Below are 114,153 nucleotides of genomic sequence, written 5' to 3'. Positions count from 1 at the left end.
TCCTCTAAAGGATACGAGGTGTGCACCCGGTCCGGGACCCTAGCAATGGTCATGGGCCCTCGTGTGAGATGGGCATGTGACCTTTTTGCTTTTGGTGCTGTATAAATGTATATATTCATATAAAATGTGCCAATAAGAGTCTTAGACCTTTATGTTCGAGGAATTAGTGGGTCCTGGAGTTTGAAGATGAAGTCTCAGAGTTTCTTCTGCTGGCATAGTAGGGATGCTCAGCCTTCCCCCATGCCATTGTGGGGCATTGTCCTTAGAGCCAGTCCTCCACACCCTTCTCCCCCTTCTCAAGCTCCATCTGCTCAACAGGTTCATTGCGGAGCCTATATTTGCTGGGGAGAGGAAGGTAACCAGCAAGCAGGCTGGAGGAGAGCTGGAGCCTGCAGGAGATGACCCTGCACATGACTGTCATTTTCCAGGTTCGGGGAGGGAAGAGGGGAAATGAGACTGTGGTGCTCAGACCTGTGAGGTATGCTGAGAAGGTGCAAGGCTTGGGGGCAACATATGCCACACGATTGTGTTTGGGTTATGCTAGGTATGGTGCATGGACTGTTGGGGTGTTGGGGCTGCCAGACATGAGTATACAGCATTATTATGTATGGGGACAAGGCTGGGGTCACTTCCTCACCTTATGCAATACTCTCCCCTTTGCCTTATACAATATTCTCCCCTTATAAATTGAAAATTACATTATATCTTTATGTACAGCATTGTTGAAGAGTTTAAGTTGGAGTCATTAGCCACTGGTAGTTAGGTCCTCACCAGAATCTGGGCCTTTGAGCCATAAATACAATTTATGTAATTTTTTCCTCCAAACCAATATCACCTTAAGTACGTAACTGTATTAAAATACTTCCAGGCTGGTATCTTTCAATAAAGCAATTTAAATTACTCTTACAGTAATGCCTTCATTATCTGCTGGTAAAACAAACTTTTTTTTTTTTTTTGGTTGAATAGCAAGGGCCATGATCCTGCCTTCTCATTCATGCTTGTGCTGCAAGTGCTCTTCTCATGTTTTGGGAACTGAAGAGCAGCAAGGCTTGGGCTGGAAGCTTCCCCTTAAATATCAGGTCAATAATGGGCTTTCATGAGCTTCTCGGTCATCAGATTCCAAGCTTGCACTGGCCAGATGTTAGAGACCACACCCGAGCAGAGGCCCCTGGGTGATTATACACAAATAGCATTAATTGATTGTAATGCCACAAAAATGAGATCTTTCCACTGTGTCATAAGAGCAAGTCCTCTGAATGTGAAATTAGACCAGTTGCAGATTTTTTCCTGAGTGGCTGCAGTTGGTGCCTGTGCTGTCTTTTCCACACACATGGAGAAGAAAGGGAAAAGCACCATTTCCACAGCAGTATTTTCCAAGATCTTGGTACCTGCATGGATGCTTTGCTTCTCTGACATGGGGCAGGTTCTTACCTCATGTGATGAGAGGAAATGAGGAGCAATCCCTCCAAAGGAAAAGAAGCCTGAGCAAGGCTCCCATGTCACCCAGGTGATTCTACACACCCCTCTGACAAGGGGGTCCTGAGAAAAAGGCCACCAGGACCCTTGTTTTGATGGCCCTCTGAGCTCTTTAGCATGAACAACCCTGTAGTTAAGTTTCTCATGGCTGTAATTGCTTCATTGTTGGTTTTACATCTGGCAAAACTGTTGGAATCTTGACTTTGAAACCTTTCAGTTGTTTCAAACTGAAACAACTGGGAGAACAAAAGATCTCTCAGGGGAAAGAATACATGAAGATAGGCAGATGCATCTGGTGGGAAGTTAACATTTGTAGCAAATATTTAACTTCACGCCTGGACAACTAGACTGGTTTATAAGCAGCTTTGTTTAGTTTCTTGCAGAAAGTTGTTGCCTGTCAGACTTCTCAAACGAGGTGTTCAACAGGCCCACACATGTTCGTGTTAGGCAGTGTTTATCTAAACCTTTAACAAAATAGATAGTATCATTTGTCATTAAAATGCATTGTATGTGCACATACTGCGTGCAAAGTGGAATAAGTACGCCTCTTTCATAATATGTCCTTTCAGAATTAATTTCAAAACTGTTCAGCTGGTTCTACTGAAAGAACCAATGTTGCAACTTCAATTATTTAGAAAAGATGTCTCTGAGTATATCTGGCCTTGTCAGTGGTGAGACAACAAATTTACCCCTTTAGATTAGACTTATGTTATTTGCAAACTCAAAAATACAGCCAGTGTCTCTGCACACACCTTCAGTAACTGTCCTCTAGAAACTGAGCAGCAGTGAACTTTGTAAAGGCATTGGTGCATAAATACACTTAAAAGTCTTTATAAATATTTTTTAAAGGGTGTTCACAACTGACACTATCATGGGCGAGAGACCGACATTCAGTACACTGGTCTTCTTGCCAAGTTACAAGCCTGCCTGAAGGGCTGGCAAGATTCCAGCTAAGTTTTGCCATTGAAAGTACATCTTTGGTGTCATGAAGTATAAAATGTAGTTCTTTGGCATGAATTTGTATGCTGCTTCTTTTCTGCACAGAAGAAATGTAAACATTTTGACCACAACCATCTTTAAACATGTATTTTATGCTTCAAAGCTGGAGCAAGAGCAATTCTAGGATATTGTGTGCAATATCTCTGGATGAGGCTGGTATTCACGGCATACCATGTGGCTAGAAAATGTATGAATAAGTGTGTACTTCAATCTTTATTATTTATATAATTAATTTATTGATTACTTTTCTCAAAGATTATCATCACAATTGAGCATTGTAATAAATCTTCTTATCACAGAATCGCAGAATCGCTGAGGTTGGAAGGGCCTCTGGAGGTCAACTGGTGTAACCCCTCTGCTCAAGCAGGGCCACCTAGAGACATTGCCCAAGACTGCGTAGGGCTTTTGAGTATCTCTAAGGATGGAGACTCCCCCACCTTTCTCAGCAACCTTTGCAGTGCATCATTACCCTCATAGTAAAAAAAACAAACCTGTCTCCTGATGTTTAGGCAGAGCCTGCTGTGTTTCAATTTGTGTCCATTGCCTTTGGTTGTGTCACCAGGCACCACTGAAGAAAGCCTGGCTCCGTCCTCTTTGCATCCTCGCTCCAGGCTTTTATACACATTAATAAGACCCTCCCTGAGCTTTCTCTCCTGTAGACTGAATAGTCCCAGCTCTTGCAGCCTCTCCTCACAGAAGAGATGCTCCTGTCCATTTATCCCCTTTGTGGCCCTTCGCTGAACTCTCTCCAGTTTCTCCATGGATGCCTTGTTCTGAGGAGCCCAAACCTGGACACAAGACTCCACGTGTGACCTCACCAGTACTGAGTAGAGGGGAATGATCACCTCCATTGACCTGCTGGCAATACTTTGTCTAATGCAGACCAGGATACCATTCACCTTCGCTAGGACATGTAGCTGACTCACATTCAAGTTGTGTTCACCAGGAGCCCCAGTTCCTTTTCTGCCAAGCTGCTTTCCAGCTGGGTGACTCCCAGCACACACTGGTGCATGGGGTTGATCCTCCCCAAGTGCAGAACTTTGCATTTGTCTTTGCTGAAGTTAATGAGGTTCCTGTCAGTCCATTTCTCCAGCCTGTTGAGGTCTCTCTGGATGGCAGCGCAACCCTTTGGTGTATCAGCCACTCCTCTCAGTTTGATGCCATCATCAGACGTGCTGAGGGTACCCTCTGCCCCATCATCCAATGAAGCTGAACAGGAGTGGACCCAGCATTCTCCCCTGGAGTACAGTGCTAGTTACTGGCCTCCAGCTACGCTTTGTGCTACTGATCATCACCCTCTGGGTCCAGATCACTGCAGACACCCCACATAATTTTTGAATATTCACACTAGGTTCATCATCATGGTATCTGAGTACTTTCAACAGCTTTAGGATCTTTTGCTTCTTCATTTTTTTCATATCTGTGTGTGCAGTTCATTAACAAATGCGAATTCAGTTCTGTCGTGGAGTTAGCTACCAGTATTTCATGTTTATCAATCACTTGGAAAGAACTTAATTGCTCCTTAGAAAACAGCTGAGCTCAACATACTTAAAATACTGTGGTGAGACCAAAGTGACTCAGAACACTGGGAAAGGATTTTCTGTTGCCAAAAAGATTCATGATTTATTTTCATTTCCAGACTGCAGTGATTTCATTCATTTAGGTAACACTGAGTGAAACCTTGTATGTATGTCTCCACCCTTATGAAGCAATCTTCTGCTCTAACATTCAAAAAAAAGTTTCTAAATTTACTGAGATCTCTCCTGGCAATGCTGGAAGGAAAAAGGTATCATTTTGCACAATGAATGTTTTAAAAAGATTTCCCTATGCACTTTTTTAGCAGGAAAAAGCACCAAATGTACGTTTCAGAATGCAAAATAATTGAAAAGTGAGCAACTTCCAAACATGTTGGAAGTTTGGAATGCTGTATTTACTGCAGACTGGAAAAGCTAGTATGTTTTAAGCATCTTTCTGGTTAGATTTTCATGAAAATTTGCAGCTGACGGGGGGAGACAATGTATACAGAAAGCGTAGACCAAATATGGCCATTTTGCACTATACAGACGGTATCCGTCGCCATCTAGTGACACCACGTTGTGCCTGAGTCGGAATCAGGCACTTGAGCGTTCCCAGGGAGAAGGTTGTGCACCAGGGCTGTTGCCAGGCTTTTCCAGAGGATTTGAGGTAGACAGACCTCGGGCCAGCTCTGGTGACTGCGGGCTCACTCCTGAGGAGGTGTCGCAGACATGGTACAAAGATGTGTGCAGAGTTTGTGGTGGCACAGCTCTTGCCAGACCTGTGCTGTGGGGAGGTAGCACAAGTATGTGCATGCTCTAGCCTCTGTGCTGACAATTCCCTGACCAGATTTTGAGAGCACTTGGACAGGAGCCCCTGCTTATTCCACGGCTGAAAAAATTCATTGTATTTGGAGGGTGCCATGCAGTAAATCTTACAGTGTAACAGGTCCCAACACTTACTGATCTTCTCTTCAACAACAGTACTGTGATTTATCACAGTGTCATGATTTTTTGCATTCTGATTTTTGTATTGTAATTTTTAAAAATATCTCAAGTGAGGCCTGATTTTACCCAACAGTGGTAAAACAACAAAGAATGTATAGTATGGACCAAACCATTCCTGCTTATATTTCTGCTTTTTCTAGTGCCATTCACTCTGTGGTCTCCTGCTGCTTAACTAAACTAGCTAACTCCACAGGGGAGCTGAGTTTGCCACTGTGGCCTGTCAGCAAGGATGAGCAAAAGGAAAGGCCCTGCAGGGAAATAAAAGAAAATTCAAATTCATTTGTTTCCCAGAGCATGTTTCTCAGTGCCTAATTAAGTGCGTACCTTCTTGCTGAAGTCCACAAGAAGAGCCATCATTCGATTTTCCACTGCGAGAATATTATAGGGTTTGTGAATGAGAGGCAAATTGGGAAAATATCGTTTAGAAGCCACAATGGATTACAAGAGCAGGCTGTGCAGGGAGGGTGGGCAAGAGGTGCCCTGGTAGGGGTTGCAGGAAAATTGCCCTCTCAAGGTGGCTCTCATCAAAGCCAGAGAAAAATACCCTGATCTCAAAATGGCAGGTCACGCACTGTAAGTCAGTGATTTATAGTCAGTGTGAGCACATATTGAACCAAAATAGTTCAGTCAGGTAACTGTGGAAGGCAACTAGACTTCCTTTAAGCCAGTGCTCCAGAACTTACGTATCCTAAAGGGGAAAAATTACAGCAAATAACTCCATTCACAATTAACTAAGAAACCCTTAATACTATGTATAAAGAGAGACCCTACAAGGAACACATAGAATTCTATATAGGCATATTTCTACATGCCAAAAGGCATATAGAAAAGTGAAAATGTCAAAAGTCAGACTTTGTTAGAGGCCACAAACAAAATTCGAGCAAATAGTAAAAGCTACCTTGGCCATATAAACAATAGAAGTGAATACCTTATAGAATATAGATGTGGTTGCACTTAAATATAATGTAGGTCCTGCCCCAAACTACCTGAGTATTTGGCTCAGCATCAGTAATGGTAATGCCACAGTACACAGGGGCAAAACCAAGGATGTTCGTGAGAATGGGTGTGGAAAGAAAAATTATCTGCAAGGTGAAAGCAAAGGGCAAAGAGCTGAGCTGTCAAGGAGGTGCAGTAACTGAGATAATAAAGCCAGTGGTAAAAGTTTTAAGGCATTTACTAAAACAGATGGCAATACCATATAATTGAAAAAAAAAGAAAAATTAAATAGTGATCTTTAATGAGAAAATTGAACCACTTCTGTGGATCAGTTTTCAATATGATTCCAAGTGTATTAGCATGATCTCAACTGCCTACAAGGACTCAACAGTTTGTAAAAGAAATACCTGAAATGGGAGAAATAGTTACCAAAGATAGATTGTGCCAAATTAACTTGGTATTTTTCTTTGCCAAGATACACAATGATTTTAGAGAATGGAATTACAGTAAAGCAAATCCACATAGATTTCAATAAAGTCACTGACATGGTGTTATGTGGAAGTCAATGTGATGATGTGGGGAAATCAAAGGGAAGAAACCAGCTGAAGAGCAACAGCAATGGCTGTACTTACAGGAAACTGCTCAGGCAATAGGGAGATGAGTTGTGTAACTGTGAATTAGGGATTGACTGCATTTATCATTTGCTAATGCTTACATCCAAAGAATAGAAACAATTAATGAAATACACTGGTGACAGAAAGAAGATATTTGGCATGCACAGTAGGACTGAACTGACATAAAGCAAGGGCTCATTTAACAGAAGTCTAGTGGAACAAAGGCAAGGGACTTAGAGACTAGGAAGAATTTCTTCAGGTCCATCAGCTGCTGACGAAAGATGAAGAGAATGGCCTGGCTGGTTTAGTCAATTGTCCATCACAGGACGTCTAAAGGCCACTACTGTGCCACCATCATGAAAACTCAAAACACATCTAAAGATCTGTGTAAAGGTGCTGTATTTCGAGTAGGTTAAAGGGAAATATGTATGCAACCATAGAAGCTGGTACCTTATGCAGAGTATTTGGAACAACTCTGTCACAGTGAAGCAAGATTAATACATGCTGGGTGAACTTCAGGAAAGAGGACCTTAAAATGGCCAAGGAAATACCAATACTTTAAGTATAGTCCAGACAGTGTTTTGTTTAGCTCGACCGGATGTGGTTTCAGAGAGTAACAAGGGGACAGAGTAACTGGGGAGGGAGAGCTATACAAGTTGAAGGATACTACCTTGAGAACAAATGAATATAAACTAGCTTCCACTGAATCTAAACTGATAACAGACTCCTCACCACAAGTTCATTAGTAATCATTATTATATAATAATTATTATTAATAATTGTTAATTATTGAGGAGGGTGGAGACAAACAGCTGTCTTCCACCTAGAGTTTGCTACCCTTGCTTGTGGCCCATGCTTGTGAGTTTGCTGTGGTAACAGAGGTGGGAAGGATTTGAGTTCTGAGTCCCATGTTTTCCAGCTTTCTCCACATTCAAGTTGCAGTTCTGCACAGTCTGAACATTCCTGATGAAAGCCATACATTAACATACAGTACATTGGTGCACATGCTTAGCTTTAAACACAGATTGGTCCCACCTGATCATCAGATTTCAGGGGAAAACCTGAACCATGAGTAAAGAGTTATGTGTAATGGAACCTCTCATTTAAATTCAGGCAAGGCAACACATACAAGCTTAATAGAAGGAAAGGTACTGCTGTATTGTATAAACCAAATTTAACTCACTATAGTGTAAATACTTCAGTGCATAAAGATAAAATATACGTATACTATAACCAAAACCTGACTTGAGTGTACTTCCTACTAAACCAGTGGGAATTAAAAGCTTGTAAGCATCTGGATCCCTCAGGGCTGTTTGTAATTCAGGTAAGTTGCAAACTTACAGATTCAGTGTTGTCTTTTGTTAATCCATGTTATAATTATGAGTGTGTCAGTACATATAACATGTTGCAGGTGTCCACTGACATATATATTTATATATATATTTAATATACATATTTTTGTATATATATACTTGACCGCTAAAAATGCTAAACTGAGGTATTACAACATAGTAAGTAATGTAGCAATAGAAATATTCTACTTCATTGCCAGATAGACTCTAAAATTTATAATCCTTTCAAACAGTGATATTTCGCTACCAAAATTGTAATAAAGAAATAGTATCTGAAAATGTAGATACCATCATGGAAAATCCCTTTATTGAGAGCTTGACAATAACAAACTCAACACAGCATGTACATTTTATTAGAAGCTACCTTCTGTATGAATCTTTTTCTGTAACTGTCATTGGCCCCTTGTAGTATTGTACTTTGTACACACGATTTAACTGATTTTATCATTTGCAACTTGAAACAAACTTTGGAGTGTGCCAGTGAGCTGTGACCTTCTAAATGTCTTTGTTGCTTGGTGGAAAGGCTGAGTCAGTCATTGTGGGGGATTGTGGGGGATGGAAACTCAAAAGAATAGATGGGACAGATTCAGCCCAGGTGTGGCTGCAGTCAGTGGTGCTCTAGAGTTAAATCTGAGCCAAGATTAAGCTTCCTCCAGGAGTACGAAGCTGCCTTGGACTAAGGCACCTGCGGTAACACTGTCTGGCCCCCATCACATACAAGCACCCATGTTAGGGTGTGGTAGGATGCTGGCATGGCATCTGGTGCAGTAAGGTAGATTTTGCACTGCCCTTATTAACAGGTCTGAGCCTGTTCCAGTGCTACACAATTCTTTAAGTACAGAAAGCCCTACATAAAAGCTAAACTATATTCAGACTTCAAAAGATGTGCCAAAATGACAAAAGTCAACCCTTAGTGGAAAGTTCAGAGTAGAGAGAAAATTCAAAGGCCTCTTATTTTTACCCAAGAATGTAGCAGTTTGTCTCGATTTCCCAGCTCAAACAATGTGGCAGGCTGGCGAGAGTGAGATATTTTCTATGGGCTCAGTTCCTACTATTGTTTACAAGCCAAATGTGTAGCTAGATAGTAATGGGTCAGCCCACTCGTAGTCATGGCACAGGCATCTCTTACTAGTGACATGCCTGTATATTAGAACAAAGAAACACGTGAAGGCAAGGGACTTACAGTCTTCTTCCTTTCTCATAAGCACTTTGGCAAGAAAATTTTGAGAAAAACGTAAGGGTTTCTCCAGAGAATTTTATAATAATTTTTTAAAAATGCTTTTAGTGCTCATCATGATATTTTTTTGCAAGAGTTAAGCATCTAAGCAGTGACAGCTAAATAATTCTCTGAAAATACTGGATTTATGACAGAATCCAATCAAACATAAGGGGGGTACTAGTTTGGCAAGAGTAGGATTATTGTCTGTTTTTTATATTGTGTTTTTTCTGCAGTTCAAAGCGATGAACCAAACTGTTTTAACTTGTCTTTCAATATTGAGCTGTGTGTGTGTGCATGCACGCATGTGCCTATGTCTCTGTGTGTATACATGCGCATACATGCACACACATGCACACATACATCTGTTAAGCACCCATATTTGCAGACCCATGTTGGATCTGAAAAACTTTTAAAAAGCTGTTCTTCAAACAGAACAAATCAAGCTTAGTCTTGAATTAAAGGAGATTGCAAGAAAGCGGGAATAAAGGATAAAGTTGAAATGCTCTCTTTATATCACTTGAGGCTCCCTAACTACCCCTATACCTCAATTTTAAGAGTGTTTAGGAACAGTGAAGACAGAATTGTTTTCAGGAAGACCATAGCTGTGGACATGACATTGCTAAAGATGCAACATTCATTTCCACTCAGCTTTACTCACAACAATGGAACTCATGGGGGTTGAATTAGAAAAAAAAGTTGTATTTTATGTCCTACTTTTTTTTTACTGGTAAATATTACCTGAATAGTGAACATCAGTTAAATAAAACCGTCTAACATGAAGTTACTCGTTCTTTAAATAACACAAATACTATTTGCTGCAACTGTTTTGAAAGTATATAATGTTAATGGCTGCCAATGAACATGGGAAAAGTTGTTTTTAGGGTGGGTGCAGGGTGTCAAGCTCATTGTAGAATAAATTCATGTAGGTAATTATCACAGTGGATTTACCCTGAATTGTCATTAATGGGGTGCCAGCCTGATAAATTAAGGTCATGTGGCAAAATGCTTGGACTTACAACTGCTGTCATACTACTGATTGCATTGGTTGAAGTAGTCTTACAAAGTCAACCAGATGCATGATGTATTTTATTCTCTGGTTTGCAATTGCGTTAGGTAAATCCCAAATACACTAAAGCTCTGTATACAAAGCCACAGCCTGGCCTATGTGTAAATTCAGAACAATTTGACTGGGAATGTATATACAGTAGTGTCAAATTATGTTTTTGGCATGATAGCCTTCTAATGAAAGTTGTTCAGCATCTTCTTCTAATGAAATCAGCGTAACATGGTTAAGTAACACAATCATACAAACCTCTTATAAATGGATGGATAGTTTTGTCTCCCAGGAAAGGAAAATGTCGTGGTTTAAACTCAGTCAGCCACACAGTCTCACTCACTCACTCCCCTGCTTCCTCCCTTCCCCGCTGCCGGAGGGATGGAGAGGAGAATCGAAAGAATGTAACTCCCATGGATTGAGATAGGAACAGTCCAGTAACTAAGGTATAACACAAACTACTGCTGCTACCACCAATAATAATAATGATAAGGGAAATAACAAGGGGAGAGAATACAACCGCTCACCACCCGCCGACCGATACCCAGCCTGACTGAGCAGTGCTCTAGCCCTTCCGGGTAGCTGTCCCCAGTTCTACCTCCTGGGTGTGACGTGCTGTGGTATGGAATACCTCTTTGGCTAGTTTGGGTTAGGTGTCCTGTCTCTGCTTCCTCCTGACCTTCCCTCCTCCCTGGCAGAGTGTGAGACTCAGAAAGCCCTTGGTCGGAGTAAACATGACTTAGCAACAACTGAAAACATCAGTGTTATCAGCGTTGTTCCCAGCCCGAAAGCCAAAACCACAGCACTGCACCAGCTACTAAGAAGGAGAAAAATGACTGCTACTGCTGCACCCAGCACAGAAAATTATGTTTACATTTTTGCTTTGTGTTGCATGAGACTTTTTGTACAAGCTAAAATTATCCGTTGACCACCTACTTTTCAGTAGCATATTCTAGCTAAACAGACCACATCCTGACACAATCTCTTTTCAGTGCTTTTTCTTTCAATTTGGTGTAACTTCATGGTGAAGTCAGCTGTGAAATTCCAGTTTTGCTGAACTCAGAATCTGTTCACTGTAGCACCCATGCCCATTGATTGAATTTTGCCCTGACACCTGTACCTGAAGGCTAAACTTGCTTTTGGATCCTAAGAATTGCTTGAAGAAGGATTACTCTCTTTCCTCAGCTTCTGCACATATGGCTTCTAAACCAGACATGGTGCTACCACTGTGTCTGAGGCTGCCCTGTGGTGTCACCTAGCCACCATTTTTGTTTGGGGCTCCTGTGGGCTGCTGCAGGGTGCAGATAGCCCACACTGCCTTCACACCACTCTTAAGCTGGCAGGGCAGTAGTTTTCAGGTCTAAGACTCCTTAGAGGTAAGATACTACTGAATGAAGTGTGGTCCTTCTTGGTTACCTCCTGTGGGTCCTCTGAGAAGTATCTAGAGGCCTATGGATCACAAGCTGAAAACCATCAGAGCTAAGCAACCCAGCACTCTAGTCCACATCCTTGCCTTTTTAGGTATCTATTGTTTGTATCAGGACTAACAAGTAACTTCAATGTGCTCGCCAGTGCTACTGTGCTGACACTTTATGTGAGGTACAATCTGTGAATAAATTAAAAGCCTTTACATTCTCTTCCAGTTACACACATGTTACTTCCTGCCATCTTATTACATGAACACACCAAGCCATGACTCAAACTAGGCTGCACTGTGCTGAAGATAGGGACCTGTTTTTAATAACTAACTCCCTGGGTTATAGCAAGTTACACTGCAGTGTTATACAGTAACAGAGAGAAAGCAGAAAGAATGAATTGGCGAATGTTTGTGGTTATATGATTTTACCAAACATTGTAATCAAGAAGGCCCATAACTTATTAATGAAGTTTTTAATTCAGCCTGATATACGTCTTTTACCTTTCAATTCTTAAATCAATAACTGTATTAATGTTCCTTCCAGTGTCTTGTGAATTTTATTTGTAATAATAAATCATCTGAGTGTTTGATAATGTATCTTCCCAGTTTCATTTTCCTACATGGGATTAGCATTCATTGGCTTTACAGTCTTGCCTAGACTGTGGATATGAAGATCCCAAATCTTGGGTGGCATAACTGTGCATTCCAAAGGAAAATCTGGCATCAACTGACAATAGTTAGCACTGAAAGGATAAAAAGTCATCATGATGAAAATCATCTCGAATCCGTAGGAAGGTTAATCCCAGCTGGATCAGCGGGGATTATCATCGTGGTAGGTCATGGCCCTTCCCCTTCCCTGAGTCCCAGCAGAGGCAGCTGAGACCTCCCACTTAGAGAAACTGGCTGCCTAGTCCAAAAGGCCTGCCCACAGCAAGTGTGGGAAGAGAAATGAACAGAGGAAATGCTCAGTGACTGAACTCCCACAAGCCTCTGAGCAATGAAAACGGCTGAATACGGGAAGAGTGTTTGACAGGCATAAGAAGGAAACAGAGGAAGAGCCTCTCTGTGAGCAGGGACTGGTAGATATGCTTTCTTCTGACCAGAAAGATTGCAGAGAAGGGGCTTCTTGGACTTAGAAAAAACAATAGTGTCTCCAAAGACAGAACAGACATGGACCATGAGATGATGAAGCAGAAATAGGTGAATAACTGCTGGAAAAGATGGTCTATCAAAGTTGCTGTCCAACTTGTACATTTTTCTTTCTCTCTTTGGTACTTTACACTACATGTGGGCTTGAAATTTCATAAGCTCCAGTCTTTCCTGAAGTGGAGATTTCCTCCTAGGGAAGGGCAGTTTGCCACAAGAACTCTTCACCACTGTTCCTTCCTTTGTAGTAGAGTAAAAATCAACCACTCTGGGATCTGGGTGCCTTTAGTCCAAATGGAGCAAGCCCACATTTCAGTTCACTGAATCCCCGGGGCTTATCAAAGAAAAGGTTCAGTCAATAAGCACTCCAATCTCTGCAGCCCAGGGGTGGGATTGATGCTACTCCACCCCACTCGACAGAGGTCCTGAACATCTAAGAGGAAGGAGAGAAAAGTTGGAAACAGCAAGTAACACCAAGCTCTGCTAAGAATAGAACCAAAGCCCTGACACATCGCCTCCTTTTTGCATTCTCCGCGTTTGCATAATGTGAAATTTTAGGGCAATGAAATAATTTCTGGTTCCAACTTGCTGCTTTTCCTGCAAAGCGTTTGTTTGGGGTTTTTTAATCCTGAAGCCAAAACTTTTCCCCCGAATGGAAAGCTCAGCCTCCTCCTGGCTGTAAAATTTATACAGACATATAAAAGAAGTGTAACATTTAAAAAGTAGTTTTGCTCTTTAAATACATCAGATCAGGACATACTAGTAGCCCTGGTGATGGGCACTTTTAGATATTTATGAAGTACAGAAGGAAAACAAACCTGTCCTTGCAAAATGGATACTCCTTCCCCCAGTAATTCTGCAAACCCTGGCACAGTGCAGGGATTGCCATGTCTCTCAGATTGAAATCACACCACTTGCTCTGTTTTAACAAGAGTGAAGGCATACAGGCCATGAGAAGCCAAAATTGTGCAGCAGAAATCCAAATGCACAGTGCTGACCTGCTCACCAAGCCGTGAGAAGCTACATGGAGTGAGGGTAATGCTTTTCCCCTGGCCTTTTGGAAAACTTTTCCAACATTTTTCCCAAAGCTTTTGAGAGCATTTGAGCCTCCCCTCAATGCATGTGCCCAGCATCTATCTAAGGGAGAGTTTTTCAAAGACTGCTAAGCACATCCTCATCTTTCACCACCAGCCTTTGCCGAGCTCTTTTCCTTGCTTTCACCGCTGCCATCCAGCCCAGTGCAGGTACAATTCTAGGCAAGCAGAGCGAGTTAGAGCCCAGCCTTCAGTCCCTCAGAGGCATGTGGTATCCTCAGAAGCAGTGTCATCTTGCAGTTGCCACTGCCTTGCTGATGTCTTGATCTGCCATTGAGGTAGAAGAAGGTGGGAAGGGAAGAGAGAGCATTTTTAGGACCAAGAATGGGAAAGCTTAATAAAGCTTACAAAAAACCTTGTGATCCACACCTCCACCAAAAATGCTTTGTTGGTTGACCGGTCAGCATCAAGTGGTTAACTCCTGGTCAGTAGTTGTAGGAGGCGGACACCTTCAGCACAGCCATAGCCACACGCTTTAGACCGTGGAGGTGTACTCTGCTGTCCCTTTGCTGCTGCAGCTGCAGCTCTGAAGTAGTCTCAAGAGTAACATAGCTGCTGTTGGTCAAGTCACATTGCAGCATAACTGGTCTCTGTGAGATGGGACTTCTTTCTGGAGCACAGAAATGGCACCTTATGGGGTAAAGCTATTCCAAGTCCCTCCTCAAGCAACTGTTTAGTTTTATTGTCTTTTCCTCCTGCCACAGCAGCAGCAGACAGGCTGAAGAAAGCTGTAGCTGCTGTTGCTTGAACAATGAAGCAGAAGTTGCCTGCTTTGCAATACTGATCTAATCATGGGTAAGGACGGCTCTGTGGACACCTGAAGGGTGTGCTACTACAAACATGGGGATGGAGTGGAGGGAGGGCCGTGAGGGCAGGCTGGTTGGACAGGTCATCATGAAGTGGCTACATGGAGACTGCCCGTGTGTTCATAGTGGAGATGCCCTATGCAGTAGGGATGCAGCCCTGTGGCTCCCTGGGCTCAGCAGCAGTGTGACAGGCACGGGGGACGTGGCCACAGTGTCAAAAGTGTAAGTTGGAGGAAATCCCCCAAGTGAAAACAAAGCCTTTGTAACTCATTTCCTCCAAGCTGAACAGAAAGACATCTGTGTTGACCCAGCTATTACGCACTAGTCACAACAAAACCATTGGCTTGCAAGCAGCACAGACCCTGCTTGCTTTCTCTAGGCTGACATTTAGAAACATGAAAGATGTATTTCCACTGAACTTTACAAGCAATTTTTCTCTCAATGAGGTTTTGCAGGTGAACAGTTTCTATAGGTAAGGTTTTGCTAAGAGAAGGAGATAAAGAACAGAGCTGGCATGACATCTCACTACAGACCCTGAAGTTCAAAACGGACTCCTGATGGGTGCAAAAAGGCACCTTCATTTGGTCTGGATATAGATAAGTGTCTGAGCTCTGGGGTGACTGGATGTGACCATTACATATAGTTAAGTATGAGGAAGACACTGCAACCCTGGAGGCCATCTGGGCATGAACAAATCTGACTGGACGTTACACAAGAGCAGCCTCAGGTCGCTCAGCCTGATCAGAATAAGGAGCACTGTACCCACCCGTTCCCCATAGCCCTGTGAGCGCTCAGTCTTCACCGTGGTTTGGAACGAGAAACACCTGAGCCAAAGCACTGGTTACACCCAGTTTAAAGCCAGCTGGTGCCAAGCCCTGGGGTGCAGCCAGATTTTGGGAAAGAGTTTACATCCTGTTCCGAGTTGTACGAGGCGCCTTTTCTTTTGCTTCACCGAAGCGCTTTCCAGCAGCTCTTCTCAGGTCAGTTTGATGTGGGCCACCCTCTTCCTTCAGCTCCTCACCTGCCCCGAGCTCAGAGGGCGCCCAGGGCCGCGCCACCGCCCCTTGACAGGACAGGACGGGGCGGGGACGGGGAGGGGAGCGGGGCGGAGCGGGCTGTGCACTGCGGCCGCCCCGCTGCTTCTTCCATCGCTGTCCCGCGGGAAGCTGTGTGCGGCGGAGGAACTGAGGGTGCCGCGACCGCCGCTTCCCCGTGCCGGAGAGGGGCAGTGCGCTGCTTCCCTGCGCGGCAGCCGGGACACCCAGGTAAGGCAGAGCCGGGGGTGACGAGCAGCGGAGCCGTTTCCGCGAACCGAGCGGGACGAGTTCATGTACCCGCGCGGGCAGCCGGGGCTACCCCGCGCTCCCGGTGTGCGGCTCCCGGGCCGGGAAGGCTGGCGAAGCGGACTCTGTAGCAGCCGCTCTCTGCAACTTCGGAGGTTCGCTACACACCAAGAGTCAAGGCATTCCTCTCTCGGCGTGTGGCAGGCGGGTCTGTAAGCGGGAGCTATGACAAAAGGTGCATTTTAAGCCTTTGCTTAAAACTGCCGTAGCTTGTGTAATATAAGGGGTTGTAGCCGGGGCTGACAAACACATTTTAAAGCAAACAGTTGCTGAATATTTCCATGTTGATGTGATTTTCTTCTTGAGTCTTTCCCTATATCCCGGTAACTGCTGTGGTTTGCTGAGACTGTTCCACCTTGTCTCAAGGCACAATTTGCCTTGTGTATGAGTTTAGTCTTGATAATAATACCCCTGCTATCTGTTCCACAGCGTGGTTATCCTTTCTTGTCGGTGATTGCTTTTGTGTAGCTTGGTGCTGGGACGTAGTGTACCTGAAGCTCATGTAGTGGGTAAGTTGCATGGTGCTTTTCAACAGGCTTCCCTTCTGCGTCCCTATAAGTTGGAGCTGATAATTATTTGAACTGTAAACTGAACTTTTAGTGTAGGCATGGCCATGAGTTTGGGATGACAGATGAGTACCTCACTGTGACACATGCTAATCTGAAATACTTAGTGTTGTTTTATGAGTCAAGTAAGTGAGTTTGTAGTTTTTGTAGATGGAAAAGCTGACCATAGTAGAAATGCAGATAAAAAGATGTCTTGCAAGTACTTGCTTCTGGAGCATTTGTTTTCATTTGAGAGTAAATGTTGCTGATACTTCCACTGACTGTCTATCACCTTTACTATAGCATGGCTGTAGCGTGAAGCGTTGTGGGTGAATTTGTCGGAACTCTCCAGTGGCCGAAAGATGAGTTGTTACTTACACCTACTATATAAATGTTGGGGGTATTTTGGGCCATCAGAAGGCAGCTCTCAGTTATGCTGAGGGAGTGCTCGGAGGGATTTTGCACATGCTCCTCTTTCATTTCAGTGCGCCAGCTGTGCTGCTTGGCTCACATCACCTGCAGAAGAGCCCCTTTAGGCATCCTCATCTTGTTTCCTGGGTACTGCTCTTGTAGGTGGGGAGGGAACTCCGGGGCAGAGTGCTCCTGATGGCCTTTTGATGGTTATGGTTTGTAAAGCAGGAGAGAGCCTATTTGCTCTCAGAGGCTCCTCTTGATGTGTTTCTAGCTTTTATTTGAAGTTTTATTTATTGAGAAATTGTCTTCTTGAGAAATAATACATTTTTATTCTGCATTTAGTCATCAGTGAAAGGGTTCAGCTGAACTTCTAAATGAATAGTAGAAGTATTTTGAACCAAACAATTTCTGCATAAGCTTGTCTGCTGAAACCACTGAAAACGGAGTGGTGGGATTATATTTAGCACCACCAAATAAGGTTACTCCCCCTTACTGATTTAATAAGCGAATTTCATAGGTGTGAAAACCAAACCCAAAGATTTGGAGTTCACATAGTTAAAACATACTGCCAGTTAGAGACCCCCATCCTGAAGTAACTCTAGTTCTTAGCTGACTTTGTTAGCACTTCAAAATTCATGGAAGTACCACTGAAGGGTTTGGGGATGTTAACATAGAGTTTTTACAGCCTTAAATCTCTTAAAGCCACTGAGAGGCAGCTAGAATTACACCCTACGGAAAGTTGCATTTCAGTTCTTAGCTGTGGGCTCAGCATTGTGAATGTGGCATTGCAATGTATCCAGTAACCTGGCTGCCTGCCTACAATGGTTAAAAAGAGAGAAAAATAAAATCAAGCTGATAACAATATCAGCTCTGCATTATTTCATCTTGCCCTGAAACAACATTGTATTCAGAAATGCCGTGATAGTGTGGTATCCTGTAATTAAAGTTAAAATAACTGGGAAGTGGTTACTTTCACAGAATTGCTTGGCAGTGTCAAGAAAAGTCTTTCTCTCCACCAAGTGCAAGTGCAACCTGTTGTAGGTTTAATTGCCTCTGTGTTGTGTCAGCTTATAAACTGGATACACAAGATAAGGTGTGTAATGGTGTAAGTTTCCTACAAATACTTGTATCTCAAATATGCAAAATATTTTCTGTTTCTTAGACAATGGAAGTCTGTGCTTCCTGCTGTTGATGCAAAGATCATGGAAAAACTGTCTTTAGCCGCTCTTAACTGTTGACCTCTGAGATGTTTTTCTACTTGTTTTGACTTTTTTTCAGTAACCTATTAGCTTTTTGCTGCTGAACTTGGAACTGTTCTTTAAAAAAAGGCAAGTTAGTGTATGCCAAAGAATCAGTTGTAGCAGTCTGCAATTGCTCTGCTGCAGAAATACAATAAGAAAAATATCACTATAAAAATCAATATGGAAAGCAGTACTTGGACAGAGTAGGGTAAAGGTTGGCATAGATAAGGAGGCTTGAGGTGGTGGGTCTTATAGTTCAAAGAACGCACATGCTTCTGGAGGACATCTGTCATATTTTTGGATTTGTGGTACAGATATTTTTATCATTACGTAAATGCATCTATTTGTACAGAATTACCAATACTTTGGCTAAAAAGTGATAGCAATGGTCAGTCAGTGGTTGTACTGTGGAAGTTAGAGTGATAATGTTAATTACATGATCTGCTGGTACCCATAGCTTCCTCTTTTACATGAAATGCGAGGGAAGGACTCGCACTATCTGCAGCCTGACAGATCTCCTCACTGCAGTGAGATCAGCCCAATTCACCCGTCCTCCTGGCCAGGGCCTCATGCTAGGCACAATGGGGCACAACTCTCCAGAAACCAGTGAAATTGCACTTGTATTTTAACAAATGATCAGTCAGGTCTCGAGAAACATATTTTTGTTAAGGGAGGGTGTTCCTTCTAAAGACAACTCCCTGGTTTCCTCTGCTGGCAGAGGAGCGTTCTGCTGCCCTGCTTCTGATCTGGTTTTCTAAGTGTATTTTCTGAAGGGAAAAGCATTAGGAAAGAAAGCGGTGTGTAGGTGAGGGAGGCCAGTGTTCCCTTATAGGACTCACAATGCCCTTTGTCTGGTGTGGCAGAAGGGGAACTGGGGAGCAGAGGCTTGTGATTGACCAGTGCCCCGTGACCATTGCAGCTCCGGCAGTTCTCAGTCATCTCCTAACCCAGCTCAGACACACAGGCAATGATTCAGAGTTAGAGAAAATACCATGTGAGATAAACCCCTGAAAACAGAGAGACTTTTTTTTTACGTGTGGTGAGATGTGTCTCCCTGTAGGAGGTGCTTTGCAAGGCAAGGAGCAGGTTTTTGTATTTCTCCTGGGAATAGGTCTGTCCATCAGAGGCAGTGTTTACCTTTCTTAGGTAAAGACCTAGGAGAAGTCTTTGGTTTTGACAATACCCAAACGCTTAGGAGGAAAATGACATTGCTGAAAAGATGCATCTTGGTTGGGTGACACTGTCCTGTATTCTAGGTGGTTCAATAAAGCTTGTACGTAGCTTGGTGTTGTCCAGCCTTGCTACTATGGGCAGGAAAGATGGTTTTGGGGAGCTTGCCAGAGAGAGAAGAGTTGCTGTGGGAGAGCCTGAGCCTAGCCAATGGCTGAGGTATGAGAGCTGTTACCCGTCTGCCAAGGGCAGCCATGGGACTCAGCTTTCGGTGATGGGAAGGAGAAGTATTTGGCCACATTTGTAGTCACAGCCCCTTTTCTGAGGCAAAGCAACAGGCTACTGGGCTGCCCTGTTTCAGCTGTTGAGGTAAAAATCCTATGTGATATTGAACAAATGCAGGAAAAAAGAAAAAAACCTAAATTGCACCATGCTGAGGTATGTGGTACCTGGGCAAACACTTTTCTTGGCACTCCGTTTCCTTATCCATGTTTCTTTTATCAGCAGATGTATGAATGGGTACCACTTTGTCACATGTAGGGTATAACTTCATGTATACTCAAGTAGGTCACAGCTGAGTTTCCTGTTAGGAGGGGTTTTGTTCAGCCCTGTGCTTATTACCAGCTGGCATCTGATTAAATCCTAGGAACACTTATTCTTGTTTCCACTTGAACGTGGGGCAGAAAAACCTGGCTATGGGTGGTATGGGGGATGATGTTCTTCCTTCTGAACCAGAGTCTGGGCAGGACACTGGGCCATGCCCTGCAGAAGAAAGCACTGCCCCCTTTATGTTAGACTGGGACCAATTCCTGACCCTTTATGCTTATTAAATGAAAATAGACCTTCTCTTTTCTGTGTCTCTTGAACATGAATATCCATTTTCAAGATGTCATTACTTTTCTGCATCTCTTGAACTGAAAGTAACTCTGTAAGTCAGTATGAAGCAGGCACTCCACACAAAAACCTGAGACCTAGCCATAAAGGACTATCTTATCTTACGTTTGCAGTTTCTTAACTTTACTCCTTGTAATTTTGACCTCAATGGGACTGAATTGTGTCAGCCCAGCTTCTGGTGATGATCTTTCTCTAATATCCTTATACATCACCATAAATATTCAAAGTGGAGCAAGATAGTATAAAGCATTAATGACTACTGCATGATGTCTTAAAGAAAGTTTAAGCTAAATGCTGTTTCTTAAGGTGATAAATGCCTTGTGGCACCTGACAGATGCTGTCATTCCCTGTGTGGCTTACAGCAGTTGAAGCACCTCAACATCTGAGAACTGACATCAAGGAGAGCAGAGATAACAAGCTGCTTTGCTAGAGATTCTCACTACCTTGCGGGAGTGACAGGAAAGGAAAAGCACAGGACCACAGCACTGCCTCAGTTGTGTTTATTTTCAGATTCAGTGAGACATTTTTTCCCTGAATTAATACTCATATTTTGACATTTGACAAAGCCCTTTGGTATTCCTTGTTGCTTAGGCTGCACTGTAAGTGAAGAAGAAATTCTTCAAGGTCACAGCTTGGAGTTTTAGTCCTCTATGTGGAGACTTTATCAGTAAGCGGCTGAAATGCAAGTAAAAGCTTACCAATTTAACGGAGCTCTACGAATAATTTTAGGGAAGAACTCTGTGTGCTCTGCTTCAATAACTTCAGGAAGATAGATATTACTCTTCCAAGTATCTCTCCAGACAGTACTCAGCAGCGTAGATACTACTCAAGTCTTTGGTTTTTAATTTTTAATCCCTATTGTACCATACACATGGTTGAAGCACAGGGCAAAACAGAAACTGAAAGGCTTTTTAGCCGATTAAAGAAAGCAAAAGCTGCTGTAAATACAGTCCTTCAAGTGGTATGTCAGCTAAGCCTACATGAAGTGGGAGAACATGAAATTGGGTCTGGAAGCATTGCCTCTACCATTTTGAGTGCAGCCAAGTGGTAATTCTCTCACCAAGAGTCATGTTGTGCCACCTCGGTGCGGTGAGGGTGTAGTATGATGAGGGGAGAATTTTGATTTTCTTTTGTGAAATTTTCCTTGTAACCTATTCAACATAACAGGGTAAGATAGCCCGGGATCAGAAGATAAGAGCGCTGACCTTGCTAACGCCATCACTTTGGTATGCGTTGCCCTGAATTGCCAGATGTGGGAACCAGTAGTATGATATTTTGGATGAAATGTAAATGGTCATTCATTTTGGGTTCAGTCTCTTGTGCTTGCTTTGTAGCAGAGGGGATGTAGCCTGGTGAAAATGATGCAGGGGAAACTTGACAAACAGGAACTTGCAGTATTTCCTGCCCCCCACTTGCTGCCTTGAGTTTTTCCTCATGCACAGAAGGCAGTTCTGACTTGGAACATTAGATGTATTGCAGACTCCGTATGAGAGAGATCTGGGGCTAGTCAGTCACTCAGTAGGAGAAAAAAGGAACAAAATGGCATTCTAATACTCCTTGAAAATAAAGACTTGGAGGGGCAATATATTAGTCAATACGTGAGTTGTGACCAGTAGTTAATCATCTGAGTCAACTTCACAGCTTTGTCTTAAGCTGAAATTCTCCTGTTTTACTGAAGTATTTCCTTGTGCTGCTGCCATGCAGTCTAACAGGTGTTTGTTTCTGTCCCTATTTAAAACCAGTTATTAATATAAGTGTATATTTTTCTTATTAATGTACCTATTAATGAATGTGTTTAAACATGGTGTAATTTCTTATATATTTGGGGAGGGGGAAGGCATGTTTTGTAAATTTTTAGTATGTATTGCTAGCGTCTTACCACATAGCATATGGTTACCTGGGCAATGTCTTTTGCATACTTGAGTTTGTTAAAAGCTGAATACTGGTGTACAAAGGTCAGAATTGCTCCTGTTGAAGAGTACAGGGCATGCAGGAGCCCTGCTTAATCTCTTTGCTCACAAACTTGTTTAACTGTTGCCTCAGATAACCTAACTAGTCAGTGAAACTTCTGTATTACAGCTTATTGCTAAGGTGTTCTTCATAGACCATCTGAAGAGTAACTGAAAGGCTGACTAAAAAGAGGTTATGATTTTATTAAGCTTACTCCTTTTGAGAGGGAGAACAGTGGGGCTGTTAGCAGCTGTTTCTATGGAGCAGACATAAACTTGGTTCATGCCTGCTCTACATGAATGACCTAGAAGGGTGGATGCTTGATAAAAGATATAAAGAAGGTCATGATTTTAGCAATGTGGAGAGTAAACTGTGGTCTTCAACAACCCAGGAAAATACTAGCAGTGCATCCCTGGAGCTGGCTCATGGCCACCTCGTCTGGCTCTGTTAAATTGGTATTAATATCAAGGCAGAACAATTCAGCGCCCATCACTTCTCTCTAACCTCTCTAACCTGCTTATCCAGGTGTAGGTTTCTCTCCTGCAAGCCACATGCCTGAAAGTCTCTCAAATTCCCTGAAAGCCAACTACTTTTTTTGCAAGTTTTCCCTGACCTCAGGATTCCTTACAGCTTTTCCCAGCCGTATGCTTGTCTTATGACCATGTGATCTTTAGCTGGCATGTAGCCAGTTTATTACAGATGGGTCTGGACAGGTTTTTCCACAAGCCATCCCTTTGCAGTGAGGCTTAAGGATGCATGTATAGTTGTCATTCTGTGGATACTAGATCACTCAGTTGTCTTTTATGCTGCAGGTGCTAGAAGTTTTATCCATTTTTTTTGGGAAACAATATAGTTTCTGTATGGCTGCAAAAGTGAAAAAGCATATCTTGAGGATCACTGCAGAAGTCATAAAAGGATATCTGAGTTCTGATGAGACTGTTTCATCCAACTAAAAGCTGCTTGATTGAAATGATAGAAATAATCTTAGAAGACAGATAAAGAGCTACAACCTGCTGTCAATTTGAGAGATGGCAGTTTCCTTGAAAAAGTAAGAAGTTCTTTTACATTATTTGTGAATTAAAATACAAGTGCAAAAAGCAGGTGACATGCTGCTCAGTAAATAGTTTGCTTCCCTAGCAATAAAAGCAGATAATATAGCTGGTGTTTGCAGGGTGTCTTAAATACTGTTTTGATTCAAATCGATTTTGAGACACTTCCCTGAATCACAGAATGGTTTGGGTTGGAAGGAACCAAGATCATCCAGTTCTAACCCCCACTAGCCATGGGCAGGGACACCTTACATTAGACCAGGCTGCTCAAATAAACTCATCTGACTAATAGTACTATTGGCTGGTACATTGCAAGGGTGAATTGCTACGTTTTTAAGTAGCTGTGAGACATATTCTAGCAGGGCTTCTACAGACTGCATAGCCTGAGCTTTTGTAACTAGAGGTTGGCTTTTGAAGATGGATTTCAAACCCTGTGTATCCATATCACGGGATTTCCTCCAGGCACTGAAGAAATTTATAGGTTCTTTGTGACCCACTGTATTTCTACATATGCAAGGCATATCAGGTCATTTAAGGGTAGCCTGGGACAGAGAGTAGTTGAAGTGAAGTCATAGTTGCTGCCTGCTTCTCCTTCATGTAAGATGTACCTACAGACCACTTCTACATAACTCTCGAGAGACATGGAAAATACATTTTTAATTCATAAAGCTGTTATGAAATTTAAAACCAATCCAGTTCATGGCATTCTTTGAAAATTGTGTTTCAAACCCAGGAGTGAGTGACTCAAGATGTTCATCCTTGGGCTCATCTGTTGTTTTTTTCTATGGAGCTTGAGTGAGAGAAGCTACCAACAAGCTGGCTAGGATCAAAAGCAGATGCAGCAGAATCTGCATCAGAATGAGTAATTCCAGAGTAGTGTTTAGTAGTGCAAGTGCCAGGTAGTGCTGATACTGCTTTTCTGCCATCAGGAGCCAAGCTAGGGTTTCTTTGGCTTCAGCTGTGCCATAGAGATGTACACGGTAATTCTTCGGTGTGGAGAACAGGCAGGCTTCTTAGGAGTTATTTCAGGTTTGCTTATTGCTGGCAAAATATGTTTAAGCCAGAAAAACTTTCTTTCAGCTTTTAAGATGATCACAGGTAATGATCTAGAAGGCTGGGTGTTGCTTTTAGGTGTTGAAATATTATTGACGGTTCTAGCTCCAGAATGAATGGCCTTGGGATCAGAGGAGAGGTGGTCCCAGGTGGTCAATAGGTGACTTATTTCTACCATTCTCCACTTTGAAAGGTATGTCAGCCCAGTGGTACAAAACAAAACCACGATCATGTTCAAGTTGGTGCAAAGTTAGGTTCATTATATTGGTATCAGTTACTTGGCAATGTATGCTGGTAGAACAGAAAGAGTTAACTTTTAGTTAACTTTTAGTAGTCAGAGAAGAAGTAGTTGTTTAGGGGAAAATGTTTATATAAGTGTGTGGAAAGAGAAGTAACTGAGGAAGTATTAGTCATTCCCTGTGCATAAATCAAGTCATAATTTGTATGTATTACAGTATTTTAGTTGCATTATGTCAAAAGAGTGTATCAAATACTGAAATAGATTGACTTTATTTTTGTGTAATATGTCATGTACTCACCTGAGATTGTATAACATTTAGAAAACCTCAAATTGTGATGAAAGGGAATTAAACTGACTACTGGAACTAAGAAGAAGGATTGCTTCAGGCACTGTTGACCTCTCTTCCCTTTTTCAGACTTTCTTCCCCATAGATTTGATTTGCCTTTCTTACATTTGCAGGTTTGTGTACAATAGCAGTTGACAGCCTACTTAATGCTGAGCTTTAGATTTCCTAAACAGAATTAGGTTCAACCTCTGATTTAAAAGAATGTTTATTTTTCCAGCCTTCTAAATCTCCAGCTTCCTGGAGAAGGAGGAAAAGCTTTTGCACAAGCATTGCTCATTTCTTTTGCCAATCTCATCTTTGTCTCTCTCTTTAGTAAGTGGCTGTTACTGTTTCTCTTCTGTTCTTATCAGCAGAGGACTTTTAGGAGCAAGACTGAGGCAGCAGCTCTGCTTTACCAAATGTCCACCCAGTGCTGCAGGGCCAGGGAGGGACTGGTGGAGTAGCTTGGGTCTATGTAGAAGTGAAATAAATAGACTCTGCTCTCTCTGAACTTCGGCTCCTCCAAACCAATGCCGTGCTGGTTCGGAGGTTGTTCTTCCATTTTCTTCTCTTAACATTACTTAGAAAATACTTGCCGGAACTAAGAGGACCGTGTTGTTTCAAGGGTATATACACAGGTAAGAAGGACCAGCATACCACCTACCTTCTCCCAGTTCCAACCCTAATCTTCCCTTTTTGTTCATGCTTATTGTTTTTCCTCTTTTCTGTCATCGGAGGACCAGTTATATCTGTGCAATTAAACCAAATTAATATTCTTCACCAGACCTTTATACTGCATAAATAAAGAAACAAATCTCTTTATGCCCTGCCTTATTTGGCCTGCTGCAGTCAACACTCCTTGCAGCATCTTGAAGTCCTGGTGATGGCACCACAGCAGGTAAGAGATGCTGTATGTCAGCAGGAAAAAATAGTTTACCATTTTCACCCCACTTTGTGTGGTATTTACAAATGAAAATAAACCTGAGCAACAAAGTTCAGACCTAGGAAAACTTGCTATCTCCCTTCTAAGGGTTAATGTCAAGTATCAGTACATAAAAATGTTAGGCTTGGATTTGGTCCTTGCATGAGCAATGTGGATTAGGCATCATGGAAATGGCAGTAAGAAAGCCAATGTATATGGGTAGCAACAGCATCCTCAGTCAGCTGTTTAAATTCATACAATAGCACTGCTTCCCCCGTTCAAAAATTGGAAATCTACCCTCAGAAAGAAGTCTCTAAAAAGAAGGGCGTTTTTGGTTTTGTTTGTTTGGTTTGTTTTTTTTTTTTTTTAATTCTCTAATTTTAATTTTCCTTTACTTGACTCAAAATATACCTAATTCTCTTGCGTATGATTTTGGTGGCTGTTGCAGGAGGTTTTGTTAGAAGGCCCAGCTGGGGATAAGTTTATCTTGTAAAAGTTTGGTCTGCCTGTGTGCTAAGGTCATCAAATATGTTAAGGTCTCACCTGGAAGCTGTGTGAATGCAATAAACCTTGCTGATAAACAGGATGTTTTAGTTTGTGTCAAGAGGGCATATGGCTTCTGGTGAGCCCAGACCCACAGATTCTCAGTGGAAGAGGTCAGTTCTGTCTGCAGAATACTTGAAGTTGGGTTTCTGCTGTGGGAAGCGCTGTTCAGTTGTGGCAGGCCACCTTGAAAGCTTTTCAAAAAATAAGGAGGTAACTTTGGATGCTGGAGTGGAATTTAACAATAGTAGCTAATGCTAATAGCATTATTATGGAAATAATAGCAACAATTAACTGCTGTATGTGGGTTGAAGAGAGGGTAATGCCACATGATGTATGTGGTTACACAAGTATCTAAAATTCTCAAGCCTAAAAAGACTAGACTGGCAGAGTATTTGAAATTTTCTTGCTGTTGAAGGGTTTCTGTGTGTGGTTTTGCATACACTTTTGATTACCTTTCCCAATATGATGAATTACAACTACTCTCTAGATGTGCATACACATATAAAGACCTTCCCCCCCCCGCCCCAACAACATAAACCATCAGTTTTTCATGTTATATTCTTAATCTGTGTGAGAAAAATGGGGTGCATGAAGGTAGGGGGTAAACTTTATATAGATGATGGTGAAGAACAACAAAGACTTTTCACAAGTGTTGAAAGAGTGGCAGAAACAGTCTTGGAGATGTTAAAGCCATGCCAACATCACTTTGCAGGCACTAAATACAGGAGGGGAATAAGTTCATGTTCAGGAAGATTTGCAACTCTTTGGCAGTGAGTTTCACTTATCTTTAGTAGCGAAATGAAGATGACTTTCTAGTTCTTGATGAAATCGCAAGATGAACTCATAACACCTTGTGACTAACAAAACAAATATAGGAAGTTGGGGACAGCATACAATGGAAGAGCTGACCATCTGCTCTATCACCAATACTATTTCTTGAGGCAGTGACACATTCAAAAGCTTTTTATCTTTAGAAAGTTCAGGTGGCTGAGCATGCAGGAGGTCAGTAAGCTGAGAAAACATTTGCATTGTGTTCCTTTAACTGATGTTTCAAAGTCTTTTTTTGTGCCTTGCTTTCCTGTGTCCCAAACTAAGTTTCAGCTGTATTCTCTTCCAGCAGAGAACATTACAAATGCTAGAGAGGTTTTTGATCTGAATAAACTGAAGACAAAATAGTCAGTGCAAGTTTATAGGTATTGCACAGCTTTTATGTGGAACTAATAAGAAACACTACAAATAGTCAGCTGTAGAGGAATGAATAAAAACAAAAGTTGTTAAGGGCAGTGCAAATCGATCAGTCTGTCCTTTGTGTGGTATCCCATAGTGCTGCTAACTCAAAGTTAGCAGTAAATCATTGAAATTAAGAAGTGCCCCTGTCAACATATATTCTACATCATGGATGGTAATAATGTATTTCTTGTTTCATAAAGCAAAGGTTCCTCTCCTAAAAAAAAAAAAAAAGTATTAATGAGGGAATTGAAGAATGGGCACTATAAAGCTGTGAAAGGGATAACTTTGTCATTGAGTTGTATTGCTTCCAGGGGATCACAATAACGAGCAATAGGTGAGTTTACAGATGATTTGCGGACATGTACATGTCATTCTCCTAAATCTGAACTCATCATTTTAAGGAGAAAGAAACCCTTCTGCTGCTTTTGCCATTTTTTGCTAGCTGTTTTGTGCACTTTGGCTCTATTTTTATTTTGTGATGGCTGATGGTCCAGTTTGGTGTGATGAACCGCCTTGATGCCAGCTGACCCTATCAAAGAGGGACCATCATTTTTTCAGCATTGTTTACTTCACTTACCCCACCTACTGAAGTTGTTACACCACAAGGAAACAAATGCTTGTGTGTTGTATAATGTGGGGAGCCTGTTTCTGAGGAATTTTGGAAAACCTGTGCTGGTTGTGATGAAATTCTCCTCCTGTGTGTGTATGTGAGTAGCCTTCAGTTGAACAAAGGATATTTTGCAACAGCACATGCTTATCTGAGAATCTTCAGTCAAAGTTGTCACCGAGTCACTCTTTAGTCTGTTTACTTTTTAACCTAAAAGTCATACAAGCAAATACGAATTTTATTTTCAACGGGTCTGATAAAGAGAAATCTGTGGATGAAGTGCTCTATAGGCAGATAGGAACAGCCTCACGCTCACAGGCCCTTGTTCTCATGGGGGACTTCAACCACCCTGACATTTGTTGGAGTGAAGGTACAGCCCGGCACAAGCAATCCAGGAGGTTCCTTGATTGTGTGGAAGACAACTTCCTTCTGCAAGTAATAGAGGAGCCAACAAGGAGAGGTGCCATGCTTGACCTCGTGCTCACCAACAGGGAAGGGCTGGTTGGAAATGTGATGCTCCAGGGCAGCCTTGGATGCAGCGACCGCGAGATGGTGGAATTTGAGATCCTCAGGACAGTGAGAAGAGCGTGCAGCAAGCTCACTGCCCTGGACTTCAAGAGAGCAGACTTTGGCCTCTTCAGGAACCTGCTTAGTCAGGTTCCATGGGATACAGCCCTAGAGGGCAGGGGGGCCCAAGGCTGTTGGTTGTTATTCAAGGATCACCTGCTCCAAGCTCAGGAGTGTTGCATCCCAACTAGAAGGAAGTGCAGGACGAGGGCCAGGAGACCTCCTTGGATGGATAAGGAGCTGCTCAGGAGAATTCAAAGGAAAAAAGAGGCTTATAGGAGGTGGAAGCAAGGACAGGCGGCCTGGGAAGGATACAGGGATGTTGTCTGGGAAGCTAGGGACCAGGTTAGGAAAGCTAAGGCCCACTTAGAATTAGACTTGGCTAGGGATGTGAAGGATAGCAGGAAGGGATTCTATAAGTACGTAGCAAATAAATTATTTATTTATTTTTTTTATTTTTATAAAAAGACAGACTAGGGACAGCATGGGCCCCCTCCGGAAGCTTTCGGGAGAACTGGCTACCCTGGATTTGGAGAAGGCTGAGGTTCTTAATGACTTCTTTGCCTCAGTCTTCACTGGCAAAAGCTCTGACTGCACTGCCCAAGTCTTGGAAGGCAGACGCAGGGACTGTGAGAATGAAGACCTTGGGCCTACTGTAGGAGAGGATCTGGTTCGAGACCATCTTAAAAACCTAAACATACACAAGTCCATGGGACCTGATGAAATCCATCCGCGGGTCCTGAAGGAGCTGGCGAATGAAGTTGCTAAGCCCCTGGCCATCATATTTGAAAAATCATGGCAGTCAGGTGAAGTTCCCGATGACTGGAAAAAGGGAAATAAAACCCCCATTTTCAAGAAGGGGAAAATGGATGACCCGGGGAATTACAGACCAGTCAGTCTCACCTCTGTGCCTGGCAAAATCTTGGAGCAGATTCTCCTGGAAGGCATGCTAAGGCACATGAAAAACAAGGAGGTGGTTGGTGACAGCCAGCATGGCTTCACTAAGGGGAAATCCTGCCTGACCAATTTGGTGGCCTTCTATGATGGGGCTACAGAACTGATGGACAGGGGCAGAGCAGTTGATGTCATCTACCTGGACTTGTGCAAAGCGTTCGGCACTGTCCTTGTCTCTAAATTGGAGAGACATCAATTTGATGGGTGGACCACTCGGTGGATAAAGAACTGGCTGGATGGCCGCACGCAAAGAGTTGTGGTCAATGGCTCGATGTCCGGCTGGAGACCAGTAACGAGTGGTGTCCCTCAGGGATCGGTGTTGGCACCGGTCTTGTTCAACATCTTTGTCGGTGACATGGACAGTGGGATTGAGTGCGCCCTCAGCAAGTTTGCTGATGACACCAAGCTGTGTGGTTGGGTTGATACGCTGAAGGGAAGGGATGCCATCCAGAGAGACCTGGACACGCTTGTGAGGTGGGCTGATGCCAACCTTATGGAGTTTAACCATGCCAAGTGCAAGGTCCTACACCTGGGTCGGAGCAATCCCAGGCACAGCTACAGGTTGGGCAGAGAAGAGATTCAGAGCAGCCCCGTGGAGAAGGACTTGGGGGTGTTGGTTGATGAGAAAATGAACATGAGCTGGCTTCAGTGTGCGCTCGCAGCCCAGAAAGCCAACTGTATCCTGGGCTGCATCAAGAGGATCGTGACCAGCAGGTCGAAGGAGGTGATCCTGCCCCTCTACTCTGCTCTTGTGAGACCTCACTTGGAGTATTGTGTGCAGTTCTGGTGTCCTCAACATCAAAAGGACATGGAACTGTTGGAACAAGTCCAGAGGAAGGCCACGAGGATGATCAGGGGGCTGAAGCACCTCCCGTATGAAGAGAGGCTGAGAAAGTTGGGGCTGTTCAGCCTGGAGAAGAGAAGGCTGCGTGGAGACCTCAGAGCAGCCTTCCAGTATCTGAAGGGGGCCTACAAGGATGCTGGGGAGGGGCTATTTGTCAGGGACTGTAGTGATAGGACAAGGGGTAATGGATTAAAATGTAAACAGGGGAAGTTTAGATTGGATATAAGGAAGAAATTCTTTACTGAGAGGGTGGTGAGGCCCTGGAATGGGTTGCCCAGGGAAGTTGTGAATGCTCCATCCTTGGTGGTGTTCAAGGCCAGGTTGGATGAGGCCTTGAGTGGCATGGTTTAGTGTGGGGTGTCCTTGCCCCTGGCAGTGGGGTTGGAACTAGATGATCTTAAGGTCCTTTCCAACCCTAACTATTCTATGATTCTATGATTATATAAAAAATTAGCCAGTTATTCTTTGGCTTACTTTCAGACAGAGACTAAGGTGTTGCAAGCCTTTTGGTATAATTTTGAAATCTATTCAAAAGTTGCATTTTCAGTTTTCCTTTTTTCTGACATGATACTTTTCAGATGTCGTTGTAGTATTTTCCCCCTCAGTTCCAATTTTAAAATGATGACATGTTATGTGAAAGCATATTTATTTGTATTTCTGTGAAAATTTACCATTTGAACAGGGTTTAATAACAGTTGTCTTTTATTCAGTTGTATTTTATTTTTTTGAGTTTGGATCTGCAACCTTAGAAGTGGAGCAAATAGACTTTTCTTAACATATAAGCAGGAGCAGATTTTGCAATCCTTGCTTGCACTGGGTAGTAATTATTCTAATAAGCCTGTGCTGGGTACTTATGTAAGTAACTATTCACATGTAACTCAGCTTGTTGTTCCATGGTAAAGCAACAGCAGCTTCAGCAGAAAAAACAGAGTAAGGAGTTCTCCTTTTCTTCTTCCTTCTGCACTGTTTCTGCCTTCTGTCCAGAGCTGCAGTGTGCTGCCTGTTCACTTACCCCACTGCAGCTGTTTTCAGAGATACATTATAAACATGATCAGAAAATTGAGATGAATTAATCCAAGAAAGGAGGACAAAAAATATTTTGGAAGAGTTACTGATTTGAGTTGGAATTCAAGGTACCATCTGTGTACTTAAAATTGACATTTTGATTTCCTTTTTAAATCTCGTTAATGAATATTACATAATTTTAATGTACTGCACTAAGTGATACGTTTTCAATATTAAATATGCAGACTTGGACTTGCTACCAATTTGGATTGATGGGCCCGAAGTCTGAAAAAGAGCAGTTGTGCAGGATGCATGATGAAACCCAAGTCAGAAACTTGACGATGCTGATTTCTTAGAGGGACTCTGGCCTGCATGGCAGCCCATCACCTTAGCTTTAAAACTTTGCACTGAAGAACCCAAATTCTTAGGTAAATGGTACCATCACTAAGGAGGTGTCAAGACTTGGAAAACAGAGTTCCAGCTTGATTTTACTCTTTTCAGCCACAGACGAATGTTTTCTGTTGGTGTTCGTTGTATGACTGTTTCATATAAGCGTGTTTTTCAGAATGCCTTTTTTCTTCTGAACTACTCCATGACTATGTGTGATACAAAGCAATGTGCTGTAAGTGAAAACGCATTTGGATCAGAGAAACCCTGGTAGGAGTGGGATGCACTTTCTCTTCTCTGCTCCCTAGAACTTCCATTGGGACTTGCGTACATTTACTATTTGAAGGTTACATGTGCTTAATGACCGGTTTCTGGTGACTAATTGTTTCAATAAACAAATACAATCCAGGAGCTGGGAGCGAGAACCAGGAGATAGATGGGTTGTGTTGCAACTGCTGGGGTTATCTCATCACTTAGTGCCTCAGTTTTACCCAGTGAAAACTGGGAAAGGTGGCTTGCATAAGAAGCTCTGTTTACAAGTGAAAACTTACTTTGCGCATCTTGACCAGTATTGACGTAGTAGATTTATCTTAACAGTTGTTTTCTTTTGTTTTGTGGAAGGTGTGTGGTGACTTCATGCCATACAGGGGGATTATCTGTATGATGTGAAGATGGATAGTGCGAGCTGATGCAGACTTTTTGATTCTTAAAGTTGAGGATGTTTTCCCACCCTAAAAAAAGGTGAGAATCTGTAACTCCTACTTTGGGATATATCATAATTCTGTCATCATTCTGAGTCCTCAGCATCTCTGCAAATTAGATCTTATTTGTTACTGTGTAACTGAGGTTGGCAGGGAACAGGGCAAGCCCTTGGCAGGAGTGATGATCTGAAACGTTTAGATGGGTGGCAGCACGAACCTCCCAGGGCGATTTATAACAAGATAACAATGTGTCATGCAAACAGCTTCATGTTCTGAGGGATGGTCTGGGAACAGTGGAATGTTTGGGGGGAAAGGAGGGGAAAAGTGCAGAAAACCTCCAAAACCGTACTGAAAAAAAAAGTAGTGATGTACGGGTTTGGTAAGGTGAGGGTGGCCATTACAGGTGCTTCTCAGGGAAGTACTGCAATTTAGGAAAGGAACTTTCAGAATAATAGGTAAAGGTTCAGTTATCCTGAACCTTATTTATGGAAATAGGAATGTGGTTAGAGCCACTGGTTTGGAAAAGAACTCAAACAAATAAAACTGGTTTCTGTGACCGAATGCAAATTCAAAAGCTGATCTTCTAACCTGGAAAACTGGTCCTAGTCTGCAGAGATCTTCATAGCAGAGATAATTCAGTGTAGCAACAAGGTGCAGACATGGACCAATTACATTATTGATGGCTTTATTTTTTAATGCTAATTTTTGTCAAAAGGATTTTTGTTTTATTTCTTTATAATGTTAATGTGACAAAAGAGGGCTGGTAGGGAAATGAAATATTTTAGCATTGAGATTTGAAATCACAGTTCATTTTGAATCCTTCTCGTGTTCTCTAGTGTAGCACTCTGGGGATCTCTGAGATTGCCGTTTTCAAGATGGGTAATAATTATGCTTTTCTTAAGTGTCCACAGAGACTTTACAGTATAGAGAACAGAAAGATTGTTTTGAGAGGGAGAGCCTGTGATGGCAAGTTAATACTGACTTTTAATTCAATTAAATACTGACTCAAAATTCACTTTAATACAATGTTTGTATTTTCCTCTGCAATTACCTTTAAGATTGCCAATTTATTTTTAGAAGGGCAGTAAAACAGAAGCAGATGTCTTGAGCACATTTTTTAATTACTAAAACTATTTACCAATTAAAAATATCTGTCTTCTTGCCAGAAAGAGTGTGACAGATAAACAACAAAATGTATAGGAAGACAAAAACCAAAAAGAAATTATTTACAATAATCACAATTTTCAATCCTATTATAGTCTTTTAATTATGCATCCTAACCTGGTCTTACTTTGTGGTTCTTTGTAGACCAGAGACTGATATTTTTTTTTTTTTTAGCATATTCAGAGATATACCTTGAGAAGAAAGTAACATTTTAAAGTGGTGAAGAACCACATCCAGCTGTGTGAAATGGCAGGAGTGTGGGATATGAAAGCTCATTTGGCCAACACAGGGAGATGAACGCTGTATCAGGACTAGGCTGGAAGGCAAAGAGTGTCACTTCATGTTCTGCCACAGCCAATAATGACATGTTTAGGCACAAAGCAGGAGAAGAACTAAAGTGAATTTGCTTACATGTAATTTTCTTTAAACTTTACTTTTGTAAGGTAATATTGCAAGGCGGCCTGCGATTTTTCAAACTTCTCTGCACAGTACTGTGTCATGCAATTGTTTTGTCCATGCTGAAGTTATGTTGCCTCAGAGAAAAATAATGTATGTACATTTCCCCAGTAAATTTTGAAATAATTTCAGTAGTAATTAGATGCCTAAATTGATTCCTGTGAGAAATGGAAAAAGTGGTTGGATTTTTGTTTTGGTTGTTGTGGTTTTTGTTTTGTTTTTTCTTAATAGGTTGGAGGGAAATTTCCTACTGGCACAGAGATCATAGAATAGTTTGAGTTGGAAGGGACCCTCAAAGGTCATTTAGTCCAACCCCACTGCAATGAGCAGGGACATCTTTAAGCGTAATAGGTTGCCCAGAACCACATCCAAACTGGCCTGGAATGTCTTCAGAAGGGTGCATCCACCACCTTTCTTGGCAACCTGCTCCAGGTCTGCAGTGATTATCTAGGGCTCTGGCTGGCCCCCATCCCCTCCACACATACACACAGGTGAGATCATCGTTGTAGTCACTGGTGCTTCAGCAGATGATGCTGTTCCTTCTTCAGGTTGTGGCTTCAGTCTGCAGCCGTGCTGCTCTAGCCTGAGCTGCGGTACAGGCCTGTGCCAGCAACATGTCCCAACTTTGGAGCACTGCTTGAGGTGGGGTCTGGCAGGTCTGCCAGAAAGATACCAAAGGGGAAGGTGATGGGGAAAAAGGTTTCTGGAAGAGCTTCCACATCACTTCTACCACATCTTTGGTTCCTGTCTCTGTGCCACCTCATGTGTTAAATCTCTGCAGGCAACCATCTGTGCTGCATGATGAAATGCCTGCTTGGATCCTTTCCCTATGTCCCGCTTTCCATCCCAGCAGGACGAATGCTTGCACCCACATAAGGCAGAGTAGCAGAGCAGCGGTGAGCATATGAGTAGGAGGTCAGCTGTGTTTAAGCTGGCATCATTGCAAAGAACAGAGATTGCCTGACAATGTCTTTGGCAGGACGCTGGAGCCAGATTTGCAAACAAAGTAACTGCGGGTGCATTTGTTTTATGTACTCCTAAGTCTGTCCTACAGATATGCATCATGGTATAGAACTTTAAAGCAGCTTGATGTTACTCAGCAATCAGAGCTGTCAGAGGTAAATTACTTCTTGTTGATGGTCAGCATGAAGCCTTTCTAAATAGAAGGTAGAGGGTGTATACTAGCACTTTCTGAAAAATAAACTTTAATTTTCTGTTCTCAAATTGCCATCTTCTAAACAACTATGTCTGAAAATTTTCATTAATATATTTGGGGTGAATTTTCAGAATTACTTTTACTGATTTATGTTCAGTTTTGTATAATGAACTGTGTTGCAAATGGCATTTGTATATGCACAGACCTCAGCAGTTAGAACTTTGAGACACGTTAGGACTTAGTGGTGAGGAGTCATACGCTGCTGTTTGGCTAGAGCACGTGTCGGACTTCTCACCCCTATTTTCTGTGATGTAGGCTGCAGTGTCCCTTACTTCATGCCAGTCATGTTCAGCTTTTGGCTTCCTGGGAATGTGCCAGTGCAGCCCTCAGCTGAGCAAAGCCTGAATTTTCTTGTCTAATAATTAATTTCTGTAAGCTTCCAACTGCTTAGGGTCAGCTTCAGCTTTCTGTACTTTCAGGTAGTTTCACTTATAACCAGAAGCTCTTTTTACTACAGAAATCTCCAGTTCTGTGATGCTCCAAAGATATAGTAATGATGTATTCCTCTTGTCTTTACAGGAACTGATATTCAATGGCTAGAAACAGAGCTGACAAGTGGCTGAAATGAATATGACTACTATCCTACAAGAGATTTTGATTAAAAGATCGCAGCAGAAGAAGAGGACTTCTCCCTTAAACTACAAAGAGAGGCTTTTTGTACTTACAAAGTCTATGCTAACATACTATGAAGGTCGAGCCGAGGTAGGACACTCAGGTTTATACTGTAGTGTGACTTTTGTTCCTTTCTGGTTTTGTATGCTATTGGCTTTTTTCCTACTGTTTATCATGCTGTCAGGAGCAGATGGGGGCAATAGCCGTGGGTTGCAATGAACATGAACTGCAGTTTCTTCCCTCTTTGTTATAATGCAGATAGACAGATGCGTATATAACTTATCCAATAGCTAATGTCAACTGGTTCTTAATCAGAGCAGTAGTATATGGCCGGATGTCAGAAATAAGACTAAACAGCTTTTATGGCTGGTCATCAAAGCTGATTTCTTTCTCTTTCCAGAGACTAGACCAGTGGCTAGACTGTGTGCTGCTGACTGTCAGCCTCTGGGTTCAGCTGTTCAGCCAGTTTTCAATCTGCCTTAGAATAGGTGTTTGTGTATTTTTGCTGACTGTGGAGTTAAAATATGGATTTATTTTAGAATTCTGGTGGGGTTTTGTTCTTGGTGGGTTTTTTTTTGTTTTTTTTTTTTTTTTTCCCCCTTCCTCTAATGCTTTTCCCCCCCAGAAAATAAACGGGGGGGGGGGTGGGGGGGTGGAGGAGGGGACACACAACACTAAGAAGGCATCTGAAACATGTCTGGCACGCTTATTCTGTGTCACCTTACATTCAGGTCAAATAGAAATGTCACTAACAGGTTTTGCAGGTCTAGTTGTTGGCATTTAAGAAGTTACCGCTTCCAGCTTTCCCTTTCCCCTGCAGGTAATGTTCTCTGGCTAAAATACTCTTCAAGGAGGTTTATCTGTCTGAGAGGGGGCTAAAACTTGGTTTTATTGGCATTGAGATGGAGCAGGGCTGCCCATAGTACATTTACTTCATAAAATGCTCCAGCCTAAGGTAAGGACAGTTGTTATGAAAATACACATTACACCTATGCTACCCCAGCAGTTTGCTACTGAAACAGACACGTCTGTCACTTCCATGTCCTAGCCTTGCAGGCCTTCCACATCCACTTATGTTGGTTCTGGCACTTGGAGTCCATACTGCTCTGAGAAAAACTTGCTAATCAGTAGAAAGATCGGGTTTATTTTGGCTGGATTAGTGTTCTGCTGGGATAGCAAGTTGTGTAGCTCAGTGCAGGATCTGACAAGCACTGAGGCCGGTGCCAGGTGGTGGAGGAGGACAGGATGCTCTGACTGCTGACAGCAGAAGGTTGTTAGACTGGCTCCAACCTCAAACTCTTCTCATGTTCACTGTTCCTCCCACTTCAGATTATTTTAAACATTAATCAGCATTCTAATATGATTCTATGATTCTAGTTTATTAACAATATTGTCTGAAAATAATGAGCTTTGATCTTAGAGGGGCACACTGGGTATTTCTGTCAGCAGTACTTGATCTCTATTTGGGACAAAAATACTGTGTGACTAAGATTTCTGACACAGAAATAGTTATTCCTTTGTGTCACTGGGCAACTGAAATGGAAAAAGTTTGCAGGTTTTATCAGTTGTTTGGTTATTATTTGGTTGGATGGGTTCTTTTTTAAGCCAGTGATGGTGATTGTAAATTTGTATTTGCAGTAAGACAGTTGTCTATTGTAGATGAAGTGATTTATATAAAAAGAAGAATGATTAGGGATTGAAATGATTCTGGCCCCTCTGGATAGTTGGAGGCTTATTGCTGAAACAACTATAACTGTGTATGTTGATTGAATTTAAAGATGTGACAGATGAAAGGGTAGGCATGGAGTGATCTTGTTTCAGGTTTGGCAATACTCAAAGTCCAGATTGGTAAGATAAACATGGAAATCCTAAGCCAAGAGGATCCCACACCCTCACATTAATCATGTAACTGCAGTGGTAGCAGCCTGCCAAGGGTGGCTGGGTTCTACTGCTCTAGGCAAGAGTATGATTCCCAGTGTGGTTGTTGGCCAAACTGAAGTCTTGTCTTGTAGGTTTTTTTTTTTTCCATTTTAACTTCTATGGGAATGCCATAGAGAGGGTTCAAGAAGAGCCTGGGTTTGTGGTCACGTGAACAATCCTACCTCTTCTTTTTTAAAGCAGGGTTAAAATAAATAGACCTTGTAAACCAGATTAGTCAGTTCTCAAAGTGTGGGCAAGTTGGGATTGTAAATAAGGTGACAGAATTAGGCACTTGGTGTGTCTGGTGACAGAAGTGGAATATTTATAACAACAGAAAGCAGTCAACCATAGAAAATGTTGTTCTTGTAAATTCTGCTGAGAGATGTAATTGACCCTGCAACGTGCAGCCGGTGGTGGGGGATCACTTGCTCTTTGACCAGAAACTGCACATTATAGAAGTGCTTTTCTCTATTTTTTTTTCTTATGTCCTGTCTTGACAAAGTGCCGTATACCTACCTGGAGCATTACACAGTTATCTGATAAACATGACTGCCAGCAACAGAGTAAAATCTTGTTTAAACTTGCTTATAACCTATTTAAATCTTTGTATATGTGCTTCCAAGCAGCTCAGGCGCCCTGTCACGGTACAAAGTGTCTACACTGAAGCCGGAGCTGCACTGCTGCCATGAGAAGCGTAGCTTCTGCACTTAGAAGCGTTGCTGAACTGTAGGTCGTGGAGGAGGTGTGTGAACTACTTGAATCAGTGAAGAGGCTCAATTTTAAGGCTGGTTTCAAAGCGTAGGAACTTCAGGAAGGAAAGTCCAAGTTTAGGTCACCTGTGAAAAGTTCTACAATTACAAGTAATGTCATGGGAAACTTGTGTAGGAAGCCAATAGAACCTTGGATTTTGTGGCTTAACTTCTTCTGGGCATTATGCTGTTTGGTAAAAAAATCCAGAAGGTGTATTAATGTTGGTTAAAAAGATGGGCATTAAAAAGTTTGCAAATAAAGATACATCAGGAACTGACTTGGCTTAAGCATCCTGGAGATGAATTTTTTATGTTGTCAGAAAAGACGAATATCCTGTTTAAAGTGGGATGGCTTCTGTATTTGGCTTTTTGAGGCATAAATTCTGTGAATTAGTAAGTGTAAATGTTAGGGAAATGCCATTACTGCACTATTGTGCGATATTGGGCTAACAATAATTATAACAATAGAAAAGGCTGAGTTAATGTTATAGGTTTCATGAAGCCTTTAACAGTTTATCAGCTTACACTGTTGGGAAGAATATGTTCTGTGTTTTTTCCTTGATGTTGCAATAGTGGCTAACAAGATCTTAATGTAATGTATTGTTTCTAATGAAGACAAAAATTCATTGTAGTAAGACATAACTGAATCACTGTCCAAGCAGAGAGTACTGATCATGAAAGTATAAAAATAGGGAAGAAGTAAAATCTCTTCCTGTTCTGAATATGGAGATGTACCATAAAACTGAATATGCTACAGTCAGGCTCAAGCTATGTACAGGGTTCTCAAATATGTCTTGTAGGCTTACTGAGCTAGCTTTACACAGGTTTACATGGACAGTAGTAACTATGGCAGCTTGGAAGTGGGAGGTAGTAGGCCTGTTTGCTGAAATTGGCCCTTTCTCTTGAGGACTCTTGCACTATGCTTGCTGGTGTCAGCTGGAGTCATTGATTGCAGTGTAACTTCTCCAGGTAGTCTGGTTGTATAGCAAAGGCATGTAGAGATCTAGTGAGGAAACTCTAGGATGAAATATTTTATTAGGAAGCCTCTTTCCTATTTTGTGTGGTTTGAAAGCTTAGCATACTCAGGTAAGCGTCTGTTCATTTTTCTGAACTAATTTATTCTAGGAAATCAGAAAATACTAATCTGTAGGAAATTAATAAGCAAAGTTAAGCAATTTTGAAGTAAATCTGCTTGTATGAAAATCAAACGTTTAATGCAGTAACAATACTAAAAATATCCAAGTCATTTGGAATCATAGAAACATAGAATAGTTAGGGTTGGAAAGGACCTTAAGATCATCTAGTTTCAACCCCCCTGCCAGGGGCAAGGACACCTCACACTAAACCATGTCACCCAAGGCCTCATCCAACCCGGCCTTGAACACTGTCAGGGATGGAGCATTCACAACCTCCCTGGGCAACCCATTCCAGTGCCTCACCACCCTCACAGTAAAGAATTTCTTCCTTATATCCAATCTAAACTTCCCCTGTTTAAGTTTGAACCCGTTACCCCTTGTCCTGTCACTACAGTCCCTGATGAAGAGTCCCTCCCCAGCATCCTTGTAGGCCCCCTTCAGATACTGGAAGGCTGCTCTGAGGTCTCCACGCAGCCTTCTCTTCTCCAGGCTGAACAGCCCCAACTTTCTCAGCCTATCTTCATACGGGAGGTGCTCCAGTCCCCTGATCATCCTCGTGGCCCTCCTCTGGACTCGTTCAACAGTTCCATGTCCTTTTTATGTTGAGGACACCAGAACTGCACACAATACTCCAAGTGAGGTCTCACGAGAGCAGAATAGAGGGGCAGGACCACCGCTCTTCTTGAAGAATAGAATAAAATGTTTTTCTATTTTTAACCAGCAAAACTTTAGCTAAAATTTTAGTGTGACTTTTTCCAAATTACTGATTTTATCCTGAAAGGAGCACAGTTTAAAATCCAAGGAGGCATTTGGGGAAATACCTAGGGCCATGCATATGTGAAGTTACATTTGGCCATTTTCTGTCAAAAATGGCGTTGTATCTTGCATATTCAACTTAAAATGCTCTGGAGTTTGTTTCCAAACATGTGGTGCATTCAGGCTTTTAGCTGACTGGTTTGGAAAATCAAACCTTAGTGTTTATCTGAGAGTCCACCTTATCACTGAAATTGGAAGTGTCAGCTGAACAGTTGTAATGGAACTCACTTTACAGCTCTAACAGTATGCCTGGTGTCCCACACACTCCTTTTGCAGAGTGGCTTAGCACTTTTATTCAGTATCTCTTATTCCTCTGGAGTTAGCCAACAGTACAAACAGCACAGAAATAGCATTCAAGCTACTGCGACCACCAGAGTGGTCCACCAAGTACTCTTGGTTTATCTTCTTTCTCCTTGTGTACCTCTAACTTTTACTCTCATGAATTCTTTCTCAATGCATAGTCAGATGTCTCTGAAATGGGAGGAGATATTAGGGCAGTCTGGCACTGTCTGGAGCAGGCTTACTGCTGTGTTAGAGATTAAGTGTGATACCAGGTAAGGTACTTCACACAGGTTTCAGTCAGCTCATGCTGGCAGAGCATTTCACTTGAACTAAGGATGTCATCAGACTAGAGTTCTTCTTTCTCTGGATGGCATTTTAGGCAAGGGAAATTCTTTGAGATGAAGGCAAGATAATAAATGTAGGTGTTAAAGTGCTTCTCGTCACTGGAGTAGCTGAAAGGAGCTAGTTTGTGCAAGTGAGATGTCCTGTTATTTTGTTGGTTTGAAAAGTTCCACATCGGTGTTTCTTCTGAGCACATGGGTCCCACAAAGCTGGCACAGATTTGGTCATAATTGTATGAATTGTTATCAATGTGCAAACTGTTAGCATCCTCATATCTATTGTAGCTGTGAAATGTTCCCTTTCACTGTGGTATTTCTCTCTCTTTGTCTTAGTTTTCTTAGCAGTGACACTCTTTAAAGTGTGCTGATGTCTGTGGTTTGGTTACTGTCCTCCCACATGCAGCACAGCATGCTCACATTAAACTTCCCAGCCCACAGCAGCTTGAAGTGACCTAGAGTATGAAGCTGACTGTCAGCTTATGAATGTGAAATCCTTCTAAGCTTTAGCATCTTTATTGTTTGCTCATGTTCACTGTATTGATCATCATTTACAGCAATAAATAGTTTATATTGGATATTGTGTTTTCAAAACGTATAGGCTAAATCCTGATCCTTATGGTTACCTCTGCATGTGCTTGGGTGAATGGGGGTCTGTGGTGTTACAGGAAGGATGAAATCAGGGGGAGAGTCTGTGCTGTGGTACCCGTTAGCTCTGGAGGGTCCTCACAGAGGATATTGGGGGTAGGCACAGCTTTTGCCTATTTATTAATATACCATTTGCTTCTACAAAGAAGGCAAAAAATAGCTGCAGAGGGAAAATGTTAAAGCATATTTCTAAATAAAACTCTTAATGTGGAGTCAAGTAGAAGGTGCTTTCCCATGAGCTGATCTTGGGAGGTGCAGGGTGCTCTTGTCTTCACTGGTGGTAGTGGTATTTGCCATCAGGATCAGACTTGTGTAAAAACTGTCTTGCATAAACAGGAGAACTGTTAGAACTAACAAAACTGAACCAGGATATAGATGAGAAAAACAGAATAAAAGCTTGAGTTTTCCTGGGGTTGCAAAGTTTGAAAGTCTCTTCCTAAGGAAGAAAGTTCTTCTGCAAGAGTTGTATTTGGTTCTTATAATTTGAATAGAGGGGAGACAGAAGCTACTGAAATTACTGTGGTGATATTTTAGGGAAGGAAAAATAACTTTAAAAGCTCTGGGGCCCACTCTAAAGCTGCAAGTTTCAGGGTAAAATTGTGTAGCTTTATTGCAACACTAATCTTGTGCAAATACTTCCTTTGGAGTATAGCAACATTGTAGAGTTCCAAAAAGCTATGCTAGTTACTTTTTTTTTTTTTAGCAGAAGATTAATGTATGTCAATTCTACTGTTGTTCATTCATATGGCTTATTCTTTATTATTTTTAACTTAGTTTCCTCCTTAATTGTTGCATAGGTGATTTAATTGTTTATATAAATGAAAGCACAATTCAGTATTATAAATCTTCTGATCACTGATTAGTCTTGTTTTTTAATGTAAGATATAGCTTCTGAAATGCGTAGATCAGCAGAGCCTTTTTTGTTCCAGGTCATAGGGAACAATGCGCTGGGGCTTTAATATAACACTTGCACATTTGCACAATAACTTTATTCTGGCTAGACCTGGAAGAGGACAGTGAGTTGGCTGCTGTTTCTCCTCTAGGAAATCAAAGTGGATATATGGAACTGTTGGAACAAGTCCAGAGGAGGGCCACGAGGATGATCAGGGGACTGGAGCACCTCCCGTATGGAGACAGGCTGAGAAAGTTGGGGCTGTTCAGCCTGGAGAAGAGAAGGCTGCGTGGAGACCTCATAGCAGCCTTCCAGTATCTGAAGGGGACCTGCAAGGATGCTGGGGAGGGGCTCTTCATTAGGGACTGTAGTGATAGGACAAGGGGTAACGGGTTCAAACTTACACAGGGGAAGTTTAGATTGGATATAAGGAAGAAATTCTTTACTGTGAGGGTGGTGAGGCACTGGAATGGGTTGCCCAGGGAGGTTGGGAATGCTCCATCCTTGGTGGTGTTCAAGGCCGGGTTGCACAGAGCCGTGGGTGACATGGTTTAGTGTGAGGTGTCCCTGCCCATGGCAGGGGGGTTGGAACTAGATGATCTTAAAGACTTTTCCAACCCTAACTATTCTATGATTCAATGATTCTATATACTTCCACATGAATCATGCAGAAGTCCCTAGCTGTAGTGACTGGGGATGTACCATCACAACTGTGTCTGTAAGAGAGGTGGTGGCTTTAGGTAGATAGATACTTTTTCTTTTCTTTTTTTTTTCCCTAAACTTTTTTTCAGCTCTTACTGTTTAAGAATTTTTAATGGAATTAAACACACTTTCCCTCTCCCTCAGCACTGTCATAAAAAGAATGAATAAATTTTTTGAAGTGCAGTCAGGTTAAATGGGTTGTTTAAAACACAGATACTTTTGTGTTTATTTTTATATATATGAAATTTAAGATGTAGTAATTAACTTGAAACAGTGGTTTTTGGTATAAGTTGTATCGCTGAGCAAGTACAATGATATATTTACAAGTTACCCCACCTAGACTGATGCCTGTTGCATCAATCAGGATAGAAAATACTGTTTGTACCTCTTCTGAGAAACTAAAGAGTAAAAATACATGATGGAATAGAGGGTTTTTCAAGCTCCAAGAGCTGTATTTAAATGCTAACTCAGAATATGAATATTGACCTTTTAGAATTGTGTAATACTTGTGTAATGGCCACAACCATTGCTTCTATAGATTAGCTCCATTAATAGTTAATTTAAACTTTTTTGCTTTTGATTACATAGAATGCAAGAAAGAATTAGCACGTGAGTTGGTAATCTGTAGATGACTGACCAATGGATACTCTTCAGGTTATAGTTTGTCAAGCAAACTTCAACATCTTTGTTGATATAACACCAGCGTTGTTATTCCTATATACAGATCTCTCTGCTTCGCTAGAGTAATGGAACTGTAAGAGATCCATCTCTGATGAGAAAGAGTACTCTAGGAAGCTGAGTCTTGCTTGAAGTAAATATGAGATGTAAAAATTATATAAGCTGTGTTATATTTATGTTGATTTAATTATTTTGTGATAGCTGCTAGCCCCCCACAATGGCAGAGAATGCTTGCAACAAAACCCCAACCTTTCTGAGGAGCTGCTTATGAAAGCACAAGATGTGCCAACAAGTGAGTAGAGACTTGGTGCAAAGCATTGATGAGACATTACAATAACCAGGAAAAGTTTTACAGTGGGTTAGTTGCCTACACCTCTTCTGTATGGTAGTCTGGGAAGAGGAGGGTTGATCTAGGTCTGTAGGTAGCCACTGCTCAGAGCCGATACAGTAAGGAATCAGTTTTGGTATAGGTAGTTCAACAGTAGGAATTAATTTTCCAAAATACAACTGTGCTTAAAGCTCATCAGCGTTTTGAGCTATTGAAGTGGTTAAAAGATCCTGTTCTGCAGCAAAGCCCCAGAAACCTTGTGGGAGAAGCAAAAATTAGTCAGGAGTAAACCAGCTGAGAGATTCAATGAGGAAAAATCTCATGGTGAGGGTCTGGTTAGAAAATCTACTAAAAAGCAGTAGATGTTGTCACTGAGGACCATGAAGCTCCGTTCTTCCTGGTTAGTTTGTTCCTGTTCCGCTCCTCCTCCCAGCTTCAGGAAAATTATTTTTTAAAATACTTTTTTTAGATGGCAGTAAGCACAGCTGGGGAAATTTTGAGTATGTGCAAGTGAGAGCTGTTCAAATTAGAGAAATAACTTAAAGCTGTGCATGTGAATGGAGGCAGCTTAATAGATGCTCACTTGAAAAAAGTAGTCATAAAGAAACTTAAATTATAAATGAAGTTGGTTATGTTGCAGTAAGAATAGCTAGGATTGGAAAGGACCTTAAGACCATCTAGTTCCAACCCCCCTGCCATGGGCAGGGACACCTCACACTAAACCATGCCACCCAAGGCTCTGTCCAACCCGGCCTTGAACACCGCCAAGGATGGAGCATTCACAGCCTCCCTGGGCAACCCATTCCAGGGCCTCACCACCCTCTCAGTAAAGAATTTCTTCCTTATATCCAATCTAAACTTCCCCTGTTTACATTTTAATCCATTACCCCTTGTCCTATCACTACAGTCCCTGATGAAGAGTCCCTCCCCAGCATCCTTGTAGGCCCCCTTCAGATACTGGCAGGCTGCTCTGAGGTCTCCACGCAGCCTTCTCTTCTCCAGGCTGAACAGCCCCAACTTTCTCAGCCTCTCTTCATACGGGAGGTGCTCCAGTCCCCTGATCATCCTCGTGGCCCTCCTCTGGACTCACTCCAACAGCTCCATGTCTTTTGCTGCCATATGTGTTTGCATCAGTGTATCATAACTGTAAGTGTGTACATATGACTGACTGCATCTCAATTGCAGACAAAAAGTAAATTATAGATAATGTATTGTAGTCATGGTTAGGAAGTTGCATGAGTGGTACTATGTAAAGTTTCTTTTTATGCTCGTTGATCTCTCCAGTGCTGGTGGTTGACATCTGTGGAGCAGCCAGACCATGCTAAAAGACCCTTGGTTTCCTATTTTGCAGGATGGAGTTGAATACAAACAAGGGAGAAGGAGAAAGTCTTAATTTTTCCCCTTGAAATCCTTCCCAAGAGCCAGATCTTGGATCAGATCAGACTAGATCAGAATAGTGATCACCCCTTGCTTTTAATCTTGATTCTAGCCATTTTGGAAAGGTGAAAGAAATGCTTGATACTTGCTTTCCTTAGAATAATAATTGAAAAACATCATTGAAAGGAGGCAGGGCATTTTCCAATACTGGAAAATAAGGGTATGGAAAATGTGGTCATCTAATGCCTAGCTACAGTAATTATAATTGCATAATCAGTAATTGCTTGGCTGAAAATGTTTCAAGAGGGAGCTGCAGCAGTATCAGTGCTTCTTATTGCTAAATGGCAATGCTATTTAGAAACCAAAACAAAACTAGAAGTAAAAACACCCTTACATTTGGCTCTGGAGTATATTCTACCAGAGTTCTCTACAGGGGATATTGGATTAGCCAGGCCTTTCTGAGGCTTTAAGTTGCAGAGCAGCTCCATAAAAGGAGATATCCGTAATGCTGAGACCTTCTATACTTTTGAGAATGCAAGTTCCATTGGTCACGTGCTGATCACTTCAGGATTTCCTACATGGGGATAAGCATAGGAGAAAGAAATAGCATGAACAGTAAAGAGAGAGAGACATCATGGAAAGTCAAGCTCTATCTATTTCTTAATGGCCAGGCTGTCTTCTCCATGCTTTTATTGAGGCAGTTTTTCTGAATGGAAAAAAAGAGTATTGTTTAATCCCCCAACCCACGCTTTTCTGAGGGTAAGCCGAATAGTATTTTCATCAGCAAAGAGGAAAAACACTGAAGAAACATTTTATCTGATAGTTGGAATATGGGTTTCTTAAGCTGTAAATCAACTATATTCAGTAGAGTAATTCCAAGTAGTGAGAGGATGAGCTGTTTGATTGTATACTTATCTAACACTTGCGTATTTCTTGTCTTCCTGTATTCTAAGAGATTTTTTTAAAAGAAATTTTGTAATTGTATATTTATTCTGTATCTGGCAATGTAGGTCTAGTGCTGTAACTTCTTCATATTGCTGCCTTATATGTTAAATAAGAGGAATAGCTTATTATTTTTGCATTGGATGGAAACAGCTTACTGCCTGGACTGGCCATCCTCATTGTGAACAAGGAGCAAGGTTTCATAAAACAGTAAATCAAGTTTTTGAAGCATAGGGAAGTATGAAATACATGTGGCATTTTGCATTATGAGAAGCTTTGTATAGTAGTTTGTGTAGTCATTTTCAGAATGACTTTACTATTTGTTTTTTTTAGCAAGCAGATACATTACAAAAAGAAAAACAAGGAAACCCAACCTTTAGCATGACTTTGAAGCACATATTTTTATCTATTTGTTGTCCTTATTGGCATATAGTATTTTTATACTTTTATTGTTGTTTGAACCATGTTTCCTGCTCCAGGCCTCCCTCCACAGACATTGTATCTTCAGAAAAGGGTGGACCAGGTTTAGTAGGTGCCCTGGGTTCACTTGCCTGTAATTTTTTCCAAATCATCTGCGAATACTTGTGCTCAGTTCAGAAAGCATCAGTGAATGTGCTGATGAAATACTATCAGTTCTGCAGTGAATCTAACCTTTTTCTATTACATTAGGCACCTTCCATCTGCAAAAACAGCCTTGAAAAATGTTCCTCTGCTTCCTATGGTTTGACATTGTGTAATTAGTCATTGTACTAATTTTGTCTCTTTGTAGCAAAGGTTGCTTGTTGGAAAGAGTGGTTATGGGTGGATTTCCCATGGCTGGCTGATGTCTGCACCTCTTTTTCCCAGCTACTTCAGGGCTTGAGCTCTTCCTTCATTCTGCATTTCATATATGCTGTATGCCTGGGTCTAGAGCAAGGCGTTTGGCTTGTAGAATAAATGCAACACAGTGATGGTGTGCAAGAGGTCCTATTCTAAAGGAAAATAATCTAAGTAGGGAGGAGAGAGGAACTGCAGTGGTCCATTTTAGTATTTTTCTTGAGTCACTCCTGCACCGCATGGTTCAGGAAATGCTGAGCTAAAACCCAGCTGCACACATGACAGTTTGAAGGCTGCAGGCCATTAATAACTGTTGCTTCTGATTAAATCTGAAATATGTCTGGAGCAGTACATCTGTATTTAACTTCTTAATCTGCACAATGTGCAAAAATAGAAAAATCCTCTCTGACATCAGTGTGAATCTACTGGATTGAGTTATAAAGAGGATCAAATTTGAGTTGGCTTAGTTTAGCATCTCATGGTGAAGCAAACTAAGCCACTTTAAACCATGAAAGTGTACAAAGGGATGACTTAGGAAAGGTGATTGTTAGGATGATATGCTGTATATCGGAAATTTGCTTTTTTTTTCTTCTCCACCGCCCCCCCCCCCAAATGTTAGTTGTTTATCCTGCTGGACTCCTGTCCTTTGTCCTCTTGGCAGATATATCCTCCTTCTCAGTGGGCACTCACTGGATGCCAGAATTAGCTTGAAACTCCTTGAAAATGAATTTTGGAGAAGAGATGCAGAGAAAGCAATAAAGCATGTTCCCCTAAGGAATTTCTGTCATTCTAGATAAAAACCCCAATGCATATAATCTCTCTGTCCCACAACCTCAGTTAAACAGCAGATGGGATCCAAGTAATATACGAATACCCCACTGGACACAGAAATCTGGGTAGATAAGTTACAGCAGTGGCAAGTGTTTCTTCTTTGTCTGTTGTGCAGGGAAAAAAAGATCTAGAGAGGTTTCTTCAACACAATTATGTTGAGGGTTGAATTCTGTGCTTCATGAAAAAGCCCATCTTGTTTGTATCCTCCTCTTCTGCCTTGGCTCGTAGGGCTGTTCTGAAGCTGCCAGGCCTGCCATGCAGTGGCAAGGGGAGAGAGAAGCAGTATCTGCTGCTGCACCAAGTGTTGCAGACTTCAGTAACTCAATTTTAGGCATTTGCGTGAAGGTATGCTTTACTTTAGGCAGCCAATGTTCAAGTAAGCAGATGCCATAAAATAAACAGAAGACTTACAATGGTTTTTTTTTGATCAAAAAATCCAAGGTTGCCTACTTGGTGCAGATTATTTTTCAGCATAAAGTGATACAGCTTTGTAGTACAGTCCATTAAAATGCCTAACATTTTTCTTGCCACTCTCCCTCCTGCCCCTTTAAAAAAAAGGCTCTTTTTTGTGTTTCGTTTTTTGTGGGGGGGTTTGGCTTCTTCTGTTGTTAAATAACAGTTACAGCTTTATCTGAACTTGGTTCCTGACACTCTTCCTGATGCTGACCACGACATGCATGAATTCTTTGTTTTCTCTGCCTGTTTTCATAACAATATACATAAGAGACAGAATGCTAAATGTACATTGAATGCTGATCAAACTTCCATGTTTTCATGAGTAGTATAGTAACTATTGTGTTTCTGGGGTGGTGGAATTGTGACAGCTGTATTTGTTCTTTGCTTCTGTTTGTAAGACTGCGCTTTCAGTTGCTCGTGATTATTCCAGACTTCTGCTATTTGGGCTGAAATTTCCACCCTCAGAGAGAAGAGCCAAGTCAGGACTGGAGTATTTTGAATTATTCACTATTACTAATTATTTCCACACTGTGTGAAAAGTGTCCATCTTTCATAAGCTGTAGTCTGGACTAGATGTGTTCTATGTGCTTGGCAAGTTTGAATTTTGGATGTGGATTAGTTCAGGTCTAGCCATGAGCTGCTGCCTATTTTGTTTTGTTCTGGATTCCAGTAGGAACTCCTTCTCCTATTAGAGAGTTGACTCTCCCAAAAGTGAGAGTGTGGCCCCATACAGTCTCTGTAGATCTGTCATGATTTTGCTTTGAGAATTTTAGGTGTTTCAGGTGTTCCCTTTGCCATGTAGTACAGAATGTTATAAATTTCTGTGCTGGGTTTTTGTTTTTAGCCTCTTTGGCTTCAGGTAAAGGAAAATGGTTTTGATCAATTCCTTCAGAACAGAAAATTCCTTAGAACAGTCTTCTTGTGTGCAGGCTTCACTATCATTACCTGTTGCTTTTACATCTAGAGTAAAGCCCAGCACGCTCTACCTCCAGTTACTGGCTGTTCTTCCAAGGAGCTTCCTTTCTAGAGTGTTGATCTACACAGTGTTTCCATGCAGTGTTCGTTTGGGCAGCACCTGCTGAGCACCATGGGGACTCCTTGCCTTCTTTAAAATCTGCATAGTTATTAATTTAGGTGAGCCAAATCTTCTCTGTGCTCTTGACCTTGCTTTATCTGGGTTTCTGTTAGCCTTGGTCAAAGGAGTTCCCTCAATGCAGATGCCAGCTTGGCCCAGCGGTGGGTTTCACTCCACCTTCTGCTTCTTGCCTCTGCAGGATCTTGTGTTGCCTGTGCAGCATCTCAGTGGGCAAAACATGGCAGTAGCTGCAAAATGGTGGACGCACTTCGGCAACAGAGTGAAGGGAGCGTGTGAGATGATGCAGTAGCACCTATTTCCTTCGCTAGTTTCATTATAACTTAAAATTAGCAAAAGGAAAGTCTTCCTTCATCTGTACTCAAGTTACTTTTTGTAAAGAAGAGAAGATGAAACCTGTGATTACAACTGATTGGAAACTTTCTATAGAAAGAACTGGTATTTCTTACTAAGCAATTTTACTGTCCTCTGTACACTTTCACAGCATTTTTCAATTGCTTTCTGCAGTTAAAGTAACATCAGTGTCACAAATGGGAAAGAAAACAAGAAGTATCTGCTGGAAAAAAAATAAAATTAGATAAATGGGTTATATTTTACATAATGTTTTGCTTTTCTTTCACAGAAAAAGTACAGGAAAGGATCTGTGGATATTTCAAGGATTAAATGTGTAGAAGTTGTAAAAAGTGATGGTATTATTCCCTGTCAAAATAAATATCCATTTCAGGTATGTTCCTTTAACATAAAATATATAAATTACAGTGCTCTTGTCAACAGCACCAAGCCATCTGGATGTAACCTGCTTGAAATTATTGACACCTTGAAATACTGAGCCCATTCTCTGGCTCTCTGGTGTGGTGGTTCAGGCTTGGTGATTAAAACTCATCCCCAGCAAGCTCTGCTGCTTCTGCAGTACTTCTCCTTGGGAGGTGTGCCTCCTACACTTGGTCTTTTTCTTTTCCACACCCTCTCTGCTTGGGTTTTGACTGGAAAGTGCGTTTTTCTGGTCTTGCTCCAAAATGGGGTTAGCTGGCATCCCGTTTTCCCTGTCACCATTCTTCCACATTAAATTACCATTAAATTCTATAGGAATAAGAAAATCAAGATAAAACCTGTGACATTTTCTTCCATTGTGAACTAAATGGATATAAACACAGAAAACAAAGTGCTTAAAGGGGAGAAAAACTATGTTGGGAGTCTGATGCTGTGCCTGCTTCACAGTAAAGGGAACAGTCAGAGTTGAGGGTGAATTCTGCTGCCGGAGAGGGAACTCTGGCTCCTTTCTACCAGGGCAATACTTGGTTCCCTCCAGTACAAGGAACAAAGAAGTAGAAGGCAAAAATCACCCTAGAGCACTACAGAATAACAAGGAGTTACAAAATGGCTGGGGACAAAGTATGTCTGATTATGAAATAGCTTTAGCAGTGAACTTGAACTGTTTCTGGAAACCACATGGTGAAGAATGAACAAAGCAAAGTGTGAAGCAAAAATTTTAAGGAATTCTCTCAAAATAATATACCATTAGAAAATACTTCCTTATTCTACTGAAAGCATCGTATAAGAATAATAAACCCTAATAACCTTTTTCCAGTTTCTTCATTTTGTGTGCAAGGACACTAATTTTGCCAAATTTGTCTTGCCAGTCATTTGTCTTGTTCTGTTTCCTGCAGAATAAATAAATAAATAATACCAGGTGAATGTATTTTGATTATTGCTTTCCCATCCTGCAGGTTGTATATGATGCTAACACGCTTTATATTTTTGCACCAAGTGCACAAAGCCGGGATCAGTGGGTGAGGAATCTGAAAGAAGGTAATGTAAATTGCTCACACTTAACATCTGACATATATAGATACCTTACTTTGAGCAGTCTGGCTGGGTCGGAGTTAACTTGGCGCTGCGTTTTGGATTTGTAGCCAAAACAGTGCTGAAAATACACCAGTGTTTTAGCTGCTGCTGAGCAGTGCTTGCACAGTGTGGAGGCTTTGCTCTTTTACTCCTCTGCCCAAGCAATGAGTAGGCTGGGAAGGGGACACAGCCAGGCCAGAGGACCTGGACTGACCAAAGGGATGTTCCAGGCCATGTAACCTGGTGTTTGCCAATAAAAACTGGGGTAGAGGAAGATGGGGGTTGGGATTTTTGGCATCTCTGTGGGCTATGATTGTTCAGGGACTGATTGGGTGTTGATCTGCTTGTGGGAGATGGTGAGTGATTGCCTCTATACCACCTTGGGGTTGGTTTTTCCCCTTTCTTTTGGTTATTAAGTTGTTTCTATCTCAAGCCAAAAGTTTTTTCCTCTTGGTCTTAATATTGTTTCCTCTGTCCTGCTGGGTGGCAGAAGTGGGTGAGAGGCTGTGTGGGTGCTTAGATGCTGGCTGGTGTCAACACACCACAAGCTGTGGAAAAATAAAATTGTAGGGTTTCTGTTGATATATCTACTGGCTTTTATTTTTTTATTGGGCCAGCTAATCATCTGCATACACAGCGTATGATGACAGGTATCTGGAGTGTCACACACTGATTTAATTCAGTTTTTGAGGTCCAGAATTTGACACTCTGCCTTTGCACCGTGTGTAAATCATCAAAAAGCCTATACCAAGCTAGTTAATTGCATCACTCAGAAGTTTTATTTAAATGTAGATAGACAACATTGAGGGCCTTAAACTGATGTAAAACGTCAGGAGGCATCTCCACTGAGATGCAGTTTGATTAGTGCTATCACAGTGAGTAAAGATCTTTATCTTTTTTTTCCAAGAGCTTCTTAAGGCTTTCTGCAACCATCAAATGCTCACATTAATTGAAGGTGCTCTGCAAAGTAATAAGAAATAATTTCTGGGCTAGAAACCACAAGGCAAGGAATAACCTCTGAAACTCATCAAGGGTAGGGGAAATGAGCCTTTCGGACCAAGCTTGGGCATTGTGTCATGGAACAGCCATAAATGTCAGCTATCTTTCCCCTCAGAACACTATCTGTAAAGGAAATTGAGTCATTTGAAGCAGTAATAAAAAGAAAAGGAGCAGGCAGAACCCTTAGGACCTTCACAGCTGCCTGACTGGTTTTCACAGTGCAGGTGGTTGCTTGAGTCTCCTTTTGTGGCTGTATCAAACCCCTGATGGGTTGGCTGGTTTAGGCAGGGAGTATAGCACGCTCTTCTGCCATTAAGTCATGTTATCCCAAAAATGTCATCCAGTGTCATTGTATCACCTCCACGTAAACTTGCAAGAAAGTCCTGGAAAGAAGCAATGCTAAAGTGAGGACAAGTGAAGATTATGCCTCGTGCCAAAGATACTGTAATATTTATTAAAAATGGTTCTCTTGACAATTGCTTTGTGGCTTTTTTTATCTTTCAATATATGCTCTTTTTATTCTTGCAGAAATAAAGAACAACAGCAATATAATGATAAAATATCATCCCAAATTCTGGACAGAGGGGATTTATCAGTGCTGCAGGCAGACAGAAAAATTAGCACCTGGCTGTGAAAAATACAATCTTTTTGAAAACAGTAAGTACATATATAATACATATAGCTTGACCTTTTAAGTGTGGGGTAAAAAAGCAGTGCAGGACTAAAAAAGACTTCTGGATCTGAGAGAGGTAATAAAAATATACATACAACTTTTATGGCTTATTTAGCAAAGCAAGGATCAGGAGAATATTAATAATTTTTTTAGAAGAGCAGATGTTAATGGGAACAGAGCTTTAGATTGTCATGGTGACAAGAGCGCTGCTTCCTTTATATATACCTTTTTTTTGGTCTCTCTCCCTTTTTGATTTCTCATGTATTTCTGCATCTGAGGGATCTCTGTGGAACATTCTTGTGTGTCACAGACTTTGCAAAATCCATGGTAAATGTGGCCTGCTGTCTGATTTAAGATGTTTTCTCAAGAATATTTAATCAATATTTTCCCAATGCTTAATTGAAGGTTTCTTTGCTTTCTGACCAACTAAGTTATTGTGAAGGCTAGTTAAGGTACTTTCCAACCCTAACCATTCTATGATTCTATGTTCCTGAAGACTAGTTAAGTTATTAAAACCTTATCTGAAATTTACACCTCTTATTTCTTTTTAAGTTTATAGCTGAACAGATAGGCACAAATCTTTTCCTGTGCTTTGTTTCTAGGTGTAATGAGATTGCCCTCTCCAAAGCCAGAAAAAAGCGTGGTAAGTAGAATCTTTAAAATGTTGAATATATAATTGCTGCTTTTTGAGATGGAGTTTAAATTTCCCGAGATTCTCTTAGTATTCTGGAGCAGAGGTCTATTTCTGTATATGTCAATGGGCATCATGTTCCATCTCAGGGGGGAAAAGATCCCATTGAAATTTAGCTGCGCACCTATTAGCTGTATCTGTAGTGGTGGTGGGAGAAGTGGTCAGAAAGCAAATGCCAGCTGGTGTTGCCCTTTACTGGCAGCTGTGGGGCTGCAGTGTGAGCCAGCCCCATGGATTATCTGCTGGTTTGCATTGGTGTGATGGTAAGGGTGGTGGGGTGGAATAATGGAGACGAGTGGGATCATAACAGTGTTGGGTTGTTTCCAGCGACGGCCTCCACCACCTGCTCCTCCAGAGGAAAATGGGAATGAAGAGGAGGAGATAGTGGTAGCAATGTATGACTTTGAGCCTACAGAACACCATGATTTAAGGTTAGAGAAAGGTGAAGAATACACAGTGATTGAGAAGAATGACCTTCACTGGTGGAAGGCGAGAGACAAATATGGGTAAATATGAGTTCCTTATTTTTCATCATAAAGTTTATAAGGCAATCTGCACTTTGTAGTTTTTGTTGGCACATAGTCAATATAGAACAGTATTAGACCCCATTTTAGATCCTACCCCTGAAATCTCATCTGTATCTTTATTCCCACATAGAAACCAATTTAAAATAGTGTGGTTCTTGGCAGATTATGGGGCCTGTGTGCAAAGACTGTTGCAGACCTAAAAGCTTTTCCCATTATATTTCCTGTCAGGCTTTATGGTTTCCCAATTAAAGCATTAGCCAGCCTGCAAAACCTTGCTAGACTACTACAGTACTCCGACTTCCCTGGGGAATGGCTCATTAGGGAGCAGTATTGTTAACACTCAGCTCAGCAGGCTCCAACTTCCAGACTTGAATACTCATCATCTTGTTTAATAGCTGGATCATTAGGGGCAATCTTTAAATGAGTTGAGAGAGGGTTGTAGTGAGATGCCTTAATGACTACAACTTTACATTCCCTAGATGAAGATTTTTTTTTTTTTTTCCCTGCGGTTTTAAAGGTGGAAGCTTCAATATTTCTCAGGTCCCTGTTGCAAAATGTTGGCAGGTTACCAGGCTGTGACAGGCCCCAAACATACTCTCAATGACTGACTGGGACCTCTAAGAGCAGAAGTGGCAGAGCAGCAGAGGGTTACTCTTTTTCACCCTTCCGTTTGGTTTTCTTGGACACTTCCACTGCCTCTAAGCCCACTGGAAGTTAATGTGAAAATGCTGATACGGAGAATTAGTTTCTGTATGTTCAGTAGTAGAGTGGGTGGGTCAATAATGGATTACAGCAGGACACCTCTGCATGTCATGCAGTTTTATGTGTTTTCAATCATATATATATAAAAATAAATATTTATTTATTTTTAGGAAACAAGGATATATTCCAAGCAACTATGTAACGGGAAAGAAGTCCAACAATCTTGATCAATATGAGTAAGTGAATACTTGAATTAAAATCTGGAAGGCCATATAATGGAACCTGTGCTTTAAGAATGACGGTGTATTTTTGAAGTTTTGAAAGCAATTATTTACGTATTACAGCAATTTTCTCAGATACAAAACTATTTGAAATGGGTATATACTTGTTCTAATTCTCCTCACTGATTTTGCTGTGATTTATAATGTAAAGACAAGTGAGATGGCTATCGGGCATGTATTTTTTTGGCTATCGTTATTAAAGCGAAAAAACCTCTCCTAATACTTTGATAGACAAAGGGAAACTTTAAAGGAAATTAAATCATTAAGCGTGTTGAACGTTGGGTTTCTTTATTATTAGAGTGACATGTTAAGCCCAGGTGTATGGCAGTAAGATAGTAGAATAGAAAACAATGAAAATAATTCAAAATAAACCTAACAGATCAGAGACTTTGGAAAACAGTTCCCGTTTTCAAGGAAAGGTATCATTCAGAGCAGTTTAAGTCTCAGTGTACGTATGCATATAACTTACCAGTTATTAAATATTAGCTTTTTTTTTAAAAAAAAAAAAGTAGTTATTTTAGAGCATCAGGATAAAATTTAACAGTGTAGTCTCCAAGTCAGTTGTTCTTGATATTCAAATTTCACTACAGCATAGATTGTTGTGCCTCAGAGCTTAAAACATATTTCATGACTTAGATAGAAGGAAAATGGAGCTGTAAGGAAATAATAATTAAAACCAGTTTACAAACCCACATTAGTTGCTTCAAAACTCTACTCTCACCCATGTATGGCTCCTACTGCTGTGTTTTGATAGAAGGTAGAATTTCATGTGGGATTTTGCTCTCAGCTTTACTAGAGGGAATTCCTTGTTCTTTGTTGCCTTCTCATCTTAGAGGCCCTGGCTAAGAGTCCTGCCCTGCTCTGGGCTGGGCTGCAGGGCTGGCAGAAAGGGAAGGAAGGAAGGAACTGAGCTGCCTTAGCTGGTCCAGTCACTTTGTGCTTACCACCTTGAGGCTGTAATTCTGAGTCACTGCACAGTCCAGGGAGCATTACTGCAGGTTATCTACTAACTGCAAGAAACCACTAGCTCTGGAACAGCAGAACTTGATTAAAGGCAGCTGTGCCACTTCCCTGCTTGGTTACCACCGTGACAGCAAAGTCCCAAACCATTGCATCACAGCATTTGCAAGCAGTGTTTTTTTTTCCTTTTTATATTATTTGCTGCCGCTGGCTGAAATGTCAGTGCTTCTGTGGCTGCTTTAACCTGCCCATGCAGCACAGAGCTCAGGGATGTCCAGCTGTGACATTTAATTCACTTTCCACCTCCTCTTTGGTGGGTGGGTTATCCCTGGAGAACCAGAACCATGAAGTTATTGAATGAAGTAGGAGTCTAGCAGGCAGCTCTGCAAGTGGCTCAACTGGTGTGCAGGCAGCTGCTTACCTGCCCTTGGGCTGCTGTTCAGAGCAAATACTGCCATCAGCCTGCATGGGTTTGAGAAGTTTTTGCTAATTACCTGAGCTTTATTGCCTTCTGTGGGCTCTCACTGGATTTGTTTCAGGGCATTTTTATGGGATTACTGCACAATGTAAGAGAGACTTATCCTTTTGCACAGTAACAAAGGAACAAAGTTCAGTTCTAGACCTTCACTTATCATAAAACTATTATATTTGTTGCTTTGTAGTATTTTGCTTCAAGCATTTTAGGTAAATCAAGCACCTTAAGTTTTGGTTACTGATGTTGTGTTTCAGGTGGTACAGCAGAAACCTGAACAGAAGCAAAGCAGAGCAGCTCCTCAGAAACGAGGTGAGCTCAGCAGCCTTGCAGTATTAACCATGGAATTCACATGAAGTGGCTTCTCTTATTAAAGCAGAGGCTTATTTTGGCATGTGCAAATCACAGAAGGAGTAGAAGAGGCATGCAGCTTAAAACCACTTGTACAAAACTGTCTATGCTTGCATTTTAGGATAAAGAAGGTGGTTTTGTGGTGAGAGACTCAAGTCAGCCTGGCCTGTATACAGTTTCCCTTTATACGAAATTTGGAGGGTGAGTTTCTGTGGCTGCTCTGTGCACCTTATCTTGTCCGAATCCATCCAGAACCTTCACCCCAAGAAGGTCCTGCTCTCCTACCCTGTGCGCTTTCTTTGCTTCTGGCAGCCCATGTATTTGCATGGGTGTGTGGTGAGCTGGATCAGGGAACTTGCCAGGCTGAAAATGAGCCTTTTATGGGTTAATCTTCAACTTTGAGCACTGAGATGAAGGTGAATCACCAGTGCTTGGGATCTCTGATATTCAAGCTGAAGTGTGAGGCATGGGGCACCCATGCTGGCCCCTGTCATTTCCTGTTCCTAGTCAGGGCACCTCTCTTAAATTCTCAACAAATAGCATTGTGCTATTGCTAATTGTTGTTATTGTTGTTACTATTTTTCCAGAGAAGGTTCATCAGGAATAAGACACTACCACATAAAAGAAACAGTGACATCACCAAAGCAATACTACCTCGCAGAAAAACATCTCTTTAACTCCATTCCAGAAATAATTGATTATCATAAACATAACGCAGCAGGTAGCCGCCTTGGATTTTTTCTGTTACTTAGGGTTGATTTGAAAAGGAGTGTGATGTGTTTCAGGGTTTTAATGGAATAAAACCCTAAAAATGGATATTATAGATACTTCTTTCTCAGGAAAGTCATGAGACACTGCATTTTCACACTTTTTTCAATATAGGCAGGGTTTTTTTAAACAGAAAGGGTTTGTGTGTGTGTATATATGTGTATATATATATATATATAAATAAATGTATGTTACAGCTATTATTCTGTTACTCTGGGGACAGTATCAAGTGAGGGGGAAAAAGCATTCATTTAGCTCCACATAGTGTTTCTATCAGCTGCCAGTAACCCACAGCAGATGGAGAGGGATGATACTTCCCCAGAATAGTCTGCAGGCACTAGCTTTTTACCTACTGATCACCACTGCTTAAAATGATCTAGCCTTCCCAGTGAGCAAACAGATGAGGAAAACGGTAATGTAGTGTTCAATCAATCCCTAGAGATGAGTCTTTGTAAAGGTTAGACACTTTGCATCTGTGGCTGATGGCTGATGCTGGTGTCTGCCCACTGTACGATGGGGAGAATTTAGGAATTAAGGCACGGATACTAATATAGGTTTGGGGTTTTTTTTTATTTTTCCAAGTCCAGTCTGTACATAAATTTCCTTTATGAGCTGTAGTTTCCAGATCTTTATATCAAATTCTTATGACCTAGCATTTCCTGTTGATATTCTAGCAAACGCCTTTATAGAAAATATGTTCCAAAACCATAACCCTGCTTTTCATTTATTTTAGCTGATTTGACTACTTCTTTTTAACTGCTTCATTCCTTTTGTCATATCGAGTTCTGACAAGTACTTAGGAGAATATTCAGCTAGCATGCAGCGTTTATTTATATATATAAAATCCCTGTGTGAAGCTGGTGGGATTTATATCTGTGAAACAGAAATGACCAAAAGTAACATTGTGACTTCTAGATAATCTTTCTGATCTGATTTATGAAGGGGGTCCTAAGCCTTTATTGGGCTGAGCGTAATGAAGTGTAACTGTAAAGCACAAATATGTACGCATATATCTGTATCCCTCTCACCAGTAAGGAAGATGTAACAAGTTAGATGCAGTGAGTGTTCCTATGTGCCTCTCATAGCAACTTTGAATAGTCAAAATAATAGCAGAAAATATGGCCAAAGCTATCTATAATAAGCTTATTGTTAATCAGTGTTCAACTTTGCAGTGAGCAAGTGACTGATTTGCTGCCTGGTGCTATTTCAGAAGTTAATTCTTGAATTATCATTGAATCTCAGGTCTTGTTACCAGGCTGCGTTACCCAGTGACCCCAAAGAAGATGACAGCACCAACAACGGCAGGATTCAGCTATGGTAATGGCATGTTATATTCATGTACATGTATATTTTTCTAATGATTTTCTGTATGTTAAGATGCTACAATATTTTCTAAAAACTTTTGAAGACTTACTTTCGTACTATGATTTGCTATGCTAACTTACATGGGTCCGAGTTGTCCCTTTGAGACTCTTGAAAAGAGGATTGGCATGCCAAGGCATCATGGCTGGTGGTATGCATGTGGTGCCAAGGGCAGAAGTGAGGAGAGGCATAACATGTCATTGATGCTTCAGGGGAATTTGGCATCTTCTTCCATGCTTTTGTGGGCACCTTGAGCTCTGCCTTTGGCTCCTTCATAAGCCTCCAGACTTCTGACTCAGTCTTGGCCCTTTGATCTTTGTGGAGGGGTTACTTTTTTCTATACATAAATTTGGAATAACCTGTTTTAAGCATTGCCCATCAGGTGATGCGAGCAGCTTTTCCCCTTTGCACAACTTTCTGTGATGGCAGCTTGTTGAAGTCAAGCCTGGTAATACTGGTATGTAGTTACTGGCCTCAGGAAAGCTTGAGTTTTGCCTTCTGTGTTGTTCAGAAGCTGCTTAAAGGTCATGTCTGTCTAAAAGTTTTTTGATTCTTGAGGTATAGAAGGGTTTAGTTTTTAAGTTAATTCTAAGATGTTTTCTCCCTAAATTCCCTAGGTTGCTAGTAATCCAGTTTCCCTTCCCTCTTTCTGATCACCTACCAGTTCAGTTGGTTCCTTAATATGGGAGTCATGGACTCCCATTTGGTTTGTTTTACAGAAAAATGGGAAATTAACCCCTCAGAACTGACGTTCATGAGAGAACTGGGAAGTGGTCTGTTTGGCGTAGTGCGCCTGGGGAAATGGAGGGCGCAATATAAGGTGGCCATCAAGGCAATTCGGGAAGGTGCGATGTATGAAGAGGATTTCATTGAAGAAGCCAAAGTAATGATGTGAGTTGTGTGCTTGGCACTTTGATTTCCAATTCTAGGCCTCTGATGCCATATACTGATTATAAATTAAACACTTAGGGCAGGTGGTATTTTTGCAGTTTTGTGGCGTGGAGAACTGGGTGGAGGAAACAATGTCAACATGATCTCAATCTTTTCAGGAAGCTAACACATCCTAAATTAGTTCAGCTATATGGCGTCTGCACGCAACAGAGACCTATTTACATCGTGACAGAGTTCATGGAGCACGGCTGCCTTCTCAATTACTTGAGGAAAAAACGGGGAGTTTTGAGTAAAGATGTCCTCCTCACTATGTGCCAAGATGTATGCGAGGGAATGGAGTACCTGGAGAGAAACAGCTTTATCCACAGAGACCTGGTAACATCCCGTTAAGCAATACAATCCTTTGAAATTCTGATTTTTGAACTTAGCCATTCCTTCTTTGAAACAGCCTATTTGTAAATAACTGCTTTTGTTCTTGCAGAAAACTCTATGTAATTGAAGTGGGCTCTTTGGGGTCTAATCAAGTCTCTAAAACTGCTGTGTACAGACAATGATAAGAGGTTTCTCTCTCCCAGGAAAATGGAATAAAACCTCTCTGAAATTTTTATAAAGAGATAATGGCTATTTGCACTGATATAATAGCATATCTCTGTTATGTATTGGTGCCATTTTCACCACTCATGAATCCCTTGATAAGTTTTTTTGTGTGATATTTTACAAAATGGTTAGTTCTCAAAACAGTCTCACCTTTTATAATGAGAATACAACACTGAACTTGGTAAAATAATGAACTTGCTAAGCAATGAGGACAAAGCACTCATTAGACTGTTGTAATTTGTCTCCAAGAGACTGCAATTTTTTCATCCAACTCTAAATATTCTGCTTGCAGGCTGCCAGGAACTGCTTGGTGAGTGACTCAGGAGTGGTCAAAGTATCGGATTTTGGAATGACAAGGTATGGCTGGATGTGCAAACACACTTGTGGGGATTTGGGAAATGTACTTAGCCATAAGGCAACGTGTATCCAGCAAAATTACATGGAAAAATAACCTTTTTTGACCTCTCTAGGGAATATCCTTTGGTTACATTTTCCAGTGCCTTTAAAGCCCGTTTGTTCTGTTGTTATGTGTCAATTTCCTTACTAATTTAATTCTTGAAAATCAAGACTGTGTCAGTTTGTTCTCTAGAGAATAAGTGTGTCTAGTGCTTACCATGAAGAGGCCTGTCTTTGAACTTGCTCCATGGTCTGATTGGTCTTCTATTGCGAACTTTCTATTGGCGTCTGTGGAAATCTTACAAATATTAATCTTGCAGTGATGCAGAAAGCATATTAGAGCTTGTTTCTTGGACAGCAGAGCTCGTGCTGTAGTGATAATAGTTGTTAATCTGTATTTTGGTAAATAAATGATAGAAAGAGGCTGTTTGGAAAGCCACTTGGGGTAGATGGTTTGGAGTTGCATCTTGTTAGCCGAAGTGCTGGGAGATGCTGAGACCTGGTGAGGGGTTAATTTCCTGCCCTTGGTAGCACCAAAGGGTGCCGCATCAGGTGGGTGATGTGTGGATGAGGCAGGGAGTGAGAAGCAGGGATTACAAAGATGTTAGGCACCACGATCTCAGCATGCTCTTCTGGGCTTTTGCCACCTTTCTGTGCTGCTGAGTTTGCATGGCCCCTGACATCTGAATTTAGACTGGCCAGTGAAAAGCAGAGCAAGAAATTAATGCTTTTGTGTTATTTTGTCTTGTAATACAGACATCTAACTTGCAGGCAGCCTGTGTTATATAGCTAATAATCACAAAAGAAGACTCTGAGGCCATAAGAAAAGTGGACTGGGTTTTGACTGAAACCTTAGTACTGCCCCAGAGAAGCTATTTTTGTTGTGGGATGGAAACAGTCATGGCCAGTAGGTGGCAATAGGAGCTTCTAATATCCGAATCTAAACTACAATTTGCAGGCTTGGAGGCCGACTGAAAGATATATTTTCTTTTTTTCCAGATATGTCCTTGATGATCAATACACAAGTTCCTCGGGGGCTAAATTTCCTGTGAAATGGTGCCCCCCAGAAGTTTTTAATTACAGCCGATTCAGCAGCAAATCAGATGTCTGGTCATTCGGTAAGACATTCATCATTGAAAGAAAGCAGTATTTTTACATTTTATCAGTAGCAGTTAAGCTCCAGTTATTGGGAAGGATTCAGACAGCTGAAAAGCAGCTCAGAGAAACCATTTGCCGTGGTTTCACGCTTGCATAAAGTTCTGTAGGGACCTTTTCTAGCCGTCATTTACTAAAATCCGTGCTACTAGAAAAAGGATTTCTTTCAGCAGTGATACATGTGCACACTTCATAAAATAATGATCTCAAGCTATTTAGGAATCCTGAGCCCAGAGCTCAAAATAAACATATTTTTTTTAGAAGATATTTACTTATTGCCTTAATTTTTTTATTTTCCTGGTTTTAGGTGTTTTAATGTGGGAAGTATTTACAGAAGGAAAAATGCCCTTTGAAAAAAGCTCCAACTATGAAGTAGTAACAATGGTTAGCCAAGGACATCGTTTGTATCGTCCTAAACTAGCCTGTAAGCAGGTGTATGAAATGATGATGATGTGCTGGCAGGAGGTATGTACTTTCTTATTTATTTGTCTTTGAATTGTAAAAAGGCTAATCTAACAAGAGAAACTAATCTGTATTGCAGCATTCTGACTGTATCCATGTGCTCTCAGCTGTTCATGTGTTTATTGCTAAGACAAAGATCTCTGTCTGGTTTGCAACTGAACTAGAGCTGCAATAACAAGAACAACCAAAGAAATCTATATGAAATAAATGGACTGTCAGATTAAGTGTGCAAAAGCATTTAGTAACAAAATGAAGTAATTGCTAAATCTGTGCTAGTCATGTTTATATTTGCATATGAATTCTGCTAGCAAAAAAATTCAGTCAACAGTCCAGAGGTGGAGCATCTAATTTTATATTGCTTTAGTTTATTAAGCATTACAGAAACATGCCAGAATGACTGAAAATATTTTCAAAGGAATACTTCATTACCTGATCATAAATTACATAGGAAATAAAGACTGACTTGCAGTTGACTCTAAATACAAATCCCAAAATCTATAAAGAAAGATAAAAATATACTGTACTTTTAATCCTATTAATCCTCCTAACTTGGGATGATACTCACTGTACAATTTTCAGAGGTCAGACCTCTCAGACTTTTTGCTTTTAATACTACAAAAATTTTATGCTGATTTAGTTGATCAAGTATTAAATTTGGGTTTGCAGGTCTAAGAGCATAGGTGCATTCAGTGAGGTGCCTCTGCTTTCAAGAGAGCAGTCGAGGAAACCAAGAATGGAAAAAGCTACATGACTTATTTCTAGTTAGTCTTTGTCAGACGGGTGCTGGGGAAAAACTGCTCTTTTCCCGTAATAAAGCTGACATACTGTCTGACCTTTGTCTTCTCCTCAAAGGTGCTGAAACAGAGAGCAATTAGTCATCAAACCACCTGGTGGAGATCTCAAAGTTACAAACCAGTTGGTTTATGCAGCCAAAAATATGATAAAAACCCAACAGTGCCCTGGAGGGCCATGGAATGACGATATCTGTAGTTCAAAAAAAGCTGTTCACAGGAGACAGGAAACTACGGATAATTAAAATCTTTTTTTTTTTTTTTTTTTTTTGTACTTAGTAACTAGCTTGAAATAGTCATTAAAATGGAATAATAAATTACCTGAAAGGTAATGATAAGTTATTTATTAATGCTTTTTTAATATTAATATGTATTTACAGGACATTTATAAACATCAATGACTTGATTTAAAAAATTACTGATTTCATCAAGGGTTATTAACAATAAAATCATAGAATCTTAGAATGGTTTGGGTTAGAAGGGACCTTAAAGCTTGTCTAGTTCCAATGCTGCTGCCATGGGCAGGAGCACCTCACACTAGACCATGTTGCCCAAGGCTCTGTGCAACCCAGCCTTGAGTACTGCCAGGGATGGAGCATTTACTACTTCTTTTGGGCAACCAGTTCCAGTGCCTCACCACCTTCACAGTAAAGAACTTCTTCCTTATATCTAACCTGACCTTCCCTGTTTAAGTTTGAATCCATCTCCCCTTGTCCTATCGCTACAGTCCTTGATGAAGAGTCCCTCTCTGGCATCCTTATAGCCCCCTTCAGATACTGGAAGGCTGCTATGAGGTCTCCACGCAGCCTTCTCTTCTCCAGGCTGAACAGCCCCAACTTTCTCAGCCTGTCTCCATATGGGAGGTGCTCCAGTCCCCTGATCATCCTCGTGGCCCTCCTCTGGACTTGTTCCAACAGTTCCATGTCCGTTTTATGTTGAGGACACCAGAACTGCACACAATACTCCAAGTGGGGTCTCACAAGAGCAGAGTAGAGGGGCAGGATCACCTCCTTCGACCTGCTGGTCACGCTCCTCTTGATGCAGCCCAGGATACAGTTGGTTTCTGGGCTGCGAGCGCACACTGAAGCCGGCTCATGCTCATTTTCTCATCGACCAACACCCCCAAGTCCTTCTCCGCAGGGCTGCTCTGAATCTCTTCTCCACCCAACCTGTAGCTGTGCCTGGGATTGCTCCGACCCAGGTGCAGGACCTTGCACTTGGCTTGGTTGAGCTTCATGAGGTTGGCATTAGCCACCTCACAAGCGTGTCAAAGTCCTTCTGGATGACGTCCCTTCCCTCCAGTGTCAACCAAACCACACAGCTTGGTGTCATCGGCAGTCTAAATCTAAAGCAGTCATCACATGGGAGAGAAAGAATCTTTGTGAATCACAAACAGGATACAAGTAATGACAACATAATGTCAGTCTTTGTCATAAAATATTATTAACTGTAGGTCCATCAGTCCTCATTCAAGAAATTTATTAATGTAGAGGGAAGTGAATACTGAGGTTTCAAAATTCAGCAGGTGATAAAAGGTGATGAGGCTTAAACCATGACAAAACATAAAGAGGTTGGTAAATGGAGGAAAAGTGCAAGTTACCTGGATATTCAGAGGGTAACTGTTTCAGCAAGGTCAACAAAGAGACTAAGTGTATTGCTGTAATTAAACAAAACAAACAGGATGTTATAACAAATAAGGTACTCTGGAAAACGAAGTAGATGAAGGATGCTGTTGCGTAAGTTTATTACACAGTATTTTTGGCTCATTTCAGAGCCAAGAAAATAATGTTGAAGTAAGAGAGGCTTCAGAGAATGACACTCAGAATCCTTAGGAGCATGAACAACTTGCATAATGAAAGATTGCAGCAGTTCATTGGGGGAGGTGGGGATAGGGAAGAAAAATGCAAAAGCATTGCCCTGTGCAAAATGATGAATTATGTGAAGGGTGCAGTCCAGCAACGCTTATTTCTGCTTTTTCAGAGCATAAAAAAAAAGTGACGCTTACTGGATAGCAACACATCCATAATCCACACAAGAAGATATTTTTGGGTGTCACATTTAATGAACAGTAAATTAATTGCCACAGAATTGATATCAAGACCAATAATTTAGCAAAATCCACACAACTTTATTGCTTTGTGATCACAGCTGTGCATGCTTTTTATTTTTAGAAACCAGAGGGACGCCCAACGTTTGAAGAGTTGCTTCACACAATCATTGACATTGCAGAGGGCGAAGATGCTTTCTGAAAAAACACAGCAGCAGCACAAGCACAGGAAAGAAGCCACTTTCCAGAGTGGCTTCTCCATTTCTTTTTGAAGGCTTGATCCTGTGAGCTGCTGAACGCTCCTAGATAGTGTGGAGAATCTCCAGCGTCTGATCCACTCCAGTACGATGAGAGTTTTACGTAATGTTGGGAATTGAGCAAAGTCTCTTCAGCAATAGTAGCAGTCTCTATTTTCTCTGGGAAGTCACACGCTGGGAAGTTGAGCTCTTTATGGAGGAACAGAGAGAATGTGGCCAAAGTCCAGGAACCTAATTTGCATTTAGTGGGTTGGGTTTGTGTACATACAGTCCATGTTTCTGAGTTTCTCTTTACACAGGCAGTAGTATTAATAGTGATTTACATGCTTAAAAATTGAAGGTATCTATAAATGGCTATTTACTGACATTGAAATGTTTCCAGAGATTCTCCAGAAACATTATTTTTCTTGGTTGATAGGTCGTTTATGTCACATCAAGAACACAAAATGTGCCTCTTTCATTTGCACAGTAGGTTGTTAAAAGCATAGTCTTCGGTTTAGTCTAACACTCACAAAAACTTTGCTTCAGAATGGAGCTGTGGTGTGCCCCATTCCATTCTAGGCTGCTTGGTCAACCAGAGACCTCCTGTGGTTAGTCTTGATGTTACTCATACTTAGTCCAAGATTCAGCAAAACTGGTTGTCAGTGTACCATAGTACCTTGTTTTACATTAATTATGAAGTAATTTATATGCTGTATGTATGTAAATATATAAACTCCATGCCTTTATTTATGTAAAGTGTGTTTTTTCTCTTGAAATTTTCAAGCACAAGTTTGTCTTTACCTTCACTAACATGCCCAACTAAATATGTGAGGTTGTAAATGGAAGAAAGTAAACTTTCAACTGTATTTAAGAAGTTCTCTTCTTTCTGTCTGTCATGTACATACAGTGATCTAGCCTTTTTGTTCTTAACAGAAAATGTCATACTACATGTGTATATAAATAAAATTAGTGTTTGGAACCAACTAATGCACTGCCAATCATTTGATGTTAGTGCATCATAAGTCACACTCATTGTTTATGTGAATATGGTGTTTTGATAGTCCATTTACATATGTGTGTGTATGTACACTCTATATTAAACATACGCCCTTCCCAAATCTTTGTTTGCGAAGCCAAGCCATCAAATATATGTGTAGAAGTATGAATATATATTTGAATTAATTTGGCCATGATGAAGCGTTCAGTGCAGAAATGCCTGAACTCTCTCTAGAAGTTACATATCCTGTATGTACATAACCCTGTATGTAACATACCCTGTTCCCTCTGCTAGAGGCTTATGCCTCCACAGTCTTGCTGAAGCCTGCTTCAATTAATCTAACTTTGTACCAGGGGATATGAGGAGTATTTGCACTTCAGGTTTGCTGCAGCCACCTCCTGAGTAAGTCTATTACATATTTTCTTTTTCTTTTGTTACTTATGCTCTTGTACCATGTATAATAGAAAATACACCGTGCAAAACTGTGGTTTTGGGTTGGGGTTTTTTTTTTGTTTTCTTTTGCAGCTAGGCAGAGAGAAGTATGGTGAAGTTTGCTTCTAATCAAACTGTTAAAGGTAACTACAGTTACCTTTAATACCTTCCATCAAAACTGCATTTGAGCGTTTCTGTAGTCAGTTTGGGAAATTTGGAGAATCAAATGCTGTGGTTTACATCTGCTGTATTTTCCCCCTTTTTTTTTAATGTGATACTTAGCCCTACTGGTTGCAGTTTAAGAACTTTGTTGTGTAAAATGTGCTGAACATCAGGAAGCAGACACTTTTCACATGCTTGTCTTTTTTTTTCTTAAATAAAAGTAAGTAGGCGGGGTCAAGCAGTATTTGTGGTTTACTGTGTTTTCTATCAGAGCGAGGAGCCCAGGGCTGTTTTACTGGCACAGCTGGTGAGGAGAGGTTTGCATTTTGATTTGAATATAAGTGGACAACCAAACATGATTCTTTCTACCTGTAAGTAAGCTGGGCTGTGTATTTTGATTTTTTTTGCAGTTTTGTGTAACAGTGGTGTACTTAGCAAGTGACCTATTTAAATATTGCCATAAAAGTACCAACCAGCTTTCTCTTTGCTGCTCAGGTGATCTTTGTTCAAACTTGTAATCTCATCTTTCAAAACTGTTGCAGAAATATTAATCCATTGTATGATGGATTTGGCAATGCATTTACTTTTACATACAGACAGGGAGAGAGTCCTATGTACTGTCCTTAAAAGCCTATACAGCATAGACATAAAAAGTTAAGTAGAATTAGAGCTGTCTTTTCTCCAGAGCAGAGTAAGCTCACAGGAAAGACAATAAGCCTTAGCTTATAGATGGAAAAACCTGAAAGCTTGTTTTTTCAAGTGTTTTTAGAAGCTAACTATAGTATGGCTTTCTACTATGTTATAATTTTTCCTAGTGCTGTTGAAAACTGGCAGACATACCAGATTAGGAAGCATACCATGTATTACAGTAAAGATCTGTGTTTCATTGGTGAAGCTGAGTTTGCAGTGTTGAACACAGTAAACCTGCTGCCCCACTGCAAGAGCAAGAACTGCTTGCAAGACTTGCTAGAAGACTGAATCGTAGACATGGACTACAGTGCTTTCAAAATTAGTAGTGCTTTCAGAAAAGGTGGATTGGAAAACAAAACCAAGCCAAGAAATCTATGAAATAATAAAATGAGAAAATGCAAGTTATAAAAATTAATTTTGAACTTGTTGCTTTTAACTTTGGTATTACTTCTCCAAGGCTGCAAATTAGAGTTATAACTGAAGATAGGAGGAAGATTGCACATGTAAAGGTGGGTGAATTGGCCACCTATACAGACATTTATCAAACCAAAGCTTGCTGCTGGGTGTTGTGGAACTTTATCAGGCCAGTTATTGTCAGTAGTAGACCATCTCAAAGGACTTGAGTGTTTTCACTATGTTGTCTTTGTTTTTGTGGGACTATCTTTCAGCTTCTCAAGCAAATGGCTGCTTCTCGACAGCTGAACAATCTTATTATTCTTCTTCTAATGTTCCATCCGCTCTGTTGTGCACAGATAAATTTGGTTTCAGGCCTCAAGTTGGTTATCAAAATGTCAGTTGCAAATTTTTAGGCTGAGTATTCATCAGCCTAGCTTCAACACCAGTTTCTTAATACTTCCACTTCATCCACATGTTTCTCTTCCCCTGATCTCATTTCAAAACTGTGCATGATAAAAGGTCTGATTTTTGGACATCATGCTTAACTAGGGCCTTGTGCTAGTATTGGGATTCATATTTGTTAACCTCTCACCCAGGAGATAACGTGACACAGATTTAAAAACAAGTGTCTTCCTCCTAATATAGTCATTTCTAGAAAGACAGACATGAGCAGTGACACGGGCTGTTTTTTGTTTCTGTGTTAAAGTATTTGTAGAATTGGCTGAACTTTGCCTGAAGTTGCGAGCTTTCATGTGAAATGGGAGAAATTACATTCTCCACGCAGCTGAAGAAGGAATCTGTCAAATTCTAGATTCAGCAGCTCAAATACTCATCTTGTTTGATTTAAACCTAGGTTATAAGCTACTAATTTTAATTGCACCACGATTACCTACCCTGAGGATCAAAGTGAAATGTGTAGCTTATGTGTTGATAGAACTCAAGGAAATGTGGCCTGAAAGGTTTAGTGGGGCTGTGGATGCTGGAGAAACCTACCTTCTTGTGAAGTTAAAAGAATCCAGATACGAATTTTTGGGAAAATCTTTTGTTAGGTAGAAAACAGAAAAGTGGGGCTTGGAAATAATCACAGGTCCACAAGTACTTTATTTTAACAGACATCAAAATGATTTTACTGTTTAAAAACTATGGAACAGATCTTTCTGTTAGCCTATGTTTCTTTTCTGTGTCCTGTCAAAATGGTCTGTTATTCATAACATGGTAAATCTTATTGTTGTCTCTGTTCTCTTCGAAATACAGAATCCAAAATGTGATTTCCTTGCTGAAGTGCAATTCTTACTGATAAATCTTTAACTTGTGGACTCTTCAATGTGGTTACTTGAGTTAGGGTCAAGGCCTTATAATACTATATGTGATTATAACACCTTTTGACAAATCCAGTGTTTTGCTTAAGGTCCTTGGTCCAAAATTGAAGGAAGTCAGATAGAATAGTTCCATTGATATCAGTCACTTGAGTTAGGGCATAGCAGAAAAGAAAATCAAGAAGAACTATTTAAAACAACAAGTAAATTCTAAGAATCTATTTTCAATTTTTTTTTCACTTTAAAATATAGTGCTTTTTTGTATTAAAATACAAGTTATTATTATTATATATCTGATGGCTGTTGAATAGAAGAAAAGAGAAAGGAAGGAAGAGCCCCAGTCACAGGAAGGGTGTGTGTAGCTGTGAGAAGCTTCAGGACGGAAATGCAGGTTTCCTGTAGTGCTGCAGTGAGGATTACTGTGGCACCTGGAGGCAGCCCTCAGTGTAGACATCTTCCTTGGCTGCTAGGAGAAGGTCAAGATGTGAACCAGTTTAATCAAGTTATTTGTTTAGCGTATCAAAGGTGTCACCATTTGCAGCGTTGGCCACGTCTTTCTAAAAGAGCATCACAGAGCAGCTTTGGGTCTTTCTGTAGTTACTAAATATTTAATATCGGGGTATTTTTAAAAACATCTCACATTCATTTATTTTTAGCACAGTAAAGTGGGAGTCAAACACTGAAAGTGTTGATTAATGGAGCAAGTCTCAAATTCACTGAAGGTAGAAAGGATTCCTGAGCTTATGCTACACATTTATTCAAGTTGTTGGGCTCATAAAGAAAAGCAAGACAATTATATGTCTGTAACACCAGTCTGATCCTCTGATTTTCATGGTAAGAGCCACATCTTTAAAATCTTATTAGAAGACCATTCTAGCATTACATTGAATCTCTGCAGTGTTGCTTCAAAATATTTCTGCTAAGTGCTCTATAAGGACTGCAAGTTATCTAATAAGGAATTAAATAGACTAGATGGTTTAATCAGAAGAAACAGACAAGCTTTCAAGTGTCATATTCTTTTCACTGTCTGTCATATTCCAAATCACTAACTACTCTATAAACACCGATTGAACTTCCTGGCACTGGCTCAAGTAAAAGAAACTCAAGAGTTTTTTTCACCATGGTGTTCACTGTTTATGAAACAGTTTTAAACAGGTGAGGAACAGTTCAATGTACCCTGGGAAATTATGCAGCAAATAAACTGCATCGCCCATACTTTTTACCTTGTTTCTTAAAGAAAAATGTCAGTGTCAGCTGGCTTAGGTGTTTGTAATTGCTGTATTTTGCATAGCCATCACTGGAAACTTTTATCAAACAGTTGATAGTGTCTTCTGATTACTATAGGTTCACCAGCTTCCCACACAATAGATTCTTCAGAGGATGTAACAGTCTAAGGGAGATTGCCCCACAACTTTCAAGATAAATAATCTAACCAAAGCCCTTATGAGACAACTAAGAACTAGTTTTGGTCTTATTGTTCTGATAGCTGACATTTTCCTTTCTTTTATTAGCACAAGAAATTGCTAAATTATGTACTTTGATAGAGAAAATAATTACATTTTCATCATGTAGTAAGATTGCATAATGCTTTGAGTGTACAAAGCATACTTTCAGCACATTTGGCTGAAAGGTCAGTAACAGGCACTGGCAAAAATTCTCACCAGCCACCACAAAGGGCATCTTGTTTATTCCAGGCTGGTCTAGGTCATTAGGATCAAAATGGCAAAAACACCAGGAGGGAAAAACAAAGTGGAAGGGACTGGTGGGACCCTGTGAAGAAATATCATGTGAAACATAAAGCAGCAAAATCCTGAGATGTTGGGATATTTCATATTAATTCTGAGGGCTCTTTTCATACTCTGACATCTATGCCAGAGAAAAATAGGACATACTGGAATGGGATATAAAGTTGATTTTCTGTTGTGCAGCTGCATATGAGGGGAGCCTTGCCTGTATATGCCTGGTTCTCATGCTTCCTAAGAGACTGTACATAGCACATGAGAGCCCAAGCCCATTCCGCTGCTGCTGCTGCCCTCCTACTCACCCACCACTGATGCAGGACAGGGAAGATGGTTCAGGGAGCCAACTCAACAGAGAGGGATTCTCTGCCATTTTAGCGTCCCATCTTGCTCAGCTGGAGGTAGGATGAACAGCACTGCAGTGGGGAAGGGCACAGGATCATAGCTGCCACAGCGTGGCTCAAACTGCCGGGGGAACACAAATTGGGGAAAGTAGGTCTCAGCCTGAGTAGAAGTGTGCTAGAGTGGATGTCAGCCATTTAATTGCCTCCTTTGAATCTTCTTAATGCCTTCTGACCTATTTAATGCCATACCCAACTCTGCTCCTCATACAAGATATATTGGATTGATTTCTCTCTAAATGTATGATGTAATGATGTGTCCAATGGATTTTTCTCAGGATTATCAACCACTTGGCACATAAATGTACAACACGGCTTTTGCTAGTCCTTTAAGCCTGGGCTAAAGCATATATTATACCGATGGCTGAAACAGAAATGGGAAAAACATATTCATTCAAAGAATTGAATGTAATGTGTCTCCTTTAATAAACCTCACAGTAAGCAAAAGCTTATCGACACATTTGGCTTTGGATTTAGCTAGAATGATCTAAAAATTATTCCAGTACTGAAGGGGATATTTCTCCATCTCCTGTCCCTGATGATGTTCTCATGCCCTTCCCTGTGCTTGTTAGAGCTTATATGGGCCAGTGTATCAATCAGATCAGTACTGATCTGGCTAGCTAGGTCTCCTGCCTTTTCTGATTTAGTGAGCTGATATAACATCACATGGCCTTGTAATTGTGAAGGCATTGTAAGGGTGACAGTGTGAACAGATAAGTAGGGTGGGTAGGAAGGCTTTGCTGTCTTTGACGGATGCAAATTCTGCCTTAATGATTTGGTAGATATTTCACAGCAAGACAGAGCTAATAATGGGGCTAACCACATGCCATAGTCCTTAAGTCTTTAAGTTTTGAGGAAAAAAACAAACAAAACCAAAAAAACCCAAACCAAAAACCCAGGAAAACTTCAAATATAGAAAATGTTCTCATTCACAGATCACACCATCCAGTCTGTTTTCTGCTGCTGCTGCTGCTGCACGGTACAAAAAAGGTACGTGAAATACTTGAGCTTTTCAGCAACTGGGATCAAAATATCTACACATAAAGGACTTCTTAAAATCCCTCTATTTTCAGTAGAACTGCTAATTATACTGAAGTTTAAAGACAGGCTACCCTGCATATCCCTAATGAAGGCATATATATCCATGAATATTTTTATGTTAATATTTATAGATACATGTTCACACAAATACTTAATGTTTTTCAAAATCAGAGCAATGAGAACAAAAATGAACCTGGACCCTGATACTGGCCTGGTGACCCAGTATTCAGCCTCACAACCAGACGTTTCCTATGCATCCACTTGGAAGTGCAGGGTAAGTAACGTTTTGGCAGGTGAAAACAGAGAATTGAGGTGATGTGCCATATGGTGGCTTAGTACCAGAACAAGCAGAACAGTAACTAACTCTTGGGCACGTAAGGTTCTTTGTTGCATAGAAGTTATAGAGTAAAGGTATCTGATGATTCAGGCTGATGTAAACACAGGGTCACAGTGATGTTTCCTATGCAAGCTGTCACAGACAAGGTGGTTCCTTCTCCCGCTTTTGTGTTTGGGTGATGGAGATGGGAAGAGTGGGATGTTCCTGTTGAGCAGATGTAAGATCACCTTGCTCAGCTGGCATGTGAAACATCCACGTCAGTTTTACTAAATCTAAGTTGGATCAATCTGAGTTTTCTAAGGAAAACTAAGTGCAAAGCTAGACCCTAACCTGATGCAAAAGCAAATTATGATGTTCATGCTGATTTGCTAAGAAAGTCTACAGTGCCATCTGTATTAATTCTCCAGATAAATGACTCAATTTCCAGACATTGTAACTCCACTAATTTCAATGCTGTTCTGCTTTTACACCAGCTGAGGAGCTGTCCCAGCATTCAGACCATGTAGAAGTCACCCAATTAGATAGATGGTTTGTTTAGTTTATTACTAACTGTAGTTTCCATTGTCATTTGTCTTCTACACTGAACTACTCAAATGTAAGTCTTGCTGTTTTACAAGTGACAATGTGGTAGGGCTTTACGAGGGGAAGTAATGACCATGATGACTTCCTTTTAGTTACTGACACAGTATAGTAGCAGGGGAATTAAGCAAGCAATAGTTGGGAGAAAAGAATAATTAAGAAAGACACTTCTCTTTTACCAGCATAAGAGGCAATTGAAGTTAAAGAACAAGCCCTTACCTCCTCTACCTGCTGAGGCCTTGGAAGACTACACAGAAAAACCCAGGGTTATTGCACTCTATGATTTTTTTGCTAGAGGACCCTCAGATTTGCCGCTCAAGAAATCAGAAGAATACACTATCCTTGAACAATATGACCCCCACTGGTGGAAGGCAAGAGACAAACATGGGTAAGAGAGTGGGCATCTGTTTCAATCTCTCTACAAAGAAAAAAGAAAACCTTCAACACCTCCTATGGAAGCAGGAAGATAGAATGAGACGTGTGTGATAATTTAGAGGCAGGTTTGAACATGTTTGGCTATGTCTGAGGCACATGGATTGACCAGACAGACTTTCAGCAATGTTTGGTGTCCCAGAAATGGGCAGGAAATCTAGAATCTGTTGGGAATTCAGAGTTAAGTCCTAGGCTCAGTAATTTCCTGAGCAGCATAAGGGCATTTGAGGACCGTGTGAATCACTGGGCTCTGGGCCATGTGCAAATCCAGCTTTCCACACTTCAAGTGCTTTACAGTGCAATGTAAACACTTCGTAAAGACCATAGAGATTATTAAGATATGTGCCTAAAACAAAATCCCTGACCTGAAATTCCTGGATGCTTTAGAGAGCTAGATAAATATGGAAAGGATCTTAACTGAAGCTATGTTTGTTTCATCATTCCCCTTTCTCCTTTGCATTTTCTTCAGTGTATCCTGAACTATGATGTTGGGAATACTACTCTCAGCACCTATCCCAGGTGATTTTTTTTCCCTTTCAGTAGCCATCCACAGTTGCGGGGCAGAAAGTTTGTGCCTAGGATGAAAGGACTCAGACTTCAATTTCCATGTTGGGATTCTGTATCTAGCAGAATAGCCAACAGCATAAGGAACCTTTGTAATTTAACAAAAAGAAAACGCATATCTTAATCCTATTAATGTTTTACACCATACTGTAACATTATCCCCAATATCTTGTTTCAGGAACGAAGGTCTAGTTCCCAGCAACTATGTTACTGAGAACAAGAAAAGTAATTTAGAAACATATGAGTGAGTATCCTTGAAAATTATGTTTGTGCTTTCTTTTCTAAATGGATTGCAGCAATACGTTTTAGTGCTTGATCCTGCAATCTTTATTAGACATGATCAGGTGTATATCAACAGCTTTTTTTGTTACAAAACATTACTCTTGGAATGAATTAACAATTTTGATTTGGAACTATTTCCTCAGAGAGTGAAATGTGAAGTTACAAACACTGAGCACTTCAGCAACGTTCATTTTCATAAATCATAATGTCAGAATACAGATGTTTCCTATTCCTGTAGGCTCGCTACATAATGTTTCTGTATTCTGATCTCTTTCTGTTGTGAACATATAATTAATTGACTAAAAGACAATTCCAGTTACTTCAACCTAATTTACTGGAGAGAAAAGTAAAATTCCTCAAAATTCTAGAGAAGAAAGGCTTGATGCAGTGTTCAGGACTGCAAATTTCATCACAGATTCGTGTAACTCTTTCCTGGGCTTTCTTTTGTTTGAGCTCATATTTAACCACAGTGAATGGGGAAAAAAGTTATCACATTTAAAATGCTCTAATAAAGTCATTCCAAATTAAGAGATGTTTTTATACAACAATGGTTCTGTTCAGGTTTTTGGACTGGGGGTAGTGCAGCTATTAAGATAGATTACTTTTGAGAAACAGAGCAAACATTAATTTTTACTCGCTGAGATTATCTTCTTGTTGCAGGTGGTACTACAAAAACATAAACAGAAGCCAGGCAGAACTTCTTTTGCGCCAGAAGGTAACTCAGCTTAAACATAGAACTAACGATATCTAGAAAGAGCTATCAGTGGAAACATCAAGAGCGTTATCGCAGTCAAATCCAAATCTGCTTGGTGTGCAGTAAGACAGAAAGTACTTTAAAATAAAAAGGCTTTCTGAGTGAAGCATATGTTGCAGATTACCCAGACTTCACAGAGCTTTAAGTTGTAGCCCCAGCAAATTCTGTGTAGATTTTCCATACTAGATAAATTGGATTACATGCAGTTTACTGTGCTTGTCTTTTGTATGAAAGATTGAAGACTGAAATTCATGTAGGAAGTAAATTACTGAGGTTAGCAGAGCTTAAAAAAAAACCTTGTGTCTTTCTTACGTATAGAGCAAACAATCCATATTGCCTTCTACCACCTATCAGTTACCAAAGTGCCTAACTGGTTAAACTCATTAGGACTTTGCTCAAAGACTAACAGAGGGCTTGGACAAGACAGACAAGAGAAGAATATCTCAGATAGAATTGTTTTTTCCAATGTTTTTTCTAGTGATTTGTACAATTTGATTTATTTAATAAATCAAAGTATTTTCACTACTTCACACTAAAAAGTATAATTCACCTAAATTATTTAATAATTCACCTAAATTTAATCAGTATTTAATTGCCTGGCACTCACTATTTTCCCTTGGATAATTTTGTTCTGCTATGTACAATTCCCATTGTCCACTGCTTTATTCTGCTCTCAAATAGTCATAGGTATTCCACAGATTTTGGTAATCAACTGCAAGTCCTATCTGAAGGGAGGACTGTTCAAGCTCAAAAGTAGAAAATAACTCTACTTGTATTTCTTTTCAGTCCAAAGAAGGTGCATTTCTTGTCAGAGATTCAAGCCAACAGGGACTTCTTACACTGTCCATGTATTCACGGGCTAAAGGGTGAGTTGCTCTGAACAGTTAGAATTTGAATCAAGAGGTGATGGAAGAGCTTCCCCCAAACTTGTCAGGATAAGTGGGCAGGTTGGACATGCAGTGCACAGCAGCAGGGAACCACCGGGGAGCTGTTCATGCAGAGTTAATTTGCTTGTGTGCGGAAGAGATGACAGTGGGCAGTGGGTCTGGGAGTCAGGGTGCAAATGTCCTGCTAAGACAAGACTAACTGCAGTCATTGAAATCCTCAAATAATCTGCTATGAAAGTTGTGCACCCCAACCACATTATGCAGGCAGGAAGACCTTACGTTTGCATCTTCCTGACTATCTTTCTACATGAAGCACCATGAATACCACACCACACGGCCACAGCCTTCAGCCACTGCACTGAAATGCTTCTGTTATCTATAGTCTCTGTGCACTGTAAATTCGTCTCAGATTCTGCTGTCCCCAAACTTCTGTGTTTTTTCCTAAAATCACCTCACCTCCTCACTGTGCAGTCTTACTTCTTTTGCCAGAGGACTGCCAAAAGACTGGAGAAAAAACAGTAATTTAGATGTATATATGAATATGTTTTTAACTTTTGGGGGAAAACTCAGGTAATGAGCATATTAATTTTAAAAGCTTAGATTCAAATAAGTGCTGAATCAGGAGGAACACTATGGCTATTTCTTGTGGATGCAACGATACAAGGGTAAATCATTGTGCAATAAAAATCATTGTGCAATACCTCCCAAAGCTGGGAGAGAGATCATTCAGGGAGGCTTTGGGTTTTTTTTTTTTTCCTGAAGCAGTATCCCAGATACTCACAGGCATTTTTAAGTCAGGAATTCTACCCAAAGTTTTCAGATTCTTCTGTGCTTTCTTTCAAAATGAAATTTAATCAAATTTATAGTATAAATTATTTTTACTGAAAATTATGATCCCTTGTCGATTTCAGAAGTCATAGCGAAGATATTCGACATTATCAAATTAAGAAAAACCACTTGGGACAATATTATGTAGCTGAAAAATATCTCTTTTCTTCTGTTCCTGAACTCATCGAGTATCATCAACACAATGCTGCAGGTAATGCATGCGAGATAAGGTTTTACAACTGATGATTTGAAGCTCCTTAGGACTTTGAGAGATTGGAAATCACTCTCCTATGACACTTTCCTTATAAAAAGATACACAAGTTTTTCTGTTGCTAACAAATTTAAATATGCCATGATCCTTTCTGCCGAAGTCATAGCTGTGGTGTGCATATACTATGGAAGAAGTGAAACTAACAAACTCATCTACATGTATTAAACAAATGTTACAAAGCTAGAAGCCTAATCCATTTACCTGCTCTGTATTCTCTTGGTTCATATTTGACTGAGTGGGGCTTGTCTGAAATTCGATCATAATTCTTTCCTTGCCTACAGGAACTTGCATGTATGCAAGCAGGAGTTACGCTGCGCATCAGCAGGCAGCATTCTACTGATTTAGGCAAAAAAGCCAACCCCACCCCACATAATCCAAGACAGAATTAGGGAGCACAAGGACTTTAATACTGCTTTGCAGCCTACCACAGTTACTGTCTCTGACTCTTGACTGATGGCAGCCTTTGAACATTTTTAGCATTAAAAAAAAATGCTTCATCTTGGTTCTGCCCATCGTTTTAATACAATATAAAACATTTTTACCCTAAATGAGTGGAGATGGCAAAATACACATAGATTCCTTGCACTAGCACAGAAGGAAGATATTTTAATAGACACAGCCTTTTGCTGGATGGAGGACGATTGTAGGAAACACATGCAGCAGAAAAGGACCTGAAAGTAGCACTGGGAAGAATGAATGAATGAATGCAGGGAGGTACTTTTGGTTCATTAATTCAAAGGAAATGAATGACAAACACAAAAATATGTCTTGCAATGGGAAACAGTCCTGAGAAGTCTTGCTGGAAGAGGCCACTTAGGTGGCTGATATAGTATTTCAGTACTTATTTATCTAAGATCACTAGTATCCTACAACAAAGCGAGAGTATCAGTTTTTGTTGTATGAAGGGATAGATGCTTTTGTAGTCAGGACTCTACTGAATAGTCTTCCTCCATTTCTTCCCACTGTGGTGTTTTATCCGAACAAGCCCTAAGCAAAAGTAACCTCAAGAAATGTACATCAGATTCCAAATATTTTTGTTTGGGAAGGGATAAAATATAGTGTACTTTAAAATGGAGTAATTAGTCAACAGAATATTGTTGCTTTTTCCCTACAGGTCTTATCACTCGTCTGCGACATCCAGTTGGATCAGCTGGATACTCTTCACCAGCAGCAGCAGGGTGGAATTACGGTAAATATGTTATCTTCTTTTGGTGGAGATTTAGGTATTTGCCTAGGCAAGAATCTAGGTTGCTTTAAATTCACCTAGCTAATAATTAAACCATATCTGTGAAATTTCCTGGTAACAAGAAACACACAAAGAGCTGCGTATTCACCAGAAACAGACACTCACTTCCTCTTAAGGTGTCAGGACCAAATGAGACACCTGAAATGAGTAGTCCTGTTTGGCAACTGTTGTGTTTCTGTTACAACCACCAGTGCATTTCAGAGCCATCTAGACTTTTCTAAGCAGACCTAAAGCTCAAATATACATTTAGTAGCTTTTCAAAGGCTATTTGTTTTATTTAAATGCTTAAGAAATTGAAATCCTTATTATTTATGGGAAGATTTTTCTGTGTAAGCTCTGCAAGTTTTAGAAATAAGAATGAATTCTTATATGACATTACAAAAACCAAGCAATAAATGCCAGTTTTGTGTAGATAGATCAGGAATTTCATACCATCTGACTGATAATAGGAACCTCCAAAACTAAGTGCCTTTCATGTTCCCATAAATCTCAAGGCTTAATATTTCTGAAGGGTGAAACTATTGTGGTTACTACAATAGAGGCAGTCAATAACTACTTCTGTGGCTATATTACCCATCCAGAACTGGTTCAGTTATAAATGTCATATAGGATAATGCCAAAAAAGTTCTTGTATGTAATTAAAACTAAACATTTGGCTTATCTTCAACCCTCAGACATTCCTACATTAAGCAATTTAAATGCTAATCACATTCTACAAGCTGTAAAGTAACGTTCAAATATAAACGTATATGAGCACGTGGAAGTTTTCAGATATTTAAAACTCATGCTATAGCTGATGAACAATTGTGATGTTTCATTGTGTGCATTAACTGCAAATACCAAGGGCATGGTTCAGGAAAGATGGCCTGATTATTGCGTTGCTTTTATAGAGGAGTGGGAATTAAACCCATCTGAACTGAAGTTCATGAAAGAACTTGGGCGTGGGCAGTTTGGAGTCGTTCAGCTTGGTAAATGGAAAGCAACCATCAAGGTTGCCATCAAGACAATCAATGAAGGAGCAATGTCTGAAGATGATTTTATTGAGGAGGCCAAAGTGATGATGTGAGTAGAAAAGCTATTATATCTGGCAGTTGGCATTGAGATGACCAATAATGGTGGATGTGCAGGTGTCGTGATTTATGCCCACCTGGCAACCAAGCCCCATACAGCTGTTTGCTCACTCCCCCGCCCTAGTGGGATGGGGGAGAGAACCAGAAGAATAAAAAAGAAAGCCCATGTGTTGAGATAAAGACAGTTAAATAGGGAAAGCAAAAGCCACACATACAAGCAAAGCAAAACAAGGAATTAATTCACCGCTTCCCATTAGCAGGCAGGTGTTCAGCCATCTCCAGGACAGAAGAGCTCCATCACATGTAGTGGTTACTTGGGAAGACAAACACCATCACTCCAAATGTGTCCCTCCACTTCTTCCTTGTTCCCCCAGCTTTATATGCTGAGCGTGATGCCATATGATGTGGAATATCCCTTTAATCAGTTGGGGTCAACTGTCCTGGCTGTGTCCCCTTCCAACTCCTTGTGCACCCCCATCCTACTCTCCGTGGGATGGTATGAGAAGCAGAAAAGGCCTTGACTCTGTGTAAGCACTGCTCAGCAGTAACTGAAACATCCCTGTGTTACCAACAGTTTCCAGCACAAATTAAAAACATAGCCCCATATCAGCTACTACGAAGAAAATTAACTCCATCCCAGCCAAAACCAGCACAGCAGGACAGAAAGGCTGATATAAAGGTCTGAATCATACTGATGCAGATGTTTACTGTGACCATTGCCAAACTCTTTCGTTAAAGCGTGCGCTGCTTTGTGCTGTGGAGCTCAATAGGGAGCGAATGTAATGGCAAATAAATGTGTTTCTAAAACTATTCTTTCATCCATAATTCAGTGCTTCTAGGACCACTGGCAGAGCTCAAACCTAACTAAAGCTTTTGAGAAACTACATTACCATTTCTCCTAATTTTGCAAATTAGGGAAGTATTCAGATCAGGTCTTGGCCCAGCCTGGAAGAGAACCACCATTGCAGTGTCATGTCCCCTGCCTGGCAACCAGGCGTAACTAGACCTTTCAATTTCACATAGTCCAAATCAAGCTTTGCATTCACTGCATTTATGAACTAATGAACCATTATGAACTAAAAGAATTAACTTTTTGGAGGAAATTGTAGGCAGACATGTGTTAGATAGCGGGACAACTCTGAGGCCAGTTGAATTGAATACTGTTTATCAAGCACTGCAAGTAGTTTTCAGAACCATCATGAGAATCAAAGGTCTAGTTACCTGCTAAGGACAAATGCTAGCCTGTCTAAAATTCAATCTTAAACAGGAAACTCTCCCACCCGAAGCTGGTCCAGCTTTACGGAGTGTGCACACATCGCAAGCCTCTCTACGTTGTGACTGAATTCCTGGAAAATGGCTGCCTGCTCAATTACCTTCGGCAAAGACGAGGGAAACTCAGCAGAGACATGCTGCTGAGCATGTGCCAGGATGTGTGCGAAGGGATGGAATACCTGGAAAGAAACAGTTTTATTCACCGTGATTTAGTAAGCACAATAGGTTTTCTGAGGTTCTTGACAAATATTGGCAGTACAGAACGTGCCACTGCATTTTATGGGACACTGATGTGTCCTCTAAGACTTCAGCCCTGCAGGATCTAACAATCCAGTGGTGTTTTCCTGGCTAACCAAAACCTTTCAGCTGTTCTTTTGACCATGGACATCTGGAAAAACTACTTGAGAGGTCAGAGAAAGTTGGGATAATAGCATGGAGCAGGCTGATGTTAGGACATCCCAGCACAAGGGTATTATGCAGTCACCACAACACAACCAAAATCACAGCAGTACAAAGGGTCAACAACAACAAGAATTTTTCTTTTTTAACAAAATCTTTTTCTATTTACATTTTTTTTTCTGCTCCCTGCTACCTCACTTTGATGCTGGAATATATAGGTGGGCTTTTCTACCTTACCCCTCATAGAGAGGGAATCATAAGAGAGGAGCTTGTTTCTTTCCTCTCTGCTTTCTTTTCAATGCTCTCATTTGGATGCAGAGTGGAAATCTTCCTGTGCTCCTCTCTAGCTGCCTAAAGAAATACAAAATCTTGGAAGTTTCCAAGGAGTTCCTAATTTCTGTATTGAAAAAGTCACAAGCCAGGTTTTTAAACATTCACATTGAGTGTCCTAATGCTTAGGAAAATATCACCCTGGATAACTAGACTCTGAACACTAAAATTTCTTTTACTGTGCAGAAACATTGCAACTCATACTACAAGCACATAAGCAGATTATATGCTATGTACATGTAACTACATAGTAGTGAAATATGTTCACTGACTCAGATAGAAATTCACTTGTATTTTTGAGCAAAACACTCATCTCCTTTCAGAATATCAACAGTATAAGCTGAATCAAAACTAGTCAGCTGATGTATTTCTCTTAAAATGCTTTAGCACAGATTTCAGATATGCTTCTCTCATTTTCCCCAGGCTGCAAGAAACTGTTTAGTCAGCGCGGAGCACATCGTTAAAGTATCCGACTTCGGCATGGCGAGGTATTAGGCCATTGATGCAGGTTTCCTGCATACGTATTCTCAGTCAGCTGCTTGCTTTGCTGATTTGGGGAATCCCACTGTGGTCAATTTTTGAATTCTGGTGAAAATGATAATGCTGTTAAGCTGTTGTACCGTGAACCTGATGTAGTGTCTTCCTCTTGCTACTGCTGAGTTTAAGACAAGTAAACAAAATGTAAGGTAAACTTCAGAAGTATTTATGGACAGAGAAATGCCCACAGTGCACAGGGCTGTCAGAAACAGGTTTTCCAACTCTTCTGAGCACTGGGGAGGACAGAAAGTCCCTAGGAACAGATCTGGGTGCTGGTGCTGACCTTTAGAGGCTGCTGTGCTGAGTAGGTCAGGCAGAAGGCAGGCACGACCAGAAGGGCAGGCAGGAAGTATGATATGTGCTGCTCTAGCGGGGAAGTGGTTTTTTTGCTTCATGAGAGGACCAGCAAAAATGGGGAAAGAAAGCACAATGAACTCTTACAAGCACAGGATAGAGTAACTCAGCTCTGCCCTCACAGGCTTCCCTAACAGCATATTTTATAGCTGAGCTGACAAGTAAACGACTGCTACCCAAAGAGGTTGTCTCATTCGTTCCTTCTTTCCCTTTGCAAGCCCAGCACAAAGCTCTCCACTTCCGTGTTTTACTGGTTGTTTTTTGTTCTGGATTAGTAGACTGAACTGGCTCACTTTGGAGGCAGATGAGCTTGAAAGGCAGTGGGTGGGTCTGAGCAGCATGTGGTGGTGACATTCACTTCATGCTGCTTACCTGTCTCTTTGGTTTTGCCTACTATTTCTAACCTAAGGTTACAACACCCTAGCAGCTCATAACTAAATACCTGTTTTTCAAAAGGCTGACCTATACTGTGGCAGTGCCCACTGGTTGCACTGCTCCTCAAAAGGGTAAGGTCAGTATCAAGGGTCTGGACTCATTCAAATGCATCAGAAAACACAGCAAGAGACCAAGGGGTCTGTCAGGGTCCAGTCTGAGAATAATGGACTGGAATGGCTCACTGCTGCCAAGAAGTGGAAACCAGTGGTGTGTGTGGCTCTAGGACAGGCACTCACTCTCCTGGGAAGACCATTGAGAGGTGACGGGAATACAAATTATTCAGAGCTCGCACAGCTGCCACTACTGGTTATTTTGTACTGTTATTTCATATGTTTCTTATCCAATAACCTCTGATCTTTCTCTGCCTGCACCGAAATAAAAAAGGGAGATAAAGATATGATTTCTGTCAATGTGACCTCCTTTAAAAAGGGCTTTAAAAGATGCCAATGCATTATGTCTTCCATGAGAACAAATGTGTAGTGCACATCTGCTGTCTGCTCAGGAACGTTAATATTGGAAAAGTGTGCATTATTAGCCTTTTAAAATGCTGCCCTATAAATGCCTGCATTAGGCACACCTGATCTGGGAGTTCTGTTCCTATAAGCTTGTGCAAAGAATCTTAGAACCCTAGAAGTATTCAATGTTGGGGAATCCACTACTTCCCTGGGGAGGTTACTCCAATGGCTGATTGTTCTCATTGTGGTCACCAGGACCAAAGAGGGTCCAGTTTCTTTCTGTGATGCTTCTGTAACAATATGCCAGGTATCACATCTGTGAAGTTTGGAAGTTACGAAGTGTAGTCCTCTACCAGTACTGTTTGGGTGCAACAACTAGTGTTACAGTGACGCCATTTACTTGATTCTAAATTGACACTGTAATTTTGAGATGATAAAACATGTATGGAGATGTCACTGGAACTGCTTGCACTTTAACTATCATTCAACTATATGCTGTCTCTTGTTATTCTTTAGGTATGTCATCGATGATGAATATATCAGCTCTTCGGGGGCCAAGTTTCCAGTCAAATGGTCATCTCCTGAAGTTTTTCATTTCAAAAAATACAGCAGCAAATCAGATGTCTGGTCATTTGGTGAGTTGATTAGGTGAACATACCATGCTTCCCTAAAGCTACTGATAAGATTTATGAAAGTGTAACTTCTTACTCACGCTTCCTACCTTAAGCTTAATTATTCCCATTTTTCAAGTCTTGCCTATATAGGACAAGTATGTTTCTCAATAGAAAGGTTCTATGACTAAAAATTAGATTTTGACTGAAAGTGCATTCTTGGTAAGTCTCCATTAGCCAAATGCATATTCATCTGTTTCATGGACCACCCTCAGCTGACTTAAAAGAGAGCAGAATTATATTAGTTGAAAATGGTTTTGGTTGCGCTTGTCATTTAGTTCAGGTTGATGATACTTTCATGCATTTTCAATACATAAAAAATCAAGAGTGGTTTCTGTTCTTCTAGTGGTGTTAAATAGCTTGTGGGTTTGGGGTTTCTGTTTTGTCCTAAATACTTTGGTTCACTTACAGGTGTACTGATGTGGGAAGTTTTCACAGAAGGCAAAATGCCTTTTGAAAGTAAGTCAAATTCTGAAGTTGTCCGTGAGATTTCTCAGGGTCACCGACTTTATCGACCACATTTGGCATCACATGCTGTGTACAGAGTCATGTACAGCTGCTGGCATGAGGTTTGTTGCCCTTTTTTCCTGTGGTATTACTTTATTATTAATTTGTAATGTGGATCTAAAAGCAATCTTTAAAAAAATGGGGCATTAAATCATTCTTTCGTATCTGTAGCATCCTCAGTATCTCTTACTATGTTTTCACAAATCACACCTAGGCTTACAAGCCTCTGTTTCTTTGACTGTTGCACCTAAGAGACATAAGGCACATCATCAGTACAATTGGTCTAGACCATCCCTCGTTTTGAGTATGCCACTATTGTCTTGCTTCTCTGCTGCATCAAAGGTAATACCTTTTCCACATCTTTATCATGCTTTAATTTTTCTAGCTCTGCTATGAATGATAACCTTAATACATTTATATACAAAGTAAGCATGCCCACTAAATGTGGATTTTAAACCCCATTTTTCACATGTCCATACGTACCTCTGTACATCACTACAGCTCCCACCCTGTGTCTCCTTCACCCTCCTCTCCACTCTGAGTTAGTATTTGATGCTCTTTCTCCATTTCTCCAGCACCTATTTCTTTCTATATTGGTATCAAAACACTGATCTCATCAACTTTACCATCATAGTAATCCCCTCAGGTCCCTCCTTCTATAGTGTCAACAGGAAATATATCTTTAATTTTAAATTGCTTTGTGTGCAATGCTTTCATGTAAACAGGCAGGCATACACTTAGAGTAGCCAAGGAACCTTGCTGCTACCATTGTCTCCTTTGTCCTATCTCTCCTTTCTTGCCCATCTTTTAACTCTATATAAAATCTGTGGACCCTGACTAAAAAAAAGCTTAAGAGGCTGAAATCTAAACTGCATCTAGCTTGCTTGCATACTGCAAACAGCTGTCAGGATGCCAGCCAGCAGAGGATGGGGAAGAAGTTCTCTTTTCTGTCTGTCATTAGCCAGGGCTTTGTTCTATACTGAGCTCCAGTACATCAAATGAGAAAGCAGGGAAGATCCTTTTGCAACAACCCAGGAAGCATTCCTGAGTATCATGGTCTCCTGAGAGGTAGAGCTTTCCAGTGACCTGGTGCAGGAGAGAAATCCTATAGGAATTCTGGTCCAGAATTGAAATAAATAAATTTTAGGAATGCATGGAAAGGTGACTGCGCTCATGCCACTGGTGTCATGAAGGACAGTTGATTTTTTTTCCCCTTGAAGCATAAACTTGATCTTTTCTTCTGTATTAATAAAATATAATGTAATTTTAAAGTGGTAGCTCATATGCACTTGTAACCATCTTTTAAAGTCTGATACTATAATTAACTAATCTGCTAATACAAGTTTATCCTCTGCTTTTCTTTTCAGAAACCTGAAGGACGTCCTCCTTTTGCAGAGTTAAAAGAGACGCTCACAGGTATAAGAGAGATAAGATAACCAGAGATTTTCACCCATATATTTACTGAAAGGTTAGCATCAAGCATGTCAATAATGTATCTGGTACAGAAAACATCAGCCTTTTACAGTAGTCTCTACTTAAATCATCAGCATCCTGTATATTGAAGTAGCTGTTTGGGCTTGGCCTTAATTTTTACTCACTTGAGAGATACCTCAGGAGACTGGTTTGGGACTCTCAAGGCTTTGTTTTCAAGATCAGGGAGAAAAACCTCATGTCTGAAAGAAGTAACCAAGCTTACTCACCTTATAGGCCTTTTTATTTATTCCTTTGGTCAGAGCTACATTAATTCCTGTAACAACATTATTAAATTATTTGATACTTAATATGACTCCTGTACTAGGGAATACTGATTGGCAGCAGAAAAAGGGATAGAAGAAACTCTGATAAAGCTCTAGCTAGGTCATGGTTAAAGGCAAGCCCTTTTACGCTGCAAAGCATCCAGCACTGAAGAAATGGAGCAGTGTTTCAGAAGAGGCAGCAAGCTAACTGACCAAATGCCAGAGCAGCATCCACTTGTGTGCCCATACCCACTGCTGCAGATAAAGGCAAACAAAGGGAAAAAAGGAAGAAGTCATCATTTAGCAGCTTCCACATCACATCTAAGCAGCTGGGAAGACGGAGCATCAAGGAAGCATTTCAAGGTGTCTTCTTTACCAATTCTGTATAAAAGGAGGAGAGTAAGGATTATTTCATCCAAATCTCTCCCACAATTTTCCAGTATTGTCTCCCATTCCTTGCCTGCTGTTGCCTACTCACATGCCCATGCTTGCCTTAGTCCTTCCCTTGCAAGTGCCCAGAATGGTTAATGGGCAATTTAAAGCTGGAATCTGATAGTAAAATGCTTTGAATTAGCCTAGCTCAGATGGGTTCTGTGATACCAGACATGGACGATGTCTGTAACCCTATTTCTTATATTATTAATCACTTTTAATTTTAAATCTTAATTGTGGTCAATAGAAATATAGAGAAGAAAAGGCAGATGAAGTTCATAATTGTTTAATATAAAATAGATCATTACAAATAAATAGGTTCTTCAAAATATGTGAATTTTGAATTATTTATAAATACATCATATTTAGTTTTATAGAACTTTGTAGACAAAATATGTAAAACACTAGCTAAAAAATGACATTTTTCATTTTTCATGTTCAAATTTAAAAAAATAACTGTAGCAAAATTAAATATATCAAACATCCGAAGTTCTGAATTTCCAGAAGATGATTGAAGCATTCTTGGTCAAAGTCACTCCTGGCATGAATCATTCATCTTCACCGCAATAGTATTTTGACAGTTACCATCCCTTGGGAAAGGAAGTTGTTAATCCTATTGTTTGAACAGTTGGGAGAACCTTCAAACACGCTTCCAAAGCATTTCTAGTTTGAGTGAAGCATGATTTCGCTATTGTTTCATACAAACTAATACAAGAATTGCCACCAACTGATGTCACTGTTTACTCTTATAATCGACTTATGACCATTCAATTCCTTATCAAACCTATGACTAAACACAGACCTATACAACACAGTACAAACAACAAGCTCACCACAATTTATGTCCAGGCCACAGAAGTACAAGGCTTTTCAGCAGATGATACACTACAACCGCGAAATTCAAACTGTTTCTGCAATATAAAAGTACATGGGGAATTTGAATAATGTATGAGGCATCTTTTTTAATAGCTCCTGTATAACTGGTTTTGCCACATTTATTGCTCCAAGTTAATATGTAATACACTACGATACTTTGCAGTAAAAAGCAGCTCCATTAGGTTTGTGTACCCAAAGCACCCCTCTCATACTCATTTTGTTGAGTTGCCCCATGGTGAATATGAATCTATCCTTGAAATGTTTTGGTCTAATACACAGAGCCAATGATGCTTGCCTGTCAGGCTTCAGCTTCTCAATGTAATCTTTCTGTGGGCTGCTTTGGGAAAATTATAAGTAGTCTGTTATTAACACTGTGATGCAGATAAATTTAACAGCTGCTATCATCAGGCTGATCATAAATAAATGAAAAATCACTGGAACATGCTTAACCTGCTTAATCAGCAACAAGAAAGGTCTACAGAGCAAAGGTCAGGTATCTACACAGTATTTACTTACCAGAACAGACACACCCATAACTAAAGACTAAGTAGGCCACCTTAGCCCTCACGGTGTCTCTGTTCTTAACTCAAATGCTAACCATATTCAAACAGACAAAACAGCAAGTGCTTATATAGGTGAACAGTGAATGCCACCCATGTTGCTGACCATACAGAGGTACATATGGGCAAATGGATGTTCGTTACCTGTTTAAAAAAAACCTTTTGTGTGATAAAAGAGAGACCTGGAAGAGCAGTAAAAGGTTGAAGGAGACACTGTAACCCCTCCATATGGGGAATGTCTGGCCAAAGGCTGCATGCGTGCTCAACATTTGTAAAACTCAGCTGATGGCTCCTGATCAAACATCACAACACTTGCAGCAAGTCAGTATTGTGGATGGGTGGAAAAAAGGCAGAATTCCCAGTTTCTGTGTGCCAGCTGCTTAGGATGTATCTCTTTTCCATGAAAAAAAAACAACAAAAAACCCAAACCCACACTGTTGGCAACCTGGAATGTATTTTCAGAAAGTGAAAGGACTTCTCTGGTCAAAAGCACACATGATGGGCAATTCAAGCCAGTTACTTGTGTGTACAGGTCTGGTGACATTTGTCTCCAGTGCCATTTGGTTTTCAGACTTTCACTCTCCCCAGATCTCACAACTAGGGATGCCCTGCAGGCACACTAACACACATCATCAACACCACTCCTCCCTCACTGCCACCAGCCTGGCTCCCACTGCCAGGACGAGTCAGCTACCGAAAGCCTGCTCTACTAAAACAGTATAATCAACATGCTTGCCAGTTTTATTTTGCTGGAACTTAAACAGCAAGAGAATGGTGTTTGCTGGAAGTATATAATTCCCCATATGGCTCCAGGATGCAACCATGATGAATAAAGAATGTTGAAGGAGTAAAGAAGTTGAAGTTTTGAATCAGTACTCTTTGGGATGAAGATTTTTACAGCATGGATGTTTTATGTGTGGCTGGGAAAGTAGGTTTCTACAGAAAAGAATAACTCATGTACTTCCTTCCAAGCTCCCTGCAGATTATTTAACCTATCCAAGTCTTCTTGACCTGCCTACATTTAGTCAGTGCAGCTACATAATGAATTTAGTTGCCCATTAATTTGTACGTTGAAATGAATAGCTGCCAAGATTTGCTTTCTATCAGCATTTAAAGCCATAATTTGGTCAGCAATATATTGCCTCCAAGGTTTTCTTTGTTCTAGTTCTTAACTATTTGCCCTACTTCCCAAAACACTTCAGATTACTTTAGATAATATCCTTCATTTAACTGCCTGGAAAACCTGACAGAAAGTGGAAGCAAGGACAGGTAGTCTGGGAGGAATACAGAGAAATTGCCTGAACAACCAGGGATCAGGTTAGGAAAGCTGGAGTCCTTGGATGGATGTTCACACTCAAAGAGTTGTGGTCAAGGGCTTAATGTCCAAGTGGAGACCAGTAACAAATTGTGTTCCTCAGCGGTCTGTATTGTGACCAGTGCTGTTTAACATTCTTTATCGATGACATGGACAGTGGGATCAAGTGCACCCTCAGCAAGTTTGCCAATGACACCGACCCGTGCGGTGCAGTTGACACGCTGGAGGGATGCCATCCAGAGGGACCTTGAGACGCTTGTGAGGTGAGCTTGCGCCTAACTTGCTGAAGTTCAACAAGGCCAATTACAAGGTCCTACCCTTGGATCAGAGCGATCCCAGTTCCAGGCACAGATACAGGCTGGGCAGAGAACGGATTGAGAGCAGCCCTGAGGAGAAACACCTGGAGGTGCTGGTGGAGGAGAAGCTCAACGTGACCTGGCAATGTGCACTCGCAGCCCAGAAAGCCAACCGTATCCTGGGCTGCATCAAGAGGAGCGTGACCAGCAGGTCGAAGGAGGTGATCCTGCCCCTCTACTCTGCTCTTGTAAGACTCCATCTGGAGCACTGCATTCAGCTCTGGGGCCCCCTGCTTAAGAGGGATGCAGATCTGTTGGAGGGAGTTCAGAGGAGGCCATGAAGATGATTAGAGGCTGGAGCTTGGTTTATTCAGCCTGGAGAAGAGAAGGCTCTGGGGAGGCCTTAGAGCAGCTTCCAGTACCTAAAGGGGGCGTACAAGAAATCTGAAGAGGGACTTTTTATAAGGGCATGTAAGGACAGGACAAGAGGGAAGGGCTTTGAACTGAAAGAGGCAGGTTCAGGTTAGATATAAGGAAAAAGTTCTTTACTGTGAGGGTGGTGAGACACTGGCAGAGGTTGCCCAGAGAAGCTGTGGCTGCCTCATCCCTGGCAGTGTCCAAGGCCAGGTTGGATGGGCCTTTGAGCGAATCCGTCTAGTGGAAGGTGTCCCTGCGCATGGCAGGGGGTTGGAACTGGATGATCTTAAGGTCTCTTCCAACCCAAACCATTCAGTGATTCTAGGACATCAGCCAGACCTCCCTCTAGAGTCCACTTACGTGTGCATAAGACCAGCTGCTAAAATCAAGACTATTCTCTCTGGATCTGTCAGATACATAGTGTTTAAATGTTTACCAGAAATACGAACTACACTCCTTTTTATTCCTTGTTTTAAAAATACAAGTCATTTTAGTACATAATCCACTAATTACAAGAGAAACAGTAGCATAATTTCACTAAAAATTAGTTATTCCAAATTAATAACTAAATGTAAACGTTTTCAAAAGTAACATCTCTTATAGGAAATTGTTTTTTATACAAAACGATAATCAATAATTTACTTTTTAACATGATAGATTTCCTGTACACCATGAAAAATAAGCATTAGCTTGGTTTTCTGACATTGCAAGAAAAGAGCTATTTTTCTAGTAGATTTTATTTACGTATGAAAGTAGATACACAGGACCAGTAGAAAACACAGAAATTCTGCTTGGTACAAGTGAATTGACTGCCAGGAATTGTTATAAAAGGAGCCCAGGCCTGGCATAAAAAAAGGATAGACTCTTCTCAAAGAATTACTACATACCTTAAAAAAATGCCAACACACATCCATTCAAGAATTGGACTGGGTGCTTTTTCGTACAAATAACCCATTCAGCCACACCATAGTGATGAGTGTATAAGCAAATAAAGGCACCATCAGCTATGCCAAACGATTTCTTTTTCTCTTTTCAGGGTCAATCAGTATTTTCTTCAGTTATTCTTTAAATGATATGAGAATTTCACAGTGAAAAGTAACACAAGTTTTTGTTGAAAGGCAAACTGAAAGGAAAACTCCATCTTTACTCTTTTTATTATTTGTATTACCTGTTTTTAAATATAAAGATTTTGTAGTTTGAATTTGGCCAATAAAGCCAAAGTATCCTCTACATCAATGAAGAAGTAATGAAACCCCATTTATGAATTTTTTTCTTTGAAGATTTTTAACACATGCATTTTATCAGCAAAGAATTGCCGCAAATCTCATCACCTGGTAAGCTGAAATAAAGCTGTATACATTGTCATTATGTTTTCAAGGCAAGTATATTTGTTGTGAAAATGTCTCTATTGCTGGGGTAACACTGCTGCCACCTCCTGCACATTGAATGCACTTCTCAAATTAGGTAATCACAGCTGATAACCTGAATACCCATCGCCTAATGACATATTCTGGTCTTCTCTCTACATCAGCAAGATTACCTCCAATATTTTATAAGGTACTGTGAGCAGAAGAACCAAACACAGTTCTCAGTCTCGCATTTTTCAGATATGCTCTTCATTGTAAAAATAAGGGTTTAGAAATAAGTGCAGGCGATTGATACAGTTTCTACCTCTTCCTATAGGTACATCAACTACAAACCTAGACAAGCGAGAAAACAAAAAAGCAGCTTGGAGTTTAACTTTAAGCTAGTATCCATAGTGTTATTTTCCAGTTTTTGTTTGTAAAGTAGCATTAAAAATAATTAAAAAATGAGATGTTTCATGAACGTCTTTCAGAAAGGAAGGACTGAAACTCTGCACAACACATGGATGAGATTATCAGCAGTGACCCTTTTGTTCTTACAGCTAAGTATGAGCTGTTTTTTGCAGAATAATTTGCTATTAATCCCAAGTGTCCGCTTTTACTATACTCTTTGACCATTAGAGAACACACAGGCTGCTTCATGAGGAGATTCTGCTTGGCAAAGAGATGTCAGCTAATTAAAATCAGTTTTTAATTGATGAAATGCTAGCATCCTCTGGCAAACGTTCTGGACTCACACTTAAAAACCCAGGAATTGGAAATACTACCTTTCTGATGAGCTCGGCATGACCCCACATCTGATCGGTGAAGCTACTTTCTTGCTCACAAAGTGGCAACAAAGGGTATTGTAATGAGTAAACCATGGACTGTGTACGTTGGTTTTTGTGAGGTAAAGATCAGAGACCACAACTGAGGATCATACTGTGGTAAAGATACGAATCTTCAAGGCCTACAGTGGATTAATAGCTAAAATATCAAAGAGAAGTGAATACTCATTTTTAAAAAAGATGAAAAGGCCAAACTAAAACAAAAGACATTTTGATGTTTCTCAACCCTTGTTTACAGCCCCTCCTTTACCCAGTATTTTTAGAAATAGGGCATGGATTGGAAAATGGATTTTGCTTTTACAACAGAATATAAAAGAACAGGACTGTTTTGCTATTAAGAATGAGACAAAAACTTCGAAAAGCTTAAATGGGTTTTGATGAATAGATGGCTGTATGTAAATGAGGGAAGTCCCTTCTTAAGCCTCAAAGTAGTGTAAAACAAAGTGGAAATATTTAACTGCACATTATGGTTCCCTTCTGCTTATTCTTTAATCTAGTATATTTTTTTTTTAAGCAAACAGAAACTCTTTTCAGGTCTCTAATGAATTTGCTTTTTCTTAAAATGAAACTTGGTTACAGTTTGAATAAGAAAAGGTATTCAGGGATTTGCAAGCCATTCAGGATTCCTGATGTAGAAGAGCTAAAACTTTGCCAGTAAAAAAACGAGTTAAGGAGACTGGTTACCAAGAACTGTATTACGTAGATTTTTTTAGTGCCATCTATTCAAGGTTCATTGGTAAGTGATCAAAAGTGAAAAAATATTGCATAATTGTATAATCAAAGCTGAAATGGTTAAACACTGTTTTTTTCGTATTGTATCTCCAATGAATATTCTTCATGTAGAACATCTACAAATTTGCTTGCCAATAAAGTACAAAAATATGAAGAAAGCCTGAAATGTTAAGGCTATAACAAAGTGCTTGTCACTTCAGCACAGATTTCTCTCTTATCATGATGGGAAAATTGCACTTTGTAAACATAGCTTACAAAGACCATCCTTTTCTGCTAAAATTCTCAATAGGAGATACTGCACAAAAAAAAAGGACAAGGCTTTTCATTGCCAAATATACAATCACCATCAGGTTTCTGTTGTGTTAATTATTGAACATTTGCATTCATTATTACCAACAGGGGGCACACAGAGGAGCAGCCCACACTTAACTGGCTTTACAGATGGTTTTCCAGAGGACTGCAGAAAAGAGCAGCATTCTGGTAGACACAGCTGGGCTGAGTCTGCAATTCATGATACTTCAATGATGAACACCACTTCAGAGTTTCATTGACTGAATAAAACATTGTCCTCCTCATATGCCAAAGCGGGGTCTTCCATGCTCTCCAGTAGGGTGTGACAGGTTTCATATTCTTGGTGTGCTAGTGATGGTTCTTTGGCAACAGTGGACATCAACTGACTCCAGGTGATGTTAGTATTTTTGAAAGCATGCAGTAAAAAAATGCCAATGAGGATAGTGCAGAAACCACTCAGGGTTCCAATGATATCACCCAGGTCCATACTACTCCACTCCTTGAACAGGATGATGGAGCACGTCACAACCGTTGTGGTAAAACACACATAATAAATAGGTGTCACTAGAGATGTATTGAACACATCTAATGCTTTGTTGAGATAGTTGATCTGGGTGCTGACTGAGAGCACTAAGATGCCCACCAAAATATAAACCAAGGGATGTCGATAAACTGGCTTCTGCTCCAGCATTTGCTTAATGGCAATGCCCAGGCCTTTCACAGATGAGACAGAGAAGGCACCAATGAGTGAGCAAATTAAAATGTAGATCAGAATATTTGTCTGGCCTCTCTTTGGAGCCACAGTAAAAATCAGCACAAGGGCAACAACTGTTAGTAGAACAGCAAATGTAACAAATGCTGTAAGAAAGAGGAAAGAGTAATGTGCATCAGATAAAATACCAGACTATGTCCAAGTACACGCTAAATTTATTTAGCGTTCTGATCACTTCTCTATGAACTGTAGCACATGTTCATTGCAATTGCATACAGACCTGGATCTTGCAGCTTTCTTTCCATCTCATCTAGTGAGGTGACCTCCTCCTCCTCAGGGGCATGGATAACCATGACTGTTGACCCCAAAATGCTCAGTACACAGCCCAGCTTTCCATGAATATTCAGCTTCTCATTTAAAAGATAGGATGACAATATAGCACTGTTCAGTAAAATACAAATAAAAGGTTCAGATCCAACAGCCGCGTGAGACATTCAAGATCTGTCTGTGTAACATAAGAATATAGTTCAAAACCTGTTTTGAATTTGGATATACGGGAAACCAGCCTGAAACAATAAAATTTTAATGAGTTTTGCAAGAAGGTTGATCAGGACCCGGAAGGTCAAGTTTTAGGAGGGTTAGCCAGCCTCCCCTCCTGGTTGTAAAGGGTCCAAATTGCTTAAGGAACTTCTCATTACTGATTGCCTGAGTCAGGGGTATGCACTCTTACCCACCTGCTAATAACAGGAACTGCTATTTTCTTCCAAAAATGGTTTAAAGCACTTGACTTGCCATTAGAACCAATGCACTCATGTTTTGGAAGCTGTTCCTCATCTGTCCCCAGGCTCTTCCACCCAGGCACTATCTCTGCCTGGCTTGCCAGGACTCATAGAATCATAGAATAGTTAAGGTTGGAAAGGACCTTAAGATCATCTAGTTCCAACCCCCCTGCCAGGGGCAAGGACACCTCACACTAAACCATGTCACCCAAGGCCTCATCCAACCTGGCCTTGAACACCGCCAAGGATGGAGCATTCACAACCTCCCTGTGCAACCCATTCCAGTGCCTCACCACCCTCACAGTAAAGAATTTCTTCCTTATATCCAATCTAAACTTCCCCTGTTTAAGTTTGAACCCATTACCCCTTGTCCTCTCACTACAGTCCCTGATGAATAGTCCCTCCCCAGCATCCTTGTAGGCCCCCTTCAGATACTGGAAGGCTGCTATGAGGTCTCCACGCAGCCTTCTCTTCTCCAGAATCACAGAATCCCAAGGGTTGGAAGGGACCTCAAAAGATCATTTAGTCCAACCCCCCTGCAAGAGCAGGGTAACCTAGAGTACATCACACAGGAACTTGTCCAGCCGGGCCTTGAATATCTCCAACGTAGGAGACTCCACAATCCCCCTGGGCAACCTGTTCCAGTGCTCTGTCACTCTCACAGTAAAGAAGTTTTTCCTGATGTTCACATGGAACCTCTTATGCTCCAGTTTACACCCATTACCCCTTGTCCTGTCACTGGACATCACTGAGAAAAGCCTAGCTCCATCATCCTGACACTCACCCTTTACATATTTGTAAACATTGATGAGGTCACCCCTCAGTCTCCTCCAAGCTAAAGAGACCCAGCTCCCTCAGCCTCTCCTCATAAGGGAGGTGCTCCACTCCCCTAATCATCTTTGTGGCTCTGCGCTGGACTCTCTCCAGCAGGTCCCTGTCCTTCTTGAACTGAGGGGCCCAGAACTGGACACAATATTCCAGATGCGGCCTCACCACGGCAGAGTAGAGGGGGAAGAGAACCTCTTGACCTACTGACCACACCCTTTCTAATGCACCCTAGGATGCCATTGGCCCCAACTTTCTCAGCCTCTCTTCATACCGGAGGTGCTCCAGCCCCCTGATCATCCTCGTGGCCCTCCTCTGGACTTGTTCCAACAGTTCCATGTCCTTTTGATGTTGAGGACACCAGAACTGCACACAATCCTCCAAGTGAGGTCTCACGAGAGCAGAGTAGAGGGGCAGGATCACCTCCTTCGACCTGCTGGTCACCCTCCTCTTGATGCAGCCCAGGATACAGTTGGCTTTCTGGGCTGCGAGCGCACACTGAAGCCAGCTCATGTTCATTTTCTCATCGACCAACACCCCCAAGTCCTTCTCTGCAGGGCTGCTCTGAATCTCTTCTCTGCCCACCCTGTAGCTGTGCCTGGGATTGCTCCGACCCAGGTGTAAGACCTTGCACTTGTCATGGTTAAACTTCATCAGGTTGGCATCAGCCCACCTCACAAGCATGTCAAGGTCCCTCTGGATGGCATCCCTTCCCTCCGGCGTATCAACCGAACCACACAGCTTGGTGTCATCGGCAAACTTGCTGAGAGCGCACTTAATCCCACTGTCCTTGTCACCGACAAAGATGTTGAACAAGACCGGTCCCAACACCCATCCCTGAGGGACACCACTCGTTACTGGTCTCCAGCCGGACATCGAGCCATTGACCACAACTCTTTGCGTGCGGCCATCCAGCCACTTCTTTATCCACCGAGTGGTCCACCCATCAAATTGATGTCTCTTCAATTTAGAGACAAGGATGTCGTGTGGGACAGTGTCAAACACTTTGCACAAGTCCAGGTAGATGATGTCAACTGCTCTGCCCCTGTCCATCAGTTCCGTAGCCCCATCATAGAAGGCCACCAAATTGGTCAGGCAGGATTTCCCCTTAGTGAAGCCATGCTGGCTGTCACCAACCACCTCCTTGTTTTTCATGTGCCTTAGCATGCCTTCCAGGAGAATCTGCTCCAAGATTTTGCCAGGCACAGAGGTGAGACTGACTGGTCTGTAATTCCCCAGGTCATCCATTTTCCCCTTCTTGAAAATGGGGGTTATATTTCCCTTTTTCCAGTCCAGACTCCCCTAAAAACACAGAGAAGGCACATCTTCCCCTTTGAAGAGGACTGACCTCAGGCTCTCCAAAAGCCCTCTGCTTAAGATTTAACCTAAGGACAGTAATATGGCCCAGATGAAGCCACCTCACAGGGCACACAATTAGCCAGCTAGAGCACGACCTTAGGCACAGACACAGGCTTAATGGTGTTTGGCTGTGCTCACAAACTGTTTTTCAACCCATGGACCAAATTAAAGCCATTTTTTCACACAAGGGTAGCAAGCTCACTGACACTTAGTTTTCACAACCTCTGTTTAGTGAAAACTGGAAGACTGCTATCCACATCAAAGAAGAGGGGTTCTAAACTCGGGCCGTTTCACAGAGCAGCAGCCAGGCAGCCAGTCTGCATCTACCTACACACTCAGCACATCTATAGGCGACTGAGTTACACAGGTTTTGCTATGACAGAATGACTGCATTTTTAGAAGTTAAATTACTGCAAGCATCTTTAAAAAACAAACTCAAACCAAATCAAAACAAAAAAAACTGGCCCAGGTTGGTTTTAAACACAATGTTTCATATAGTATATTCAGGTCCTAAGAAATAGAGTTGTACATTTAAAATGCAGTAATTCCATTTCGCTAATAACTTATTTCCCAGCAAATTTGTTGTGAGCATAATCCATGTCTTTTCTACTTCTATGCTAGCCATATTAATGTATGTGCTTAAGTACTTGGAAACCATTTGTTTCTTGATACACAGGAAATAATGATTGTTTGAACAGCACTCATAATTCAAAAGAACCACAAATTTTAACTGTTGAGATTAAAAGAGCTAAAATTTTCTTTGCCTTCTTTCCAGAAGGACTTGGAAAAGACCAAACAAACCCAAAATGCTTAGTAAGTGTACCTTAATATGAAATTATGCTCCTATAAAAGACAAATGGTTTTGAAAATATTTTAGTGGTATATATGTAATATATGTAATATATGTAATACTGTATTTTCTTTTAAAATTCCATTGCAACATGATACGACTTTTTAAGAAAGCTTCAGTTCTCTAGGAAGAAATAAATTGCAGCTTTCTACCACTGTGCATCAGCAGTGTAACTGGTACATGCTGATAAGAATTAGCTTATAATATAGGTGGAAGGCTATGGGGAAAGCATATAGTGGTCTTTGGAACAAGACTTCTCACTCCCTCTACCCAGAAAATTCAGTTCTAAACAAGGAAGGGATCTTTCCACCCAGGAACAAAAAGCATTTTTTTTTGTCCATATATTACTTTTCAGTTTTCCTATTAAAATTCTCTACTTTCAGCCAAAGACAGTATTTTGCCCTGATGCAGTGAATGGCATATTTGTCAAGGTTTGCTTCCAGTTCGTACTAACCTTATGAGAACACTCAGTGCACCCAAGGGAGTAACTAAGGTTGCAGGTGCAAAGGCATAGGCAGCAAAGTTTGCAGCTTCTCCTAATCCCACTGCAGAAGAAAGAACATTTGGATCAGGTTGAAGAGTGGGGATAAAAGGCATAATATTATAAATATTTTGTATGATAGCAAATACAAACCAAAATCTTTTTTCTACACCATATATGCAAGTTTTCCTTTCCAAATTATCTGCATAACCTCCTCTGGACATAATACAGGTTGAAGAAAGTTAAATACTTCTCCCCTGAGTACTCTTAGAAGCTGGACAGATTCAATCTCATCTCTTTTAATGCAATATTAAAGAGAAGGTTGTTATTCTGCAAATTCTTCAAAGAGCAAACACAGATTTGAGAGATGGGATATCAGAACAGCTTCTGTCATAAAGGCGATTTCAAAGACATTTCTTTTAAGTGAAGGGAGTGAAAAATCAGGAAATAAATCCATTTAAAGCAATCTGCTTAATGTAGCATTTACATATAGATTGAGAGGAAAAAGGTGACTTACTTGATAGCAATCCTGCCCACCAAAGCCATTCCTTCAAATAAGAATATCCACCTTGGCCTGAAAGTGAAAAAAATAATCTCATTTTCGAAGAAAGAGAACACCTTATAATAATAAACAAAACTACAGCTTCACATTTCTGTCTAGTCCTAGAAAGTACTGAAAGAGCATGTTATCTGGATGTGACATGAAGAATATTTTGATTTTGACTGATGTTTTCACTAACTGCTTTACTGCTTTGTGAATTGGACTTCTGAAAAATTATATTTAACTAAATATACATGGATGGAAAGTTCCAAGTGAAAGTAAAATGTCCATGAAGATTGTTGGTGAGCTTAAGAAATGCTTCAAAGTGCTTTCCCATACACAGCTGCAGTTTGACTCTGCTGATACTTTGAGAGAAATTAGAAAGACAAATTACACTGCACACATTGATTTTTTTGATATAAGTATGTTGAATATTCAGTAACAGTTTTTTCAAATAACCAAATCCTCTGGAACTACACTACAATAAACACAATAAAAAAAAAAGAAAAACTGCTAATGCTATACATTTAAATCCATACAAAGGGAATTTTGAGATTAGTTCAATAGGTCTTTTTCTATCTCTTCATCTGTTGACTTTGATAAAAGAATAGTTGTACTAACTGTAGAAACTTTTTTAATAAGTATCCTCCCCACAGCTTTCCACAAAACCTAAACCTAGTTACCATCTTAAGACTTTCAAATGTTTCAAATGAGGAGTAAAAATAAGATGGGAAAAAGACAGAGGCTTTTTGAAACATGAGTGGAGACTTCTATTTGGTATCTAACTCCAGTCAGGGAGGAAATAGCACTGGATTTAATACCCACCACTGCTCTCATAGCTCCAGGAGTTCTGAAATCCCAATCCCTGTAATCACACACAGAGAAATAATACTGCATCTCCATCCCTAGGCAAGACAGGACTTCTGATCACTGTTGAAGTATGACAGCTTTCAACTACGACAGATTTAAACATGTGATCTGTGACTCAAACCTTGCTTTTGCCAAGTTGTAAGAGACATTTGTGTCCCCAGTAGGAGCAAGGCAACACCACTGCTTACCAGCTCGGGGGACTCCTCTGTCTGCCAGTTTCAAAAGTCCTTTCTTCTTCAGTATGAAACTAGAACCATTAAAAGCACTGGAGCCTAGTGCCAGAGCCAAGCCAACATAGAGATGATATCTGCTTCCAGCAAGCATGGAAATGCTCTGTTTTGTTTCATTGACAGTCCTGTCCATAGAGGTGAGGAGAGAAGAACGCGATTCAGACACATTGATGATCTGGCACCATGCTAGGCAGGAGTTACGGCAAGCAAGAGAGATCACAGCACCTGGGAGGAGAAAAAAGAAGGACAAGTGAACCATGAGCCAGGTACAGCTCTGGAGGAGTCCCATCCTTGCTTTGTCTCACTCCTTTCCATGTCTTCCCTGAGCATTGTAATTTCTGACCATTCAAATAACCCAGTAAACACAGATAACATACACAATGCTGCCCCAGGCCACTACCCACTTTTGTAATTCACAGGTGCCTACATTACTTTTTATATATATACTTCTACCACATTGGCTCAGCCAAGAAATTAGAACAATATGAAGGAATGCAACAATAAAACATTATCTCTGATGTAAAATTCAACTTAAAATCTTAAAAGCTAACCTGAAACCTCAAGATGAATAGGTTCTTTTGTGTTGTGCAGAGACCACATCCCCAAAACATAAACATACAGCCAATCCATTATTTCAGACTTTGCCTGCTAAAGTAAGCCTGCTGCTATTCCAGGCTTCTGCAGCTTTTACATTTGTAGCTGAGATTTGGAAACAACAAAGAGAAAAAGAGAAGGAAAATCTATATAGGGAGCAAACTCTTGCTGCACATGGGCACTAATGTGCTTCATTATAATTCATTGTCTACAGGTGAGCCAGATCTTCTTTAACAACTCATAAAATTTTGAGGTGGAGGCTTCATTATACCTCACAACCATTTTCATCTAACCTCAAGAGCTCCTAGCTGGAGGAAGACCACAGCCTGCAAGGCACAGTTGCCCTGGCTATCCCTGCCACACAGCTGCAGAGCTGATTGATCCTTAACTAAGGCTGAAGCTACTCTCAAACAGGGAAGCCTGACCAGCATCAATACAATGACAGCCTGTGGGAATGACATCATTGCCATCAGCCTAGACATGCTTTTTAAAGGAAGAAGAGGTATTGCATTTCTAAGAACAAAAGGAGTCATTGTTTTGCATGAGGAAGCGGAGGACAGGCAGCAATGCTGCAACAGGGCTTACTATCCTAGGCTTGTGCTTCACGGTTTCTCGCAGTAAACTGCATCATGAAAACAGCATGGATCAGACAACCTAGTCTAGAACAACATTTTTAGACAGAAAGGTTTTATTGTGAAGACCTGTTAACATATGAAACAGCTGATGCAGAAGTACAAAAGCTCAGTTCATTGTGATTCATATAAGGCGTTGGACGCAACAATTAATTTTGCTTTCCATGTTTCCCCTGTAATTAAAATGACACACGAAAGAGTCATCCTGCTGAGTGACACCATAAGCAATACACTCCTTTCTTCCAACTGAACAAAACCATGGAGACTTGGTAGAAAAGGATGTGCCTCTGTGTCTGCTCATACCTAAACTGCGGAAATTTTAATATTCTGACTTCACTGAACAATTATAAGCAGCCTTGGATAATTCACCAAATGCAGTTTAGGAAGGAATGCTTAAAATATCAAGAGTATTAAAACAAGTATGAAATTTGACAGCATATCTTTATTTGCAGCTGACAATGCTGATATTAACAACGGGAGATAACACCCTTTATAAGTAAAGAACTAGAACAAGTATCTGCTCCCAGTTTTCCTGTGCCATACTGTACAACAAACATACTAAAGGAAGTTACCATTTGATTTTCAGGCTGTGCAGCCACATCTCCTTGTTTGCTAAGAGGGTTTCTTCTGCTAAGAGGGTTTGTATTTGGACTTTGCAAAAATGGTCCCACAAGATGGGTACATCCATATCCTGCAGCTGAAGATCTTAAAGAACTTAGTAGTTACATGAAATTACTTTTGCATTGTATGTAGGATAGAAGTATCTGCCATCTTGTTATTACTAGAAGCTATAGTTGCATAATGTAAAAGAAATGGAATTTGCATCTGTATCTGAAAGCATTTTCAAATACTAAAGGATTAGCAATGTCTTAGAAGAAGATAATTTTGAATATCCTTAAGTTTTGACGTAATTATTAATGATAAAATTAGAAAATAAAATTACAGAGAAGTACTTTAAGCATAGATGTTTCTCTTAGCTAACACGTATCAGGGCAAGGCAAAAAAGCAAAGAGGTTACCAGTGAATTAAATCCCTTAGCTCTCAATACATTATAACGATGCTAAACTGGACTGGTGACAGTTGTACCACCACTACTTAGCTACTACAGGCTTTACGTGAGAAGCGGCACAATTATTTCCTTTAATTAAAAGAAAGCATGAAGACAAAAAACTCCTGGTAAGTATGGTTTTTTAGCTACCTGTAGTGGTAGGTGGTTAGGCAGCTTTCAATCAGCACGTTGGGTTTTTACATTGAAGAAAATAACACTCTTCTCCCTTTTCTTGTGAATGGTGTACTTTCATTGAGCTGGAGGTGAACGGCAGGCTTATTCCCTTCCATATGACACTACTACTACTTATTTCACTGACTGTTAAGTTTTTCATTCCCCAGCAGACGTTATGACACGGAATAATGAAACTTTAATCATGCCATCTGTAGAGTAAGTCACTCAGTGACTGCCACTGGATGTTTCTGTCCTTCCTGAAATACAGTCTTTGCTCATGTTTACAAGGAGACATTGGCTCTGCTGCCTGTTCTGCCTGCCCGCTGAGAAGAGTCATTCTGCATGGTTGTGATCTCTGTTTATTGTGCTGAGAAGCATTCTCTAGTTCTAAAAAGCATGTCTTTTGTTCCACTCACATGTTAAGTGGTATGTCACCTCACTGATCAAAGAACCTCCCAAGAGCTGGGAAGAGGAGGCTAATCCAGGAATCATTATTACTTTATTGCCCACTGTGAACAATCTGAAGACACCTGGAAACACTGAGGAAGGTGACAAATCTCTGAGACTGCCTGGCTTGCTCAGCACCCAGTTTCTGTAGCTAAGCTAGTTTCACCTCCCACTTCCAACGTCAACAAACATGAACCTGTCAGCAAAACTCCTCCTTGCAGAAATAAACTCTTCCAGCTCTGACTCAAGGCTGAGAGCAACAGGAAACCAGACTGAGTTCAGTTGGCCACTGCTGTAACTTCTGAAATATTTTTATGATTCCAAAAATGATTCTTCAGAATCAAACACCTTACTTTCTCAAACACCTAAATATTCCCTGAGTCGGACAGCCTGTTTTTTGTAGCAAGTTTAACCTGCTGTTGTTCTGCAGTCCTGCAAAAGCCTAGGACTAATGTACCCTGTGGTTTGCTAGTGAGAGCCAGCTTGCTTTTATCTTGCTACTAAAGATACTGGTCCTAAGTCATCTGGAAAACTATTTGCTTTGATTACACATGTAATTTGACCATTTTTATTGCACTCAGGTGTCAGCTCACACCTGGTAGGAACACGAAAAGCCTTTCTTGGTCACCCAGGAAATACCAAGGTCAGTTTCGTCAAGGCCTGGCTACTGGTGCCAAAAGTGGGTGTATGGAGAAGCAGCAAGGATTTTTTCCCTGGCAAGCCCCCATTCACAAAAATGCACAAAAGCTGCTGAGAAGAGGGTCTAGACACGAGCCAGCCTTGGGAGAAGCAGTGCAGGAGCCTCCCCAGCACCAGCAGTGCCACGCTCATAGAATCATAGAATCCTAGGACAGTTTGGGTTGGAAAGGACCTTAAGATCACGCAGTTCCACCCCCCTGCCATGGGCAGGGTACACCTCCCATAGACCCAGTCCCATCACAGCCTGGCCTTTAACACTGCCAGGGATGGGGCAGCCACAGCTTCTCTGGGCAACCTCTGCCAGTGCCTCACCACCCTCACAGTAAACACAACAGTGACATAATGACGGAGCTGTCTTACGTATGCATGACGTATGCAGCCGCTCCCGTGGTACAGCGAGGAGCTCCGCCGGGTACCGCGTCCCCTCCTCCACCCGCAGCACCCAGCCTTCCCAGCGCGCCCTCCCGCAGCTCCGCGCACCCCCCGCACCCTTAGCGCGCCCGATCAGACACTGACCCGTGCGGCAGGCCGGCCGGGCGGGCAGCGCCTCTCCCTGCCCCATGGCTGCGGGGCGCCCCGTCCGCGGGCTCCGCAGCAGCGCAGGCGGTGGCAGCGGCGGCTCCGCCCGCCCGAGCCCGGGCCGCACCTGGGCGCGCCCCGCTCCCCGCCCCGCGGCCCCCGGCGCGGCGGCCGGAGGTGGGGGTGGCATCCCCAGCGCGTCTGCGGGCACGTCCAGGCTGAACACGGGCACGCAAGGCTCCTCGAGTGTCTCCGAAAGGGCTTTGTTTTGTATAAAGCCTCGTAAGGTCCCAGCTCTCAGCTGGGGACTTCTGTAATGCCAATCCCACCTGAATGCTGAATACAAAGGAAGGCGCTTGTCTGCTGGGGTATTGAGTCAATATTTGAGATTATTGTAAGTTTCTATGGTTTTAATTTTCCTCTCCTTCACACCTGGGAGAAGAGGTGAGCAGTTTTAGCACCCAGCCCCATCCGTGTGCGATGGGCTGCCGGCACTAGCCTTGACTGCTGTCTCTGCAGGCAGGCAGGGGAACCCTTGGCTGGGTTTGCCCAGCTTTGCAGAGCCCTGGGATAACTCCCTGGCGTTGAACAGGCTCTAGGGTTTCAAAAGAAACAATTATCTTTATTACCCAATCCATAGTTTCAAGGTAGAAGTCTAAGCCCTTGTTTTAGCATGGTTAACTGAAATACACATACAAAATACATGGCTTAAGAAACCCATTACATGTTAACCTAGGGTTGCCCAGCAAACTTCCTGGGATAGTAGACTTTTGGCATCCACAAGAGCTTCCCAAACTGAAGCCAAACCAAGCTGCAGATTTAAAACACCTCCATAGTGCACCACAAGGCCAAGCTGTCTTGAGACCAGCAGAGCTGTAACCACGCTTTGCAGTGTGGCACCTAAATTAATCACCTTTGTTTCAGAAAAGTTTTAGCTCTGGTGCAGGCTGGTGAAATACGCTGACAGTGTCAGCAAAATAACTTGGGTTTCCCTGCCTTAGGCATCCTGGACTTTGCAGTCCTGGAGTTAAACCAAGGGCTCTTGCTGACCTGCTGGTCAGGGCTTCACTGCCGTGTGGTACCCAGAACAACAGTACAGAGAGACAACACAGTTAACACTTCTGCAGGTCTGCCTCTGTAAGGCTAACTCCTTTAGCAGACCATGGACATCAAAATATTTTTTATTAATGAATAAAATATTTAATGAAAGATACAGATTGATAGACAGCTGGCTGAATGTGAGCACTGGAACAGGCTGCCCAGGGAAGTGGTGGAGTCACCATCCCTGGAGGTGTTTAAAAGACGTGTATATGTGGTGCTTAGGGATGTGGTTTAGTGTTGGACTGGTAGTGCTAGGTTAATGGTTGGACTCAATGATCTTAAGGGTTTTTTCCAACATAAGTGATTCTATACACTTACTTGTTTCTTGTTTGAAAATCTTTATATATCTTGTACTTCGTGTTTTTAAATCTGCAATAAACTGAAAACATTATGAAAATCTCTTTTTCTGAGAAAAAAAACGAAATCACAAAAAACTTGTAGCTAACAATCCAAGTCAATCAACAAACATAAAGAATGTGCAAGTTATAATATAATTACAGAAGGGAGTGGGTATACTTCATGTGTATACTTTATTGATGATTAGTACTTTTCATACTCAACTTGTTTTAAAGAACTTTGAGACAATGCCAGGAAGAATAAAACTACATAAAAGTAATTTATCAACATTGATATATTTTTCTATCATTTGGATGATATATAAAGGACAAATGGGAAGGAAAATAAAGTCTTGATATACAATCTTATCATCTGACATAAAAGAGATGCTAGTTTACCATTCAAAGCATTAGCTCTGACTGATTTCGAATAATGCCTGAATCATCAGTTAATGCAAATCAGCACAGCTTCATTTATTTCAGGAGAGCCATGCCAGCTACGGCTAAGTACAGATCAGCCTTTTGTGTATGAAGTAACAATATGCAAGTACTAACAGTCAGTGATTTTGTGGCAGTTCCCATTTCTCCAAAAGAGAAATAAGGATGTTATGAAACCCTGCTATGCCTTTTTTGTTGTAGCATTTTTGTTTTCCATCACATGTATGGAAAATGCAAGAGATGTTATAATTCTGTTACTTATGCAATGAATGAAAGATTTGCTGAAACTGTTAAGCAAGCACTGATTTTAATTATTGGTTTTCAACAACAGAAGCACTGCATATCTAACCAACTTTATACTTTTACATTGATATATAGAATAATAATTGGAAACCACATTTTTATACCTTAATAAAACCCATCTTCTCTCTGTGTTAGTTAGCCATGAATGACTTACTTAAAGTTTGTGTGACTTCTTGGCTTTGTAATAAATTCTTTAATTTGGGGGAGGGGGATTTTTTTCCTCATACATGTGTACATTGAGTTCCTTATATCTTATTATACAGTATTTAATAATTTAAATACTGAAGATGATGATAACAGGTTTCACCACAGTGAGAAAAACTGTTCACCATGCAGCTAGTCCACGTGCAGACATGAAAAAAGATCTATTTATTAGTTAGGAAAGTTGCTTACAACATTCTGAAGTCCTGTGACCATTGCTCAGCTTCCCTGTTCTGCATTACTCTTCTTTGCCTGCAGTCGCTGCTACCCGACAGGGTCCAAACATGAGCTCCGTTCAATAGAGCAGCTACAGATGGGTTTATTACCTGTGCTGGCACGCAGCCACACGAAAATTACTGAGCTAGATCTGAGAGTGTAGCTCGGACCATGGGAACCCCACCTGCCTCAAACGCTGGTGATTTAGTGTAGACCTGCAGGAGCAACTGAGGCAAAAAGGGGTGCCTCTGCATTGCAGTTCATTATGATTAGATTGCTGTGCTCTCTGTGAAGAGATTAATCCTATACTTTTTGCCTTAAAAATGCCCAGATAGTGCCACCTTAACTCCTACTTTACTTCAATGAATGAAAGACAAGCAAGGCTAGATATATCTAACCTATTTTAACTACAGTGCATTTTCTACCACTGTTATCAGTGACAATATCACATATTGATGATTTTCTTTTAGTAGAACTAATCTCAGTTGAATCACCTTTTGTAAGTGTAAACATTTCAGCTCCATTGTTGTGTGCAACCAAGTCAGATTTCCTATATTATTTTACCTTGAAATAAAATTCTGCTAAACAGAAATCCTAACTAGCTCAGAACTACTGGCACTCCAGCATGGACACCACAATTATTCTTTATCCCAATTATATTATTGAATGAAGTTCCATTTTTTAACATGGAGTTTTCTGGTGGGCCAGTCCCCATGTTCCTTGCAGATTCCAGATTAGGAGGAGAAGAGACATCTGAAGCTACCCCAATCTGGGTAGCACAAGGACAGCCTCATTGTGTGTTCAGCTCAGGGCACACAAGTAACTGCTGCACATGGCCAGACACAGCGCTTTTCAGGAGTGCCAATCCCTTTTCAGAGTAGTCATGCAAAAACTGGAAGATGCTGTTAAAAGGCTTTGGCATCGTCTTTTAGCACGCTGTGTGGTGCTGTACTGTGTGACAGATAGCACTCATGACCAGAGAAGGCTTGAAGTCTATCCAGTACTTTCCAATTCCTTGGTCTTGTCTGCATATGGGAATCTAACACACCAGCACACATCTTGAATTGCTTCTACTTCTTCTCTCTCCATCAAGCACCCATTTTGAGGTAAAGACATAGTGTTCCCTCTCGTTCAGTACTTATTTGAATCTAAGCTTTTAAAATTAATATGGTCATTACCTGAGTTTCTCCCCAAAAGTTAAATACATATTCATGTATAGTGTGATATTAATTTTTTTTTTTTTTGACAGCTTCACATTTCCATCCAGTCCTAGAAAGTACAGAAAGAGCATGTTATCTGGATGTGACATGAAGAATATTTTGATTGTGACTGACGTTTTCATCAATCTCTTCACTGCTTTGTGAATTGGACTTCTGAAAACTTATGTTCGACTAAATATACATGGAGGGAAAGTTCCAAATTAAAGTAAAACGTCCATGAAGATTGTTGGTGAGCTAAGAAATGCTTCAATGTGCTTTCCCAGGGCAGATCCATTTTACAATAAAGTGAAAATACAGTACCACCTACTGGCGGAGATACTGTTCGCACTGATGGTTTTCCAGTCACCAGGGCTCATCCGAGCCGACTGTGCTTCAGGACACTAAATTCCCTATAACACCGGTCTACCCAAAAGAGTATTAAACAAGCCAGAAGCCCTGGAGCCTTCTCAACTACGGCACTTCCGACATGGCATTCAATGCAGAAATCACATCAGCACTAGAAAAGACAGAATAGTATTTGCAGAAAATAAGCCTACCAAAACTGTGGTCCCAATCCAAACACTCATCTGTGTACGCAGCTACAACACAGTAAGATGAAAGGCAACGTTGTACATTAAAACCTGATTATTTATAAATAAATACGTATGCATAATGTATCTAGTGGTTTTGTTATTGGTGTCTGAAACTAAAGGTAGCTTTAATAGGATTGAGAAGAATTACAGATGATGACAAAGCAAGATACAGAAATAAGATTAAAGTTGGCCTAGTAAACAATAATCCACTAGGGCGGTCATTCTCCCATCAGTCAAGGTTACTTCACTGGAATATGGAATGACAGAAAAAACATCTGTGAAAAAGATATTGATGCTAAACTAATGTAATTATCAGTGAAGTCAATGACAACTATGTAATTGCCTTTTAAAGGCCAGCAGAATTAAGACCACTGTGTTGAGCTCACCCAGAATTTGTCCTACAAACTTCTTGCAAGTAAGTGAGGTCCTGGCCCCTGTCAGACAAGGAACTGGTTCTGGCCCAGTAGGAGTCATCTTCCTCTGTTTGAGAACTTCTCTGAAAAATTCCCCAGTAAATCAAATAATAAAAAATAAGTTAGAGTTGCTTTACAGGCTGGCTTATTTTAAAAGAAAACTAACTGTTCTCCACCAGAGTCAAGAGGTGTATCATCTCCTTTGTAGTTTGTACCAGGTTGAGAGACACAACATAGACTTGCCTGGCTTGGCTGGTTATCTAAAGCTTTCAGACAAAGGTATCCACCAAATCCAGGAGTTTAAGACTGCAAACCAGGCAAAAATCCATGAGAGTGACAGAAGTAAAACTGAGTCTGATTCAATACAAGTTGGATGCAGTGGTCTTCCAAGCTTCCTTCCATATCTATGATTCTACAATGGAAGCTGTACTTCAGCCCTTCAAAGACAACAGTGAAACCATATGCCAGGATTTAGGTTGTTCACTTCTTTGTCTATTTGTTAGGTTGGATACCTTAGTGCACATTTGTATACCTGGTTTCCACGGGGCATAATGTAATGCATTTCATCATTGCCCATTACTGGCTTTTTTAAAATATTTTTTATTCTTTATGTTTCAAATGTGTATTCAAATGTGTAGAAAATGAACTGTCTTCATGGTTGGAAAGTCATAGCAGCAGATGTGTCTAATTTGTTTCTGTGGTTAGAAGGCTGACCTGTGATACTGAACATCACTTTGGGTTTATGCTTAAATCCACGTGTCAATCCACTTATGAATGATCACCCAGGCACCTGGGCGGCAAGACTGAAGTTGGTTCATATGAATGCTAATGGCATTGCTTTTGGTTACTGAAACAAACATGTCTTGATCCTTGGGTTCCAGGGACTGGACTGCTTTCCTGGATTCTGCCTGTTGTGAAGCAAAGTTAAAAAACTACTTCAGTAATTTTAGCTGTGTCTCAGTTGTGGCAAAAATACAATTTCAAATTTGAACATTCAATCCTTCTGATGCTTAAAATTTTTAGTTACTGGATTTCATCCTCACCAATGTGATTTTTGTTGTTTGGGTTTTTTTCCCCAGTTTCCCAAAATGAGCCATGTAAAACATGCCAGATTAAAAAATCAGTCACTCAAGCTCCTGAGAGATCAATTTTCCTTATTCTTACGTATCCAGAAGCGAATGCTGAGGTATGCAAATTCCTTTCTCGGTACACTGAGGTCCTCTTGGGGTCTTTTTCGACTGTGTGGCCAGACAGATGAACCCTTGCACATTTCTAATGCAGGAGGACTGCAGCTACTTTGCAAACCATTTTGCAAAGTCGTAATCCGTGCCAAACTTGAAGATTAGTTCAGTGTCTTAAAACTTCTTCATCACGGCATTTTCCACTAAATACATATTCACAATTCATGGACTTTTTAAAGCAGCAAAATAGTAATGTAAAAGTTATGTTAAATTACTTAAGAACTTCCAGTAGTTTAAAATGGTATTTCCATCAATACAGATATTCATCAATACGAGAAATACATTAAAATAAACAGAAAATTCCCATTTATGGTGTTTTATCTATTCTAGTAAAGACCTGTTACTACTGTACGAAAGCATCTGCAATATTAAGAAAATGGGCCAGCAGACAATACTTAATATATAGTAAATTACAACAGTATTTATTTTTTATTATTTTTTGTTTGTTTAAGACAGTCTAGCACAGAGTATGTTTCATTATTTGTCACTTTTTGTGCCTGCTGATGGGGCTAGTAAGCTTCTGCTCCAGTGAGGGATAATACTGACTGCCACTGTCACTTTCATCTCTCTCTAAATCTCAAAATCCATCACTAGGTCAAGGAAATCTTCCTCTAGCAGCCATGTCCGTCCTTGGGATAATTGAGAGAACTGCACATGGGACTGACTGTTTGAGAAATCCATCAATAAGGGATTTATTTATGAAATGTTGATTATATTTAGCTTTTCGTGGTGGCTCTGCTTATGTAGTAAGGAAACGTGCTGATTTAAAGGACTGAAATTGCTGTTAGAAACAACAGATTGCATTCCCAAGGTAAGCATGCACACTGGTGAAACTGCTTATTGTAGAACTGCTAAGGACTCTTTGCATGTTAGAAGGAGAGATTTTGCTGTAACACACTGCAGATTTTAATGCTAATTAGGATTTTTTGCTGCTTTTATGAAGAAAACCATAGTTCTCTATATGGTAAAAAATTCTGTTCTTGGATATCCTTATTTAAAGCATTTTCTCTCCAGAAATAATGACCAGAGAAGTAAATATGGTGGGACAGTAAGAATGTGAGAAATAGCTAAAATAAAAGAGAGGAAGAGATGGAAGCTGATCTTCCATTCACTACAATACTGTAAAAGGTTAATACTGCTTTCATTTTCTTGCACCCCTAATGATTTTGATGTGTAGTAATTAATATAATTATGTTTTAGGTCGTAATGTTGGAAAACTCAGTTGTTTATCATAGTAGTCACATTTAAAAATCTCACATTAACATTTCCATGTCTTAGACTCAATAATTTCTAAACCCTCCACAATTTGCTTTGAGACTAATGGAATTTGAAGATATTCTTGTGCTACATATCCTGACTCACTGACCAGGGAAACAGCCCAGTGCAGCAGTCACCTGAGCCTGACATTAAAACTTAGTATTTTGAGATCCACAGGGTAGTAAATTCTTCCGATTTCACTTGATGCTTCCAGTGCCTCAGTAAGATGAAGTTCCCAGGATAGCCCCAGATGGCATCTCCTCTTTCCCAGCAAGTCCTACAAGGACAGCTACAAAGACAGCTGCCACAGCTCCATCAGCAGAACACAAAGCACCTCACTGTGCTTCCCACTTGAAACAGACACTAATGGAGGCAGGGGAATCTGGTTTTTTGCAAAAATGGACAGAAAATCCTCTTTGCCTGAAGAACAGGAAAATGTAGAGGATAAAGATTTTTCCTCAGCCTCCCGGCTACATATTCTGGATGGGTGTGGATTTGTGGACATGTCCTGTTTTACCATACTTCTCATCATCTTTAACCTCTGGTACATCTGCAAATCACTCTGTCTGGATAGCACAAACTCAAAGACTTTTTTTTTTTTTTTATTTTTGCTCTTGAAACTAAAGAAAATTCAAAGAGCAAAGATAAACATGAAAAATGAGTGCTCATATAGAAATAATGGTACTGGGAGTCCTAATGTGAACTGACTGGTTTAGGGCCTACTCTGCTGGAGGAATGATTTCCCTTGAGATGAATATGTTTACAGTTGTCTGGTGCTGCTTGATTGGAAGTGGCTGGACGCAGCTTTATTTTGCACCATTATTTGTGAGCTCTGCAGACTCCAGTGTGGCTCTGTGGAGGATATAGCTTAAAGCAGGATGGATTTTTGTGTGCTAGCATTAGCAAAGCTTTCAGAACACCTGTAAGCAGATTTAACTTAATTCAACTGCTTAATTCAACCTGGCATATTTAAGTCTCCACACTTTCAAACACAATTTATCCTTGGTGTAAGTCTGTGGAAACCCTGTTACAGCTTTTAGGCTCCTGGTGAATCTAGCCTAATGTTCACTATGTCTTAGAAACTTAGAAATTTTTAAGCAACATCTTAAACCTGCTCCTTGCTCTTAAGCATTTAAAGACTGACCAGCAATTCTGGAGTACATTTAGAGCTATTTGTGGAAAAATACATCTTAATCTTCAATCTTTATCTTTCTGTTTTGTAGAACGTGGTATGTTATCATAGAATCATAGAACGGTTTGGGTTGAAAGGGATCTTAAAGATCATCTATTTCCAACTCCCTACCATGGGGAGAGATACCTTCCACTAGACCAGGTTGCTTAAAGCCCTATCCAACGTGGCCTTGAACACTTACAGGGTGGAGGGATCTATCATTCATAACCGATGGCTGCTGGATGACTGCTGGGAACATGGGTTTTCCTCTCCTATTCCTGTATAGGAATATTTTTTATTTCATTGACTAATAAGGAGAAGTCTGGTAAGTCTGGCAGTAATATGGCAGCTGTATCATCCTGCTGCTCTTTCTCAGTGTGCTTTACCACAGAATGTAAGTACCTTCTTTAA

The 114,153-nt window shown here is 40.8% G+C and overlaps 3 protein-coding genes across 3 annotated transcripts; 2 read left to right on the top strand and 1 right to left on the bottom strand.

Moving 5' to 3' along the window:
- The first annotated feature begins 15,793 nt into the window (after positions 1–15,793).
- On the top strand, positions 15,794–67,194 carry TEC (tec protein tyrosine kinase). The gene is made up of 19 exons (XM_080612664.1): positions 15,794–15,900; positions 32,544–32,663; positions 35,979–36,161; positions 50,698–50,799; positions 51,803–51,884; positions 53,448–53,576; positions 54,195–54,235; positions 54,611–54,789; positions 55,683–55,748; positions 57,483–57,537; positions 57,698–57,777; positions 58,164–58,297; positions 59,587–59,661; positions 60,426–60,597; positions 60,756–60,972; positions 61,487–61,551; positions 62,590–62,708; positions 63,053–63,210; positions 66,170–67,194. Exons 3-19 carry the CDS (start codon positions 36,024–36,026, stop codon positions 66,245–66,247), a joined length of 1,890 nt encoding a protein of 629 aa, XP_080468790.1. The 5' UTR covers positions 15,794–15,900; positions 32,544–32,663; positions 35,979–36,023; the 3' UTR covers positions 66,248–67,194.
- A 1,030-nt stretch (positions 67,195–68,224) lies between these two features.
- Positions 68,225–87,371, top strand: TXK (TXK tyrosine kinase). Its single transcript, XM_080612674.1, has 15 exons — positions 68,225–68,246; positions 73,353–73,407; positions 73,630–73,732; positions 74,557–74,762; positions 75,549–75,614; positions 76,313–76,367; positions 77,193–77,272; positions 78,205–78,332; positions 79,507–79,581; positions 80,529–80,700; positions 81,976–82,192; positions 83,133–83,197; positions 85,007–85,125; positions 85,573–85,730; positions 87,036–87,371. Exons 1-15 carry the CDS (start codon positions 68,231–68,233, stop codon positions 87,102–87,104), a joined length of 1,584 nt encoding a protein of 527 aa, XP_080468800.1. The 5' UTR covers positions 68,225–68,230; the 3' UTR covers positions 87,105–87,371.
- Positions 87,372–94,767: 7,396 nt separating this feature from the next.
- On the bottom strand, positions 94,768–105,317 carry NIPAL1 (NIPA like domain containing 1; the record flags this gene model as incomplete). Its single annotated transcript, XM_080638928.1, has 6 exons — positions 94,768–95,372; positions 95,507–95,667; positions 99,494–99,584; positions 100,038–100,094; positions 101,120–101,386; positions 105,272–105,317. The coding sequence occupies 6 exons, from the start codon at positions 105,315–105,317 to the stop codon at positions 94,768–94,770; spliced, it is 1,227 nt and encodes a 408-aa protein (XP_080495054.1).
- Between the last annotated feature and the right edge of the window lie 8,836 nt (positions 105,318–114,153).

Source organism: Psittacula echo, assembly GCF_963264785.1.
Source record: "Psittacula echo genome assembly, chromosome: 1".
NCBI lineage: Eukaryota > Metazoa > Chordata > Aves > Psittaciformes > Psittacidae > Psittacula > Psittacula echo.
This window is presented reverse-complemented; position numbering and strand designations above follow the sequence as displayed.

Excerpts from the sequence above, each read along its gene's own strand:
- TEC (XM_080612664.1), top strand. The coding sequence starts at position 36,024 with ATGAATATGACTACTATCCTACAAGAGATTTTGATTAAAAGATCGCAG. Across the intron at positions 36,162-50,697 it reads ACTATGAAGGTCGAGCCGAG|AAAAAGTACAGGAAAGGATC; the intron begins GTAGGACACTCA and ends TTTCTTTCACAG. Across the intron at positions 57,778-58,163 it reads CTTTATACGAAATTTGGAGG|AGAAGGTTCATCAGGAATAA; the intron begins GTGAGTTTCTGT and ends CTATTTTTCCAG.
- TXK (XM_080612674.1), top strand. Across the intron at positions 77,273-78,204 it reads ATGTATTCACGGGCTAAAGG|AAGTCATAGCGAAGATATTC; the intron begins GTGAGTTGCTCT and ends TGTCGATTTCAG. Across the intron at positions 80,701-81,975 it reads GAGGAGGCCAAAGTGATGAT|GAAACTCTCCCACCCGAAGC; the intron begins GTGAGTAGAAAA and ends AATCTTAAACAG.